The following is a 138,955-nucleotide window of genomic DNA, read 5'->3' as shown; positions in this document are numbered from 1 at the left end:
AAAAAAAAAAAAAGAACACACCTGCCAATGCAGGAGATACGGGTTCGATCCCTAGTCTGGGAAGATCCCACATGCTACGGAGCAACTAAGCCTGCACACCACAAGGAAGAGTAGCCCTGCTCGCCACAACTAGAGAAAGCCCTCGCGCAGCAACAAAGACCCAACACAGCCAAAAATTTTTAAAAATTAAAGTACATCTTAAAATAAATAAATTAATTAAATACAAAAAAAAAAGGATGGCAGAGTGGAAAGAACACAGGCTCTGAAATCACACAGAACTCCTCTGCCACTTACTAGGTATATAACCTTGAATAAGATATTCAAAACCTGTGTGGGCCTCAATTTCGTACAAAGCACTTAACAAAATACCACATACACAGCTAGCAATCAGTAACAAACCAGTGACCTATAATCAATTACTCCCTCTATGGCAGAAGAAAGAAGGCCTTACGAAGTCTAACTTTATTAAATTAGGTTAAGTACTCTCTTTTTAAGCAGATAGGTCAGTAAACCAGAAAATGTTAGAATTTTCATATGAGCAGTTTTGTCATACAAAGCAGGCCGCAAAGTAAAGGAATTAAGATTCTTTTTTTTTTTTTTTTTTTTTTTTTGGAATTAAGATTCTTTAACAGCAGAATGGAGGGTGTGAAACTTCTTCCATCAAATATAAGTGTTAGTCCTACTCAGACCGCTACCATCCACTTTTAAAAGAAGGCATGTAGTAGAGACCAAGCGAATGGTACGAAGCTGGCATTCTGGTAATTAGAGAATCCCAGCATAGCATGTACCAGTTACTGTCTGGCACCTAGATAAGATGATTTTTGACTGAAAATGTCAATAAAATTTAGAAATCAAGAGTTTACTGTCTATGGTTACTAAAATACATCTTAAGGTGTCTGAATATCAAAAGAATATCAAACTTCAAAGATAGCAGAGCATCTTTGCAAACTTTTGTCTAAAAACACCACTGAATAATTAATAACATGAATGCTGAAATATTAAATGTATTAATGACAGTGGATTTAACTATTAAGTTCGAAGAAAAATCCTTTCTATGCCACCACTCCTAAACCCAACCTATAGGATGCTAACTGATCCATCTCAGACTGACTGCTAGAAAAATCCTTTCTATTCAAGAAATGTCTCTGCTCCCCTGCCCTTAAGCAACTGTTTGCCTGAGGAAGGCCCCGGTGCAAAGGCAATGAGGCCAACCCCTCCCATCATTTAAAAAAAAAAAGTCAAACAATATGAATAGTATGCAAGCTACAAACCTCCAGTAATTAAAACAATTTGTTATGGCCTAAGAATAGACAGACACCAATGGAATAGAGTCCAGAAATAAACTCTCCATATATGGTCACTTGATTTTCAACAAGGATGTCAAAATCATTCAATGGGGAAAAGGCAATCTTTTCAATAAAAGGTGTTAGAAAACTGGATATTGACATGTAAAAAAATGAAGTTAGATACTTACCTTATACCGTGTACAAACATTAACTCAATATGAATCAAAGACCTAAACATGAGAACTAAAACCACAACACTCTTAAAAGAAAACTTTGGGGAAAAGTCTCCATTACAATGAATTTGTCTATGATTTATGATACCAAAAACACAAGGAAACAAAAGAAAAAAATAAACTGGACTTCATGAAAATTTTGTGCACCTACGGACACTATCAAGAGAGTGAAAAGGCAAATCACAGAATGGGAGGAAATATTTGGAAATCATATATCTCTTAAGGAATTAATATCCAGAATACTTAAAGAACCCCTACCTACAACTCAACAACAAAAAAATGGGCAAAGGACTTGAAGAGACATTTCCCTAAAGAAGTAAAAGTTTCTGGTAACAATTCCAATTCCGGTGGGGGTGGGGGGTAGAGGCTGTTCCCCACATAATTCTGACACCAGCAGGGTGTCCAAGGAGAATTCAACTCAATTTTGACACTAACTACCCGGAGATAGCGTCAGATTCCACGAGCTCAAGAGATCAGTCCCACAAGACCACCCTTCTTCAGATGCCAGTCGAAAACCCAGGTTGTTATCTGTGCTTCTGACTGACTGGTGTAACTCAGGGACAGTCACATGGAAGAGACGCACAGGCTGGGGACAGGTACCCAAGGCTGGGGACAGGTGTGGAGCTTCCACGCCCCCTCCAGGCACCACTCTCCCCAAATCTCCAGGTGTTCACCAGCCCAGAAGCCTCCAAACCCTGTCCTCTAGGGAAGGGGTCCCCAACCCCTGGGCCATGGACCAGTCCCGGTCTGTGGCCTGTTAGGAACCAGGGCGCACAGCAGGAGGTGAGCAGCAGGCAAGCGAGTGAAGTTTCGTCTGTATTTACAACCGTTCTCCATTGCTCACATTACCACCTGAGCTCCGCCTCCTGTCAGCATTATGCTGAGTTGTATAATTATTTCATTATTTTATTATTACAATGTAATAGTAATAGAAATAAAGTGCACAACAAATGTAACGTGCTTGAATCATCCCGAAACCATCCCCCTTTGCCCTCCCCGTGGAAAAACCGTCTTCCACGAAACGGGTCCCTGGTGCCAAAAAGGTTGAGGACAGCTGCTATAGGGGTTTTATGGAGACATCATTACACAGGCATGAATGACTACCTCATTGGCTACTGGTGACTACATCAATCCCCAGCGCCTCTCTCCTCCCTGGAGGTCAAGGCGGGTGGGACTGAAAATCTTACCACCCCGAAGTGTTCTTGGAAAGACCACTGCTCCTCGGGTGCTCATGTTCCCCACCCACCAACCCACCACTTACAAATGTCTCACCCAATGGCTCTGTCCACGCAGTTTATCATTTGATTCTCCTACTATTTCTTCCCAGACAGCAGCTGTTCGGTCAAAAGAACAGGAAGCCAAAACCTGTCCAAATTCAGGATGGGCCCATGTCACACGCCACACAGATCCACTATGTGTCTGAGGAATTAAAAAAGCAAAAAATGAAAAAAGCTGAGTTTAGTCACTTGAAGAAACAGAATACAGGTATTTTTACTTCAACAAAAGGAGAAAGCTATTCAATTTAACATTTAAAAAGTTAAATTCTAGGGAATTCCCTGGTGGTCTAGTGGTTAAGACTCCACTCTTCCACTTCAGGGGGCATGGGTTTGATCCCTGGCCGGGGAACTAAGAGCCCGCATGCTGTGCAGCGCAGCCAAAAAAAAGTTCAATTCTAGCACTTTTAACGTCTAGAAGATACTCTGTACTTAAGATTGCAGCCCCTCTAGAGTCAAATTCTTCTAACATTTTACTAATAAAGAAAAATCCAGCTGGATAAAGTTGACCTCTTTCCGTGCTAATGATAGTTGGAGACTTGGTTCAGAGTTTAGCCTAACAAAGCTTTTAAACAGAGAGATTCTATCAGTCCACTGTTTTGTTTTTTTTTTTTTACTTGCAAATTTCCTCTATAGGAAACATCCACCTGATAAATAAGAGTAATCAAAATTATATGCTTCAGGGCTTCCCTAGTGGTGCAGTGGTTGAAAGTCCGCCTGCCGATGCAGGGGACACGGGTTTGTGCCCCAGTCCAGGAAGATCCCACATGCTGCAGAGTGGCTAGGCCCGTAAGCCATAGCCGCTGAGCCTGTGCGTCCGGAGCCTGTGCTCCACAACGGGGGAGGCCACAACAGTGAGAGGCCCGCGTACCGCAAAAAAAATAAATAAAATTTAAAAATTATATGCTTCAAAAGCCTGACAGTATAAGAAACCATAGCAACAAAATGCTTAAATGATTCTGATGTCTGGCTAGACAATGGACTATTCTAGGAAAAGAGGCAATGAGAACAAATATAGAGAAGTCCAAATCCTTGTATTCTGAGGAAATAATTTAAAGTTCAATAGCATTATCTTTATAGATGAAAAATGTCAAATTAGTTCAAATTACTATTATCCAACTTTTTGTTGACAAAAAAAAAAGGCAGAAAAGTCTTAAAGCATTTCACATCAACAGAATTCATTTGTGCTTTCCAGTAAAAATGTATGACAACAAGCACCAGTCCACCAATGATGTTTACAAAATCTCTTTCAATCTAACACTTTTATACTCAATAATCTCAGAACACTTTCATAATCCAATAATTTCTACATGGTAACAGTGTCATCATCCAATGGTAAACTCTGCACCGCCCCCCCCTTTTTTTTTGGCCGTGCCTTGCGGCATGCAGGATCTTTGTTCCCCGACCAGGGATTAACCCATGCCCCCTGCAGTGGAAGCACGGAGTCTTAACCACTGGACCACCAGGAAAGTCCCTGCACCCTTATTTATTTATTTATTTATTTTTGCGGTACGCAGGCCTCTCACCATTGTGGCCTCTCCCGCTGCGGAGCACAGGCTCCAGATGCACAGGCCCAGCGGCCACGGCTCATGGGCCCAGCCGCTCTGCGGCACGTGGGACCCTCCCGGACCCGGTCACGAACCCGCATCCCCTGCATCGGCAGGCAGACTCCCAACCACCAGGGAAGCCCCTGCACCCTTATTTTTTATCCTTTGTTCTGTCCAGTCTTTTTCATTTCACCTTTCTTATTTTTACAGGCTATTAAGTAAAAGATGCACTACGGCACTGAGATTCTGCTAAATGTTAGATTCCCAGTAAAGCACAATCTAACTAAAGAATAAGGATTGCATAAAGGTGTTCATCACAATAAAAAGGAAACAACTTAAATATCCATCAGCTAAACAAAATAGGGTATATCTGTTGTTATATTTGTTTTGTTGCTATAGTTATGTTTAAAAACAAACTAAAGTACTTATGAAACATGCTGTTAAACTAAAAAGCAAGAAATACGAGTCTCCTTTTGGAGTGATAAAAATAAGTTTTGGAACTAGACAGAGGTAGTAATTGTACAACATTGTGAATGTAATAAATGCACTCACATTTATTTGTTTACTTGAAATGGCTAATTTTACGTTGTGTGACCCTCACCTCAATTTAAAAAAAGGGGAGAGGACAAAAGATTTGAATAGACACTTCACCAAAGAAGATAAATGAATGGCAAATACGCACATGAAAACACTATCAACATAATTAATCATTAAGGGCATACAAATTGAAACCCAGTGAGACACCACTTCACACCCACTAAGATATAATCAAAAAGACAGACTAGAACCCTCATACATTGCTGGTGGAATACAATGGTGCAGGCACTCTGGAAAAGAGTCTGGCAGTTTTCAAGAAAGTTAAAACATACACAGCCCAGCAATTCTATTCCTACATATCTAAGAGAATCGAAAATGTTTGTCCACACAAAGACTTGTATGGCATGTTCATAACAGCACTATTCATAAGTGCCAAAAACTAAAAACAGTCAAATTGTCCATCAAATAGTGAATGAATAAATAAAATGTGGCTTCATCTATACAAGGGAATACTACTCAGCATTACAAAGGATCGAACCACTGACACATGCCACAACATCAATGAACCTCAAAAACATGCTAAGTAGGCAGAAACAAAGAACTACATACTGTAGAATTCCACTTATATGAAATGTCTAGAAAAAGTAAAACTATACAAATAGTTCAGTGGTTACTTGGGGCTTAAGAGGGAACGAGGATTGACCCCAAAAGGCACAAGGGAAACTTCAGGGTTGATGGAAGTGTTCTAAAACTAGATTATGGTTATGGTTGCATAACCGTGTAAATTTACTAACACTCGTTGAACTGTACATTTAAAATTGATGATTCTCAAGATACATAAAAATGTACCTGGGTAAAGCTATTATTTCTAAAATACAAGAAATAAAACTGTACAAAACATCACAACTATTAAAAAATATATAAAGGAAAAAGGTAAGAAATACTGAGATGCAAAAAATAATGAGGTTAGAATGATACAGAATTTCAAATTTCTTATTCTTAAACATTCTGAAGTGTATTTGTTACTTTAATAGTGAAAAAAATGTAAGTAAAAGATATAAATTTTACAATTCTCTCAAAGCTGAACAGCAAGTCACTAATGCTACTAAATAGTAAATGTTTCAATTCTTTCAAATCACTGTAAAAATAAATACTAACCTTCCAGCTAGCAGTGCAATGCCAATCCCCACTTTCACTTTTATCCCAGACCTGCAAGAAAAAAGATATTTTATACCAAGAATTCCTACAAATTAATATGAAAAACATAAACATTAGTCACTATGAGGGCAAAGGAGGGGAACATAAATTCACAAAAGAATACAATCATTAAGTAAACATTCACTCATTCAACAAAATATTTATTGAGAAACTTGGATACGTCAGGCACTGTGCTGAGCACTGGGGTCAAGGAACCTTTGCTCTACTAGTTAATGGAGACAATATCAGTTACAGTCAAGTCTGGTTACTTATAGCCATTATGTCCTAGTTATGTCCTAGAATGTCACTGTAAGCAGTAAATTGGCGAATACCAAACGACTCCTCCTGAGGAAAATACTGATAGGTGAGATTCACAGGAGCATCTGGTCACAATATATTTGTCAAGCAATCGATACATAACCTTGTTTTATGTGTGTATGTTTAAAAACACCGTATTTGGTATACATTATTGATTCAATAACACTGAACTCCCCGCCAACAGTAGCATAACTCACGTCTGAATGAAGCTTCCCTAACACACACTTTCTCCATAGGGCACATCACAGCCTTCTTGCTTGTGGGAACTCTATGCAGCACTACACTTGGGGACCACTTCAGACAATGGAAATCACCAAAAAAAGAACAAAAATGTGACACTAAATAGACAATGAGAAGGATGCTTGTTTACATTATGAAAGCCTGAATCATAAGGCAGAGTGTCACCTGTCCAACCTCAGCTGGGAATGCACATCCGACAACTCTATAATTTTTTTGCCACCCAGCTCATGTCAACAAACAACCATAAGCATTGATTTGGGGGTTACAAATAAATTTTAAAGAATAAGCAAATTCACAAATACAAAATTTGCAAATAATGAGGATCAACTGTATATATAACAAACAAAAACAAAACATTCAACATTACTACCAACAAAAAATACAGATTACAATAAGACATTTTAACCTGTGTTAAAAAAGTGTAATGATAAACAGTATGGTGGCTCCTCAAAAAACTTCGAATAAAAATAGAATTGCCATGTGATCCAGCAATTCCACTTCTGGGTCTGCACCCCAAAGAGTTGAAAGCAGGGCCTCAAGGAGTTATTTGTTCACCCACATTTATACCAGCATTATTCACAACTAAAATGTAGAAGAAACCCAACTTCACTGACAGATGAGTGATAAGTAAAATGCGGTATATGCAATATATATTTTTAGCCTTTTAAAAAAGTTTTTAAGTTTAAACATACCCTTTTTCACAAAGGAAATTATGACACATGCTACATGTATGAACTTCAAAACATTATCCTAAGTGAAATCAGCCAGTCACAAAAAAGACAAATCCTGTAAGATCCCACTTAAATGAGGCTGCTAGAAGAACCACATTCAGAGACAGAAAGTACAAGGGTGGCTGCCAGGGGCGGGGGCCGGAGGGACCGGCTAGTTATGTTTAACGGGGACAGTGCGAAATGAGAAGGTTCTGGAGATGGAGGCAAAGATATGAACATACTTAATACCACTGAGCTGTACGCTTAAAAATGGCTAAGGTAGTAAATTCTGTTACGTGTACCTTACCACAATAAAAAATAATTAAAGAAAAAAAACTGCAATGATAATGCCCAACACGGACAACTATCACACTGATACTCTTCACCAGCAGTATTGTAACATAGTACAAACCTGCAAAAAGCTAATTTGCCAATTACTCTCAAAAACTTTTAAAATATTCACTAATTTCTCTACTGTAATAAGCCTAAGGAAATCATCCAGAAAACATAAAAAGCCGGGTTAACGAAGATTTTCACTGCAACACCACGACAGACAAAAGCTCCGTACTGGACGACCCACTAAGTCCTAGTGACTTGGAAGCTGAGTTCTACTCGGATAAGGAAACCCACTCGGTTAACGGACGCTAATTATTGCGACACTCCCACGGCGGGGCGGGCGGAGGGGCGGGTGAGAAAACCTGGGCCTCGCAACACTTGCAGCCCGGGAAGTGGATTCCGACCCGCCCGCGAGGACGTCGCGTACGGAGCAGACCGGCCGCGCGGCTCCCCCCGCCCCGGCACTTCTGTGACGAGCGGGCGGACGGCGGGGAGGGGTCCCGGGGCCCCGCTCCGGATGGAGGGGCCGAGGTGGGCGGGGGCCGGCTCACCCCACCCACTGTGCCGGCGTGGCCTCCCGCGCGGCAGGAGCGCGCACGCCGCCATGACGCACGCACGCCCCCGTGACGCACGGACGCCCCCGCAGCCGCGCGGAGGCGGCGCAGGCGGCGTTGACTCCACAATAGCTAGGAGGAGGGCGCCCGCCAGTCGGCCTGGGCTCCGGACCTCGTGGCCGCAGCGCGCCTCAAGTCGGGAAGAGTCCAGTCTCCACGCGCCCCTCCGCTCGGACAGCGGGCCGCGCACGCTCCCGCCTCCTTCCGGGCTCGGCCCCGCGCGCACCTTGACGCTCTGGTCACTGGAGCAGGTGGCCATCCGCCGTCCGTGGAAGTCGAAAGACACATCGTGGATGAGATCTTTGTGGTCCGCCGCGATGCTGCGCGCCACGAACATGGCTGCGCCAGCCCCTCCCTCCTCCAACAGGAGAGCGCGCGGACCGTAGCCCACCCGGACCTGGTTCCGGGGCGCGCACGGCTGTGCTTCCCGCGGACCGCTCGGGCGCCCCGGCTGCGCCACGCCCCGCCCCCCGGCCCATCATACCCTGCGGGACCCCGCCCCCGCCCCGTCATACCCCGCGCGGCCGTGGCTACTGGATTTCTTGGGGCGCCGGTTAGTCTTTTGGATGCGGCGCTGCCTGTACCCTGAGGAGAGTTAGAGGACTCTCTGACCAAGTGTGGAAATTGGGGAGAATGCGAAGGTTAAGACTGTCGTCTGTGGGCCTCGGACCTGAGTCAGTCTCGTCCGTGTTTGGGCGTGTGTCCCCGGGAGACGGGCCGGGCCGGGTGGGAGTGGGCGCGAAGAGTGGGCAGTGCGGACGGGGCGTGTGTCCGGGGCTGTGCCGGGCGGCCGGAGCGCAGGCTCCCAGACGTAGCGGGTGGGCCCGGCCGTTTCCCGCCCCCCACACCAAGCCCGGGAGGTGTGGAAATGGCTTAGCCTTGCTTGCTGTTAGTTCCTTCACTTGCCTTCCCCCCCGCGCCCCCCACTAAAAATAGTAAGATTTTATTGGTACTTTCAGAGGCAAACTCCCAAACCCGTGAGCTGCAGGTATGATAACTAAGAACTACTGTAACTGCTCTGAGGTCAAAGACACTCATTTCCAGAGAAAGTACTCACTGTCTGTGAAGGTTTGATAGATTTATAAAAGCTCCAAACCTTAAAAAACTTTGTATAAGTGAAGTTTAGAGACAGTAAACACAGCGGTTGTTGCCAGAGATTATCTGGGTGAGAGGTTGAATAGGAGGGATTTTTTTTTAAGAGACTTCATTTTTTTAGAGAAATTTTAAGTTCATTGCAAAAGCTGATCAGAAAATACATAGAGGCCTCGTATAGGCAACTACCCTCCCCACTCTCAGTATTAGCAGCGCAGTCGTACATTTGTTACATAGCATATTACTATCACCCAAAGTCCATAGTTTACCTTGGGGTTTGCTCTCAGTGTTGTACATTCCGTGCGTTTTGACAAATGCATAGGGACATGTATTCACCGTGGTAGGGTTGTACAGAATGGGTTCACTGCTCTAAAAATCCTCTGTGCTCCACCTAGTCATCCTCCCCTACCCCCATCCCTCAGTCTTGGGCAAACACTGATCTTTTCACTGTCTCCATAGTTTTGCCTTTTCCAGAATGTCCTATATAGTTGGAATCATACAGTAGGTAACCTTTTCAGATTGGTGACTTCACTGAGTAATATGCGTTTAAAGTTCTTCCATGTCTTTTCATGGCTTGATAGCTCATTTCTTTTTCACCCTGATTAATGTTCCATTGACTGGATGTATCAAAGTTTATCCATTCAATCTCTGAAGGACCCATTGGTTGCTTCCAAGTTTTGGCAATTAAGAATAAAGCTGATACAAACATCCATTTGCAGGTTTTTGTGTGGAGATAAATTTTCAACTCCTTTGGGTAGATACCAAGGACCATGATAGCCTCCTCATATGGCAAGTATATGTTTAGTTTTGTAAAAAACCTCCAGACTGTCTTCCGTAGTGGCTGAATCATTTTACATTCCCACCAGCAATGAATGAGAGTTCCTCACCAGCATTTGGTGTTATCAGTGTTGCAGATTTTGGCCATTCTAAGAGACATGTAGTGGTATCTCATAGTTGTTTGTTTTAATTCTCATCTCCCTCATGTCATGATATAGAACATCTTTTTATATGCTTATTTGCCATCTGTATATCTTCTTTGGTATCTGTTAAGGTCTTTGGCACATTTTTAAATCAGGTTGTTTTATTTTCTTACTGTTGCGTTTTAAGAGTTCTTTGTATATTTTGGATAACAGTCCTTTATCAGAAGTTTTTTGTTGTTGTTTTTCACAAATATTTTCTCCCAGTCTGTGATGTGTCTTCTCCTTTTGACCATTTCTCAAAATTATTACATAATTATTAGGCTGTTTACTGTAAGAAATGTCTTACAGTACAGGAACATACAAAGGAAAAAGTTAACGTCCCCATTCACCCCACAATCTAATCTCCCTGCCTAAAGAATATGATTGTTGCTGTGTATGCCTCCACACATTTTCTGTGGGATTATAGAATACAAAGCATACATATGTACCTAGTATCAGAAAGTTTGTTTGGATTTTTAAAAGTAAATTTACTATACTAGCTTTTGCTTTTTAAAAAGTGACTCATATGTCTTAGACACCTTTCCACATGGGTCTAGTTCATTCTTTCACTTTTTAAAAAAATTATTTATTCATTTATTTATTTTTGGCTGCATTGGGTCTTTGCTGCTGCACGCGGACATTCTCTAGTTGCAGTGAGCGAGGGCTACTCTTTGTTGCGGGGCTCAGGTTTCTCATTGTGGTGGCTTCTCGTTGCAGAGCACAGGCTCTAGGCGCGCGGGCTTCAGTAGTTGTGGCGCATGGGCTTCAGTAGTTGTGGCTCGCGGGCTCTAGAGCGCAGGCTCAGTAGTTGTGGCGCACAGGCTTAGTTGCTCCGTGACATGTGGGATCTTCCCGGACCAGGGCTCAAACCCATGTCCCCTGCATTGGCAGGCGGATTCTTAACCACTGTGCCACCAGGGAAGCCCTCTTTCACTCTTTTTAACGTATACATTCCCAAATACGGACAAATTGTGGTTTATTAACCATTCTCCTGCTAATGTACTAACCTGTAAAGATCACCATAGGCATGCTTTATTTCTTTATTCATATAGGTTTTATTATATGTGCTTTTTTATAGTTCTAAAGGTTTTCTTCATACAATTTTACATGTATTAGGTTTATTAAAACTTTTAATAGTTTTTAATACTATTGTGAAGGGCTGTTTTTCTGTATTGTTTGTAAGAAAGCTATGTTTGTATATTTATTTTGTGTCTGTTCCCTTAATGGACTCAATTTCACTTAGCTTCTACGTTGACTCTCTTGGGTTAAAAATCATACCAGCTGCTAATAATGAGTTACAGATATTTTCTATCAGTCAGCATTTGATCACAAAAACAGTATCCACTACAAGTATTTGAAACAGGGAATTTAACACAGGAAATTATAATTATTATTATAAATATGTTGGAAGCAAAAATTAAGAGCAAAAAGGGAACATGTGAGGTTACCCAGAGATTAATAACTGCAGGAAACAGTCCCCCTACCAGGGCAGGAAGAGTGAAAGGGAAAATAGGGCCTGCCGTTACTGACCCTCGGGCTGCTGGTGCTGGAATGTTCACCACCAACTGGCAGGAAGCTGGGAGCCAGCACCCTGGATGACCCTGCCAGTGTCCAGCAGTAGCCACAGCCAAAGGAGCAAGGGATACAAGCTCTGCACAACCGAGGTTCCTGGAGCCCCTGCTGCAACAGCGGCATCCCAGCTTATGGCATCCTACAAGTGGTTGCATTACAGCACAGATTGAAACCCAGCCTCACAGGCAACCTCTGCTATTAAAGGGCATGGATTGGGAAAAGAAACAGTTGGAATGGGGACATAGGGGCAGGTCCTGATGAAGTTGGGGACGCTGAGGCCTAAATTCTGTGAGTGCCAGTAGAAGCAGCAACCCTTCCACTCCATCTGAGGACAGTGATCCTGCTTTGCCTGAGGACCCTGTAATAACTTCTTCTGCGGCAGTTGCCTTGAAAGATACTGCTGATCATCCTCAAGACTGGCCACGGGCACCCCTCTTTACTTCCAGACCCATAGCAAAACATCCCAGTAAGCCCAAAGGGTGAGGCACAAAGTTTGACCCATGAGGAGGTGTACTATGCTCCAAAAGAAGTGTTACTTTTCTAACTTATGCAGACATAATTCTGGGGAATATCTGTGGGAATGGATATTAAGAGTGTGGGCTAGGGGACTTCCCTGGTGGTCCAGTAGTTAAGACTCCACGCTCTGAATGCAGGGGGCCAGGGTTCAATCCCTGGTCAGGGAAATAGATCCCACATGCTGCAACTAAGACCGCCACAGCCAAATAAGTAAAGAGTGTGGGATAATGGTGGAAAGTAAAGTAGGATCAGGCTGAATTTACTGATATGAACCCACTAAGCAGAGATTCTGGATATAGTGTTGTAAGTCACGGGGTTAGAAAGGGCTCGTTTGGGGAGGTGAGACTGACCAAAAGGTAACCCACACTAAATGAAGACATGCCAGACCTGCCTTGGTCTATCGTGAGGATAGACCCAAAAGGCCTAGGAAGGTTGGAGTGTGAGAGTGGATTTATCACGTAGGACCTGCTCACCCACTCCAGGAGGGCCCGGAGGACACACCTTGCACCATGACTGTGAGAAATACATTTGTGAGGGAGCCCGAGCATCCTTGAAGAACTCCTGTGGTCACTCCTTCCTGTAGGCACAAAATTACAGTGGGAACTGCCACCAAACTGGGATTCTTAAATGGGAATAATTGGATCCAAGGAGAGCATAATTGCCAAAAACAAGGTGGGGCCAGGTACCGTAATGGACAGCAGATTCAAAGCAGTAATTAGCATAGTCTTATTGGCAGAGACCTATGGCACTGACTAGTTGATCATGGTGTCCCTAGAAGAAAAGAGATGGGCAGTCTACTAAATTCTTACTTGTTCTGTGTCGCAGGAAGAGTTCTAGGTCAAGTGCACAAACTTGTGTCATACGGCCTTACAGTCAACGTCAGACTTGACCCAGTTTACAGACCCAAAAACACTTGAATAAAGGGGAGGCCAGATCCCCTTGAGGAAAGACCCTGCTGTGCTGGCAAAAACAGACACTGAATCTTCCTCCCAGCCTTCCCTCGGGGTCTGGGGCCTTTTACCACAGTGATTATGCTCTGAGGAAAAGGAAATAATTAGACTTTTCAAGAATTACTGAACACTAGCTCCGAGCTGACCCTAATTCAAGGTGACCCAGAGCATCATTGTGGTCCACCAGTCAGAGTAGGCCTTGTGGAGGTCAGCTGACCAGAGGAGTTTTAGCTCATGTGTCTCGGGTCCCCAAGCCAATGCTGTGGTTATTTCCCCAGTTCTGGGATGTGGTTGAGGTAGGCAGCTGGTAGAATCCTCACGTTGGTTCCCTGACCTGTGGAGGGAGGGCTATTTTTTGGGAAAGGCCAAGTGGAAGCCACTAGAACTGCCTCTACTGAGGAAAGTAAACCAAAAGCAATACTGCAGAGATTAGTGCCACCAACAAACGCTTGAAGGATGCAGGAATGGTGATTCCCATCACGTCCCAATTCAGCTCACCTACTTGGCCTGTGCAGAAAACAGGTGGATCCTGGAGAATTGACAGTGGGTTATCATATATTTATCCAGACAGTCACTGCAATTGCAGTTGCTGTTACAGATGCAGTTTCATTGCTCAAGCAAATGAACACATCCCGTGGGAGCTGGTTTGCAGCTGTTGGTCTGACAAATGCTTTTTCCTCAATACTTGCTAATTACCATTTCCACCAGAAACAGTTTGCTTTCAGCGGGCTTGGCCAGCCATGCACTTTCACAGTTGTCTCAGTCAGCTTGGGCTGCCACAATAAAATACCGCAGACTGAGTGGCTTAAACAACAGAAATGTATTCTCTCACAGTCCTGGAGGTTGGAAGTCCTGGATCGAGGTGTCAGCAGATTTCATTTCAGGTGGGAGCACTCTTCCTGGCTGGCAGACATCCACCTTCTCACTGTGTCCCCACACAGCCTCTCCTCTGTGTGCAGGAGAGAGATCTCTGACATATCTTCCTCTTTTTACAAGGACACCAGTCTTACGAGATTAGGTCCCACCCTTTGACCTTATTTAACCTCCCTCCCTCCCTACAGGCCCTATCTCAAAATGCAGTCATGCTGGGTCCCCAAATTCATCTGTTGAAGCCCTAACGCCCACTGTGGTGGTGTCTCCAATTGCGGCTGCTGTACCAGATGTGGCTTCATTGCTTGGGCAACTTACACATCCCCTGGCACCTAGTATACAGCTATTGACCTGACAAATGCCTTTCTCGCCGTACCTGTCAGTAAAGACCACTAGAAGCAGTTTGCTTTCATCTGGCAAGGCCAGCACTGCACCTTCACTGACCTACCTCAGGGGTGTATCAGCTCTCCAGCCCTGTGTCATAATTTAGTTCACAGGGGTCCTGATTGCCTTTCTCTTCCACAAGATACCACACTGGCCCATTATTCCTGACGTTATGCTCATTGGATCTAGTGAGGGAGAAGTAGCACCTATGCCAAACTTACTGGCAAGACATTTGTGTGTCAGAGGGTGGGAAATAAATCTGACAAAAATTCAGGGACCGTCTGCCTCAGTGAAATTTCTAGGGCTCCAGTGGTGTGGGGCATGTCAAGATAACCCTTCCAAGGCCCCTCCTGCAACCAAAAAAGAGGCACAATGCCTGGTGGCCTCTTTGGACTTTGAAGGCAACATATTCCTCACTTGAGTGCTACTCTAGCCCATTTACCAAGTGACCCAGAAAACTGCTAGTTTTGAGTGGAGTCCTTGCCCCCCGACCACACTATCTTCTCTGTTTCAGTCCCTGCCTGTGGCCTCATGGGGCCTTGCCCTCAATCAGTTGACTGAGGAAGAGAAAACTCAGGCCAGATAGACAGACGGTTCTGCCTGGCCTGCAGGCACCAGCTGCAGCACTGCCGCCCGTCTCTGGGACACCCTTAAAGGACAGCGGTGAGCAGAAGCCCTCCTGGTGGGCAGAACTTCCAGCAGTGCACCTGGTTGTTCCTTGAAAGAGAAATGGTCAGAGGCACAACTGTACACCGAGCCCTGGGCTGTGACTTGATGGTCAGGAACTTGGAAGGAACATGACTGGAAAGTTGGTGACAAGGAAATTTGGGGAGAGGTATGCGCATAGACCTCCCTGAATGGGCAAAAATCATGAAGATACGTGTGTCCCATGTGAATGCTCACCAAAGAGTGACCTCAGCAGAGGAGGATTTTAATATTCAAGTGGATAGGATGACCCGTTGTATGGACACCACCCAGCCACCCCTGTCACCACCCAGTGAGCTCATGAACGTGGCTACAGGGCCAGGGGTGGGGGTTACACATGGATTTCCACTCACCCAAGGCTAACCTGGCTATGGCCACCACTGAGTGCCCAGTCTGAAGCAGCAGACACCAGCACTGAGTCCCCAGTATGGCATCATTCCCCAGGGTGACCAGCCAGCTACCTGGTGACAGGTTGATTACGTTGGACCACTTCCATCATGGAAGGGGCAGTATTCTGTCCTTCCTGCAAGACACATTTACTCTGGGTATGGACTTACCTTCCCTCATGCAGTGCTTCTTCCAAAACTCCCATCCATGGACTTACAGATTGCCATCATGGAGTCCACACAGCATTGCTTCTGATCAAGGAACTCTCATCACAGCAAATGAAGTATGGCAGTGGGCCCCTGCCCATGGAATTCACTGGTCTTACTCTGTTCCCCACAGTCCTAAGCAGCAGTCGTGATAGAATGGTGAAATGGCCTTTTGAAAGACTCTGTTACAGTGACAGCTAGGTGGCAGTCCCTTGCAGGGCTGGGGCAGGGTTCTCCAATATATGGTGCTGTTTTTCTCCAAGTCAGGAATCAAGGGGTAGAAATGGGAGGGCCACCACTCACCATTGCCCCTAGTGACCCACAGCGACATTTTTGCTTCCTGTTCCTGCTCTGCCTCTGCTCTGCTGGCCTGAAGGTCTTAATTCCATCAGGAGACACAACAATGAGACCATTGAATTGGAAGTTAAGACTGCTTCTCATCCACTTCAGGTTCCTCATTCCTGTGAATCAGCAGGCAAGGAAGGAGTTACTGTGCTGTCTGGGGTGACTGGGCCTGATTCCCAAGGAAAGATTGGGCTGCTCCTCCTCAGTGGAGCTAAGGAAGAGTATGTCTGGAATACAGGAGAGCCCTTAAGCTGTCTCTTAGAATTGCCATGCCCTGTGATTAAAACCAGGGGAGGACCACAACCCAATCCAGGCAGTACTACTAATGGCAGGAATGAAGGTTTATGTCACACCACCAAGGAAAGAACCATGACCAGCTGAGGTGCTTACTAAGGGCAAAGGGGATACAGGATGGGTAGTGGGGGAAGGTGTGTTACAACCACCAGTGATCAGTTGCAGAAATGAGGATGTGGTGGTTACATGTAGTGGTTACATGAAAATTTCTTCCTTATTTGGTTACAAATAAAGATATATAGATAGATAGATAGATCTATCTGGTAAATAGCTTTGTCTTCTTCCCCTCTTATTCCCTTATTATATGACATAAGAGTACAGTATTAATTTATATCATAGAATTATGAGACATCAAGAGGAGTAAACATCACTCCAGGACTTTGCATCCTCTCCTGGGGAAAGAGGCAGTGCGTTTTTCGGTTGTTCCCAGGATGTTTGTTGTATCCCTGTTCCCAGGTTGTTCGTTGTATCATGCGAGGCAGATGCTAGAGAACGCAGATGGGCCTCATCCATACCGTTGTAAGCCTTAAGAGCAAAGATGGAGGTTTCCCAAGGAAGAAGGAAGTCTGCCTCAAGACTGTAGCACAGAAATCCTGCCTGAGTCTCCAGCCTGACAGCCAGTCCTATAGACCTCAGACTTGCCAGCTCCCACAGTCACGTGAGCTGATTCCTTTAAATAAATCCCTTTAAATATAAATTATATAAAATATATATATTGGTGTTCTCCATGCCTACGTATAGGGACTTATTTTATATAAATTATTATATATTATTATTTTATATAAAAGGGATTTAAATAATATATATTCTATTGGTTCTTTTTCTCTGTAAAACTCTAATACAATTAGTTCCACCTGGTTTTGTAGTTTTGTGAATTGTACAATATGTACTTTTTTCATCTAGCTTCTTTCTCTCTGCATTACATTGGTGAGCTTCACCGCTGCTCTGCATGGTCCCCCACTGCATCGGGTGGGCTGTGGGGTACACCACCTGTACGTCTGCAGCACCTCCTGAGACAGTGACCTGTAGGTGGCACTAAAACACCTTATGCAGAAATTTGAAATGCATGGCAACTGTGCAGATTCGTAACTGTTGGCAACGTCTGAAATGTTCCATGGTTTATAATAGAGCAGACAGCGTATAACCAAATTGGAAATGAAATCTTCCTGTTTCTAAATTCAGTGCTCGTTGACTCAATACACTTGAAGAGCTCAGGACTCAGAGGCCGGGGCACAGCTGCCCTGAGGCCAGCCCCAGGGAGGGGGCCACGACTGGGAAGGGTCCTGCAGGCTCTTGGGTTCAGTGGCCCTGGGTCTCCTGCCGGGAGGAACCTGTTATCACCCACAACAATAACAGCAGCGAGAGCACCCGCATCCTCCTGCACCACCTCCCGGAGCCCCGACACCACCCGGCCAGGGGTCACAGGAGCACCGGGAGTCCCGATTCAGAAGAATCTCTGAGCCCAGGGACCCTGGATATCTGATGACGAGCAGGGAGTCTGCTTATTCTCTACCTTCCAAGCGTGTGGGCACACTGCCTTTTCTCTGAAGAAAGGCTGCTCGCTGTACAAATGTTCTCAAAAAAATAAAGCAAAACAAAGGGAAGCCAGTGCCTTGCTTGCAAGACACACAGAAAAGTTAAGACCCATGGAAAATCAGCTCCGACAGGAGGGGCGTGGGGGCGAGAGATGGCGTCACCCGTGGGAGGCTGGGTGAAGGAGAAAGAGGGGCACCTCTGGACTCACAGGTGGCTTCCAAGCACGACATCCTCAGTCCTCGGGACCAAAGGCTGCCATCTGGGGAGAGAGGCTGGCTGGGTGTGGCCTTCTATGTGTCCCCTCCTGAGCATCTGAGAGGTGGCCTCCTCCCTCCATCTCTCTGCAGCACCTTAGGGAGAAAGCAGTCCTGCAGGCGGGTGTCCTCTGCTTCTCTAGCCCCTGACCCTGGGAAAGGGGCGCCCAGCTAATCCAGGGGCAGAGAGCCCAGGGCGAGCTTTCCTTTCGGTTGGGGCAGAAGGAGAGCAGAGCAACAGCCGTGCTGAGCAGGGCAGAGGGAGATAAGCCTAGAGGGCCCAGCTAAGGTACGGTGAGAACAGAGCCTGTTTCCAGAACACTGGCCAGGTTTCAGAGGGAAACCCTTGCCATCTGAGCCTCCCTCTTGGTGTAGAAGCAACAGCATTTGGGGCTGGGATGAAGGACTCAGCCTCCTTCCCGCACAGGGTTCAGAGGGCAGCTTTGGACTGAACTGCCAAGAAGGCTCTGTGCTTCAGGACCAGGGTGGCTGCGTTGCTGGGTGTAAGGAAAGCACACCCCCAGGAGCTGTTCTTCCCACTCTAATTTGTATTACATATTAAAAGGACACAGTAGGAGTAAAATTACAGGATAATGGACTTCTACTGGTGGAAAGGACCTCAGAGAGGGCCCAGACCAGTAGTTTCCTAACTGGTGTCCATGGCTGGGCTCCAGGGGCCCAGCCCTCTGCCAGCAGACACATCTGACACTTAGGATGTTTGTCATTTGACAGGGATCAAGCAGAACAGACGGGTCTGGGGAGTTTGGGCGAAAGGAGGTTGGTGTGGCTGGGCGTGGCCGGGTGGGAGGTGGAGGGGTGACCAGAGGATGGAGCCAGTGTGGACGGGACCCGGCGGCCTCGGAGTCCTCAACTGGGATGTGAAGGAAGGATACTCTGTGATGTTCCTTGTCAGGAATTTAGGCAACAAAATGAGAGAGGGAGAGGGTGAGAGTGAGGAGAAAAGAGAGTGGGAGGGGGCACCTCACAACGGGTCCCGGCACACCCTACTCTAAGCAGCTGGTCTCCACTCAGTCCTCAGGCCGAGGGAGAGGCGGGGCTGAGCTTCTTCTGTGTCCCCCGTCTCTCTCTAACGCTCTCCCTCTCTCGAGTAACGTTGTAACTTCTCTCCGCTTGGAACGCAGGGCAGGTCCTGTCTTCAAGTTCTCATGTCATCATGGGGCTTGTCCTGGGACCTGAGAAAGAAAATGGAGTTTTCTGTTCATGCTATCACTGCCCAGCTGGTTATTTGGGACCCTGATGTGCAGTGCTGAGGAGCCTAGGAAGATGGGGAAGTCTTTTGCAGGTCACTTTTCAGAATCGTTGGAGATGGCTGTGGAAAATTCCCAAGCCCTCTGCATTCCAAGATTCCAGGCAAGGGGTCAGGTCTCCCTCCGACATCTGAAAAACTGCATTTTGAGTAGCCGGTTAAAGGTCCCTCAGGTCTGTGTCCTAATCCCCAGGGCCTGTGAAGAGGTTGCCTTACATGGTAAAGGAACTGGGCAGATATGATTAAGTTAAGGGTCTTGAGATGGGGAGATTACCCTGGATTATCCAGGAGGGCCTGATGAAATCAATATAGTCCTCCTAAAGGGGATGCAGGAGGGTCAACATCAAAGGAAAAGGTTATGTGATGAGAGGCAGAGTCTAGTGTGAAGTGACTGAGAGCCAGGGAATGTGGGCGCCTCTGGAAGCAGATGCTCTCCTGGACCCTCCAGAAGGAACAAGCCCTTGGTTTTAGCCCCTTAAGACTCATTTTGAACTACTGGCCTCCAGAACTGTAAGAGGATAAGTTTGGGTTGTTTTAAGCTACAAAATTTATGGTAATTTGCTACAGCAGCCGTAGGAAACACACACAGCGCAAGCACTGGGTTCTATCGAAGGGAATTACACAAGCCTTTCCCTCCCCTCAAGGACAGACTCGGGCCTGGTGCAGATGCCCCCATCTTTGCTTTATGTTGGAATCACATGGGGAACTTTTGAAGCCCCAGATTAACTGAGCCACAATCTCTGGCAGTACCAGCACCCAGGCAGCAGCAGCATCACTTTTTTCTTTAAATAGAGAAATAGTCCGCATGACAACAAAATGTCCATATCTTAAGTGTTCAGCTCAAAGCATTTTCACAATTGTACACACCCATGTATCCACCACCCAAGACAAGATACAGAAAATTCCCATCACAACAGAAAGTGAGATCACCCCTCTGTAGTGAATTCTGACCACCCCCCACGCCGAGGCAGCCACTTTCTGACTTTTATCACCATAGTGAGTTTTGCCTGTTCTTGGACTTCATATAAGTGGAATCACACAGTGTGTATTTTTTGGTGGTGTGGCTTCTTTTTTTTAAAACAATGTTTTTGAGATTCATCTATGTGGTTGTACATTCCTTTTTATTGCTAAATAGTATTTGATTATATGAATATTTGCAATTTATCCATTTTGATGTTGATGGATTTTTGGATTGTTTACGGTTTGGGGTTATTATGAACAATTACATAGTGATTTTAAAGGATGGTCACAAAGTGGTCCTCACATCCCCTCCTGCTGGAGCTACTTCGACTAATAAAGACAGTGGAAGTGAGATTATTCTACACTGAGTTGTGTTCCCAAATTCATATGTTGAAGCCCTAACCTCCCCCACTCCATGTGACTGTATTTGGAGACAGGGCCTATAGGGAGTAATTAAGGTTAAATGAGGTTGTGAGGAGGGACCCTGATCTGATAGGTCTGGTGTTCTTATAAAGAGAGGAAGAGAGACCAGAGTTCTCTCTCTCTGTGTACAGAAGAAAGGCCTCATGAGGACACAGTGAGAAGGTGGTCATCTGCAAGCCAGGAAGAGAGCCCTCACTGAACACCAGTCTTTGATCTTGGACTTTCCAGCCTTCAGAACTGTGAGAAAATAAATGTCTGTTGTTTAAGCCATCCAGCCTGCAGTATTTTGTTCTGGCGGTCTGAGCAGACTATCACAGACATTACGTTACTTCTGAGGCTATAAATGAGAGGCCACACAGCTTTGCAAAGCTGGGACATTTCTCGGGGAACACTTGCCTCTGAGCCCAGGCTGCCATGGAAGCAGTCTGGCTATGCTGGGCCCACCCTGCCTGAAAGGCTACCGTGGACAATGGCTGAGCCCAGATTTCAGCCAGCCCTGCCCCAGGGCCAGGAGAGAGCGAGGAGCCATGTGGGTGGCTCTGCCAGGCCTGGCCGTGGGTGGGGGGTGGTCGGGGAGCTGTATCCCTCTCAACTCCTGACCATGGATCCATAAGCATGAGCAATGGTGGTTATACGCTGCTGGCTTTGGGGGTGGTTTTTCAGTCACACTGGATTACTGGAACAAGGCTTGGAAAAGTCTCTTTTGGGAACCTAGTCATTCATTTCTCTCCATTAAGTATGTCGGGGTGGAACTGCTACATTGAAGATTAGATGGGTTTGTGAATTTATATGAATCTGCTAACATTGTCCAATGTTACTGGGCTACTTACACACCCAACAGTGATGTACCAGGTTGCTCCACATCCTTGCTCAACGTTTGGTGCTGTCACTCTGCTGTTAGCCCCCACCCCCACCCCCACCCCGCCCCAGTGGGTGTGAAAGGACACTCATTGTCCTTTGGTTTTCAGTCCTTTTGTTGCTGTTGGTGTTGAGCCCCTTTTCATGTGCTTATTGGCTATTCAAGAGTCTACTTTTGTGAAGCATCTGTTCAAGTCTTTTGTCTATTTTTAAACACTGGATTATTTGTCTTTTTGTTCTTCATTTGTGAGAAGTCCTTATATATTCTGGATGCGAGGCTTTTTTCAGGCAAATGACCTGGGGACCCTCCCCCCCAGGTCTATGTGACATTATTACTTTTTAATCTCCCTGCAATGCCCAGGTGATGCCAAGGTTGAGACCGCTCACTTGGTGCTTGTTTCCTTTGTTTTCTGGAGGATGAGATCAGCGTCCATGGGGCAGGGCTTGGAGTCAGAAGGCCTGGTGTTGACGTGGCTTCGACCCCAGCCTGCCTCGTGAACTTCAGCGAATCCTGTTAAATGATAAAACGAGGCACATTAAACATTTCAAGAGTTTATTTGAGTGCATGAGTTGGAATGTGGTTAGGAGCCCTCCACAGCCGGAGCGAGGTCAGGTTTTTATAGAGAAGACGCAGAAACAAAGCGAGGGAATTATTTGCTTGGCTGCAGCTTATGCCGGGGCTCTATTTGGGAGAGTCGAACTGTCTGTGGTTGTTCTGATGCCTCGTCCTCTCGGATTCGATGCCCTGACTCTGGCTTTGGTGTGGGTTTGCTCATGCGGGCTGCCAAGGCATTGCAGCCATCCAGTCTGTCGGCCTCCGTGTTTAATTACTTTACCAGTCAATTAATAGCTCTGTACCTCTTCTTCTCACCCCTACAGTGGAGTTAATAATAGCACTAGGAAGAGTGTGGCAATAATTAAAGGCAATCGAATGCAGAACCCTTGGTGCTAACTGGCTCTCGGGACAGTGTCAGGGCTTCAGATCAGAATTTCTCATATTTACGCAGAATCTTAGGCAAAATTTCCAGGTCACCAATATTCACCCTGCGTGAAAGCCTGGTGTGGGAGGAGGGGATGGTTATAACGCTTTAGATACATAAGGAAATCCGTGAAAATAATGTCTCCACTGCGTATTTGGTTTCCAAACACCTGTGCATCAGATTCTCCAATTGACAGTGGACAGGAAAGGGGGCGGCAGCGGCTGACAGTCACACAGAGTCTGGCTTTGCAGGTTTTTTCTAAATGCAAAATTCCAAGACTGAAGGTGGCACTGTGCATGTCAACGATTCATAGAGCTGAACCAGGTCAATCTCACGACCAAGGCTCGTGTCTACCCCGCACTGCATGAGCCTTGACACACAGACGAAGCAGCTTTAGTCAGTGTGCACACTTTAGAGAAAGCTCTTTTGTTTTTATGTTAGGTTAACTGACTGCGATACTCTTGCGGAAGGGATGGAAAGGAATGGCATGCTGTCTGCAGCTGCACACAAGGAGCTGGACTTGGAGGTCATGCAGCTGGTAAAACTCAGACCTGGCACCAGAGCTCGGGTTTTCCAGTTCCAAGCCCAGGGCCTTGCCCCCTTCACCAGGGTTTCCCAAACTCTAAGGTGCGTCGCCTAGAGGTCTGAGAACTGCAGATTCTGGCTCAGGGGGCCTGGGTGGGACCAGGTTCTTTATTTCTGATAAACTCGCAGGTGATGGTGACACTGACCCCCGGACCATATTTGATTGGCAGGCATGACACCACCCTTCGTTCAAGGAGTCAGCATGTCCAGAAGCCATGGTCCCATGCTGCTGCCCTCTAAGCAGACTCATGGAGGTTGGCTTCCAGCCAGGACCACCATCCAAGGGGGAGCCTCACTAATCACCAAACCACTGTAGTTTTCCCTTAGCTGTGCTCCTTCTTTTCTGGGATGAACTAGGGGAATACAGCAAGAGGACATATCCAGGTGATAGAAAGCTCCTTGTGCCACAAACGTGTCACCCTAAACTTTGCCAAGAGCTCTGCCTGGAGAGGGGGCAGAGAGGGCCTCACTCCTCACAGGAGCTCTGTCTGGGAGGAAGTGGGAAATGGTAGAGAAGATGTGACGTGTGGCCAGAAGTGCATGCAGGTTACCATTCTCGTTCTAGAATCTTCCTGCGAATGTGTGAGGATGTATGTTGGTGTCAAAACAGGCAGGAATTAATAAAAAGATGCAAACAAAATAAAAAGGCATAGTTTTCTCTAAAAGCAAAGGACACAGAAACTTTTCCACACCAAGAAGGTGACACAGAGGAGGAAATAACGTGGCCTCCGCCCCCTGACCCCTGGCTGGACATGTGGGTCCCAGGACTCCTGAATCCTCCCGGGACATGCAGCTGCCACTAAAACTTGCTCATGGAAGAGGGCATGTCAGGCACAGGGAGACCATTTGGACGTCCTGAGGGGCCTATGCCCTCTGAATGCTCCTGATGGTCCCTGGAAGCCCAGCGCCCTTCCTGCCCGGCCACTGTTCCACTACCTGGCAGGACCCAGGCAGGATCCAAGGAGTCCCTGATGGCTGTCCCACCAGCAGGTGCCTGTGTGTGTCCCTGTCCCTTTTTTATTCCCCTTTCTTGGCATTTCACCTTTTTCCTGCTGTTTTCCGTGAGGCTCCTCCTGAAACCCAGTCTCCCTAAAACTGAGTTCCTCTGCTGAATTTATGATTCTAACACCTGTTCCCCTCAAGACTGAGGAGTTTCAAAAGGGGGGTTGAAACCGAGAGGACCCTGTGGGGCCTCCCCGGTACAAAAGCCTTTCCAAGTCCTCTGTTTCTCACTTGTGGGAAAAAAGCTTCAGCCTCCAAACCTTCCCTGAGTTCCAAGGGGCAGATTCAGTTACTAATTAGGGAAGTGAGGGGAGGCAGAAACAAAAGAGGAGCACTCACAGACATAGAGCAGGATGGGGCAGGGTCCTGGATCCCCCTCAAGGGATGCATGTAACCATCTGATATAGATCTCTGAGACTTTCTATAGCAACTAAGGCCCACACCCAGGTGGAGGATGGTCACTTCAAGCCAAGCACAAGCATGTGGACCCTAGACTGGTTGGAACCAGAAGGCTGATGATTGAGATTCCTGGAACATCACTCAATACCTCCCCATCAACCAATCAGAGGAAGGCCACACACCCTGCAGACCTCCCCCCGGATTTTGCCTATAAAAACTCTTCCCCGGGGGCTTCCCTCTTGGCACAGTGGTTAAGAATCGCCATGGGTTCAAGCCCTGGTCTGGGAAGATCCCACATGCCGCAGAGCAACTAAGCCTGTGCACCACAACTACTGAGCCTGTGCTCTAGAGCCTGCGAGCCACAACTACTGAAGCCCGTGAGCCACAACTCCTGAAGCCCACGTGCCACAACTACTGAGCCCACGTGCCTAGAACCTGTGCTCCGCAACAAGGGAAGCCACTACAATGAGAAGCCCACACACCGCAATGAAGGGTAGCCCCCTCTACAATGAAAAGTAGCCCCTGCTTGCTGCAACTAGAGAAAGCCCACGAGTAGCAGCGAAGACCCAAAGCAGCCAAAAATAAATAAATAAATAAATTTATTTTTTAAAAAACCCAAAACTACTCTTCCCCAGAAACCATCAGGGAGTTCAGGTCTTTTGCGCACAAGCTGCCCATTCTCCCTGCTTGGCCCTGCAATAAACCTTTCTCTGTTCCAAGCTCCAATGTTCAGTGCATCAGGCATATGGACTCAGGTTCGATAACATTCCTACCCTGGTTTGGTCCAGATCAGAACACAGCTCCCACATCTCCTTCCCAAGGCCACATCTCCTGGAATGTTCTGCCTACTCTTTTGTACCTAGAAACATCAAGGGGCCAGAGGAGGGCAGGGGTTCGAGCAGGGCAGACGGTTCACTGGGAAGCCCCCATTCAGCCTGCGGATGGGTGTCCATCCTGGCTCTTCCACATTTCTCATGCCTCCTCTGGGCCTGGGGAGGCAGAAGTACAAGCAGCTCTCAAGGGGGACCAGGGAGGGTCAAGCTCAGCACAGGCTTTGCAGGCAGAGCCATACCTGTACCTGGGCTCCTGCTGCCATCAGCCTCTCATTTCTGTGTCTGTGCCACACGTGTGCTCAGAGAGCCAGGACCTGAGCTCACTTAACCCCTCAGTTTGGAAAGAGTAAGGAGTCTGGGCCTCTTTCCCTTTGACCCATCTTTAGAGCAGCAAGGACGTTGCTTATTCTGTCCCCTGAGGCTCTCCTGCATCAAGAACCTCCTGAATGTGACAAGAATAGCACTGGGCCATCAGAGAATAACTTGCCAGGCAATTATTGTCTTCGGAAGTGATGTTGCTTTGCAAAATGTTTTAAAATAAACTGCATGTGCACTTCCACTTAGAGAGTAAAAGCTTATCATTTGGTTTCATTTAATAATGATTTACATGATGGTAAGAAAAGCAAGCAAATTCAAATGAAATTATTGATTTTTATGATTATAGATGAGAACTTCAACAAGAGTAAACGACAGTTTTCTATCTGAGTAAATGCTAATTCTTAGAAAGCTGCATGAAAAACACGTATTAGCCACTGTATGTGATGAATGGATATGCTGACATTGCTATTTATAAAGTCCTTGTTGAGCGCAGACCTTCTCAGTGAATTAACAGATGGACATTTCCTCTGCAGATGCTGGAGGACGACGTCGTGGTTCTTCTGCATCTATTCCCGTTGGTCAGGGCTGCACCACCTGGTGACGGATGCTTTCCAGGCAACTAATAGAACTTGCTAGTAATAACTCAGTATCCGTTGAATAATCTGCAGTAACAATGAAATCCAATTCAAAAAAACAAACCTCAGTCTACATAAATGTTTGTGATTCATCCATCATTATATTGATTCCGTTTCTCACATCACATCCACAGTGTTTTTTAATGGGGGAGCCTTATTTATACTACGGCTGGAAGACAGGAGTGAGATGGGAAATTTTATATCCATAGAAGTTTACTTCCAGGTGAGAGATTTGGAATAAGGGACTCTCACCTAGAAACAATTTTCCCATCTCTGGGAAACAAGGAGCACTGACTGCCAAGGTGTTTCATTACTCGCTATACCTAGATCATAGTTTGTCCACCTGGAATGAATGATTAATACATTGCCAGGAGCAAATGTATTTGTTCAAATTGTAAACAAATGAAAATCAGCTCCATATATTCTTTCATGCTAAAATTTTAAATCATACTCATATCCATGAACAATTTTCGCTGTTTCTGCCTATACGACTAACAGAAAGTCCTACGTCATACTAAAAACATTCCTGGGATTCTCATAAACTAAATAAGCCCCTAGGGTCTCGGACTGTCTGCAACTTGGGATGTAACTTAAGTCCCACCCTCACTTACCTCTGCTCACTCACTCACTGTAACAGAAGGCCTGGAACAAATTCCAAGTCCAGACCAACAGCCGCCAGACACCTCTGGTCTTCTCCAAGTGCTTGTCTCTGCTTCCCACTGACCTCAGGCAGGTGCCATCTCACGGCACTTGGCTTCTGTCTGTCCCTCTGGCCTCCTGCCCAGGCTCTCAGTTGACAAGAAGGCATGGGATGAGTGGACTCACCCTCAGTGCCCATGTGCTATGTGGGCGTTAACTCCCCGTGAGGTGATCTTCTGCCCAGGATGCTGGAGCTGGCGGCTGTTCTGAGGTCCAGTTATTCAGCTGCTTGCGGGACTGTCCCAGGGATGGTCGCCTGCACTCAGCAGTGCTGACTCCAAGCTGCTGTCTCCAAACCGCTGTCTCCAGCCAGCTCTTCTTCCTTCCGGTTTGGTTCCTCGGCCTTGACCTCTGCTCCCTGCAGCTGCACCCCTGAAAAATGGAGCACTTGACCCTTTGCCCCAGGCTCTGCCTTCTGGGCCTTCCAGGCAAAAATGGATTCCTTTGATTGAGGCTTGGTTTCCCCATTTTCAAAATGGGGTAATACCCCCCCTCAGAGGGTTCTTTGAAGATTCAATACAGGTTATTTAGACAACAGCATTTTGTAACGCATCATGTTCCTGCTGTACCTGTTCTCCCCTCAGTACAGTCGGGGCTGTCCCTCCTCCCCATGACGTCCTGAGCCCTGCAGTAGAGAGCTCCTGTCCATTCGCCTTGACCCCTGTGTTTCTGCAGTTTCTTTGTGTCCTGCTCGGCTGACCTACTTGCTGCGCCCAGACTTGTGCTCCTCAACTGTTGCCACCATTGTGCATCTTTGTTCATGTGGGAAATTCATGATCTTCCAGAAGCCGTCCAAATTCCTGTGCTGCGTTGCATGTCAAGTGATAGGATCTCATTTTATTAAACTACTTATGGGCTGAATTGGGATTTGGTATATCAGAAAATGAACAAACTGATTCAAAAGCTGTACTTTTATAATTATGCTGGAACTGAAATATTGTACTGTTTACTGTAAATGGCATTTGGTATAAAGTTAATTTGGTTTTTTACCGCATTTACTGTATATCCATTGGGTTTCTTGGTTGCCACCTTAAACATAAGCAGCATTTATGGAGAGATATTGGGGTTCACAGAACCGACAGGAGGCTAGACGATCCAACCTGGAAAATAGGCGGGACCTGGAGTTTTGGAGGCAGCAGAAACTGTAGCAAAGCTGAGGCCATAGGAACTGTTTGGTGCACACAAGGCAGCTGCATGTTACCAAGAAGATGGCATGTGTCAATTGATCAGGATACGTTTCTTGCTTCCTCAATGGTCCTCAGGCCAGTGCTCCCTGGGACAGCTCCTGTCCACGTAGGGTCTCGGGGAGTCAGTCCACTCACCTCCTGCAGCTCCCAGGCTGTCTCAGGGAGGCTCAGGGAGAGCTTGAGGGCTGGAAGGACACCTCATTGCCTCAATCTGCAACTGACACGCATCACTTTCTTTCATGACCCATTGGACGTGATAAAGTAAAATACATATTTTATGGCAAGACAAGAAAAATTTAAACATAAAAATTTTCTCTGCCTGTTTGTGCCTCCTTCCTCACCTTTAGTGTATGTTGTGCACCTGCATTAACCAGACCTCCTTAGGAGATAACATTCCTTCCTAATGCTTTAAGGGATCACAATGACTCACTACTCACTTTGTACGTGCAGAACTGGACTAGGTAAATTGTCAATACGTCATTTGATGTATAACCCTTTGCCTCAAAAACATGTATAACTGTGCTTTGACTTCTAACGGGCAGAACAGTCCTCGGAGCTTTCTGAAAGACTGTCTCCCAGGTTATAATCCTCAGGTTGGCTGAATAAATTTCTCCATTTCTTTCTTAGGTTGACTATTGATGACTTTTTCCTCGACAGACAGAACTGGTCACTGGCTAACTACAAGGCTGCCAGGAGGATAGTTTGTCCTATTCCTGAAGTGCTCCTCTGCCACCCCTCCTCCTAGCAAACTTTCCTATTCACTTCATAGTGCAGCACAAGCATCCTGTTCTTTGTGAAGTTTCCCAGCTACATGCACACAGATGACAGCCGCTCTCTCCTCTGTGCTCCCAGAAGCCGTGGTTCACAGCCTGTGGTCTTTAACTTGCAACCTAAGTCTCAGTGGGTCAGCCTTTCTTTCAAAGGTAAATGAAATATGGCTCAAACCAAGATCCCTATAGGACGGCTGACACAGCTACCCTGGGCCCCCCCTCAAAAGTCCTACGCTGTTCACTGGGGCTTGACGTTCCTCCCAGTCACCTTGTTTCCAAATTCGGATGCCATGAATCCTCAACCTCCGTCGCACCCGGGTTCCTTTGCTGTGTTGATTAAGTTCCCTAAAATAAATTCACATAAAATATCTAAGTCACTGGCAAAGTTCAGTGAAGGGTTGGGGTTATGGAGGACATATACATCACATAAATATCATTTAAAATTGAATACCAGACATGTTTGTCCTTTGATTTTGTTTAACCTTTGTATAAACAATTTACTCTAAATAGCAACACAGACAAAAAGCTATATAAACACAAAGGAAGTCATGTGGAAATGAGATTGTTTACTCTTTTTATTATATAAAAGTATTAAACGGTCATGATTTTAAAGTTCAAAAAACAAAGGGAAAGATAAATACCCCTTTAGCACCTTCTCCCTTCTTCCATTTCTGCTTTCCAGAAATAACCAGAATTATGTTTTTTAAAATGTATTCTTCCAGAAATTTATTACGCACATACATTTTTTTCAAAAATTGGATCCTATTATAAATAAGATTACTTTGTGATTTGCTTTTTTCACTCAACATTATATCTTGGCCTTCTTTTAGGTATAGGTGTATGTGCATATATATATATATTTATTTAAACCGCTCTAAATATTTCATTTTATGCATGTACATATGCATTCATTCATTCAATAAACATTTAGTGAGCGTTTATATGTGCCAGGCATTGTGACCAGTCTCCCATTGGTGGACACTTGGGTCCAGTTTGTTGCTTTACACACAGCGCATAATGAGCATCCTGGTGAAGCCGCTGGGTCACAGAGCAGGTGCATTGTGAGCTCTGACTGGATGGACACTTTGCAATGTCGCCTCAGTCATAGCCTCACCAGCAGCATCCCCACACCCTCTGGAAGTCCTGGGGTATCATTGTGCTTTTCCATTTTTCCTTGCGTGATAGATAACAGTGGCCTTACTGCTTAACTCTGCATTTCTCGCCTTCTAAGTGAGGAAGTACATCTCTCCACATTTGCTGGAGACCTCTTTGTTCTTGTAAGTCTGGAACTCTGTCACCAGAAACGTTCTCCCGGCCCCCTTACTCCCCAGTCCCATTGGATTGTTGGCCCCTCTGGCTCCTCTGAACCTTCTCTTTTTTCTCTAATTGCTCTACCCTGCCTCAAAATTCCTTTTAAGGGATTCAGGTCAACAACTGTGAAACTGCTACACAGATATTGAACAATTTAGTAAATGGAAGATATTTGGTGGGAACCAGGTTCCTCAATGTTGAAATAGGAGGTCACAGATAAGAAAAGGCATGGAGTGGTACTTTCCTGGTGGTCCAGTGGCTAAGACTCTGCACACGCAATGTAGGGGGCACGGGTTCAATCCCTGGTCAGGGAAATAGATCCCTCATGCTGCAACTGAGTTTGCATGCCACAACTAAAGATCCTGTATGCCACAACGAAGATCCCGCGTGCCACAACTAAGACCCAGCACAGCCAAATAAAGAAATTAAAAAAAAAAAAAGACAGGGGCTTCCTAAATTAAAAAAAAAAAAAAAAAGACAGAAAGAAAAGGGGGAAGGCTAGAATGATTTTTATGGTAATGAAGTAGAGTTGGAAACGTCAGTATGAACTCCACTATTGCTTAATACAGATACAGATTTTTACTTTTTGAAATATTTCTAGATATTAGTAAGCACACGTTTCCTTGCTCTGTCAGCTGAGCAGGACCTGAGGCAGATCTTGGTTTCTAGTATCATCCTCAAAGGACACAGGAGCCAATTGGAAGAGCTCCCAGAGCCAAAGCTGGAACAATTTGGTAGAATGCTAGCAATTCAGCGATCTTTCAATGACAATACTGCGCTCACATGTAAATAAGACAGTATTGACCCGTTGGTGCACAGCTGGAATTACCTGTGTTACTTCCCTGCCCTGAACAGTGGGTTTGCACAGAACAGCCCGACTTTCTTGAGTAGTTTTTCAATGCACACTTCTTTACTAAGCTTATTATTATTATTAATATTATTATCATTTGGCTCTGTCGGGTCTTAGTTGCGGCACACAGGATCTTTATTGTGGCACACAGGCTTCTCTAGTTGTGGTGCATGGGCTCAGTAGTTGCCGCACGCAGGCTCTCTAGTTGCTGCACAAGGGCTCTCTAATCGTGGCATGCAGGCTCTAGAGCATGGGGGCTCAGTAGTTGCAGCATACCGGCTTTGTTGCCCCGCAGCATGCGGGATCTAGTTCCCTGACCAGGGATCTAACTCACATCCCCCGCATTGGAAGGCAGATTCTTAACCACTGGACCACAGGAAAGTCCCCCTCTTTACTAAGCTTATTGACATCATGTTTTTCATGAGTAGAATTTATTTAAGTATAGATTTTAAAAACCTGATCCTGAACTGTTTAATGCTAAACTTCATTCCCCTGAATGATGAAAAACAGCCATTAAAACACAATATTTATGGTTCACAAAAGTGTCCCTTAGGTAAGAATCTTTTTCTTAAGCAGCTAAAATGTGACATTTCATATGCTTACAAGAGCTTTTTGGTAAATACCAGGCTATTTGCTGTTAAAATGTTTAGAAGACTTTTCTAAAAGAGGCAGCTTGATGGTTCAAATGGAGTCTTTTCCTCCTTTCCTAATCAGTGCTATCCAGTTGGAAAATAATAAACCTTTATGTATCAAGTGCCCCATAAACGTGATTTGGCGAAGTTGCTTGAGCAGTCAGTTATTTGGATGATCTTCGTTGACGATGCAGAGGCCACCGCAGCTGCAGGGAGACTCTGGGTGCCATGAGAGATGTCAGGGGGATGGCATCCCCTGAGATTGAGACCCAAGACCCCCCATCCCTTGACATTCCCCGTCTATGATGACTTTTCTATGACATGTGGTTTATTCTGGCCTCACAAAGCCCTACACTTGTTTGTTTTTGTTTAACTTTTTATTTCTTTGCTGTTTTGTGTTTTTTGAGCATAGTTTGTGGTTTGGCAGCAAGACTTTTCTTTATGGCTCTTGTTAAAATTTACTTTGGCACAAAGCTCACAAATGGGCATGAGGGACACATCACCTCTTTCATTATGGAGTCAGGGTGATCTCAGGAGCTTTTACTAAAAGCCATTAAATTTATAAAAGAATGGTTCTTTACGGTAACATTTTATATTATCATAGATCATTGCCCCTTTCTCTACATTAGTAGTGTGTGTGTATGAATTTCCAAAACCAAAGAGTTAAATTTCTTTATCTAAATTTAACAAACTTTACAAGCATATACTAAACTGAAGGCTATTAAGTTATTCTCAACAGAGGTGGATTGGAAATACCATTGGCTACATTCAGGCTTTCTATCTATACAGAATGACCTGCCTTAATTCAGTAAGATCAATCTTTCCTATGTATCTATATAAAGTAAAATAACTTAAATGAGTGGTAGATTCTAAATCTTTAAACATTTTTTAATTCTAATTTTTGTACTGTATTAAAATGCACATAACAAAGTTTACCACCTTAACCATTTCTAAGTGTGCAGTTCAGTGGTATTCATATGGTGCAGCCGTCACTACCACCCATTCCCATAACTGTTTTTACCTTATAAATCTGAAACTCTATACCTATTAAGCATTAATTCCCCATTCTCTCCTCCCCTCAGCCCCTGGCAACCACTGTAATACCTTCTGTCTTTGATTTTGACTCCTTGAGTATTTCATAAAAGTGGAATCATATAGTGTTTGTCTTTTTTGTGACTGGCTTATTTCACTTAAGTCCTCAAGATTTGTCCATGTTGTAACATATTGCAGAACTTCCTTCCTTTTTAAGATGGAATAATATTCAGTTGTATGAATATTCCACATGTTGTTTATCCGTTCATCAGTCAATGGACACTTGGGTTGCATCCATGTTTTAGTATTGTGAAAATGTTGCCATGAACATGGGTGTACAAATGTCTATTCAAGACCCAGCTTTTAATTCTTTTGGTTATGTACCCAGAAGTGGAATTCTATTTTTAAATTTTTGAGGAACCTCCATAGTGTTTTCCACAGTGGCTACACCATTTTACATTCCGCCAACAGTGAAAAAGGGTTCGAATTTCTCCACATCCTCACCAACCATTGTTATTTTCTGTTTTGGATAGTAACCTAATTTCTGCCTGGGTACTGACAGAGTTAATTCAAGTTGAGCACGGAAAATTTTTTTTTTTTTAATGAGAAAGGTAAGGTTTATGAGACAGCTTGAAATAAAGCCTTCGTACAGCTTAACATAGACTTTAAAAGGAGAGGGAGCGGCTTCTCTGGTGGTGCAGTGGTTGAGAGTCCGCCTGCCGATGCAGGGGATACGGGTTCGTGCCACGGTCCGGGAGGGTACCACGTGCCGCGGAGTGGCTGGGCCCGTGAGCCATGGCCGCTGGGCCTGCGCGTCTAGAGCCTGTGCTCCGCAACGGGAGAGGTCACAACGGTGAGAGGCTTGCGTACCGCAAAAAAAAAAAGGTAAAGGGAAATACTTTCGGGGCAGGGCAGTAGTCCATATAATGTTCTTTTGAGATATTCTTCTCACTACACTGAAAAATTAATTAACGTTTTTCGAGAATCAAATAAAACATTCATGAACTCATGGATTCAGAAGCCACCTTCAGACAACATCACACCTCCCTGTCTCAAACTGTAGTAAAATGACACATAATGATGAAGATGCTGACTCCAACATAAAAGTTTTAAGAGTGCAGCACCACAGAAATTCATGCCATATTTGACACTTCTCACTTCTTTTTATCTTAGACCATCACAGTCTAATTATAATTTTATATAATTAATAATTTAAAAAAAATGAGAACAGTAATTATATGTGTATAAGTTATATTTAAAACAACAGAATAGGGCTTCCCTGGTGGCACAGTGGTTGAGAGTCCGCCTGCCGATGCCAGGGACACGGGTTCGTGCCCCGGTCCGGGAAGATCCCACATGCCGTGAAGCAGCTGGGCCTGTGAGCCATGGCCACGGAGCCTGCGCGTCCGGAGCCTGTGCTCCGCAATGGGAGAGGCCACAACAGTGAGAGGCCTGCATACTGCAAAAAAAAAAGCACAAACAAAATTTTAAAATCAAACAATAAACCAGAAAAAATTTACGCCATGGTGACAGATAATGGGTTAACTTGAAAATCTCTTACAGATCAATAAGAAAATGTTGACCACAGCAACGGAAAATAAGCAAAGGTCATGAACTCAAGGTGCGTGCATACACACATACACATGCACACACACAAATATTAGTGCCCATCAATATCTGAGAAAAAGTTCAATCAATAAAATGAAAATTTTAAATGAAGGACTTATTTTCAACCTAACATATTGGCATGGACAAAAAAAATAAGAATGACAAAAAATAGTAAGTTTTGGGGGGATGGATTTAAACAGGGGCTGCCATACACTGCTCGTCCAAATACAAGTTAGTTGAAGGCAATACGCAATACACATTAAAATGTCCACACAGTCCAGCAATTACACTTGGAATTCAGCTCTAGAAAAAAAATGTAGATGTATTCAGAGATTCAACTACAAGGATGCTTCTAATGCAAAATATTGGAAACAATGGGGAATTTATAAATAAGTTATGCTTGGTTTAACTCATAAAATGAAACATGTTGCAGCCTTCACAAACTAGCTGAATGTTTATTGGTGTCTCAGGAAACTTTTGGTCTCTTTAAGTGGGTGTAACCAGACGGTGTAAGTGCCCTAAGTCCCTGATGACTAAGGACTGGAAAGAATGCATCTGGGCCACACTGGGGATTCAAAGCCATCCGAGAGGCTGCCTCTCTCTGTGTTTCTGGGGCCACGAGGTCTTCACTTTCCACGGCTCTGTATGGACCCTCCTCTCTCCAGACCAGATTCCTCTGTGATGCGCTGGGCTTCTGCCTTCAACTGGTTGCAGCTCCCCCAGGGTCTTAGAGCTGTAGGGTCTCCCTCTGTATGACTGGCTTGGTCTCTGTCTGCAAAGTCCCATTTCTTGAGAAGGAATGTCTGGCTGGCTTAGGTGAGCTGGTGGCCTGGCTACCCTGGTGGGCAGTGTGATCTGAGCTGGGACCAGGGCTGGGGCCAGGGCGGGGGCCAGCCCGACACACACAGGCTCGGGCAACTTAGCTTCCTGCTATTATGAGTCTTGGGCCCTCAGCATCCCTGGGGGACCTCTTTGGGATCCCAGCCACGGTGCGCTCTGCTTTGTGATTTGTGGGGATATGACTATGACGCTTGTTGGGGTTGGTTAACTGAGTTAACTGAGCCGGTGCCAGTCCTCTTCAACCCGGTGACCACAGAGCCCCTGCAGCCTCACCCATCTCTGAGGGGCGACAGCAGGACAGGAGCCGGACTGTAAGGGCGTGAGGTTTTCCCTGGCTGCTTACCTCCCTCCTTCGCAGAAGCAGGAATTCTCCGCATTGGTGCATCGATGGGTTCCTAGAATAACAGAGCTACAAAGGGCAGAGAGGTCAACATGCAAACGCCATTTTACATCCTGCAGGCGTCCAAACTTGGGACCAGGAACACAAGAGGATTAGACATCTTTTGTAGACGTCTTTCTGTGAGCAAGGACTATGCATTCCTGCACCATGCCAATGTTCCTGGTTTTTCTGTATTTTTATGCCACCTATTGCCTGGGACAAAGGTGTAGCAAACATACAGAAACCGCAACTTCACATCTTTTCATATCCCTGACTCTGTGATGCTGGTGTACTGTGAGGATCAGACTCAATCACTTGAAATTTTAAATTTTTGGTTAAAATTTGCATAGCTCTACAACAAATTAAGTATGCCTAAATCTGTATACTTAAAATATACAAAGTATTGATTAGGTAAAAGAATTATGGACTTCCCTGGTGGCACAGTGGTTAAGAATCCGCCTGCCAATGCAGGGGACACGGGTTCGAGCCCTGGTCTGGGAAGATCCCACATGCCGCGGAGCAACTAAGCCCATGCGCCCCAACTACTGAGCCTGTGCTCTGGAGCCTGGGAGCCACAGCTACTGAGCTCACGAGCCACAACTACTGAAGCCTGTGTGCCTAGAGCCCCTGCTCTGGAATAAGAGAAGCCACCGCAATGAGAAGCCCTCACAGTGCAACGAAGAGTAGCCCCCGGCTTGCCACAACTAGAGAAAGCCCATGCACAGCAACAAAGACCCAATGCAGCCAAAAATTAAAAAATAAATGAATAAATTTATTTTTTGAACAAATTGCTATTTGCAATTAATATTAGTGAATACCAGCTTTCCTGGGGTGGTGAGAAGGCGTTTTAAGTGTACACGACTTTGGCAGCCCTCCTGGCGGGAGGCTGGTGACATCAGAGCAGTGTTTAACTGGGGAATTGAGCAGCTCAGCAGTGCGGGAATTACTTCTGTGATATCATCTATGTTATGCTGCCAGTAAGTGTTCTGAAAATACTCTGCTCCGGAAAAGCTATATCTGAATGAGAGAAGTCAGTTTTCCAAAACGATTCAAATCAACCCCTGCCCCCAAACAACCTAGTCATGTAGACCAGAGATAAATACAACAGGCTGGCTTTGCAAGGGGGCACTACTGAGAATTCCAGGGGAAGGGACTGTCTGCTGGTAATGACCTTCAAACATAGACACAAATGGATGTCATTAGATGGATGGCCCATTAACTGTGAACCCAGAAGTTTCTATCTTCTCTCTCTCTCTTTCTCCCTCCCTCCCTTTCTTCCTCCCTCCCTTCCTTCCTTCCTTTTCTCTCTCTCTCTCTTCCTCTCTTTCCCCCCACTTCTTTCCTCTCCTTCCTGTCTCCCTCCCTCCCTTTCTTCTTTTCTTTCTTCCCTGGAAGAGAATCAAAAAGGCAGAACTACTTATGTAAATTTTTCATTTGAAAGCTAATGCGACATCCTAGAGAATGCTGGATGGTTAAAGACTAAAAGTTTCACCAAGTTTAAAATCTAAGCAATGAAGAAAAAATTATTCACTCTCACAATACAAGGAAATTTCTTACCAGCCCATAAAAGATTAAAAATTAGTTTAAAAAAATTCCCCAAACTCCCACAGTCTTTTAAGCCACATATTTTTGTTAATTAAACCCTTACTTTTGCTTTAAAATAACCCCCGGAATATTAAAAGGAGAGTTGATACAGCATTTTTCACAAATCCAGACTCTGAATCTTTGTTTTAAAAAGGTTATTACTTGTTTCCTGGAACTGTTTTTTTTTTTTTTAAAGTCATTCCTATCTATTTTGGCAGGCTCTGTGAAAACATTAGCCTTCCATGCAATGACACTTTAACAAAAGTTAGTCTGGAAGCCTAGCTAAAGAGAGTAAGGGATCCAATAGCCTATGAAGCAGACTTGTAGCTGGAAGAGGAATACTAAAAAATCAGCATGAGAAGTTATCTTTAGTTGATAAGAACTATGTGTCCCCATACTTGCCTCCCTTCCTTTATAAGCTATTCCTGTACATTTTCCAACAATCTGGCTAAACAGAGCACGGGGGTGCCCCTGACTGGAGGGCATGAGACTTTCCACATTTGCTTGGCTGGTATTAGACTCACCACTGACAGTGGCAATAAAAATAATCCTCCCTCTCAGTGAATATACTGCAAAAGCCATCATTCAGTTACTGCTGTGGGTGGTAGTCTGGTCTCTGCCTTTAGATGGGGGATCTGGAGCCAGAAGCTCCCTGAGTCCTGCATTTCTCAACATCTTCTGCCTCCCCCTGAGGCGGGGCCACCTGGTTGGGCACACTAGTCCCAGGCCAGGTCGCTCAGAATCTCACAGCCCAGCCCTGTACTTCAGGGCACACATGGACTCTCTGCTCTAGTCCCAACGAGCTGGCAGGGGTAGAGGGGAGGAGGGAGGGACCCAGGACTCTGTCAGTGGGGTAATTCGGGGAGGGCGGCGGCAAGGGGACCACAACCCCTTGCTGGTACAATGCTTCTTTCCCAGAGAGGCTCGAGAGATGGGGTCCACAGCGGTGCTAACACACAGGTTTGGGCGACTCTCCATCACTTTGGTCCATGTGTGCGGCTCCACGTGGCCTATCTGGGTTGGATGCTGCTTTGGCCACAGCCCCTGAGGGCAGAGGGCTGACACCCAAAGTGGCCACAACACACCTACCTCTGGGGGCCTGCGTGACCTCTGCTCTCCAATCCAGGCAGGACCTCCACTGATGGCCTCTTGCCTCCAATCACTGTGATGATGTCTTGCTTTACCTGGTCAGTCTCAAGTCCTTCAGGATGAACCTCTCCTTATTGACACCAAGCCCCCCCAGCTGGTGGTAGGTGGGGAAGCCAGGGTGGAGTTGATCCTGGAGGGGATCACATTCTAAGAGTGTGGTGATTATAGCTTAAAGAGGACAAGAAAAGACATGGTTGGGAGGTTGTTCTACTTTGTGCCGTAAGATTCCAAACGGTACCTTCACCCCCAGAAAACAAACTTTCGCCTGCAAGCTCCTGCTCACTCTGGGTAACCGTGGTGGGGGGCACAGCGGTGGAGCGCAGGGGCCCCATGGAAGCCAGGGCACAGACCCCCGCGTGCGGACCCCATGCTGCAGCCCCTGAGGCGATGGTGCGCAGCGGCAGGATGGTCCCCACTGGGCAGCACTGACAGGTGCCAGGGCCACGCGCTGCAAGCGGCCACCACGTGGCTGCTTTCTCTCAAATGGAAGCCAGGACACCACAGAGAACCTTCACAGGCCCTGATGGACAGCAAACAGGTGTGGACGTGTCTCTTCTCTGGCCGCTATTTTAAATCTTTATCAATAAATCCATTTACATCACACAGACCTATGAATTTTGTAATACATTCATTTTTTGGAAAAGATTTATTTATCATTTATTTATTTATTTATGGCTGTATTGGTCTTAGTTGCTGCAGGCGGGATCTTTCGTTATGCACCGGCTGGCTTCTCTCCAGCTGTGGCGCATGGTCTCTGTAGTTTGCAGCATGTGGGCTCTAGTTGAGGCGAAGAGCTCAGTAGTTGTGGCCCGCGGGCTAAGTTGCCCCGCAGCATGTGGGATCTTAGTTCGTTGACCAGGGATGGAACCTGCGTCCCCTGCATTGGAAGGCAGACTCTTTACCACAGGACCACCAGGGAAGACCCCTGTAATATATTCTTAAAACGAGCTGTGCATACATTTGTTTTAAGACAAGTTGTATCCATTTGTCTAGGGCACCTCACATCCTGGATTTTCACGGCCAATTCGTATTTCCAGGCTCCCGGGCTTTGGTCACACAGCGGAAGGGAATTAGGATGGCATCTCTAGAGGGAACTGTGGCAACACGCATTATTTTACTGTTATTTATAATAGTGAAAAGTTGGAAACAACCTAAATGCCCAAAAGTAGAGGATTGATTCAACAAATTGTAGTGAGACATTTCAATGGAACTATGAAAATTAAACTGAAGCCTGAAGGTCAGCTGTTGTATTTCTAAATTTAAATTAAGGGAATTTACTTTCTTTTCATGAGACTCAGCATAAGGCAACGTGATTTCCAGTAGGCAGTCGTGTGAAAGTTTCCTTCTGGCATCCACAGGCGTCCACCCTGCCATCTGCCCGCAGAGATGCCAGCTCAGGGCCGCATCCCTGCGATTGCATGGGAACAAGGGAAGGAGGAGCGTTCTCAGAGCTGGGCCGGTGCTGGTGGCAGCAGGAGGATGGAGTCCTGCAGCCGCGTCCCCGAGGAGCTGCCACCTGAGAGGCGAGACCAGCAGGAAATTGTAACAGGTGCCAGGCAGCATCGCTGGGGCCACTCACAGCACAGGAGGGACATACTGCTTACTCTGAAAGCACAGGATCGACTTCCCAGAGAAACGAGGAGACCTGAAAGGGAGAGAGCAGCAGGTGATGGGACGACGGAGCTCACGGGGCTCTGGTCTCAGTGTGACTCAGATGGTGAAGGCCTCTGGGTACCACACTGCGGCCTATGCGCCCCACCCCACTCCCAGCTGAGCCGATGGTTGACATCCTCCAAGAAAAACTCTGCTCGGTTTCTGTTCTTAAAAATTATTTAAGGGGGGGCTTCCCTGGTGGCACAGTGGTTGAGAGTCCGCCTGCCGATGCAGGGGACACGGGTTCGTGCCCTGGTCCGGGAAGATCCCACATGCCGCAGAGCGGCTGGGTCCGTGAGCCATGGCCGCTGAGCCTGCGCATCTGGAGCTTGCGCTCCGCAATGGGAGAGGCCACAACATTGAGAGGCCCACGTACCGAAAAAAAAATTATTTAAGGGGACTTCCCTGGTGGTCCAGTGGGTAAGACTCCCCGCTCCCAATGCAGGGGGCCAGTTTGATCCCTGGTCGGGGAGCTAGATCCCGCATGCTGCATGTCGAAACAAAGATCCCCTGTGCTGCAACTAAGACCCGGCAGCCTAAATAAATAAATAAATATTTAAAAAAATTATTTAACAACAAGGTCCTACTGTATAGCACAGGGAACTATATTCAATATCCTGTGATAAACCATAACAGAAAAGAAATGAAAAAGAATGTATAACTGAATCACTTTGCTGTACAGCAGTAATTGACACAGCATTGCAATCCAACTATGTCAATAAAAAAACATAAAAATAAATTAAAAATTATTTATTAACCTTTATAATTTGTTTATTTATAAAAATAATTTAAGGTATGGGGATTTCGTCCAGAGTGATGAAAAAGTCTAGAAATGGTGGTGGTGACAGACATGGTGAATGTACTTTACATCACTGAATTATACACATTAAAAAGGTAAATTTTGTGTTGTATTTTACCACATTAAAAAAGATACCAAAAACAAAACAAAACAACACAATAATAAGACAAATATCCATGTAGCTACCACCTGGAATGAACAAATATGAACATCATGTCATATTTTACTTAATATAAGTTTTAAAAATAAAATATTACCAATTTAAAAAGTGATACAGAAGTCTTAATTTCAAGTGGGGCCTCAAGAAAATACATATGTGTATTTTCCGAAGTCAGCCATCTATGCCAATGAGGAGGATCCACAAAGAGGATCAAAAGTAGATTCACCTGGGATGAGCAGCTCAAATAGTGAACCAGTGCAGATGCCGAGAAGATCGCGATACCAGAGGACCACACTATGACAGGAAGTCAAAGTTCTGGGAAAGATAGTGAGAGCTCGCTTCTGACCCCCTTTATTTTTTATTTATTTTTTTGCGGTACGTGGGCCTCTCACTGTTGTGGCCTCTCCCGTTGCGGAGCACAGGCTCCGGACGCGCAGGCTCAGCGGCCATGGCTCACGGGCCCAGCCGCTCCGCGGCATGTGGGATCTTCCCGGACCGGGGCACGAACCCGTGTCCCCTGCATCGGCAGGCGGACTCTCAACCACTGCGCCACCAGGGAAGCCCTGACCCCCTTTATTGTTGGATGTTGAGGAGAACAGCCATGTAATAAGTGCTGGAAACCACTGATTGCTCAGTTAGCACTGCGTTGGGCCAGGCACCTATGATTGGGTTACTACTTAGTTCAGTTTATACGCATCCACCCTTACCTTCCACGATCCTTCTGGCATTTGATGAAGACCACCATCCTCCATCCTGACGTCCCTTCTGGTTATTACTCTCAGCAATTCCTCCTAGGATTGCTCCTAACTTTTCTCTTGATGGGTTGGGGGCAGTTTCAGTGACTTCTCCCCATGGCTTTTATTCTACATGTCAGGAAATCCTTGTAAGGATTCTGCAAACTACTATGTATCATCCCAACTATACATGTGGAACTGGGAAATAACCCCAGGCAGGTCCCCAGTGGACCCAGTGGCCCCGCTGCAGGGTGTTCTTGGATCGGAACTCCAATCCTCACCTGCCTTCATAAGCCCAACTCTAACTGTAGGAACATAACAGTATTTCAGTTCAACCCAGATTCTCTACCCATTTGCTTGGGCACCATTATCCTGACATGTGGCTGTAGGTTCCTCTGGGGAAGGGGTGGGTCATGTTTATCATTTTTACCATTGTAGTGGTGTTGCAGCGTCCTTCATCAAGGGGAAGCCTTGGCAGCCTTCCCTTCAATCATTGTGCTTTCAGGTCTGTGATTTGATTTGGCTTTGGACAGTGAATGAGAGATTGTGATTTTCCATTGCTGTGGCTAATTTCAAACTTCAGCTTTCCAACACTTGGACCCTAGTTGGCCAGCTGCTGTCTCTCATCCCCAGAGCAGAGCCCCTGGATCTATTGGTCACCAGGGCACAACTTCACAGATCCAGGAACTTTTACTCTGGCCATTTCATCTGGTGCATCTCTCCCTCCACCGCTATTCCAGGACCCCGTCAGCCCCGTCGGCAGCACGTTCCACTGGTCAGCTCTGGCCCACAAAGGACATGTCCCGCCAGCCTCTCAGAGATGACCGTGCCTCCCTCACCAGTGCACTCCTTGTGCTTTAGGAAGGGAACTCCTCTCAAGTCTCCCAAGGAACACAGCCAGGCGGTGGGGTCTCTGCTCCCACAGAGTGGAGCCATTCTAACATCCAAGCTTCCTGAACTTTTCTAGTACTCTGCCAAGGAAGTTCAAACTTCACCTCATTCACTGTGGATCATCATCCTGTCTGCGCTTTGAGAAGCTATTCTAGCAGTGATTTAGGAGTGGATGCAGGTGTCATCACAAGGACTCCCAAATCACCAAAGTGTTCCTGTATCAATAAATTGTCTTCTACCCATCCTCATACTTCCCTCCTTCTCCATTCAACACCTTAAAATTTGCAATTGCCCATTTTCTTCTCCTTTCTATTGGTGCATATGAGACAGGCCTTTCAATTCTTTTGATTGTATAAGCTTTCTTCCTGAAGTATGAACTGTTTTTCCCAACTCAAGCTGCACTGAGTGGACCCTGATTATCAGTTAAGAGGCAACACATGGTTCAGGGTAAATCTGGAGAAGTAGAAGCACCATTTTGGGACACCTCTTCAGGCAAATCTAGCCAGAATGAGGGGTGTGCCTGGAGGGTCCAAAAGATCTGGAGTTGCAAGATTCTCAGGGTCATGCACCCAAATATTTCTTGTGTCTCTGATTTTGATGATGAGAACTTTTATGGCCATGCATTTATTCCCCTTTGAATCTCTGTTTTCATTACAACAGGTTTGGTGCCTGATTTTCATCCAGCACACTCTTGGGACTAAGGAGCTGTCTCTTTGAACATGGTCATAGGGGCTCCGCTGCCTCCACGACTTGACTCGAGTTGATAGATGGCAATCAAAACCTGTCTTTTACCTTGTTCAAGTCTTCCAAAGCATTTGACAAGTCCAGCCACCTCCAGTATCTTTATCCATTTAGGTGCTAGAGCCACCATGCAGCCCCATGTTTCATCCTCCCAGCTGCACCTCATCCCAAGCACCACAGGTGAGATGCTTAGCAATTGTGATGTTACCACCAGCCACTCACCTCCAGCAATGTGTTCCGGATTGCTGTGTGCCACGGCTCCAAAATCCCATCCGGAAAGTCTGTTTCTAGGACCACTTCTGAGACTAAATATCTTAGCTGGAATCCCTGAAAGCAGAGTCTGAGACAAAGGCTCATGTGCAGGAATCTGGGAAAGTGCTTCTAGGGGGCAATGGTATAGGATGGGGGTGTGGAACAGGTAAGGAGACAACGCTGACGGGAGGATGCCTTATCATGTTGGCCACCACTAGGGACAAATGGTGCTCATCGCCACTGGGGCCCCACAAGAAACAAGAAATGTATCTCAGGACCGTGTGCCTGGGGGTGAAAGAAGAAATCATCATTGGTCAAGGGTGACTCCACCTGTGCTAACTTCTCTGAGCTTCTGAGTTAGGCGTGTTTGGGGGAATAGTGGGTTATTTAGGGTGTGTCATGCGTCAGCATCAGAGAAACCCCAGGGCAAGAAGAGAGAGGTGCTCAAAGACAGAATTCATACTGCTATGATGCTGAGTGCACCTGATTAAGATCTGGGGATTTGAATGTGTTTTCCATAGCAAAAACATACTTCATAAACAATTTTTAATAAAAAATATTAATTAAAACTGTGTAGAGCCTCTGTTCCACCTGGCAGAAAAAGCTTTTTGCAACAACAATTCCTTTGTGTTTTGATATTAACTTAGTTGTAATTCAAGTGTAAATTGCAGCCCAATTTACACACAAGCATAAAATAATAGGAAGAGGGGAGCAGCTGTAGATAAACAAAAAGAAAAAGAAAAAAATGCAGTGCATTCAAATATGCTAAGTTTCTTAAGAATAATGATAATTGCTAATGTTACTAGGGATGTGGGTAAACTCATATAGTTTTAGATGTCTACCTGTAGTATACATTGGTTTTCTTCCTTCATAAAGCAATTTAGTATTGCATTTCAAAAGCTACAAAAATATCTTTAGTAGATTCTCTAAGTGCCCTGCCCATATCCCCTCAACAGTCACCTGTACTCTTAGAGGTTATTTTCTGCTTAAAGATGTTCTGGCCATGGGAACTGTCCATTTGGGCTGCTATAATCAAAATCCCATAGATGTGCTGGCTCAAGCATTTATTTCTCACAGTTCTGGAGGCTGGGAAGTCCAAGATCAAATGCCAGCAGATGTAGTGTCTAATGAGAGCCAGCTTCCTGGCTCATAGATAGCCGTCTTTTGTCTTCTCGCCTTTTCCCCCTGTGCAGCAGTAAAGGAGCAACAGAACTCGCTGAGGTTTCTTTAATGAGGCTCCACCGTTGTGACGAAATTGCTTCCCAAAGGTCCCACCTCCATTTCAACATGTGAATCAGGGGGAGAAGTAGACACGCATCCATAGCAGGAACACGCTCAGCTTACACCAGGGCAAGCTGGAGTGCCAGAGCACCAAGAGCCTCTAGAAGCTTTCTTCAAATCATGACAAATGAGGAGTTGGTGGTAACACCCCAGCTTCCTTGCCTTTCGGTTTGGATAGCTCAGCAGTAGTTCTGGACTTCCTCTTGGAGCTCTCCAAGGGAACCAGGTCCAGTTGCCTACAGCAGTAACGGGTTGTTAACAAACCCTTTACGGCTTCCTTCCTCCCTGTCCCTGCCTCCCTTCCACACTCTTTCACCAGGGTTTCCTGGCATCACCTCCCACATAACATACTTGCTCTCAAATCTCCTTCTCAGGGCTTGCTTCTGGGAAAATCTAAATGGAGATAACAGTGATAACTTTTTGCCCAAAAATTCCACTTCTGGGTATTTATCCAAAGGAAATAATCCTTAAAAAGGAGGGAGGAGTTATATCCAAAAAGGATATTGCAGCATTTTTTAAAATAATTAATTAATTTATTTATGGCTGTGTTGGGTCTTCGTTTCTGTACGAGGGCTTTCTCTAGTTGTGGCAAGCGGGGGCCACTCTTCATCGCCGCGTGCGGGCCTCTCACGACCGCCGCCTCTCTTGCTGCGGAGCACAGGCTCCAGACACACACGTAGGCTCAGTAATTGTGGCTCACAGGCCCAGTTGCTCCACGGCATGTGGGATCTTCCCAGACCAGGGCTCGAACCCATGTCCCCTGCATTGGCAGGCAGATTCTCAACCACTGCGCCACCAGGGCAGCCCTGCAGCATTTTTATATGGCAGGAAAATTGGAAACAATCTAAATGTGCAACAGAGATCCATTCAGTCACATTTGTTTTTCATCTACTATATTCCAGGCACTATGCTGGACTTGGGATTCCCAAATGGAACATCATACAGTTAGATGGGACAGGAGACAAGGCAGGAAGATGACGAAACCTCAACTAAGGGAGCAGCAGGGGGGACAGAGTGGAGCAGAGAGAGTCCTTAGAAGGAAGAATCAACAGAACCAAGTGACCTGTTAGACACAGAAGAGAAAGGATGGGGAGACGGTGAGGATATCGTCCAGGTTTGTGGCTTGGGTAAATGGGTGATGCGAGAGAGAGTGCAGAAAAAGAAGCAGGTCTCAACAATAAGGTCTTGAGTCCAGATTTGAATAAGTTGAGTTTGAGCTTTACTAGATTGCTTCAACATTATTTAACGTCTGTGGACCCTCATGCCACTTGACTCTACAAGCCAGGCTCCTGGACTCCTGTCTGCATGAACTTTCACTCAAAAGAAACAAAAATCCAACTACACAAGCTTTGAAGAATACTTTAGATCTTTCTTATCAGTTTTCTTCAAGTCTTGTTCCAGGAGTTTTCACAGGATATACCCCAGAAACATCCCAGAAATCCTCTGTAGACATTGCTCCTTCTTCTCAAATTTTCTGTGGTCATAAAAATACCTCCTCATTGTCTCTGAAGCAGTAATTCTCCCACCACCGTGCTTCTCTCTCCATTCATTTTCTCCTCTGCTCTCTGCCCCTCCCATGTGTCTCACAACTGAAAGATACCATCAGCAGTACCAACCGCTGGAGGCATGCTGAGCCTCTCTAGGGAGACTGGAGGGTCCAGGGCAACCCATCTCCCCCATGGAATGAGGTAGACGGTGCCACGTGGGGAATGCAGTTCATCTCTGTTCATTTCATGGCTCGCAGTCAATGCAGATGCTGCTGGGGTGAGAACCACTGCCTTAGAATCCTAGCTGCTCGCAGCAAACTAGGACAAACCGTTAGAGGGCCAGAGCTGCTCCCCCAACTGGGGGTTGACAAGTGAGTTCCTGAAGGATGGTGTGCATCTGGTGACAAGAACTGTTGCTTTGAGATCAAGATTTGATGAGGTGATTGATGCTAAGAATCATGGGGTATCCCAGGAGATACCATGCCTTTAATCTAAATAATCAGTTTCAAGGACAGAACTTCAGAAACCAGGACAATTAGATTGTGGGGCACTTCTGGAGGGAGATCTTATATATTCCTCAATTATACTCTGTAAGTAGAAAGGCTGATTGGCTGCTTAATTTTCTTTATTACAGTTTCTTCTTGCTCCCACAGCTTACTGGTTTTTTCTGATCAGTGTTTTCATTATTTTATGTAAGGACACTTTTTATTCCCCAAGTATTTTAAACCCCTCATGTAGCTCTGTTCCACAGAACTTCGATGATTTGTATGCTCTGCAATACTTTAGCCACTAGCTCATGTGGCTATTGAGCATTTGAAATGTGGCTAATTCAACTGTGGAACTGAATTCTCAATTTCTGTTAAAGAAAAAAATTATTCCTGACACTTATAGAAGATGATGAGGTAAGGAAGACTTTATTCAGGTGTGTGTGGGGCGACTACTGTGACAGGTATAGGGACAATGGCAATGGGTCTTGTAGTGGGGGAGAGATTGGGCTCAACTCCAAATTCAGAATGGGAAGTGGGAATTTATAGCCAAGCTGGGGGAAGGGGGGGGGTCAGTGGATGGAAAATTACTAACAGGTGTTAAAAAACGATATTCAACTGAGTAAAATTTAAAGATCTTATTGGCTTTATTAAACGATTCATGTATTGGGCGGATGGACAGGAGCTCCAAGAAGCAACACAAAACTAAAGACTTACAGGCAGTATGGAGTTGGAACAAGGGAGTTATCCCAGGCAGAGAAGTGAACTGGTTACTGCAGGGTCAAGGGCAGGGGTCTATCAGGCAGATCACCTAACCAGTGGTGATTAGTGATTCTTGATTTACTCCTTTAAGTTCCATTTCTGTGAGAGCTGAAACTACCATCAAGTTTAGGTTTGGTGACACGGGGCTTCCCAAGCGACTTCATTTTGGGCCTGTAGTCTTTTTTTTTTGTTTTTGTTTTATTTGCGGTACGCGGGCCTCTCACTGCTGTGGCCTCTTCCGCCGCGGAGCACAGGCTCCGGACGCGCAGGCCCAGTGGCCACGGCTCATGGGCCCAGCCGCTCTGCGTGGGATCCTCCCAGACCAGGGCACGAACCCGCGTCCCCTGCATCGGCAGGCGGACTCTCAACCACTGCGCCACCAGGGAAGCCCTATAGTCTTGTTTTTAACAGAGGAAGCACGGGGGGAGGTTCTGGGTAAGCCTAATAGGATTCTAGCTGAAGGCAGGCCACGGATATCAGATGTCACCCCGGGGGACGGCAGAAGATGCAGAACCTGGTTAAATATCAAGAGTGATCAGGGACTTCCCTGGTGGTCCAGGGGTTAAGACTCCATGCTTTCACTACAGGGCGTGCAGTTCGATTCCTGGTCCAGGAAAGTTCTGCATGCCGTGAGGTGTGGCCAAAAAAAGAAAAAAAAAAAAAAGAGTAACCAGATACTGAGAATGGGGGATTCTGGTTAACTGACTTACCAGGATTCTTGCTAAAATTCGACAATGCAGAGAGAAACAGGGCAGCCCAAAAGTTGAGACTTAGCTGAAAAAGAGCTCAGAGGATCCTGAGTAGAGTTTGGTCAAGGAGAGAATCTTTGTCATTTCATTTAATTTTAAGTAAAATTTAAATTTCAGTGTTGGACAGCACACTAACGTTTTTCTAACCCTTCACATTTCTTACTGCAGATTATAAGGTGTCCTAAGCACATGAGTTTCCCTATGTGAAGAGAGATGATTTCCATAATCAGCACGTTTGTTTGGTAACAGACGATTTGCTCTTTTTACAGGTAACACTAACTTTTAAGTTGTGTAACGTTTACTTAACAAGCTGTAGACTCCAACCTCCAGGAGAGGTTCTTCTCCTTTTGCTGCAGCGGTTTATTTGGCACAAAACCCGCGGGCGCCCAGGAGCGGGCATCAGTCCTGGTTTACATTTTCCGAGAGGAGAAAGTGGGGCACAGGCCGTCAGGTAACACTAACTTTTAAGTTGTGTAACGTTTACTTAACAAGCTGTAGACTCCAACCTCCAGGAGAGGTTCTTCTCCTTTTGCTGCAGCGGTTTATTTGGCACAAAACCCGCGGGCGCCCAGGAGCGGGCATCAGTCCTGGTTTACATTTTCCGAGAGGAGAAAGTGGGGCACAGGCCGTTAAGCTGACCTAGAGAAAGTTCAAAATAAAAATCAAACCCCCAAGCACTCAACCGGTTGCTCTCCCCGGAGCCCTGCCTCTGGCGCCGTCAGGCCCCGCCCCCTCCACCTGGGCACCGCCTGGACCACGACTCCCCCGCCGCCCCGCCCCGCGCGGCGCAGCCGGCGCGCTGACGTCACGAACCAGGTACTTTCCCTGCGGCCTCGGGGGGTTGGGGGTCCGGGGAGGGTCGTCGAGCCGCGGTGGGGCGGCCGGACAGTCGCGGCCCGAGCGTCCCCGGTACGCCGTCGCCTCCTCAGAGCTTTCTGGAAGGAGCTCGGTGAGTCAGGGTAGGCGCCGAGGGGTCGTCCGCGCCCCGGGGCCCGGCCTGAGGGGCTCGGGTCTCCGGGCGTCGTGAGGCAGCTCCCCGAACGCGGGCGCCCGGCGTGATTTCTGGTCGCCTCGTGGAGACGCGCCCTGGAACGGTCTCCTGGGTCAACCACGGAGCCTTTCGATCGAGCAGAACTTAATTTTATCTCTTTTAAAGTGACCTAGTTGTCTGCTTCCTACCGCTAATCATTGCATGTTATTTCCAGGATTGCAGTGAGTGGTTGTGAGCTAAATGCTGCTCCCGCTGTCAGGTCGCTCTGTGTACAGTAAAACGACAAAAAAAAGGGCTTTCCTGTAAATCTAGATGCACCCGGGCTTTTCCCCTTCCCGTTTAATTAGATGACAGTTCCTCTTGTCATTATGTTCGTAATGTAACGTTTTCTTCTTGAGCACATTAGCAGGACGTGTAATAAATACCCTGATTCACGTGGGTCAGAGTGTGTTAGAATAGGGTACTAACTTCAGAGAATGCTGGTAAGGACTTTCACAGTTATAGAAAGTTTTAAATGCAAATTCTCGTAGGAAGCTGTATGTGAGAGCCTGCCAGCTGTGTCTTCTCCAGTTGCATTTGTTTTAGGAGAGGCTGCTGTCCCCAGGTTGCGAGTGGTTTATCAAAATACAGGTTTGAGACGAGACGATGCATGCTACAGCTTAATTCAGCTTGATATTTTGATTAAGTAGTTTGGCTTTTTTTGTTATCATTAATATCCATGAATATTCAGTGAAAAGTGTAATCCATCTCACCAGAAAAATGCATTTATATCCACTGAAAATTGCATTCAGTTTCATAGAGTTCAGGAAATCCTTCCATGGGCTTCTGCCTAGGAATCCTTTAGTGGATTGGTCAAAGCTCTTATTATTTTTCCTAGTGGAAGAACAAGAGCATTTGTTTGGTCAGTACAAATCATGCAATATACACTGGTGTTTTGTTTAAAGTTGGTCACAAACCAGGAAAAATGGAAAGCAAGTCCAGAAAGAGTTTTGACTCTGAGTGTTTTCCTTTGACTCTAAACATCCACTCAGCCATTCTACAGATTGTGCTGTGCACCCTGCCCTGAGCCTTGGGGATTCAGCAGAGAGCCGCTGACCAGGTTCCTGCTCCTGAGGCACTCACTTTCTGGGACTTGGTCTCTTGAAGGCCTCATCACAATTCCATATTTTCATTTACTCACTTGTAACACCTTATCATGTGCCAATGTTAGACGGAGTCCCTGCTCTCCAGGATCCAGCCAAGTGGGGAGTGGTAACCAGGGAAGCAGATGAAAACATGAGAGTAAGAATGCAGAAGCTCGTGTTAAGCACAGTGTGCTGTGCATCCCCCACAGGATGCATCTGGGAGTCCTGGCACAGCTTCCTGGAGGAGGTAGGGCCTTGCCTGAGTCTTGAAGAACAAGTTGGCCAGGGGAGGAGAATGAGGGAGGGAGAGAATTAGTGTTCAGAGGAGGAAGAAATGTGTGCAGAGACACAGAGCATAGAAGACCAAGAGAATTGCCAACGGCTGAGCCTGGTGCAGAGTGCGGTGTGACGTTGAGGTGCCAGGGGGACAAGGCCAGACAGTAAGACGGAGCCCGTGGGCCCTTGTAGATCAGTCTGAGGACTGTGAGCTAGTTGATAGCACCTACTGTGGAATTTGATGCTTGGAAGTACCACAATCATATTCTCTTTACTTTTTAGCAAGACCATTCTAGCTGTGGGTTGGGTGTGGCTAACTGTGGGCAGCTGGTACAGGGAGGGGGGCTCTTTGGGAGTCAACCTGAGGAGAGATGTTGAGCTCTTGAACTCAGGCAGTGGCAGGAAGAATGAAGGGGAGATACAGATTTGAAATGCTAAGGGGATAGATTTGTTTGGTTTTGAAACTGTTCAATTTGCTACCTGTAAGACATTGAATTGGGAATAGTTTAATATGTAAATTTGGAGTTCAGGAGAGGTCTGAGCTGTAAATGATTTTGGACATCATGAGCATGCAGATGGTATTTGAGGTCCTAGATGCAGGTGAGATCACTTAGGGAAAACAGAGGGTTTGGAAATGCCGAAAGCCAAGGACAGAGTCTTGACAGATAACAATGTTTAAGGGCATAGGTAGAGAAAGAGGAGCTTGCAAAAAGAAAGGCTAGAGAGGAATAGCCATAGAAGTGGGGGGAAAATTGGTGGTGGGTGTGGAGGGAGCTGATGTTCAGCAGGCACGTGCTGCAGGGGCACCAAGGTCAAAACCGAAAGTGCCCGTTAAATTAATGGCTAGAAGATCAACAGATTCCTTGCAAAGAGCAAGTTGAGTGGAATACGGAAGTCAGATGTGGGATGGAGTGGGGAATGGTGGCTGAAATGAAGCATGAGTATGTGACTTCCCTACTTTAAATCTTCAGTGGTTTCCCATTGCTCACCATGTAGACTTCAAACCCCTGCCACGGCTCACAAGACCACAGGTCCTGCCTCCCCATGAGACTTTCTTCCCTCTTTGTCATTGGGTTCTTCTGTTCCTTGAAATGTGCTGTCTGTCCTTCGCTTAAGGCCTTTGTAGATATAGTTCTCTTTGCCTGAGCACAACTTTTCTTTCCCTTTTTCTTTCCCCCTTTGCTTAACTACCTCCTCATTCCTGGAGTCTCAGTTCCTCAGGGTGAGGTGGTGGGAGGAGCTTCCTGGCCCTCCCTTACAGGGTTGAATCCCCTGGTATGTACCCCTAGTGTCCCATGGCCTCCCCTTTCAAGGCAGAGCATTGGATGTGATACAGCAGCACAGGACTTTGAGACCACAGTTTCTGTTAAGCAAACCACTATCATTTGAGTAGGAAAAAGTGTTACAGTGGGCTTTCTTCTTTGTAGGTCACAGCAGTGGGTATATTGATGATAACATTTGAGAAGAGTTATGCTTTTTTTGGCGATACAGATTTGACTAGGAAAAGAAAGGTTTTGCTCCTGAGCAAAAAAGCTAAATATAACTAAGAGCTAGACTTGCTTAGTGGTGTGAGGACTTTTGCTTTATACCTTATTATTCAAAGTCTTGTAGGAAAAGGGAATGTATTATTTTGAGACTGATACTCTGGCCCCTTACCCTTTTAAAATTTTTTTCTTATTTATTTGTTTTTATTTTTGGCCACATTGGGTCTTTGTTGCTGTGCGCGGGCTTTCTGTAGTTGCGGTGAGTGGGGGCTACTCTTCATTGCGGTGTGCAGGCTTCTCATTGTCGTGGTTTCTCTTGTTGCGGAGCATGGGCTCTAGGCACGTGGGCTTCAGTAGTTGTGACACACGGACTCAGTAGTTGTAGCTTGAGGGCTCTAGAGCACAGACTCAGCAGTTGTGGCACATGGGCTTAGTTGCTCCGTGGCATGTGGGATCTTCCCAGACCAGGGCTCAAACCCCTGTCCCTTGCATTGCTAGGCAGATTCTTAACCACTGTGTCACCAGGGAAGCCCTGGCCCCTTACTCTTTTTACCCCCTTTGAACAGTTGCTCTTATAACATAACTTTTGAAATGGGAAGTTTCTGGGAATGAATGACTGGGTTGGAGCTGACTCTTTATTTATCTTTTCTTGGCCTCATTAGCCTTCCTGCAGGCTGTGCCAACGCCTTGTGCAGATTCAGGCACCTAGTGGGCACTTGATATGTGTTTGCTGAACATGACTTCCTACCACAAATGGGTGACTTGATGTGTTCACATAATTGGGGAGGGGGGAAGTCTAAAGAGATTGGAGATTGAAGAAAGAGAAGGGAAGATTATTGGAGCCAGAAACCTCAGGAAGCAGGAGCTGATGGGATCAGGAGCACACGGCAGAAGACTTGCCTTGAATGGGCATGGTTGGCAGGAGTGAGATTGCTGGAAAAGTCTAATTTGTCTGAGCGACAGACTAATAACATTAATGTAGTCTGAGGTTAATTCTGGCTTTTTGAGAAATGTTCATGATTGCTTTTTGCTTTTCCTTTGTCGCTGATGATTGCTGTCTGAATCAGGCTGGGGCATTAGAAGGGCAGAGGAAAGGAATGGAGTACTGTGAGCCGTTCGGGGAAGAGAGTAAAACTGTAGGGAAATGGCAAAAGCTAAATCATGGAATAATGTTTCTAGTAAGTGGTAGCTCAGAAGGAATTTCGTTGATTAATCAGACTTCGTGGAATTCTTAACTGACTGGTCATTTTTCTTTATTAGAAATTCTTAGTTCAAATATTGTCAGAGTAAGAGCAGTTTTTACCATTTGTGATTCAACTAATTTTTAGAAGTTAAATATCAAATGAACTCTATTCTAGTACTTACAGTGGGCAGTCAGTGTGGAGGATAAATCAAAGCTATCTTATTGTAAAACACTTCCCTTGCAGTGTCTGTTGCACGTTCTCCTGCCAGCCTTTAATTTAAGTTCTCAGTGCTTGCCATATTAAACTCCTTGAATTTCCTTGAGAATCACCTGCTTTCTCACACTTTGGAGTCTTTGCACATGTTGGACATACTCTGTGTCTACCTTATTTTCTGGGAAGTGTCTCCAAGACTAGACTTTAGTTATATGCTCCTTCTCTGATTCCTGAACCCTCTATATTCTTTTATTAGAGTATGAGTCACATTGTTTTATTTTTTAAATAAATTTGTTTATTTATTTATTTATTTTTGGCTATGTTGGGTCTTCGTTGCTGCATGTGGGTTTTCTCTAGTTGTGGTGAGCAGGGTCTACTCTTCATTGAGGTGTGTGGGCTTCTTATTGCGGTGGCTTCTCTTGTTGTGGAGCACAGTCTCTAGGCACGGGCTTCAGTAACTGTGGCAGGCGGGGTTAGTTGCTCCGAGGCATGTGGGATCTTTCCAGACCAGGGCTCAAACCCATGTTCCCTGTATTGGCAGGCAGATTCTTAACCACTGTGCCACCAGGGAAGTCCAGTCACATTGCTTCATAACTGTCTACTTGTCTGTCTGGCTCCTTGAGGGCTGCCTCATTTTCCTTTGTTTCCCCACCATCTGCCTGTAGGCCTGCAGTGTGTTAGATGCTCAGTTAGTATTCTCTAAACAAGAGTACTGCTCCCTTTGTAAGATGTCAGCACCTTGGTTTATTCCAACCCCTCTCTCACAGCTGAGGAGACACCGTCCAGCACGAGGTTGTGACTTCTGTAAGGTTACCATATCCATTAGTGATACAGCAGGGACCTAAATCCCGTCCTTGTGATTCTCACTGCAGCACTGTCCTGCTTGACCAGCATGACAGCCTATGTTGCTTTCTTCTTATGATCTACTTGAGATTAATGGTACTGAGAGAATCATTTACATTTTTGACGGCAAGAAGAGAGTAGAATATGTTATAATAGGTTGGGTCATTTTGGGACTGGAGGCCTTTAAAACAGCATCTGGGATCCATGGATCAGACTGGAAAGGGATTTTCAAGTCCCCTGAAACTGTGCTAACTTGTATGAATGCCCTAGGGGATGTAGTTTCTGGGGGATTCCATAGCTTTGGTCAGATTCTTTCTTTTTTAAAAAAATTATTTATTTATTTTTGGCTGCATTGGGTCTTCATTGCTGCACACAGGCTTTCTCTAGTTGTGGTGAGCGGGGGCTGCTCTTCATTGCGGTGCATGGGCTTCTCATTGCCGTGGCTTCTCTTGATGCAGAGCACGGGCTCTAGGTGCGTGGGCTTCAGTAGTTGTGGCATGCTGGCTTAGTAGTTGTGGCTCGCAGGCTCTAGAGTGGAGGTTCGGTAGTTGGGGCACACGGGCTTAAGTTGCTCCGCAGCATGTGGGATCTTCCTGGACCAGGGCTCAAACCCGTGTCCCCTGCATTGGCAGGCGGATTCTTAACCACTGCGCCACCAGGGAAGTACAGCTTTGGTCAGATTCTTAAATGGAGCTCTGTGATTCCTCAGAAGGTAAGAACCACTGCTTTCAGGAAAAGCAGCTGGGGGAATGATTCTCCAGTGAAGAATATAGAACTAGAAATAATACTGTTTTGCCTTTGACAGGTTCTGTAGGTTACTGATACCTATAATCATGGAAATCCAGATAGCTGTGTTGTCCCCTACTCTTTCTAGCTTGCCTCTTGTTCAGTTTTTTTATTTTAACCAGAATCTCCAATAGCCCTTTTTGGCTTCTCCCAGATCATTAGTATCCACAAGAATTCCCTGTTCCCAGTTGGAGAACTATCACAGCTCTTGCAGTCTCCTGCGGTTCGGACACCCTGTCTGGTTGCTTTGTTTTCTTACTCTGTTCACTCTTCCAAAGAGTAAACCAGAGATATGGACAGATAAGATCTAGGAGAGCAGAATTAAAATTAACATAAGTGTGCTCTTCACTTTCTCAGATAAGCATTCATATGATTTTTTTCCCCTGAAAATTCTTATCTAGATTCTCCGTGCTCTGTTCCCTGTTGGTGGTACCATTAAAATGATTTCTTATTGGTAAACTGTTAGGGGCAGAGAATATTTAAACCAACTAGTAATTTAGAACTTCGGATAATACCCTTTGTTACTTTGGATAATAGTGACTAACCGTATACTAAGTCAATTTAGCATATAAACTTAAAACATAGCAGCTGATAACTAAGGAACAGATACAGTTCAGCAGGCTAAGTGTTAAAGCATATAAGTTCTGATTCTGCTCTTCTGAGTGGAATAGTAAACTTTTCTGTTACATTCTTATTTGGAATGCTGTTGTACCTTGCTGGGCTGTTGTCTGAAGTGAGTGTAGTGCAATTTATATATATTTAATGTAGTGCTAATTTAATGTTCTATTTATGGTACAGTAGTAGTAATGTTTCAGGAAGCTGTTTTGACTTAACAGTGAAATCCTTGCTTTTAAAGATTGTGGACACCTTTAGACACCTTTAGGATGAAACCTGTGAACAAGAGACATGCCCACATACATACAATTCCCCCACATTTGGCATGTGATTTCAAGGGTATCATAGATCCCTAAGGACTGTTGAGGTTGATGACCTCCAGGAAACTTGTATCTGTGGATTTCTGGTATCTTTTTCAGTTTGGGAGGTTTGTTTGTTTTTATGTGCTCCTATTCCTTTCACAACCCAGGACTCTGATTTAATGTGCTCTTTGTTCTATCACCTAGTTCATTTGGGTCATGTCACTGATCACTGATAACTTTGTGTTAAACTGCCTTCCTTCCTCTAAAGAAAATCTCATACTAAATTATTTTGTTTCTTCTTTCACTGTATTCAAACAACCTTATACTCTGAAAGCTATCATTTCCTCTGACAGGTTACTTAGTAGTGCTTCCAGGAATTCTTGAGGCAGTCTGGGGTAAGGTTCCCAGGGGTGGCCCACTCCTAGTCAAGGCTGGGACCTTAGACCATCCAGGTGGTCCTCCACGACAGCGGGAACTGATTTATGCCTCAACCAGTGAAAACATAGGTTCACATTTCAAATCTTAAGTTTTTATTTTTTTAAATCTCTATTACTGTAACATTGTCAGGGTGAGATAGTTATAACACTTTAGTATGATATAATATTAAATAATACTTTAGTGTTTGGTACATAGCTTTGTTCTATATAGTACACAGAAAACGTTATATCCTTGTTGTACTTTAGAATATTCTACCTCGAGCTGTTGTGATGGAACAGCAAATAAGAATTTAGGAAATTGGAAAAGAGATATTAATTTTATAAGAAAAAAGTAGGACTTTAAGGTAATCCCAAATTGATAGTTTCTACTTATGGGAGAAATACTGAAATTTCTTTCTTTATACTTAAGGTCCCTAAGTGAATCCTCAATTATATGATGGTTAAGTGTTCACTTTGTTTTATTAGTCAAATCTTTGTGTATATACTCTGTATAAAGATCCTGTGGATGGACACAGTGAAGTAGGAAGCTAAATATGTTGCATGTGTCAGGGTGTTCAGTTGGTCATGGTTCTTCGTATTATACCTGTCGCTGGTTGGGGAGGTAAGATTCCTGGTGGAATAAGTTCTATGTATCACACTTCTTTCTGAGAGGCCCTCCTCTGTGAGGAGAAGACTTTGATAAGAATAAAATAGGGACTTCCCTGGTGGTGCAGTGGTTGGGAATCCGCCTGCCAATGCAGGGGACATGGGTTCAAGCCCTGGTCCGGGAAGATCCCACATGCCACGGAGCGACTAAGCCCGTGTGCCACAACTACTGAGCCTGCACTCTAGAGCCTGCGAGCCACAACCACTGAGCCCGCGTGCCACAACTACTGAAGCCCGCGCATTCTAGGGCCCGTGCTCCACAACAAAGAGAGGCCACCGCAATGAGAAGCCCACGCACCGCAACGAAGAGTAGCCCTGCTCGCTGCAACTAGAAAAAGCCTGCACACAGCAAGGAAGACCCAATGCAGAAATAAACAAACAAACACAAGCTCTAAAATTCAGTCCTGGATTCCTATCTGGATCTACTGCTTAACTGCAGTATAAATTTGGAAAAGTTGAATCTCTGTTTTCTCATTTGTAGCCACCTACAAATGAGTTACATAGCATTTGCCTGATACAAAGTAGGAGTTTAGTCAAGATATGCTATTTTATTCTTTTTTTTAAAAATAAATTTATTTATTTATTTTTGGCCGCGTTGGGTCTTTGTTGCTGCATGCGGGCCCCCTCTAGTTGTGGCGAGCGAGGGCCACTCTTCGTTCCGGTGGCTCAGTAGTTGTGGCTCACGGCCTCTAGAGCGCAGCCTTAATAGTTGTGGTGCACAGGCTTAGTTGCTCCACGGCATGTAGGATCTTCCCAGGGCTCGAACCCGTGTCCCCAGCATTGGCAGGCGGATTCTTAACCACTGCACCACCAGAGAACTCCCAGAGCTTGTGGTTTAATACACAAATAAGTAATTTGGTTAGGATTACATGAACATGGCAAAAATGAGAACAGTACAGAAGGGTGTGTAGTGGAAAAGTAAGTCACTGCCCCCATGCTCCCTCATTCCTTCCCTGTAGGTGATCACTCTCCTCTCTCCCTTCTCACTCCCTCTCTCTCTATCCAAACCCTGTGAAACAAACAGCATACTGTATTGCACCTTGCTTTTTTCACTTGTGTTTTGAAAATCCTTCCTCTTAGATCTCATGTGTTCATTTTAACAGTTGAATGGTATTCATTATTTAAGCACTCATCTATAATGGACATGTGGGTTATTTCTAGTCTTTAGCTATGGTAAGCAATGCTGCAGTGAATAACCTTCCAAAGAAGTTGTACATGTCCATCAATAAATAGTATAAGAAAGTGCCTGTTTCCCTACACCTTTACCTAGTTTTTTAATCTTTGTCTGATAGGTGGAAAATGGTCTTACTCTTGTTATATTTTGCAATTCTCTTATTGTGAACGAAGTTTAACAGTTTTTATTTTTAAAAGTCATTTGTATTTCCTTTCTCTTGCTGATATGTAAGAGCTCTTTACATATTAAGGAAGTTAAGCGTTTGTCATATATTTAAATACTTTTTCAATTTATGGATTATCTTTTGACCTCGTTTATGGTAGTTTTTCATGTAGAAATTTTAAATATTTATGAAGTCAGATTTACCAACCTTTTCTAACTTTTTGTGCCATGGCTTAGAGAGAGCTTCTCTATGATTACGAAAAATTTTCTTCAGTGTTTTTCAACAGTTTTATGGTTTTATTTCTGTTTAAATTGTTGCTCAACCAGGGCTTGATTTTGGTATAAGGAATGAGGTAGACACCCAATTAAATTGTTTTTGTGGTAAAAGATGAGTAACAATTTGCCATTTCAGCCATTTTAAATTATACAATGTAATGACATTTTTTAAAATTTTATTTATTTATACAGCAGGTTATTAGTTATTTATTTTATACATATTAGTGTATATGTGTCAATCCCAATCTCCCAGTTCATCCCACAACCACCACCACCACCACCACCACCATCCCTACCCCGCTTTCCCCCCATGGTGTCCATAGGTTTGTTCTCTACATCTGTGTCTCTGTTTCTCCCTTTCAAACTGGTTCATCTGTACCATTTTTCTAGATTCCAGCGTTAATATATGATACTTGTTTTTGTCTTTCTGACCTACTTCACTCTATATGACAGTCTCTGGGTCCATCCACGTCTCTACAAATGACCCAGTTTCATTCCTTTTTATGGCTGAGTAATATTCTGCTGTACCACATCTTCTTTATCCATTCATCTGTCAGTGGGCATTTAGGTTTCTTCCATGACCTGGCTATTGTAAATAGTGCCGCAATGAACATTGGGGTGCATGTCTCTTTTTGAATTATGGTTTTCTCAGGGTATATGCCCAGTAGTGGGATTGCTGGGTCATATGGTAATTCTATTTTTAGTTTTTTAAGGAATGTCCATACTGTTCTCCACAGTAGCTGTATCAATTTACATTCCCACCAATAGTGCAAGAGAGTTCCCTTTTCTCCACACTCTCTCCAGCATTTGTTGTTTGTAGATTTTCTGATGATGTCCATTCTAACTGGTGTGAGGTGATACCTCATTGTAGTTTTGATTTGCATTTCTCTAATAATTAGAGATGTTGAGCAGCTTTTCATGTGCCTCTTGGCCATCTATATGTCTTTGGAGAGATGTCTGTTTAGGTCTTCTGTCCATTTTTTGATTGGGTTGTTTGTTTTTTTCATATTGAACTGCATGAGCTGTTTATATATTTTGGAGATTAATCCTTTGTCCATTGATTCATTTGCACATATTTTCTCCCATTCTGAGGATTGTCTTTTTATCTTGTTGATAGTTTCCTTTGCTGTGCAAAAGCTTTTAAATTTCTTAAGGTTTCATTTGTTCATTTTTGTTTTTATTTTCATTACTTTAGGAGGTGGGTCAAAAAACATCTTGCTGTGATTTATGTCAAAGAGTGTTCTTCCTATGTTTTCCTCTGAGAGTTTTATAATGTCCAGTCTTATACTTAGGTCTTTAATCCCTTTTGCATTTGTTTTTCTGTATAGAGTTAGGTAGTGTTCTAATTTCATTCTTTTACATGTAGCTGTCCAGTTTTCCCAGCACCACTTATTGAAGCCACTATTTTTTCTCCATTGTATATCCTTGCATCCTTTTTCATAGATTGGTTGACCATAGGTGCGTGGGTTTCTCTCTGGGCTTTCTATCCTGTTCCATTGTTCTATATTTCTGTTTTTGTCCCAGTACCATATTGTCTTGATTACTGTAGCTTTGTAGTATTGTCTGAAGTCAGGGAGTCTGATTCCTCCAGCTCCTTTTTTTCCCCTGAAGACTGCTTGGGCTATTCGGGGTCTTTTGTGTCCCCATACAAATTTTAAGACTTTTTGTTCTCGTTCTGTAGAAGATGACATTGGTAATTTGATAGGGATTGTGTTGAATCTGTAGACTGCTCTGGATAGTATAGTCATTTTCACAATATTGATTCTTCCAATCCAAGAACATGGTATATCTCTCCCATCTGTTTGTGTCATCTTTGATTTCTTTCATCAGTGTCTTATAGCTTTCTGAGTACAGGCCTTTTACCTCCTTAGGTAGGTTTATTCCTAGGTATTTTATTCTTTTTGTTGCAATGGTGAATGGGATTGTTTCCTTAATTTCTCTTTCTGGTCTTTCGTTTTTAGTGTATAGGAATGCAAGAGATTTCTGTGAATTAATTTTGTATCTTGCAACTTTACCAAATTCATTGATTAGGTCTAGTAGTTTTCTATTGGCATCTTTAGGGTTATCTATGTATAGTATGTCATCTGCAACCAGTGACTGTTACTTTTTTTCCAATTTGTATCCCTTTTATTTCTTTTTCTGCTCTGATTGCAGTGACTAGGACTTCCAAAACTATGTTGAATAATAATGGTGAGAGTGGACATCCTTGTCTTGTTCCTGATCTTAGAGGAAATGCTTTCAGTTTTTCACCATTGAGAATGATGTTTGCTTTGGGTTTGTCGTATATGGCCTTTATTATGTTGAGGTTGGTTTCCTCTATGCCCATTTTCTGGAGAGTTTTTATTATTAATGTATTGTTTAGCTTCCATGTGTTTGTGTTTTTTACATTTTTTTCCCTGTAATTGATTTGTAATCTCATAGCGCTGTGTTCGGAAAAGATGCTCTATATGATTTCAATTTTCTTAAATTTACCGAGCCGAGGCTTGGTTTGTGACCCAAGTTGTGATCTATCCTGGAGAATAGATCTGGAGAATAGATTCCGTGTGCACTTGAGAAGAAAGTGTAATCTGCTGTTTTCGGATGGAACGTCCTATAAATATCAATTAAATCTCTCTGGTCTACGGTGTCATTTAAAGGTTTTGTTTCCTTATTGATTTTCTGTCTGGATGATCTGTCCATTGGTGTAAGTGAGGTGTTGAAGTCCCCCTCTATTATTATGTTACTGTCAATTTCTTCTTTTATAGCTGTTAGCATTTGCTTTATGTATTGAGGTGCTTCTGTGTTGGATGCATATATATTTATAATTGTTATCTCTTCTTCTTGGATTGATCCCTTGATCATTACGTAGTGTCCTTTCTTGTTACTTGTAACATTCTGTAAAGTCTGTTTTATCTGATATGAGTATTGGTACTCCAGCTTTCTTTTGATTTCCATTTGCATGGAATATCTTCTTCTATCCCCTCACTTTCAGTCTGTATGTGTCCCTAGGTCTGAAGTGGGTCTCTTGTAGACAGCATGTATATGGGTCTTGTTTTTGTTTCCATTCAGAGAGCCTGTGTCTTTTGGTTGGAGCATTTAATCCATTCGCATTGAAGGTAATTATCAATATGTATGTTTCTATTACCATTTTCTTAATTGTTTTGGGTTTGTTTTTGTGGGTCCTTTTCTTGTCTGTGTTTCCCACTTATAGAAGTTCCTTTAGCATTTGTTGTAGAGCTGGTTTGGTGGTGCTGAATTCTCTTAGCTTCTGCTTGTCTGTAAAGCTTTTGATTTCTCAATCGATTCTGAATGAGGTACTTGCCGGGTAGAGTAATCTTGGTTGTAGGTTCTTCCGTTTCATCACTTTCAGTATATCATGCAACTTCCTTCTGGCATGTAGAGTTTCTGCTGAGAAATCAGCTGTTAACCTTATGGGAGTTCCCTTGTATGTTATTTTTCATTAATCCCTTGTTGCTTTAAAATTTTTTTCTTTGTCTTTAATTGTTGTCAATTTGATTACTGTGTGTCTCGGTGTGTTTCTCACTAGGTTTATCCTGCCTGGGACTCTCTGTACTTCCTGGACTTGGGTGTCTATTTCCTTTCCCATGTTAAGGAAGTTTTTGACTATAATCTCTTCAACTATTTCCTTGGGTTCTTTCTGTCTCTCTTCTCCTTCTGGGACGCCCTATAATGCAAATGTTGGTGTGTTTAATGTTGTCCTAGGCTGTCTTCATTTCTTTTCATTCTTTTTTCTTTGTTCCACAGCAGTGAATTCCACCATTCTGTCTTTCAGATCACTTATCTGTTCTTCTGCCTCAATTATTCTGCTATTGATTCCTTCTAGTGTATTTTTCATTTCAGTTATTGTATTGTTCATCTCTTTTTGTTTGTTATTTAAGTCTTCTAGGTGTTTGTTCTTTAATTCTTCTAGGTCTTCGTTAAACATTTCTTGCATTTTCTTGATCTTTGTCTGTATTGTTTTCTGAGGTCCTGTATCATCTTCACTATCATTATTCTGAATTCTTTTTCTGGAAGGTTGCCCACCTCCACTTCATTTAGTTGTTTTTCTGGAGTTTTATCTTGTTCCTTCATCTGGTACATAGTTTTCTACCTTTTCCTTTTGTCTTTCTGTGAATGTGGTTTTCATTCCACAGGCTGCAGAATTGTAGTTCTTCCTGCGTCTGCTGTCTGCCCTCTCTGCAGTGTCATTTATTCCATTTACAGTGTAGTGCAACCATCACCACCATTTCCCAAACCCCTTCAGCACCCCAAATAGAAACTCTGTACCCATTAAGCAGTAACTCCCTATTCCCTCCTCCCCCAGCCCCTGGTAACCTGTGCTTTACTTTCTAGCTCTATGAATTTGCCTCTTCTAGGTACCTCATACAAGTGGAAACATACAGTATTTGTTCCTTTGTGTCTGGATAATTTCACCTAACATAATGTTTTTAACGTTGAACCATGTTGTCGTCTATAACAACCTTATTCCTTTTTTATGGCTGACTAATATTTTTTTTGTATGGGTATGCCACATTTTGTTTCTCTGGTAATGAACGTTTGGATTGTTTCCACCTTTTGGTTATTGTGAATAATACTGCTATGAACATTGCTGTGCAAGTGTTCATTGGAGTCCCTGGTTTTAATTCTTTTGGTTTGGACCTAGAAGTGGAATTGCTGGATAATATGGTAGTTCTGTGTTTAGCATTGGAGGAACTGCTAAACTGTTTTCCACAGTGACTGCAACATTTTACATTACCGCCAGCAGTGTTTGAGGTTTCTGCTTTTCTCACATTCTAACGCTTGTTATTTACCATTTTTAAAATTATGGTCGGGCTTCCCTGGTGGCGCAGTGGTTGAGAGTCTGCCTGCCGATGCAGGGAACACGGGTTCGTGCCCTGGTCCAGGAAGATCCCACATGCCGCGGAGTGGCTGGGCCCGTGAGCCATGGCTGCTCAGCTTGAGCGTTCGGAGCCTGTGCTCCGCAACGGGAGAGGCCACAACAGTGAGAGGCCCGCGTACCGCAAAAAAAGAAAAAAAAAAAAAATTATGGTCCTGCGTAGTAGGTATGTCACTGTGGTTTAGATTTGCATTTCCCTAATGACTAAGAATGTTGAGCATCTTTTTCATGTGCTATTGACCATTTCTGAATCTTTGGAGAAATGACTATTCAAGTCCTTTGCCTTTTTTTGGTTTGTGTTTAATTAAGACTTTACTTTTCTAGAGTGGTTTCACATTCACAGCAGAATTGAGAGGCAGATTTCTTATATACCCCCTGACCCCACACCAGAGTGACACATTTGTTTCAACCCATGAACCTACACTGACAGATAATAATCACCAAAATCCGTAGTTTACATTAAGTTTCACTCTTGGTGTTGTATATTCAGTGGGTTTGGACTGATGTATTATATGATATGTATCCATCACTATGGCATAATACAGAGTATTTTTACAAATCCTCTATGCTCCACCTTGTCATCCCTCCAACCCCTGACAACCACTGATCTTTTACTGTTTCAGTAGTTTTTTTTTTTCCAGGATGTTACATAGTTGAGTCATACAGTATGTAGCCTTTTCAGATTGGCTTCTTTAACTTAGTAATATGCATTTAAAGTTCTTCCATGTCTTTTCATGGCTTGATAGCTCATTTCTTTTTCACACTGATTAATATTCCATTGTCTGGATGTGTCACAATTTATGTATCCATTCAACCCTTGAAGGACACATTTGTTGCTTCCAAGTTTTGGCAATTATGAATAAAGCTGATATAAACATCCATCTGTAGATTTTTATGTGGACATAAGTTTTCAGCTCCTTTGGGTAAACACCAAGGAGCATGATTGCTGGATTGTATGTGCAGTTTTGTAAGAAAGCACCAAACTGTCTTCCAGAATGGCTGAACCATTTTGTATTCCCACCAGCAGAGAATGAGAGTTACTGTTGCTCTACATCCTTGTTATCATTTGATGTCGTCAGTGTTTTAGATTTTGGCCATTCTAATAAGTGTCTTTGCCTATCTTTTTTTAAAAAATATTTATTTCTTTGGCTGTGCCGGGTCTTAGTTGCAGCATGCGGGCTCTTAGTTGTGGCATGCGGATTCTGACCAGGGATTGAATCCAGGCCCCCCTGCACTGGGAGCATGGAATCTTAACCACTGGACCACCAGGGAAGTCCCAAGTGTCTTTGCCTATTTTTTAATTGTCCTTTTGTTGTTGGATTGTAGCAGTTCTTTAGATATCCTGGTTATTAATATCTTTTCAGATACACAGTATATAAATATTTTCTCCCAATCTGTGAGTTTTCTTTTCACTCTTTAGATAGTGTCATTTTATGCATGTAAGTCTTTAATTTGGTTGAAGTCCAATTTATTTTTCTTTTGTTGCCTGTGCTTTTGGTATCATAATTTAAGAAACCATTGCCAAATTCAAGATCATGAAGATTTTCAATCCGTATGTTTTCTTCTAAGAGTTTCTTACAGTTTTAGCTCTTACATTTAGGTCTTTGATCCATCTTTAGTTAATTTTTGTGTAAGGTGTATTGTAATAGTGCAACTTCATTATTTTGCATGTGGATGTCTCGTTTTCCCAACACCATTTGTTGAAAAGACTGTCCTTTCCACATTGGATGGTCTTGGCCCCCTTGTTGAAAATCAGTTGACCCTAGATCTGAGGGTTTCTTCCTTTATTTTTTTAAAAAATATTTATTTATTTATTTGGTTGCACCTGGTCTTAGTTGTGGCAGGCGGGTTCCTTAGTTGTAGCTCGTAGGCTCTTTAATTGTGGCTCACCGGTTCCTTTGTTGTGGCATGCGAACTCTTGGTTGCAGCATGCACGTGGGATCTGGTTTCCTGACCAGGGATCGAACCTGGGCCGCCTGTATTGGTAGCATGGAGTCTCAACCACTGCACCACCAGGGAAGTCCCTCTGAGGGTTTATTTCTGAACTCTGTTGTATTCCATCGATCTGTGTCTATCTTTATGCCATACCATATGCGTTTGATTACTCTAGCTCTGTAAGTTTTGTGATCGGGAAGTGTGATTCCTCCAACTTTGTTATTCTTTTTCAATATTGTTTGGCTTTTCAGGGTCTCTTGACTTTTCATATGAATTTTGGGATGAGTTTTTCCATTACTGTAAAATTGTCATTGGAATTTTGATAGGGATTACATTGAATTAGTATAACACTTTGGGTAGCTCTGTCATCTTAATATTAAGTCTTCCAATCCACGAACATGAGATACCTTTCTATTTATTTAGGTTGTCTTTAATTTCTTTCAGCCATGTTTTATAGTTTTTAGAGTACAAGTCTTTCACCTTTTTGGTTAAGTTTATTTTTAAGTATTCTTGATTCTATTGTAAATGGGATTGCTTTCTTAATCTCATTTTTTTTTTAATTGCTCATTGCTAGTGTATAGAAACACAACTGATTTTTGTGTGTTGATTTTGTGTTTTGCAACTTTGCTGAATTTATTAGCTGTAACAGTTGTTTTGTGGATTCTTTAGGGTTTTCTACACATGAGATCACTTCATTTGTAAATAGAAATAGTTTAACAACTTTTTTTCCAACTTGGATGCCTACTGGGTTTTTTTGGCCTGATTGCTCAGGTAGAACTTCCAGTACTATGTTGAATAGAAATGGTGAAAGTGGGAATCCTTGTCTTGTTCCTGATCAGTTAGTTTTTTTTTCCTAAATAACTGCTTGCTTTTATCATACTGTTTGTAGAATAATCCATCTTTCCTTCCCCCTGCCCCTCCATTTGCAACACCATCTTCATAATTTGCAGAATCCCTGTATGTGTGTTGGGTGAGTGAAGCATGAACAAATGCCTGCATAATCTGATCTCTCTCCACCTGTTCATCCTCATGTCTTGCATTTCCGTCTCTCATGTACCACAAGTCTTGTGTTGCTTATATACTTCTTGCAAGACATCAGTTAATCATTCTTTCATTCATTTGTTACATACATTCACATCTTTCTGACTTTGCACAGCTCTTTTTCTGCTTGGACCCATCTTTCCCAGCTTGTTGACCTGACATCTGCTTGCTCATCCTTCAGGTCTGTTCATGCACTGTTATGCCCTCAGGCAAAAATAAATTCTCTTCCTGTGTTTACTTTAAATGTGAGCATGCTTTTCTTATGCCACTTATTAGACTGGCTCCTTGATAGTTCCAAGGAAAAGTCTGAGGTCTGATTTTAAAGAGAAAATTGTCAGAGACAATTGTGCGAATAGTAGTAAAAATTGGCAGCAAGAAAAGTAATAGAAAATGATATAATTTTCTAGATCTTTAATTCCATGCAGTAGAAGCTTTTTTGTTGTTCTTATTGATCACTGAAATGCCCAAAACACAGTAATAAGAAAAAATCCACATTATTATTTGACACTAGAGAAGGGTCCCACCCACATATTTGAGACTCAGAGGATTTTGATAGTAAACAGTATGAGCGTCCACAAAACCTTGGGTAAGGGCTGATCCTTTCTGTAAAGATGAACAAACAAATGCTAGACATACGAAAAACTCAGCACTTGAAGAAAATGAGACTGTATCATTTAGAGTATGCCAAATAGTATAAAAAAAGAGAGAAAAGTGGAATTCAGATTCCCAATATGACAAGTGCAGATTGTAAAAATAAAATAAGCTGAGAACAGGAAAGAGTTTTTGAAGTTATAGAATGTGACTGTTAAAAAATTCAGGACTCACTAGCAGAATAGATAGTGCACAATACCAAGTTAGCTTGGGAAAAAGCCTTGCAGAATTTAGGAAAAAGGTATTTTAAATGAATAGTGAGAGAGCATTTAAAACACAGGAAAGGGGCTTCCCTGGTGGCACAGTGGTTGAGAGTCCACCTGCCGATGCAGGGGACATGGGTTCGTGCCCCGGTCTGGGAAGATCCCACATGCCGCAGAGCGGCTAGGCCCGTGAGCCATGGCCGCTGAGCCTGTGCATCCGGAGCCTGTGCTCCACAACGGGAGAGGCCACAACAGTGAGAGGCCCGCGTACCGCAAAAAAAAAAAAACACAGGAAGGTCTCAAATCTGTGATTGGAGTTCCTGGAAGAGAGAGCAGAGGAGGCAGATGAAGCAATAACTGAAGTAGTAGTGGAAGAACATCTCTGAGCTGAGGAACACCTTGAGTCTCAAGGTCAGAGTCTCCACCAGGAATATATTTGAAAAGCATAAAAACCAGGATGCGTTCTGATGAGTTTTCTAAGTATTCAGGGTAAAGAAAAAGCAAGAGAAGTTATCTTTAGGGAAGAACAAGTCAGATTTGCATGAGTTCCTTTCCAAATCCTTAGGAAAAGGAGGTGTTGGGCAATCATAATATAGTCAGCTCACACATGTATGTAAATTTCAAATACAGCTGAGGAGCTGAATGAATTATTCTCCCAAATAGCAGCTCAGTTCCATTTATTGGTTTGTTAATGCCTTTGTTTATGTCATATATTACCATTCCAGGAGACTGTATGAGTTTATGCGACCACTGGCATGAGTGCCTTTCTTTTAATGACTGTACAGTATTCATTTGGATGCACCATGATTTGTACAACCAGTCTTTTCTCTGACATTGAACATTTAGGTTATTTCTAGCCTTTCAGTGTCATAAATAACTCCATGAAAGACATTTGTGCATGAGTTAGCTACATTTTGGATCATTGCCACTAAGAAAGAAATAACTAGTGAGTCAATTATTCCTAGCTTTTTTGAGCAAAAATCATATAAAAATCAATAGGATTAAAATTTTTGTTTTGGTTAAATTATTTTTTAAAACAAAGATCTTCCCCATTTAAATTTAGCTTTAATTAAAGGTGGGAGTGGGCACTAGATTAGAACAGTGGTTCTCAGCTGGGTGTTGGTGGGGTGTATTGGTGGTAGATTTTGCTGTCCGAGGACATGTCAGAAGAGAATTTTGTTGGTCACATCTGGGAGAGGGGGTGCTACTGCCAATCTAACAAGTAGAGACCGGGCGCTGCTGTTAAACGTCCTGTCAGGCACAAGAGGGCCCGCAACAGGGTTAGTTATCTAGCCCAAATGTCAGCATTGCTGAGGTTGACAGGTTTTACTGCTAACAGAGACATCCTTTGTGTATTTAGGGCCAGTGTTTATGGGTTCTCTCTGCTATAGGAGGGGAACATTTCAGCATCAGAACATCAGTAGAGCCTTATTTTGCCGAATATGATAGATCTAGGGAATAGTTCAACGCTTGCCTTTCCCATCCCCATTTTGAGAAACACCTTGTATTTTATTGCTCACATAAAGTGCTTATAAAATTGTTTATTTTTGTGTCTTGGGTAGTCCTGAAAATGCCTCATCAGTGTCAGATCTAGTTATTGTTGAGATTTGGCTCTACTGTGTGTATTAGAGACCTGCATTTAGCTGCTTGGAAAGAAAATCAGGCAACAACAAACAGGGATTTCCATTTCTCGTGTGATGAGAATTCTGGAGATAGGAGTCCAGAGCTGTTACTGTGGCTCCATCAAGTCATAGACGACCCAGTCTACTCTATTTCTGCTTGGCCTTCCTCAGGATGTGCTTTTACCTTGGGGTCACCAGACAGCTCCTACCCTTTCCCACCCCTCGCCCCCCACATCAGAGCCTGTATTCAACTGAGCCAGCCCTTTTCATCAAAGCTCTCCTGCATCCCAACCTAGTGATTTCTGCTTATTCCCATTGATTGGCCAGAACTGTGTCCCATGACTATTCTTAGTTGTACAAGAGGCTGGGAAATACAGGCTCTTAGTTGGGCTCTTTGTAAGTCAGAAAATACATTCAGAAACCTTTAGTAAGAAAGAATCGATGTTGGAATAGGCAACTAGTACATAGCTCTGGAGCTACTTTCTAAAGTACTGGGGTTCTTCCTAAATGCACTGAAATTAAAGAAAGGTAAAGGAGAACAAATAATAATGATAACATTAGAAATTTGAGAAAATGAAATCTGTAAGAATTCTCTTTTAAAAAAAAGTAACTGAGAAAATGTATCTGTTTTATGGTGTTGTAAATTAAGATCTTTTCCCTACCCCCAGTACTTGGGGCCCTGCCCTATTCTTTTTTTGCAATACCAGTAATGATTAGTTATATTGTACATTAAAAAAAAATGTTTTTTAGGCTAAAAACTGGAAACAGCAACCAACAGATGGACTTAACTGTGGAAAATGGGTGTATAAGCATAACAGGAGTACTGAAGAAGGGCTTGTTTAATGCCCTTTTAAAAATTATTTTATATTTTAGTTGTAGGAGTTTAAAAAAAAAGTATATTCTGGATATTAATCCCTTATCAAATATATGATTTGCAACTGTTTTTTCACAATCTGTATGTTGCAACAACTTTTTGATGTGATTTTAAAACTACTTATTAGGGCTTCCCTGGTGGCACAGTGGTTGAGAGTCCGCCTGCCGATGCAGGGGATGCCGGTTCGTGCCCCGGCCCGGGAAGATCCCACATGCCGCGGAGCGGCTGGGCCGGTGAGCCATGACCGCTGAGCCTGCGCGTCTGGAGCCTGTACTCCGCTGCAGGAGAGGCCACAGCAGTGAGAGGCCCGTGTACTGCAAAAAAAAACCCCAAAAAAACAAACACCTACTTATTAGCATTAAGACTGATATTACACTAGTATTTATTACTATTTTAGCTAGTTTATTTTTAAGTAGTATATAAACTAAAGAATATGTGAATGTATGGTTTAAAATTTAAATGACACAAAAGGTTTCCAATAAAAAGCAGTTAGAATGACAGAAGGTTACTTTGGAAAGGAGAGAGGAGCAGGGTAGAGAAAAGCTGTGTCTGATGTACTTTATACCTTTTCTAAGAGAAGAAATTTGAAACAAATATGGCAAAAGTGGTAACATGTTTAATCTCACTGGTGGGAACATGGGGTGTCCTATTATCTATATTTTTTTGTTTGAAATATTTTATTATTAAAGCAAATTTTTAGTTATATAAATTTCTACCCTCCCCTAGATGTTCGGTCCCCCAGTCTTCTGCCCCACAAGTTACTAGTATTTTGACTCCTTCTAGAATTATTCATTGTGTTCTCAGGCATAGTTATGTTTGAGTGGATGGAGTTGGGAGCTACTCAACGTCTTTCATACCTTTTTTACAGTGTGTCCTTGAGACCAGCCCACACAAGTGTTTGCAGCACTTGTGTCCCTTTCCTGGTTCCCTCCTGTCCCCCCCAGTTCCCCTCACCTCTGCTTTACTCCTGCAGGGCACTGAGGTTGCTGCCAGTTTTCCACTGTTACATACAGTGAACATCCTGGTACACACAGGTATATGGCTGTATGCGATATAAATTCCTGGAGGCAAAATTGGTGGCTCAAACTTACAACCTTATCAAATTGTTCTCACAGAAACATTACAGCAGTATGCGCTCTGCAGCAAAGTGTTGGAGCACTTCTTCACTCTCCTCACCTGCCTGATGTTCTTAGAATTTCTTATTCTTGTCAATTATTTTCTCTGCATTTGATGCAGAAGATCTCTCAACATGCATGTTTCAGTATTGTTTTAAATTAATGTTTTCTTTTATATCAATTATTAACTTGGAGTATAAAATTACTTGAACTCTGTAGTGTTTCGACTCTGAAGTGTTTGAGATTATACAGATAAAAGCCAAGACCTGAATGTGTTTAACTTTACCTATAAAACTTATTATTTGACACTTAAAAACTTCTATAATTAACCAGTGGAAATGAAGCTTTATTTCTTTTTTCATCCAGTCACAGTAATTTGTTATGATATGCTTTCATGGAAAAGTATTTGAAGCTAAAAGGTAATATTTCTGTCCAACTTATTGTATGAGGCTAGTAGAGCTTTGATACTAAAACTGAATAAATTGTATGGGACAAGAAAATTAGAGGTCAGTTCAACTTAAAAATGTATATGCATACATCTTAAAATAATGGTGGTACACCCAAACAATAGAATATCATTCAGCACTAAAAAGAAATGAGCTATCAAGCCGTGAAAAGACATGGAGGAACCTTAAATGCATATCTAAATGAAAATCTATTATTGTAATTCAATACATTACCAGATTAAAGGAGAAAAGTTAAATATCCATGAATGCAGGGTAAACATTGAGTAAAATTCAACACCCATTCATGGTGAAAGAAACATTTAGTAAACTAGAAGTTAGTGAGGGGAACCTTCTTAACCTGAAAAGTGTATCCACCAGAAACCTAAAGCAAATATTACACTTAGTGGTTAAACCTTAGAAGCAGTTCTTTCAAAATCAGGGAAAAAATATTTCTATTTGACATTGAATAAGAGGTCCTAGCCAATGCAATTAGATAAGAAAAAGAAATAAGATGTATGAATGAGAAATACGAAGTATAAGGGAGACAGAATTATCACTGTTGGCTGGTATCGAGAGATTCAGAACCAGCTACCAAATGTTAGAGAGCTTAGCAAGATTGCTGGGTGTGAGAGTAGCATTAAAAAGTCAGTAGCAACAATTGTAACATGTGTATGTGTGTGTTTCTGTTCCTGTGTGTGTGGCAGATTGCATTTTCCAAAAGGACTGCACCAACATATGTTGAACCCCCATGCTCTTTGCACAAAGAGGCTGTGATTTCTTGTGCCGAGAGGTGGTCTCTGTTCCCTACTCTTGGGTATTAGAAGGCCCATTGGGTAAAAATATGAGCTAGAAAGTTACCTATCCTAGGGCTGTTGGGTGGTGGCAGGCAGGACGGTAGGAAAATTACCTGAATAACTTATTTATGCTTAATTTATAAAATTACCTGGTGCCTAACTTTTTTTTTAATGGGTTTATTTATTTTATTTTATTTTTGGCTGAGTTGGCTCTTTGTTGCTGTGCGCGGGCTTTCTCTAGTTGCAGCGAGCAGGGGCTACTCTTCACTGCGGTGCGCAGGCTTCTCATTGCGGTGGCTTCTCTTGTTGCGGAGCACGGGCTCTAGGCACGCAGGCTTCAGTAGTTGTAGCACGTGGGCTCAGTAGTTGTGGCTCGCGGGCTCTAGAGCGCAGGCTCAGTAGTTGTGGCACACAGGTTTCATTGCTCTGTGGCATGTGGGATCTTCCTGGACCTGTGTCCCCTGCATTGGCAGATGGATTCTTAACCAGTGCACCACCAGGGAAATCTTGGTGCCTAACTTTTAAAATACTGTTTCTCCAGACATGGTAGTGTGAGCAAAAGCCCAAATTAATTTTTGCTGTTAATGCATACTCTTTGGGGGTTTTTTTGGTATGTTTCTGTTTTTATCTGAATTCTTAGAATAATGTTCCATTTGGGAGAAAAAGCTGGTCATGATGGATACAGCAAGTAGCTGAGTGCCTAGTGCAGGCATACTGGCACAGAAGTTCTTCTGTAATGGAATACCAAGAACCATAAGGGTCCTAAAATGAGCATTTGTAGCTCTAGAAATAAAATTTGAGAATACCTGGGCTCAGAATAAAGTAACAGTTATATGGCATGAAGATAAAGAAATAGATTAAAATTTTAAGATAGAAGCTCTGAAATATAGGTAGATAATATTCAGAGAGTTTAGTTGGAAATTTGAGTATGATGTGGTAACCTTAGCTTCCTCCTTTGCCTCAGTTGTCACATGAACTGTTAACGTTGCTGTAGGTGTTGAACATGGCAGGGCAGTGAACGTGTATGAGAGCAGAGCCTTCTGCTTGAAGGACCTTGGTTCAGTCCTGGGGTCTCACACTCACTAGATGTGGGACCTTTGGTAGATCATTTAACTCCTGAAAGCCTGTCACCCCTGACATACAAAATGGGGAAGATAATCTTTCCCACTGGTGTTATGAGAATTGAATGAGGTCACGTCGATGATGTGCTTTGCATAGTACTTGACCTATACTAAGTGCTCAGTGAAAGTTATTTATTTATTTATTTATTTATTTTTGCGGTACCGAGCCTCTCACTGCTGTGGCCTCTCCGCTGCGGAGCACAGGCTCCGGATGCGCAGGCTCGGGGGGCCTGGCTCACAGGCCCAACCACTCCGCGGCCTGCGGGATCCTCCTGGACCAGGGCACGAACCTGTGTCCCCTGCATCGGCAGGTGGACTCTGAACCACTGCACCACCAGGGAAGCCTGAAAGTTATTTTATACTGGCTAGGAAAGTATCTGTTTTGCTATATAAAATTTAAGAGAAATATTAAAATATATTTTTGTTATTTTAAGGAAATTCGCAGTGAGTCCCATGACTATCCTCATAGAGTGGCCAAGTTTCCAGAAAACAGAAATCGAAACAGATACAGAGATGTAAGCCCATGTAAGTACTTGTGGGGGGTGTGGGTGTGTGTGTCGTAGGAGGCGGGACATGGTGGAAAAGGTTGGGGTCGGGGTTGGTAAGTATGGTGATTTTTTTTTCATACTAATGTAAATATGTTCTTTAAAGAAAAATTTCAAGGCATAAAATAGTAGAAGGAAGGAAAATTGCCCATAATTATTTCCTCCTCCAACACATTAATTGATGTATTTCTTACCAGCCTTTTTTCTTACATATGATTTCTCTCTTTTCTAAATAATTGTAATCATATATGTGTAGTCATATATATCTACTTCTTTTCATATTATTCCATAGCTTTTATAAGTATTACTTAAAATATTTATTGGTGTAATTTTTTTCCCCCGAATTACAAAAGTAGTGTGTATTCACTACTACTTGAAAAGTTTTAAAACATAGAAATGTGTAAAGGAAAAACTCTCATCATTTAAAAACAAGCAAATACTATTGGGTTTATATTCTTTTGGTATTTGTCTGTGTAAATGTGTATGTACATTCTTTTAAATTCAGCTGGAATCCTGCACGCACTGACCTGCAGCTTTTCTCCCGTGTGGTCGCATGTTGTAGACGTTTCCTGTCCTGAACACAGTCTTTTAGTGGCTTCCACAGTGGCTTTGGGCAGGTCAATCTTTATGTAACAGTTCCCTGTGGTTGGACTTAGATTCTGCCGTGCGTGTGCATGTATGTGCAGGCGCACACGCACACACACACACACACACACACACAGGGTTTTGTGAACAGTTGTAACACCAGGGCTTTAAAAATGTGTTCATCAAGTGATTTTATTTTTGTTCTGATCGATCCCACCTTCAGATATTGAATTAGGCTGCCTTACTGCTCAGAGGATTTGCATGTTTGGTTTCAGTGGGTGAGTGTAGGCATCCTCTTTAGGGCTGCTGGTGTGCTGCATTTGTGTTCGATGCCAGGTGCCTCCTCATGGGCCTCACGCTCCACCATCACCTCTCTTCTTCATAGCTTCAACCTCTTTCTAATAACTCTCTTCCCTTATTATTCAGATGTGCTCCAATCTCTTCCGACCTCAACCCCCATATCGTACTCCAGCTATCGCTTTGTCACCTACACAGACACAAGCATGTGCATGCACACACGCACACACACACACACACACACACACAGAATCTCAGAAGCATGCACTACCCTGTCTCTCTCCACTCTCATCACCCACGCGTTCTTCAGCCGTGGTTCTACCCCAGCCTCCCCACTGAAACTTTTATTCTAAAGTACTGTGCGCTTTCTAGTTTTCTAATGCAATGAGGGACTTTCCATCGGTGTTTTTTCTTAGCCCTCTGTGACTTCCGACATTGTCAACCGTGCCTTCCTTCCCTAAGTCCATATTTTTCTTGATTTTGCTGTTACTTCTCTGGCTGATCACGCCTTTTCAGAACTTCTCTTCCTCAGTTATCTTTGTCTTCAGGGCTCTGTCTCTGGCTCTGTCTCCCCCTCTTCTACTTGTGTGAATGGCCTCATTTTCTGTGAGTTCAGTTGCCATCTCTCTGCTTCTGACCCCAGATCTCATCTGCAGCCTACGTCTCTATTCTCGGCTACAGACCCACTTACGCACTTCTCTGTCTTGATGTGCTGTAGCCACCTCAGGCTCAAATTCCTTCCCCACAGTCCCTCAGTCCCAGCCCTAATCTGTTCTTTCTGCTTTATCCCCATGTTCATAAGGGCTACCACTAGCCGCACACTTGCTGCAGCCAGAAACTCAGACCTCTCTTCCCTCATTCAGCTCCCACATCTGGTTGGTGACTTAAGTAATTATAATTCCATTTCCACAGTATATTTCAAATCTGTTCTCTGTTCATACTGGCTTGGTTCAGGCCTGGGTTATTACAGCAGCCTCTTAACTGGTCTCTATTCTGTTCCCACCTCCGTCTGACCCCCACACAGTATCCAGAGCAATCTTTGTGTGATGCAAGTCTGTCCTCAGTCGTGCTCCTCAGTTTTATGAAAAGTTAAAGTGCTTTAGCGTTACCACACAAGGCCTTTTGTAGCCATTTTCCTACAAATTGTTTGTTTTGGTGACTCATTGGCACCAACGTGCCCTGTTTTTAACAGTTTTCGAATGTCATTCCCGTTTGGAATAGGCTTCCTCTCTCTTTGACCGACTTCACTCAAAGTCCTCCTCCCCCAAATACCATCTAAACAACCACTTCCCAGGGGTGTTATCCTCACACAGGAGAGGAGGTCATGGAGCTGGTGACTCCCACTAAATCCAGGTGGACCTGGGAATAGGTATTTTTTCAAAGTTCCTGAGGTGATGCTGATATACCTTTCTTGATTGAGAGTCGTTAGATCATTTCTATACAGAGTCCTGTACAGTTGTTGACTTGGTTCAGAAAACGTGTATTGAAAACCAGCTGCATGTCCGCCATTGTGCTGTGCCTGAGAGGACCGTGAGTCCACACGCCCTGCCTGCCAACAACATACGTGCAGTGTGGGGTGGGGTGTATGTGTGTGTACGTGCCTGCTGTGCTTTGTGTGTCAGGAGATAGCACAGTGCTGGTAGAGCCGAGAAGAGGCACTCAGCTCTGCTTAAGGAGTTAGGGGCGGCTTTTAAGATAATTTTTTTTTTTTACTTTATTAAAATAGTCTATTTTAAACCAGCAGTTATTTTTCATATAAAGAATTTCTAAACATCCATACAGGAAATAAACATAGATAATACTGAGTGCAAAGCAGACAATGACATGTTTGCAAGCAATCAAAAGGAATTGTTTTTCATTTGTTTGTTTTTAATTCAGAGTCACAGATATTTCTAGATTTTGATTCATCAAGTCTGGAAATGTATTTTTAAACAAACTCCTTACGTGATTCTTATATGCCCAGCTTGAAACTACATTTGAAGGTATGAATATGATGTACATATTCAAAGAGGGGTATTTTGTGGGGTGTTTTTTTTCCTCTGATATTTATTTATTTATTTATTTTGGCTGTGCCGGGTCTTAGTTGCTGCTCACGGGATCTTCGTTATGGTGTGTGGGCTTCTTAGCTGTGGCATGCATGCAGGATCTAGTTCCCTGACCAGGGATTGAACCCGGGCCCCCTGCATTGGGAGCTCAAGAGTCTTACCCTCTGGATAGCCAGGCAGGTCCCACAGAGGGGTATTTTGAAATAGAAAGAATTTTAAGAAGTCTACAGTCTTTGTATAATTGCCAGGCAGGTCCCAAAGAAGGGTATTTTGAAATAGAAAGAATTTTAAGAAGTCTACAGTCTTTGTATAATTGCCATGACTGAAAAGATGCCTTATTTGTCTCACTTAACCATGAGGTAATTGTAGAAGAGATTGGCCAGAAGGTGGTTGGTTGAGAAAAGAAAGGTTGTAGTCATCACTTTGAGAATTGTATTTGTACTGTTAGAGACAGCTGCCAGAGTTTGAAATATTCCTTACTATATTTGCTTTGCACGTAGAAATCCCAGTTTACTATTTGATCTAAAAGGAGGTGAAAGAGTAGTTTTTTGTTTTGTTTTGTTTTTGTGGTAAAAACACATACCATAAATTACCCTTTAAACAGTTTTTAGGTGTCCATCACGGTGTTGTTGGCTGTATGCACAATTGTTGTATGACAGCTCTTGTCATCTTGTGTGACTGAAACCCTACCCCCTCCCCTAGCCCCTGGCAGTCACCATTCTACTTCCTCTTTCTCAGAGTCTGATCACTTCGGGTGCCTCATAGAAATGGAATCATACAGTGTTTCTTTTGTGATTGGCTTATTTCACATAGCATAATGCCCTCAAGGTTCATCCATCAGTGTTTAAAGTAACACATGGACTTCTGATTCCAGTAATGTGGCAGGTTAGATAGTCCATAGTTTCTTACTGCCACAAAACAAGAAGATTCTCAATAAACACACTTTTTAAATAAATTGCTAGGTGGGGAGGAAGTAAGGAAGACATGCAGGCTTTCTGTGCTCCCCACCTCCTAAAAAAAGATCTCAGCAAATGGCAGAGCTACTCTGAATACACATGGCAGTATCAGCTGTGACATTTGTATTCACCTAATAAAATAGTCTCAAGGTATATAAGGCAAAAATAAATAGAATTACAGAAATAAATTGACAATTCTATATTCACAGACTTTTTTTCATTTATTTAGTTAATTTATTTTTATTTTTGGCTGTGTTGTGTCTTCGTTGCTGTGCGTGGGCTTTCTCTAGATGCGGCGAGCGGGGGCTGCTCTTCGTTGCAGTGTGCAGGCTTCTTAATGCGGTGGCTTCTCTTGTTGCGGAGCAGAGGCTCTAGGCGCGCGGGCTTCAGTAGTTGTGGTGCGTGGGCTCAGTAGTTGTGACTCGCAGACTCTAGAGCGCAGGTTCAGTAGTTGGGGCACACAGGCTTAGTTTCTCTGCGGCATGTGGGATCTTCCTGGACCAGGGCTCGAACCTGAGTCCCCTACATTGGCAGGCGGTTTCTTAACCACTGGGCCACCAGGGAAGCCCATTCACAGACTTCTTAAGGCAAAATATTAGTAAAGAAGTAGAAGATTTGGACCACACAGTTAAGCTTTATTTAATAAGAAAAATATATAAGATGTTATATATAGAACCTATTCTCCAACAATTAGAGAATTCACATTCTTCTAGGACTTACATGGAATATTTGTAATTGACTAGGCTGTGGAAGTAACTCTTAAAACAGTTTAAGAATTACTGTCTTACAGGCCATGTTCTTTGACCGTAATGCAATTAAATTATAGATTATTAATAAAAAGATAAAAATTCCTATAAATTTGGAGATTTAAAGATTTCTAAATGATTCATGGGTTAAGAAGAAATCATAATGGAAACTTAAAAGTGAACAATAGGTAAAATTCTACTTATCAGAACTTGAATAAAGCAGCAAAAAGAGTACTGCAAAAAAATACGCTGTCTTAAATGTTTATATTAAAACAAAAGGCTGAAAATTAAAGTGCTAAGTGTCTAACCCAATTTAGAGTAAAAGTAACAGAATAAAACTGCCCCCCCTCAAAAAAGCAGAAAGGAAATAATACAAAAATAAAAGAAGAATAGAAATCAAAGGACCAGACAAAACCAAATTATTAGTTCCTTGATAAGACTAATAAACTGGCATGATTGAGCAAGAAAAATAAAACAAACATAGAAACCAGAGAGACAGGGACTTCCCTGGTGGTCCAGTGGCTAAGACTCCATGCTCCCAATGCAGGGGGCCCGGGTTCAATCCCTGGTCAGAGAACTAGATCCTGCATGCCTCAACTAAAAAGATTCCACATGCCTCAACTAAAAAATCCCACATTCCACAACAAAGATCCTGCATGCCACAACTAAGACCCAGCGCAGCTAAATAAATAAATAAACAAACACATACATACATACAGTAAATATTTAAAAACAAAACAGAAACCCCAGAAATACAGAGACAGGTGCATATAAACAGCATTGGGAGAAAAAAGGGAAACATCAATACAGATGTAAAAGGAATTAAAAAGCTAGAGTACTGCAAACAATTATGGCAATAAATGTGATCAGTTAGAAGAAATGGAACAGACTCTTGGAAAAATAGAATTTACCAACAGATTAAAGGAGAAGTAGAGTCTAAGTAGACCTGTGACAGCTAAATAAATTAAATTAATTTTAAAAATGTTTCCACTAAGAAAACACTGGGACTAGATGCTTTAACAGGTGTGTCTTTTTAAAATAAATTTATTTATTTATTTTATTTATTTTTGACTGCGTTGGGTCTTTGTTGCTGCGCGGCGCTTTCTGTAAGTTGCGTTGCGGCAAGTGGGGGCTGCTGTCCATTGCGGTGCACGGGCTTCTCATTGCAGTGGCTTCTCTTGTTGCAGAGCACAGGCTCTTAGGCGCTCAGGCTTCAGTAGTTGTGGTCCACGGGCTTAGTTGCTCCGCAGCGTGTGGGATCTTCCTGGACCAGGGCTCGAACCCGTGTCCCCTGCACTGGCAGGCGGATTCTTAACCACTGCACCATCAGGGAAGTCCCAACAGGCGTGTCTTAATAATAATAAAAACTCTCCCCGAGAACAGAAAAAGAGAATACTCCTCAATTCCTTTTGTGAGCCTATTAGATAATTTGGATGTCCAAACCAGAAAAGTTTAGTGAGAGGAATAAAAGTTACAGGCGTATCTAGGTCATGAATGTAGATGTAAAAATCCTAAAGAAAGGTTAGAAAACTGAATACAGTAGTGTCTGTATTAAGTTTATTTTAGCAATGTAAGGGTGGCTTAGAATTAGACAGTCTTATAAATGTAATTAACCTTAGTAACAAGGCAAAGGAGAAAAAGCCATATGAATATCTCGATAGAGGCAAAAAGATTATTTAAAGTCAGTTCTTGCTTCTGATTAAAAACAAATAATGTATTAAACTAGAAACAGAAGGAAACTTCTGTAACTAACATGAGAGGACACCTACAGTCACATCACTCTTAATGATAATGTGTTACAAACATTCTTAAAACTCGAGGAGAAGGCAGGGGTGCCCACAAGTACCACTTCCACTTGACATTGTACTTTGGGTCCCAGACACTACAGTAAGAGAAGAATAAGAAACGAAGGCATAGGATTGGAAACTGCTGCTGTCTAACTAACCCCCTCAGACCCTAACAGTCACTCGCCATGTCTGGAATCGAGAGGCTGACTGGACGCAGGCGGGTCTTGCTCACCATCTCCCAGGCAGCATGGCTCAGGTGGTGGCCGGGCTGGGTCGCCTGGACCCTCACCCAGTGGTAAACTGTCAGCTGCAACACCTGCACATGGCATCTCCACATGACCTGGAATTCCTAACTGGGAGCCCCTGAGTTGCAGGAGTGAGCATCCTTGGAGTCTAGCCGGGAGCTGCACTGCCTGTGTCACCTCTCCTTTGAAGTCACACATCACCTGCACCACATTCTGTTCATTAGGGCGAGGTACCATGTCATCCGGGTTCAAGAGGGGAGAGTTGTCACAAAGAACTGTGGGCATGTTTCAAAACCACTACAGTTATGAATTATGTGGTTTTTTTCTTCATAGATAATCCAGAAAATTCACAGACAAGTAATTAATAAACATTTTGATAGTCTCAGAATTACAAGACAATAGACTTTCAATTTATGAAAACATTTTTATACGTGACAAGAATGTGTTTGTCATCTTTCTTGCTAAGCACACTTAGATAAAAACTATTGTATAATAGTAATCAGAATAAGTATAGATATAACTTAAATGTTATGGTAACTGTTCTGTAAATATTTGCTAACATTCTTCCTCATCACATCTAAAGTTTAAAAATAAAGAGTGGGACTTCCCTAGTGCCTGCCAGTGCAGGGGACATGGGTTCGAGCCCTGGTTCAGGAAGATCCCACATGCCACAGAGCAGCTAAGTTCATGCACCACAACTACTGAGCCTGTGTGCCACAACTACTGGAGCCTGAGTGCCACAACTCCTGGACCCCGTGTGCCTAGAGCCCGTGCTCTGCAACAAGAGAAGCCACTGCAATGAGAAGCCCATGCACTGCAAGGAAGAATAGCCTCCGCTCACCGCAACTAGAGAAGGTCCTCGCATAGCAATGAAGACCCAACGCAGCCGTAAATAAATAAATAAACTGATTAATTAATTAAATTTTTTAAGCCATTAAAAAAATAAAAATAAAGACTAAATGCACTTATTCTCAAAATCCATTGTGTAGACAGCTCTTTTACTTAAAAGTTTTCTCATTAACTGTTAGGATTTTGACCTTTGGTTCTATCTCCGTTTTTAGTTTTTGGTGAAGAGTTCTTAACATGATATCAAAAGCACAATCCATAAAAGAAAAAATATCAACAAATTGGACTAAACCAAAATTTAAAACTTTTGCTTTGTGAAAGACCCCGTTAGTAGGGTGGAGAGACGAGGACAGAGTGGGAGAAAATATTTATAAACCACAAAGAACTCTTATCTAGAATATATACAGAACTTTGAAAATACAGCAGTAAAAATCCCAAACAGTCCAGTTCAGAAATGGGCAGAAGATGATGAACGTAGATGGCACATAAGCACACGAAAAACATCACTAACCATTAGGGAAAAGCAAATTAAAACCATGGTGGTGAGTGATTGTGACACACATACTAGAGGAGTTGAAATGACAGGGCTGCAGACTCCAAGGACATGGAGAAGCTGGATCTCCTGTGCAGCGGGGAGGACGGAGGACGGTGGATGGTGCAGCCGCTCTGGAACGTGGTGTGGCAGCTTCTTGATTACCTTATATGACGCAGCCGCTGCACTACTGGACATTTATCTCCGAGAATTGCGATCTTATGTCCACACAGAAATGTGAACATGGGTGTTCAGAGCAGCTTTGTTTGTAAGAGCTCCAAATTGGAAACGACCCAAGTGTCCATCAGTGGCTAAGTGGTCAACACATCATGATTCTTTTGTTCCTGCCGTGGGAAGCTCCCCGTGCCCTGCAGCAGCTTGGGTGGGCCCCAGAGGACTCCCACTGAGCAGAGTCCAGTCTCAAGGTTACCTCCTGCGTGATTCCATTTATACAGCGTTCTGGGAATGGTGCCGCCGTTACGGGAGAGGGCAGATCACTGGGTCAGGACGGGGTCGGGGAAGAGAGACTCTGAGGGGGGCACAGAGGAGCTTGTGGTGGCAGGTGCATGAGTTTGCACACGCGATAAAGCCGCTCCACACGAGTGATGCCTGCAAAAGAGGAGACGGGGATCAGGTCTGAGGGTTATTCCAGTGTCTTTCCAGGTTTCTGGATTTCACGGCCTTCCTGAACTGGGTCCTGGGTAGGGCACTGTGCAAGGCGGGGATGGGATGCGGTGAACTTGTCAGGGTCCCTGGCCATGCCGATGGCTGAGGCCTGGGCGCTGAGCGGGCTGGAGCCTCGTCACGGCAGACCCCACCTGTAGCCACCACGTCACGTGGACAGCTCTGGTGTTGGAGCTGTGCCGGGGCTGCAGGGAGAGCCCTTAAGTCGGTGAGGAAGCCGGGCACATCCTCCAGGACCATCCATTGTACTCAGAACGGGCATTGGGGGAAGGAGTGGTTGATATATTAAAATATAGATACATAGCAAAGTAGAATTTTTAAGTTTCTGTAAATTTTTAAGATAAAATAGGACTTTTTGAGGAGTTCTGTACTTGACACGTTTAGAGTATAAATGAGGGTCAGTCAGTAGAAATAATGGAGAAGGACGAGTGTAGTCTGGCTGTTTCCTCTTAACGGACGAGAAAGAGGCCCAGGAGACCAGTGCTGGGTTTCGGGTCCTGGGCCCGCACCTCCGGGGGCCGCCCTGCTCCGTGCAGGTCACAGCGGCTTCTTCGGCCATGGGGGCCAATGGAGCCAGAGAAGACCCCGGGGCCACACCCACGCCCCTTCGCCTCCCTCACTGTTCTCTCTCATCTGGCCACATGATTCCAGTTGCCTCTACTAAAAAGTCCTGAAGCTTTCTGAGCTCTTGTTTTTTGCTGAATTACTTTACTCCTCAAGTCAGTTGTAGTTTCATCTCCTGTTGACGTTTAGAGTGTTTTAATACTGACATGTCATTCTAAAAAATTCTACTACAGCTTAGCAGTTTGAATATGAACATTTTCTGGAATTCATTGTATAAACAATGCTTGACCACTTGCTAGCCTAAATTGTTATGACACCGTGCTGGTAGGTGCTACGAGAAAACGGAAGTAGAAGCCTCTATTCTCTGATAGTTGGATTTAGGAGTTGAGACTAATGAATCAGTACAGGATCTCTCAACTCTGAACCTAAGTTTCAGGCGCTTCTCTTCCCTTTGTTCACGGGGCTTGTGCCGCAGTCGCCATCCCCAGACGTGAGGCACGTACCCATCACAAAGCCTTCACTCTTCTCTGTGCGTGGCACACTCTTGACCCAAATATTCATGTGGCTGACCTCCTCTAAGTCTTTGCTTCAGTGTCACTGTCACAGTGAGGCCCAACCTGACCACCTGTTTAGAATTGCAACCTGCCCCCCTTCCCAGCACAGCTGCCCTTTACTCTGCTTTTTTTTCCCATAGGGTTTATTACTGTATAACATGTAATAAAAATATTTAATTATTTTGCTTATTGCTGTCTCCCTTTGCGAGAAGGTAAGCTCCCCAGGAGTGTTGATGGGTTCCAGGGGCCTGGGTTTGTGGATGAAAGGGAAATACCATTCGTCCCCCAACCCCCTCTCCCTTCCTTTCTCCTAGAAGGAGAGATCTGAGCTTCAAGGAAAGTGGTGAGCTGCTCACTGATTGTGTGAGACCAAAGCGTGGTGTGTCTTGTTTTTTAATTAATTTATTTATTTTTGGCTGCATTGAGTCTTCATTGCTGCAAGTGGGCTTTCTCTAGTTGGCGGCGAGCAGGGGCTACTCTTTGTTGTGGTGCATGGGCTTCTCATTGTGGTGGCTTCTCTTATTGCAGGGTACAGGCTCTAGGTGCACGGCCTTCAGTAGTTGTGGCTCGTGGGCTCTAGAGCACGGGCTCAGTAGTTGTGGCTCGTGGGCTCAGTAGTTGTGGCTCACGGGCTCTAGTGCACAGGCTCAGTAGTTGTGGTGCACCGGCTTAGTTGCTCCATGGCATGTGGGATCTTTCCGGACCAGGGCTCAAACCTGTGTCCCTTGCATTGGCTGGCAGATTCTTAACCACTGCGCCACCAGGGAAGTCCCATGTCTTGTTTTATAGATGTTGTCGAAGAGGAAAGGTGTCCGTGTTCAAGCGACAGTGGTGACTTTTACCCGTTTTGTAAGGACACCTCCCAGTCTTTCCATCTCAGAGACTCTGGGGTGGGTTCAAGGTGCCCTTTTCAGTTTGGGGATGTGTGGAGGCAGAATTTAACCAGTTAACACTGTCCTGTCAAGTTTAGGAACTTGGAATCATGATGGATTCAGAGAGGTGGATATGTGCAGGCAGCTGGCCCCTCGTTTGGAGGAGGCTGAGCCCACTTGTGCGCTCCACACAGCATTGTTGGTGGCCGGTGCATGCGGCTGCGCCACGGGCCCCGATGGATGGGACCGCCCGAGTGTCAGGCCGTCCTCGTTCCAGCCTGTCCTCTGTCCGCTGCTTGTTCTTTCCTCGAAGCTCAGGTGCTCGTGCGGAGTTGCCAGGGCCTCTCCTCCTCCTGGTCCTTCTCGGCAGCCCCTGTGCTCCTCTTCCTGCTGCTCTTCCTGCTGGAAGCCCCCTCCCCTCCTCTTACCCTGGCCTGCTCCCACCATACTCAGCGCAGCATGGTACGGCACTAGGACTTATTTCCTGATAGGATTTTTTTTCTTTTAAAAAGCTTGAAACAAATAATGTCTTATCTCTCTGTCCTGGTTGCCTGGCTCCTGGCATGTATGTGTTGACCAAGTGTGGAAGGTGGTCAGTTTAAAGAGCACATCGTCTGGTGGGCGGGATGTGCAGGAGGGGGGCTTCCATCAGAGAAGGGAAGTCCTGGGCCAGGCCTTCAAGAGGTGAGGTGTGTGTGCAGAGATGGAGGCGGAAGTCATCCCTGAGGCAAAGAGCAGGGTGGGCAGCGATGCCGGGGAGGATCTGGGGCGTCTCTGGGCCTCTGCTGCTGCTTCTCTAGGGTGCAGTCGAGGCTGATGACTTGACTGGCCCGAGTGTCAGCAAAACGTGCACAACACGACTCAGGGTGTGAGGGGTGAGGGTGGAGAGCAGCGAGCACCTGACACGTCCCAGGAGTGAAAAGTCCTGCACAGCTGTCGTGGTTGGTTATGGCGTCAGAAAAGGAACCGTTCAGCTCCTGTGGTTTTACTTTGCTGAGGAGACAGCTGAGATGCTGACCCTCTGCACGATGGCTTGTTTCTTCTCCACTAACATGGCCATGTCAGTGCTGACGGGGTTTTAGCCCTAGCTTTGCTTTTGGCTCATTGCTTGATTTATGAGAGAAAATTCGTGTTATTTGTGCCTCCAGTATCTACTTGTAGAATTAAAGAGAGTTGACACATCTGTCAGATGCTTACATTCTTGGCTGGGAAGCGCCACGTGGTGTGGAAATCAGTGCCGAACGCTTACTGTCCCCCATTGAGAATGGAGCCTGAAGCAGGAAGTCTGTTAAAGCTGTGCTGATAGTCAGTCTTCTGCCCAGTTTCTGTTCATTGTTCTTGATCTCTGCCTCGGCATAAATGTGAGCCCTTCCTGTTTGACCTGGAAGACTTTCCATAAGGAGATGTCTTTACAATAATGAAAAAACATGAAACTGGGGGGGTGGGGGGGGGAAAAAGCTCATTGTGACAGTATTGAAAGAGGAAGCTAATCTGTGTTGTCAGCTCAGGCCACAGCTAGAGTCAGTCATTTCTTGACAGATGAAGCCATTTCTCAGAAAACAGGCTGTTTGCGGGTGGGAGGTGCGGGGACTCATGGTTGGAAGTTTGCCTAATCCAGCTCATTGCCACAGTCCATGGGGTGTGCATTTCTTCCCTCACCCCGATGATGCCACTGTGGAGAAAAGTATGCATTCTTGATCGTCCTGCTAGTGGTGTTATTAGATGTTGAGAAATCAGATTTCCTGTGAGGTGTGGTTTGGTTGCTTTTGTGGCCTCTCCTGCAATATAGTTTGAATCATCTTCATTTTCTCCCTTTGCTGCATCCTTTAAAAGATGAGGAAGAGGGGGATAACCATACACTTAGAATGATGATAAAGTGCTGATGGCCCCGATGTTGTGGGACTCTGATCTGGTAGTCTCATTTCAGAGATTCTTAGGCAGGATCAACTGCTTTGGGGAGGGGAGAAAGCTTGTAACTTCCTCGGTTTTTTTCTAACTCAGAAGTCAGAAGTTTGGTTTGGAGTGAACCGTTCACAGGTTTGGGGCTGACCAGTCGTGACGGGCAGGGAGAGGAGACACTTGACCTCAAGTGTTAAGGGGACCCATGTCACCCTCACAGATATTTCAGACCAGACAGTAAGTGGTTCTTTGTCGGAAAAGAGGCTTTGTCTCTCTTTGTTATCATTGCCAGAGAATATAAATCATTAAGTCACAATTACTCATAAAAAGGCTTTGATAGTTTCACTTCCTGAAATGTTTATACTTAACTTGGTAGATAGTGTTAAAGTGATACGTTTTATTTAACACAAGAAACTCTTACGTTTTTTACTCTACACAGATTCTCTTCTGAATCAAAAAGTTACATGCTTTGCATTTTTTTTTTTTTTTTTTTTTTTTTTTGCGGTACGCGGGCCTCTCACTGTTGTGGCCTCTCCCGTTGCGGAGCACAGGCTCCGACGCGCAGGCTCAGAGGCCATGGCTCACGGGCCCAGCCGCTGCGCGGCATGTGGGATCCTCCCGGACCGGGGCACGAACCGGTGTCCCCTGCATCGGCAGGCGGACTCTCAACCACTGCGCCACCAGGGAAGCCCCCGCTTTGCATTTTTTATTAATCTTCTTAATGGAACAGAAGAATTAAAATGATGTTAGATGTAGCTGAAAGTTGAAAAATATCAGTCCTGAGGAGAAAACATAGGTTCAGCCAACACTTGTAGCCAGTTCTAAATAGCTAGACTTTTCCCAAGGATTACCTTCCTTTTGGGGGGTGCCTTTCAGGTAACACCCTGCTCCCCTACTGGTCAGCACTCGGGCTCCAGGGAACGGATCTGGGGGTGTGTGATTCATGTTTTTAATGAGCTGGAGTGACACCAGGTATAGATGTTAACACTGGAGAGAAAATAACAGTGAACCCAGTTCAAAGTCCTGAAGGCAGGGTGTCAGATACCCTTAAAACACCCCTGAGGTCTTTCTCCAGGCTTATGGAAGGGTCTGGATGACTTGCCGGATAACTGAATTCCCAGCGCCCTGTAGGGGAACCTACAGTGCCTATGGATTCTTGCTTTTTTTGCCAAATTGCTTTTTTCACTTGTGCGATAGATATGATTAGTCTCCAGGGTTTCTGTTCTTTCTGTGATTACAGCATGAGGAAATACGTTCCTTTGGTATTATATTTTGGCGGAACTTGAATTTTAGGGATTGTGTAGCATTCTAAAAGCATGCATTATTCTTCTGATAAGTGTTATCTAGGAGGTGTATGGTCTTTATTTTGTTAATTATGTAGCTGACTTTTTTACTCTCTCACATAACAGTTAAAGAGTGATCAAACTGTTAAAAAAAAATGACTTAAAAAAAAAAGTGACTGTTGACATCATCTTTCCGAGAACACTAGTATAAGTGATTTACTATAACAAGACCTTCGCTTTTCCTGTTTGCACATGACGTGTAATATTTACAGAGGTCTTGGGTTCAATCCAGCAGAAACATCTCACATAAATTGATGTGTGGAACTAAAGCCATTTAACATTTTCTTTCACATGGAGGTAATGTGAACAGTTTTTTAATTTTAAAAGTGGGAGAGAGAATGGTTGTTTGGTATTGCCTTGAGGGGAGCAGTTTACAATAGAACATTTTCTCTAGTTAGACATCAAACATGCATGTAGGTTATAATTCAGTCATATGCCTCTGCCTGTCATATATTTAGAATTCTGAGTTAACACTAGTTCTGTTATTATACGTGTGCTTCCTCTCGCAGTGTCTTGTTTCTCTTCTCTTCCCTCCAAAATGATATAGGTAAAGTTTTGTGCTCCACGTATTTAAATTAGCATCAATTCTAAATCTGTGAGATTTTCACTTTAAAAAACTAGTATATCTAAAATGTTATAACACAATCTAAGTAATGAAGTATCTTTAGTTGTCTTTTAAAGAATTGGAATATTCCAAGTGTGTTAAATATAGTTTAGCACTTGATCTAATTATATAATTAAGTGCTAAAAATTATTTATATATAGTTGAATGCACATCTGTTGAATGAAGAAAATGAAATGTAGTTACTGTGGGGATCTGGTCTTATTTATTTGAGGCCATTGTTGTTTTTTGTTGTGTTTTTTTTTTGCGGTACGCTGGCCTCTCACTGTTGTGGCCTCTCCCATTGCAGAGCACAGGCTCTGGACGCGCAGGCTCAGCGGCCATGGCTCATGGGCCTAGCCGCTCTGTGGCATGTGGGATCTTCCTGGACTGGGGCACGAACCCACGTCCTGTGCATTGTCAGGCGGACTCTCAACCACTGTGCCGCCAGGGAAGCCCAAGGCCATTGTATTTTGTAGGTAGACTTATTAGTTCTTAGGCATCAAGAAGCTTAACCATCCTTTTACTTTTAGAAAGATAGGTGCTTTATTTCTTTTACTATGTTTTACTCTTTGGTCAATTTTTCTAGTTAAACAACAGCTAAACTACCACTAACAGAAGCACTTCCTTCTAACACACAGTAACAAACAAAAGGATTTCATCTTTGTACTTTCTTTTAAAAAAGTGAGTAGTTTGGGGGACTTCCCTGGGGGTCCAGTGGTAAAGATCCGCTTTACAATGCAGGGCACGCAGGTTCGATCCCTGGTCAAGCAACTAAGATCCTACATGCTGCGAGGCAACTAAGCCCATGCACCACAACTACTGAGCTCGCGTGCGTCAACTAGAGAGCCTGTGTGCCGCAAACTACAGAGCCCATGTACCCTGGAGCCTGCGTGCCACAACTAGAGAGAAGCCCGTGCACTGCAATGAAAGATCCTGCATGCCTCAACAAAGATCCTACGTGCCGCAACTAAGACCTGATGCAGCCAAAAATAATAATCTTTTTAAAAAATAGTAAAAAGGGGAGTAATTTGGGATTTGACTCTACTGGGGTGCCAATTTATTTTTCTTTGTCTCTTCTATCATTTTATAAATATCCAGAAAATTAATATTAAAATAAAAAAGAAATGCAAGTTTGAAATGACGGTATGATTTGTCATGCTCTGTTTCAGATGATCACAGTCGTGTTAAACTGCAAAATGCCGAAAATGATTATATTAATGCCAGCTTAGTTGACATAGAAGAGGCGCAGAGGAGTTACATCTTAACACAGGCAAGTGGTGTGATGTGCAGCCGATGCCTGACCGCCATTCTTGTGATTGGTCTTCTTTAAAACACCAGCAAGAAGTGTGTCCTGACTTCTTTTGGAGATGAAATGCTATTTCAGTTTTTTCTGTTGTTATGTAATGAATGGTGTTATAATGTTTTGCAGCTGTGTATATTTCAGATAAAAGTAATCTTCAGTGTTACACGTTCTCTGAAAGAAAGTTGTTCATGAAATTTGGCTAGGCCGGTTCTCTTCTGGCCAGTTGTCCTCCTTGCTTTATATTGAATATTTGGTTACAAAGCCTTGGTTTGTTGATGCTTTGTTACCTTCTGCTTCTCTTTACATCACTTGAATCAGAACGAGAGGCCCTTTGAAAGCTCTTCTCTGCCCCACCCTGGCGTGTATTTTCAGAGTGTGGACAGGCCTTGGATGTCAGGGCAGGTGAGGGTATGAGCCAGGTGCCCAGACAACCAACAGGGCGGCCCAAGAGCCTGCTGCCCCTTTGGCCTCCTGCCCGATTGCGTCTCAGCACACCGGCCACACCCATGTTCCAACAGCACTTTTCTTCCACTCTGAGATAGCAGAAATGATTTTGGTTTATCCACACCAGCTACCCTTTGTTTATCAAATAATAGATTTAATTAACAGTGCTCTCATTTCCCTTAGTTAATGAATTTTAAATATTCAGAAGATAAGCTGTATTATTCAGTATCTTGCAGTCACCTATAATGGAGCATAATCTGAAAAAATATATGTATGTAACTGAATCACTTTGCTGTACACCTGTAACTAACACAGTATTGTAAATCAGCTATACTTAAATTTTTAAAAAGATAAGCTGTATATTTATAATGTTTGAGATTTTTAAAGAACCCATTTCAGATCAGAATAACCTGTTACTGAAAGTGAAAACCGTTGAAAATGGTAAGAAGATATTCAAATTAATGTAACTATGAACTGTTAGACTATCTCTAATTCACAGGAAACAAGAATTAATTACTCTTTTTTTTTTTTTTTTTTTTTTTTTCGAACCTGTGTCCCCTGCATCGGCAGGCGGACTCTCAACCACTGCGCCACCAGGGAAGCCCTAATCACTGTTTTTTACTTGAAGTAAAGCAGCTCCTGTAAAAAGTTTTTCAAAAAGAAAAAGAGAAACAGTCCATGAAAAAAACTGGCAAAGAACATAAATTCACAGTTCAAAGAAAAGAAATAAAGATAGACAATATACATATGAAGAGATGCTCAACTTTTCTAGTAATTAGGGAATATAAATTTAAACCAGCAATCGGTTACCACTTTTCTCCTGTCAGATCAGCAGAGATTTAAAAGTTTATAATACTCAGGGGTCTAATACGTAAAGACATAAAGATACATGTGAGGATGTTTGTTAGAACTTCATTTTAATAGCATAGGGCCAGAAATAGTGGAATTGAAGCAGTCTGCAAGGGGCTGGCTAAATAAATTATACACTTGCTCTTCTTACTGATTATTTCTGGAAATTAGGAAAAAAGAGAGACTTTAATTTCCCATTTTCTGTAATATTTGAAGTATTATGTGCATTCATGTTTTTAATAAACTCATTTTTAGAGTTAAAAACATTTACTTTCTATTTGAAAAAACCATAATGATAAAAAACAGAAAAGAATAATTACCCTAGATTCCTTATCACACCCTTTCTTTCTCTCTTTTTTTCAAGTCTTTTTTTATCCATTCCTCTTTCTCATCTTTAGTCTCTAAAAATGCAGTTGTTTCTCAAGATTCTGACTTAGGTTTTTTCCTCCGTCCAGTCTACACTCATCACTTCAACTCCCTGGGACCACATTTTGAACCTTTGTATCTTAAGAAAGAGGGTAAACTCTGGATTCATAGTATCTGTATTTGAATCCCAGTCTGGCTGCTTCGTTGGATGTTCATTCATCCAACAAAGCCTTGAGTACCTACTTTGTGGCAGCATCGTTTGAATAAAACAGCCATTCATAAACCTGCCATTATGGGGGCTTCCCTGGTGGCGCAGTAGTTGAGAGTCCGCCTGCCGATGCAGGGGATGTGGGTTCGTGTCCCAGTCCAGGAAGATCCCACATGCTGCGGGGCAGCTGGGCCCGTGAGCCATGGCCGCTGAGCCTGCGCGTCTGGAGCCTGTGCTCCGCAACGGGAGAAGCCACAAGAGTGAGAGGCCCGCGTACTGCAAAAAAAAAAAAAAAAAAAAAAAAAGTGCCATTATGAACTTCACATCCTAGTGGGAAGTAAAATTAACAGCTAGCAGCTAGCAATCTTTTTAAATTAATTAATATATATATATTTATTTTTGGCTGTGTTGGGTCTTTGTTGCTGCACGTGGGCTTTCTCTAGTTGCAGGGAGAGGGGGCTACTCTTTGTTGCAGTGCGCAGGCTTCTCATTGTGGTGGCTTCTCTTGTTGCTGAGCGTGGTCTCTAGGCACGCGGGCTTCAGTAGTTTTGGCACATGGGCTCAGCAGTTGTGGCTCACGGGCTCTAGAGCGCAGGCTCAGTAGTTGTGGCGCACGAGCTTAGTTGCTTCATGGCATGTGGGATCTTCCCGGACCAGGGCTCGAACCCGTGTTCCCTGCATTGGCAGGCGGATTCTTAATTACTGTGCCACCAGGGAAGTCCCTGAGCTAGCAATCTTTTATTTATTATTTTATTGAACTATAGTTGATTTACCATACTGTGTTAGTTTCAGGTGTACAAAAAGTGATTCAGTTATATACACACACATACATCTATATCTCTTCTTTTTCACATTCTTTGCTGTTGTAGGTTATTACAAGTTACTGAATATAGTTCCCTGAGCTACACAGTAAATCCTGTTATTTTATAGATGGTAGTGTGTATTTGTGAATCCCAAACTCCTAATTTATCCCTTCTCCCCTTTCCCCTTTGGTAACCGTAAGTATGTTTTCTGTCTGTGAGTCTGTTTCTGTTTTAATAATTTCTTTTGTATCATATTTTAGATTCCACATGTAAGTGATATCATATAGTATTTGTCTTTGTCTGAATTACTTAGAATGATAATCTCTAGGTCCATCCATGTTGCTGCAAATGGAATTATTTCATTATTTTTTATGGCTTAGCAATATTCCATTGCATATGTGTACCACATCTTCTTTATCCGTTCATCTGTAGATGGACACTTAGATGTCTTCCATGTCTTGGCTGTTGTAAATAGTAACAGCTAGCAGTTTTTAACACTGTTCTATATTTTATGTTTTGTGTAATTTAAGCCTCAGGATAACCCTCTGTGGTAAATACTATTGTTATCCTTATGTTAACAAGAGGAATCACCTAAAAAGACAAAGGAACTTCAAATAACTTTACCAAGGCCATGCAACAAGTGGAATGAGGCCAAGATGTGAAGCTACACGGTCTCCATAGACTGCATGGTTCTGCTCTTAATTATTCAGATCTGCTGTCTTGAAACTACTGTGTGACCTTGGACACATTACTTATTCCCCAAGCCTGTACTGTCGTCCCTTGGTATCTGTGGGGGGTTTGCCTCTAGGATCCTCTGCAGATGCCAGAACCCATGGGTGCTCAAGTGCATAGTTGTCCTTCTCTGTCCTTGGGATTCCACATATACAGATTCCACCAATCATGGATCATGTATTAAGTTTGCCATCTGAGGTTGGTTTATTCTGCAGATGCGGAACCCATGGATAAGAGGGCCAACTGTATATTTATTGAAAAAAATCTGCCTATATGTGGACCCCTGCAGTTCAAACCCGTGTTGTTCAAGAGTCAAGTGTGTACCTATATTATTGATATATATCTCTATTATCTATAGAACAATGCTGATAAAAACTCATATAGTGCCTGGTACTGTGGTGAGTAGTCCCTGGAGTATTTATTGTGGCATTTGTTACTGCTTTTTATTGGTAGTAGTAATGATAGTAATAACCCTTTTATAAAACATTATAAATCTCATCATGTAAAAGAAAATGCCTGACTCATACCCTAGTGATCTCATTTAAACCTCTTGTCCATGTTGGAGAGCTTTTTTGTGTCCTGACAGAGTTCCACCCCTGCCTCCACCCCCTGCCTTATATTTTTCAACATCCATATGGGTGTTTTTACCCATGTGACCAATTGATGTCACAAATTCTGCATTTTCTATGTCGAACTCTTTCTTTTTTTTCTTTTTTTTTAAACCATGCCAGCCCCCTTCCTGTTTTTCTCATATGGGTTAAAGCTGTCCTCCTCATGTGTCCTTTGTTCTGCTTTCCTTTGTTCTGCTGCCCTGCCCTTCTTCAGAGCTCTCTTGAATTTTATCTGCACCAAAGTGGTAGCTTCTTAACTTATTTCCTTGTCACCAGTCCATCCTCCCTAATCCATCTTTAACAATTCCACTAGAATTATTTTTTGTGACATACGAATCTGGTCGTATCCCTTTACTCCTTAAAGAAGAGTTCGGTGACTATTTCTTGGATTCGAGACCCTCCCGTTCTGCAGGTGCAGTTTCCTACCACGTACCTCCATGTTGCCCTCAGCAATCTAACTGTCTTTTCCCAGATGTCTCCTAAACTTGCACATGCCTTGCCTTATGCTGGGAATGGATCCTGATTCCCTACCCTTCCTTCCTCCATGTCAGTGCCCTCCTCATTTTTAAGGCTCTGCGCCAGTATCCTTCCTACTCCTGCAGACCTGATGGTTTACCCCTTACTGTTGTGGTGCTTGATGTGTTTCCGTTCCTTGCCTCTGTCGTAAGCTCTTTGACATCTGAGACTGCTTTTGCCTTTGTATCTAGTACGTTAGAACAGAGAACACGCACAGAAAATATTTCAAAAGATAGAGAAAACCAAAGATGCTAAGTGTTTATTAAAACTGCAGTTGTTCTCATTGTCCTTTGTTGCTTATTTTTGTCATCTTTTCCCTCTGAGTTTTATGAAAACTAAAAACGTATATATCAGTCCCTTGGTATAGATCTCCATTTTGCACAAGAAAAATAGGTAGTATTGCTGGTAAGTGGAAGGGCTGAGAAACCCTCTCCCATTTCAGAACCACTAACAGAATGTGTGTGTGTGTCTGTGTCTGTGTGTGTGTGTGTGTGTGTGTCTGTGTGCGTGCATGCGCACATGTGCGTGAACACACTAAGGAGCAACTTCATTGGTGAACTGATCTGTCCATTTTTTTTAGACAAAAGAAACAGCATTCATTTTACTGGGGTTCTTCTCATTGCTGTTTTTACCTTCACACTGTTTGGTTTTGGAAGTAACTCAAGCATTGGATAACATGCACCGAAGGAGGGGAACAGTCCCTCAAACCCGAGGGTGCAGCTCCTCAGGATTCCCAATCCCTTTCTAGCATTGGTATAACTTAGAGCTTAGAGTTTATTAGTTCAAATAATATTTACCCAACACCCACTACACACCAGGGATACAACTACCCTAAAGCTGCTTTCAGTGTAGCACCACTTGAATTGCCTTATTTTCAATGTGGAGCTGAAGTTCTAGTCAGACCTGGCCTCTCAGTGTCCTGTGAGGTGAATGCTTGTTGAGTTCCTGGAGGTACAGTCAAACCTCGTTCATGTTAATCTTTGCTCACTTAAAATAGTTAAAGTTTGGGCATGGCCTTCTCATCTCTTGTTTGCCCTTTATTCTGCCCTGTGCTACCGATTAATCAAAATATGAAGGTAATTGGAAATTCATAATATGATTTGATTTTTTTTTCCCCATGGCAGTATTGTGATATGCACCGTTACCCCTTTTAACTCTGCTCTTGAGGTTACACATTCTCTGGTTTTGTAGATTAACAGTTTCATAGTGGTTCAGGTGCTTTGAAATTTCCGCTTTTTCTGGAATTCTCTTTGTAGCTAACTTGGGTTGGTTGCAGGCCAGTGCTGGCGCAGACTTCCTCCTTTGCAGGGCTGCCCTCATCATGGAAGGCAGAGCCTCTCTTTCTGCGGCAGAGACTGGAGGGGACAGAAATCGCCTTTGCCTGCCTCCTTTACAGCTAGAATACAACCCGTAGAACTTGGCGCCTGTGATTTTGACCCTGGTTTGCTTACAGGTTGTACATGAGTACTACAGCCACCTTAGGATGGCAGTACCAGCAAAGCAGGTGATGTTAGTGACAGGTTGGGAGTACTGTCCCAAGCACACTCCTCTTTGGACAAAATCTTGTCTTAACGTTTGTTCCTACCCAAGCCTGGTTCTCCAGCCCTCAACTCTGAAAGTCACCTGAGAGCCTGAAAAATTTTCTTTTCTGCCTAAGTAAATAAAAGTCAGTTTTGATCATTGATAATCAGTAATCCTAACTAGCACAGACCTGTTTTTAGTTCAAGTGGATTTAAAGTCTCGATTTACTCTTTATGATCCGATACACTGTTCTCAAACGAGAAGCTTCCCTGAAGGAGTTTCCTCGGAGCCTTACTCTGTCCCCTTTCTCTTACCCACTTTTCCTTCTCTGTTCTTACAGGGTCCACTTCCTAATACAGGTTGTCATTTCTGGCTCATGGTTTGGCAGCAAAAGACCAAAGCAGTTGTCATGCTAAACCGAATTGTGGAGAAAGAATCGGTGAGTAATACTTGATATTTACAACTTAGTGTACTGCCTGTGATTGTTAACTTATAAATATTTTCTTATTTCTTTTGGGATATTCATTCATTAGTTTTGGCCTTTAATTGCTAAAGGCTAGTGGTCAGGGTGATTCTGACCAGAAGAGCTAATGTATCCTTTTCCTTTTTTACCTTAAATATTTAAATAACAATTGCGGACCACTACCCTCCAAGATATAAGTATAATGGAGCCAGTATTGGCTAGTACTGGTATTTAGATCTTTGGAATCTGTGGGCTTTATCACAATCTTTACAATTTATTATTATCAAAATCTTGGAAATTTTATAAAAGATTAAAGTGACAGGTTTCTAAAACCTTTATAAATTACCATTGGCTCTTAGGTCACAAGGCAGTAAGTATGGAAATGTATAAATTTATTGACATTTGAAGTGCAGTGTAAACCCAGTGCTAATTAGTGGTGTGACGTTGGTAAGTCTTTCAGCTTCTGTGGCTTTAGGGTCCTCTTCTGTCAAACATGCAAATTGGAAAGTATTGTCTGTCAGGTCTCTTTCAGCCCTGAGGTCTTAGACTACTCTGCTTTTCAGGTTCCTGATTCTTCCTTTTTTTTTAAAAAAAAAAAGATTTAATTTTATTTATTTTTGGCTGCATTGAGTCTTCGTTGCTGTGCACGAGCTTTCTCTAGTCGAGTGGGGGCTTCTCTTGTTATGGAGCATGGGCTCTAGCCATGCGAGCTCAGTAGTTGTGGCACATGGGCTCAGTAGTTGTGGCACATGGGCTCTAGAACGCAGGCTCAGTAGTTGTGGCACATGGGCCTAGTTACTCCGCAGCATGCGGGATCTTCCCGGACCAGGGATCGAACCCGTGTCCCCTGCATTGGCAGGCGGATTCCTATCCACTGCACCACCAGGGAAATCCCTCTTCCTTTTTTCTAAATTAATAGTTGCCAGTTTTCAATGGTGGTGAAGGTTTTTCTAGTCTGTTTCAGATCTGAAGTGGCGTTAACATACCGGAGTATCCAGCAATGTCAGCGTAGTCGTTTACAGTGGTTTTCATGCTTCAAGTGATGGGGGCTCTATCAGTTGGGACATTTTGAGCAGCGTTGCCAACTAGAGGATTATAAGTTTCATCCCTCATTCTGCAGTATAATTAGTATAATAAAAAGATAAGACAGGGCTTCCCTGGTGGCGCAGTGGTTGAGAGTCCGCCTGCCAATGCAGGGGGCACGGGTTCGTGCCACGGTCCGGGAAGATCCCACATGCCGTGGAGCGGCTAGGCCCATGAGCCATGGCCGCTGAGCCTGCGCGTCCGGAGCCTGTGCTCCGCAGCGGGAGAGGCCGCAACAGTGAGAGGCCCGCATACTGCAAAAAAAAAAGACTGCCACCAGAAATCAGAAATCATATTTACAGTGGTTGGATCTAGAGTCAGGTTTAATTGTCTGGTGGAAGGTCACCTTGTGGGTGGGGGCATAATGTTTGTCAGCGTAATGATGGTGGCAGCTGTTGCTGGTCGGTGTTTAGCTCCTTAATTAGGGGATATAAAATAGTGATATTCCAGGAGCTCTTGTTGGAATACTTCTATTAAAAAAAAAACCACACAACCTCCCACTCTTGTTACGTGGCCACTTTTATTTATTATTTTTTAAATTAATTAATTAATTTATTTATTTATTTATGGATGCGTTGGGTCTTCATTGCTGTTCACAGGCTTTAGTTGCAGTGAGTGGGGGCTATGCTTCTTTGCGGTGTGCAGGCTTCTCACTGCAGTGGCTTCTCCCGTTGCAGAGCACGGGCTCCAGGCACGCAGGCTTCAGCAGTTGTGGCACGCAGGCTCAGTAGTTGTAGCTCGCAGTCTCCAGAGCGCAGGCTCAGCAGCTGTGGCGCACAGGCCTAGTTGCTCCACGGCATGTGGGATCCTCCCAAACCAGGGCTCGAACCCGCATCCCCTGTGTTGGCAGGCAGACTCCCAGCCACTGTGCCACCAGGGAAGCCCCTTGGCCACTTTTAAATAGGAAAAGCAGTTTTCAAAAGAAGTTGATTCCCTAGTGTCCTCAACATGTGACCACTTAGGTTTTCTTGGTGTGGGGGCAGGGCGGGAGGGCATCAGGTACTGTGAAGTCACGGATTCAAACATCCTTGATTCATTTCACTCCATGGCAGTTATTATCCTTATTTGTAGTCAGATTGCCCCTTCACTGGCCAGCAGGAAACTCTTCAAGTTGGGCCCTGAGTTCTTTTACACAGACCCAAGAGTCTTCATAGCTACTTGTTGTCTGGAATGACTCCATATTGCAGGCTCATCTTAAACTCTTGTGTAAGAATCAGCCATTTCTTTAAGGGGCCTTAATTTCTTTCAGTGGGCAGTGGTATTTCAGGGTCACAACAAAAATAGGGATGTTTGTTGCCACTGGGTTGGTCTTTTCAGTGAACAGAGCTAAGGAAAAATATGTTTTTGTGTTAAGATAACACAGCGCTAGTGTTCATACTGATATTTCTGATTCAAATTTAGGCCTGTAGGGGTTGGCCCAACCCTTTCTATCCTTTATATCTGTTACAGTGTTTTCCATACCATGAATTCTGGTTCTCAAAGGCACTAGTGATATCAAATATCTTATATTGACTCTTTTACTTTGTCTGATATTGCACACAGAAAATAGTCATAATAACAAAATCAACTCCATCACCAAAATAACTACTGAAAAAAAGTTTAAAGTGTTTTGTTTTTCCCATTCTCTGTTTTTTTTAAAGTTGTACTTTATGTACATTGTCAGAGTTTATAGCACATTATACTCTGTCCCTTATGCCTCTTTTGTGTAAGTCTATATGTTGAGGTGTCTCTCCAGTCATTTTGTCTGTAGCTTATACTCCAGAGGATCCTGAGGAAGGGCTCATGGGCACCATAGTCCCTGATGTCTTACGTGCCAATGACAGTTCATCTGCTGGCTCAGTGCTTAACAGTCAGTTTGGCAGAATATAAAATCTTTGGCTCATATTTGCTTTTCTTTGAACAACTTAAATGTATTACTCCATTTTCTTCTGGCATTACAAATTACTGTCAAAGTCAAATGGACATCTTTATTTCCTTTATTAGTCACTTATTCTTTTTACCTAGGTTACCGAAAGGATTTTTTTCCTTCAAATCCCAATAATTTTACCAAAATATTTCTGTGTTGGTCATTCTGGGTCAGTTTGTCCAGGGGCATAGAGTACTTTTTCAGTATGTGATTTCAGACATTTTTTCTTTCTTTAAGAAAAATTTATTGAATTATACTTGTTGACATTTATTCTGTTCCCTTGCTTGCTTTGGTGTTCTTTTCTTGGGTCCTCCTATTATACATGTGTTAGATTTTCTTGCTTATTTTTTATGGTTGTCACATTTTCTCTAATCCTATTTGTCTCTCTCTTCATTTCTTTTTTTATTTTAAAAATGTCCTCCTTTTTCTCTTAAGGCATCATCTGTTGTGTTTAGTCACATCTCTTTTCCCTAGTTTAATTAATTAGTCTTCGTTGATGAAATGTGTTCTGTTATTTCTGAATCTTTTTTCTTTTCTGTCACCTCATTTCTAAGTTGTTCAAATTCTAATTTATGCTCTTTCACTTCTTGTGCCATTTTTTAAATGTCTTTAAGCTGACCTTTTGAAGTGTCAGCTCATAGTATTCATTTGTTTTGGAAACATTTTTATTGTTTGTTATTTGTAGCTATTTGTGATTTCGAAAAGGAGAAATGGCCATATTTTACAAGGATGTTTTTCTGGTGTTTTTTCCTAATGAAATGACTCTAGCTCACCTGACCTCAGCCTGCTGGCCTCATAATTTGGCTTTTGGGAAGATGTTTTTATTGTCACAAACACAAATTCCATGTCAATAGTTCTGCCAAAAGGTAACAACTCTAGGTAAAGGGAGCTTATCTTCTAATTCTTTCCCCGACTTAATTTTAGTAAATAGGTATACAATGTTATTTCTAGATATGTAGTAGTATTTAGTAGCAGATTAATGGGTATTTATGGAAAATACTTGTAAAATAAAGCCTTTTCAATACTGTTTGAAGATAAGATTCTTGTAAGAGTTTGATATTTATAGAAAAATAGTGTGAATGCCAGTATGATGTTAAAATATACGTTACCCTGCTTTAGAAATGACAAATTTATTTTCATTTTATGAACATGATATCTGTTTATGGGGTTTTTTTTTAGTGTATAAGTTAGAGGAACATTTTACAAACCTGCTTTTGTAAGATGTCAATCTTATTAAAATACATTAAACATCAAACGTAGTGCGACTGTTCTTAGATTTGGGTACTTGAAAAATATATAGCGTGTGTGTGGTTTGTTTTCCTTTCCAGCTTTTTATGGTTTCATTATGTCTATAAACTAAAAAAAGTCATATGCATTAACTTAAATTCTTAAATTTAGGTTAAATGTGCACAGTACTGGCCAACAAAGGATGACCGAGAGATGCTGTTTAAGGAAACAGGCTTCAGTGTGAAGTTCCTGTCGGAAGACGTGAAGTCCTATTATACAGTCCATCTGCTGCAGTTAGGAAACACCAATGTAAGACTTTTCATGCCCAAACTATGGGGCTTTATATGATGATTTTAAGGATTATTCTTTGTTCTTAGATATGAAGTTTGGGGCAGCCCATTCATTTCAATAATAACCTATAATAGTGTACAGCCATAACCTTTTCCTTATAGATTTTGTTCCTATATGTGGTAGCTCTCTGAGGACTCTCAAGAAACCCTAGAAACTAAGAATTTTAAAATTCAGGTAAATATTTGAGGATTCAGAATAACTTACTAAAATTAGTTAGGGATTAAGAGAGAGGACTTTAGAATCAGGCCAACCTGGATTCACATCCAGCTCTGCTACTTAGTGTACCTACTCCCAGACCTCCTGAAGTCTGTCCTCATCTGTGGGATGGAGATGGTGGTGCCTCCCTCTCAGGGCCGTTGTGGGGTCGGGTGAGGGTGTGTGTGCAGAGGCACTAACACAGACCAGGTACCCTGTAAACACCAGCTCTGATACTTACTACTGTTGAGAGTGTTGTTAATTCAAGGGATTAGTCACATGGAAATTTGTCTTTATTGAACTGGTGAAAATGATGAAGTAAATTTACCATATGGTCTCAAGAACATTTACTTGGATTTTTTTCCAGAAATATAAGACTCGTTCCTGGTACTTGGTTGAGATACAGGTACAGGGTGGGTTGTGAGCCTGCTGTTGTCAGGCTGAAGATTGAGATACTTCTCCCCTCTTCCCACTTACCTCTTTGCCTTCTTTGGTTCGTAATTAGAATAACTAGAAAATATGAAGTAAGAGTGATTCTGAGATGCTCTTAGAAACTAGAAAAACTACAAAATAGGAAAATGTTTGCCCAAAAATGGCTTCGGGAATGTATCTAGTCTAAAGTGAGATACTGTTTTAGTTAACTATTAAGTGAATTGAGTGATTAACGTGTGATCATTAACCAAAAAAAAAAAAAGCTTTGTAGCGAAGGGAGATATATACACTTTTTAGATATGCAGAAGTACCTTTTATGGTTGATCTCCTGAAACACCTCTCTGTTTTTTATTACGTACTATAAGTACAGATGTGTGCCGAGTGCTTCGGGCCAGGTCCAGCTTCCATGACTTTCATAGCTAAGCTTATTATGGGATCTCTTAGGTCATCCAGGGAGGAGGCTTTTTTATGAATCTCCTCACTGTATTTATTTTGCACCAGTGATTCCAAACATACATACAAACATACATACATTTGCATGTATCTTAAGCTGTATTGAAATACATCAGCTACTACTTGGTCCTGGGTTGTCCAGTGCTCATTCCCAGAAACAGAGCTGCGTTTCCATAAAGTTCTCATGGGTCTTGGAATCATCTTCTCATGGTGTTTACTGATCCCAGGTACCTCCTCTGCTTGTGGCATTAAAATTGATTTAGAAGGAGGTGGGCATAGGTGTTTTTCTCTGTCCTGAGCATTGATTACACCTCAAATAATAATAAGATTGAATAACTTTTGTATTTTCTTTATCACTTTGCAAAGTATTTTCACATATGTATCATTTGTCCTACAGTCTTCCTAAAATGTGGACAGAGTAAATATTCTTAATATCCCTGGTTTTCATACTTAAAAAAAATAACCTGAAAATCCATGAGGTTAATGGATTTTTTTCCATAAATAGATTACTCAGTTAATAAGTAATAAACCAGAACTCAAATCCAGATCTCCTAACTTCTAATGAGATGGGACCAAGTCTTTTGAAAAAGATGCTGATTGTTGTAAAGGAAGATCCTTGGTTCTAAAGTTTCTGAAGTTGAGGCCGCCCTGGGAGCAGGCCAACCCCTACGTTTTAATTGCTGGCAATTGTGTGATTTCTTACTGCCCTGGGTTCAGAGTACACCATAATTAAATAGCAACAGTTTATGTTCTATTTTACAATCTTTAGTAAGAGCTAGGAGTGTTAGAAGAATAAAGTAGCGTTTCAGTAGGAAAGACAGAATTGCATTTGGTTGTGTTAGAAGAATAAAGTAGCGTTTCAGTAGGAGAGACAGAATTGCATTTGGTTAAGTATTTAGACTCAGGAACCATGTGGCCTGAGTTTAAATCCGAGCTCTACCACTCCTGACTGTGTGACTGGTCCCATTATTTAACCTCTGTGCCTCTGTTTTCTCATCTGCAAAACGAGGATGATGACGCACCTGCCTTGTAGGGTTGTTACGATGATCGAGTGAATTAATGCTCTGACAGTGCCTCAGACTCAGTGTGGGGTCTCCTGTTGTCAGCGGCTCCCTTGGAGTTGGGAAGGACTGCAGGAGCCAGGGCAGCGGAGGACGCGCTGCAGGAGAGAAGGTGATGATGAAGTAGGGGAGGGACAGCCGGCCTCACCTGCAGGTCTGGGTGGAGGTTCCTGAGTTTCAGAGGACCAGGTTGCTTCTAAAGGAGTCTGGCTGTGCCTTTTAACAGATCTGGGGCCAGAGCTGCCTCCTGTCAGGCCCTGCTCCATAGAGACTTCATGTCTGGTGGGCAGTAAAGCACCAGCAGCCCTTTCCAGCGTCGTGATGAGAGCTCAGAGTTTGAACTTCTGACCCCACGTGAAGAGATTCCATGTCTGCTTTTAAAAGAGGCCTTGTGGCTTAAGCTATGAAGATAGTTTTGAGGGGCTTTTAAAATCCCAGGTCATCTGGAGAACTTGTCTTTTGGGCTTTTCTGTTTAGTTGGCCTTCACCATTTTCAGTAGTGTCCTCGACCAGCTTTATGTGTATCAAGTTCCAGGAAGGCTGTTTTCATGCTGAGTTCTGTTTCTCTGCCTCTGTAGATTTGCCCAGAGCAGGGTTAGATGCCACCCGGGTGTCCTCCTCTCCTGTCTGTTTATGTCCTGTGCACTCTTCTGTCCAGCTTGTGCCCATTTCTCACTTCGGTCACTTAATGTACCTGTGATGCGTTCACTTCTAACAGCTAGGATCTTCTTACGCTTCTCTTCATAATTTAAATCTTACCATTTCCCAGCTTGTGCAGCACTTGCGCATGTGTACATTTTGACACCATAACAAGGTTTTCAGCTCCCCATGGGCAGGGTCCTTACCTGTTGCCCTTGTACCCCTTCTGCGTTTGCACCGAGTACCCTGTTCACCACCCCACACCTGAGTGCTTGTCCTGAAACACGGCTTGGTCCTTCCACCGAGGTCTGGGAAGCCCTTCCGTGGCCAGTACAGGAGTCCCCGGCCGGCCCCCGCCTTGCCTCTGCCGACCATGTCTTGGGCGTTGCCCTGCCCCCTGCTTAGAACCCAGCCCCTTGCCCCCTGCCCTGGTGCTCTCCTCCCCTCCCCACCTGGGAGTTCCAGTCATCTTCCAGAGTGAGTTATGGTGACCACGTATTTAACACGGCCAGTGCGGGATCCTGCAGGAGCTGGTGAGGGACTGAACTAGGGCAGTGACCTCAAGGGAGGGGCGGGGTCGACAAGCTTGCTTCTCTCCAGGTGGAGCGGAAACACAGGTGAGGAGGTTGGAAATGTGGAGAGGTTACAGTTGATGAGAGCGGATCAGGGGCCGCAGTAAAGGCAGCAGTGAGTGTGTCATTGTGTCAGAGATCACCGCATCTCTTCACATGCCACCACGTGCAGGTGTTGCCTTGTTTACCCTTCACAGCAGCCTTGTGAGATCAGTACTTTCTTAAACCCCGTTTACAGGTGACGGAACTGGGGCTTGTGAAATTCTTGGAAACAATCTTGCTACCTTCTTTCTGTGCCTAAAGTGTGAAAATTGGGCCTGGGGCTGTAGAGTGTATAGATTTTTAAGTAATATTAGAACATTTATAGTCTTACTCATATTGATAACAATTATAGTTAACTTGCATTTGAATGGCTCTAGACAGTGCACACTTAAATTACCCCCAGGCTCTCAGCTCTTATACCTACTCAGCTCATAGTTTAGCTGCCTGGCCTCCACGGACCATGAACTTGTCATCTGATTCAAAGACGTTACATTTAAAATTCTTCAAATAAATGTAAATGAGATTTTGCCCTAAGAAGAACGGTGAACTGCTGACATCTTTGTGGAGAGGGTGGCGTCCATGATGTAGTGCCTTATGGAGAAAACTGGGCAGGTGTGTGCAGACCGGCTGGAGTGGGGTGTGAGGGGTGGCGGTGAGAAGGGACGGAGCTGACTGGGTGTCACAGCAGGACTGAGGGGCTTGGTGACCGAGCAGGAGGGAAGGGTGAGTCTGCTGTTTGAAACTAGGAGTTTGTCAGAAACTGTAGAGTCTAAATGTAGAGACTGTTTGGAATAAAGATGAATTTTGTTTTAGCTCTGTATGCTTTGGAACCCTTTCCCCCCATTCTCGCTTTTTTTCCAGCATGAAAAAGAGGGAAAAGGTATCCAATCGTTCATATAAACTTTTTTTTTTCTTGCGGTACACGGGCCTCTCCCGCTGCGGAGCACAGGCTCCGGACGCGCAAGCTCAGCGGCCATGGCTCCTGGGCCTAGCCGCTCTGCGGCATGTGGGATCTTCCCGGACCGGGGCACGAACCCGTGTCCCCTGCATCGGCAGGCGGACTCTCAACCACTGCGCCACCAGGGAAGCCCCATATAAACTTTTTTTTGTACCAGAGTAGTAAACATACGGATCTTATTACTTCTGTGGCCCTTTGGGAATTATGTGATTTTTTTTTTGTGTGAGCTAAGTTTTTTGAATCTTGTTTCAGTAGGAGTGAATTAATACAAAATTAACCTCTAAGAAGTTCTTTAGTCTGGTCCTACACGGAAGAAAAAGATGGATTTTCAAAAATCTATTCGTGAGAAAGACTGTATTATACAGTGGTGAGCATTTCTGGAAACTGGCTTTGAGCATCCCAGACAGTGTGACCTGAATTTGAAAGAAATAAAGAGGCCACTAGTCTTGAGCCAAAATCATATAAGCAAAGAAAAAGCAAGTAGTTGCCCAGGATTGTGGGGTAACTGTAGGTTTTGGGCCAGGAGGTGATGCATAGTTGAACCTACACTGTATAGGCCACACTCCAGGGAACACTTCCCTGGGAGCAGGGCCCTGGCACCACCCCTCCTAGGCCTGGGACCTCCAGCAGGTCCACCTGGACCTGGCTGAGGCCCATATGGACCAGGGCTGGGCCTCTGTGCATGGTCAGCACAGCGTGGTGGCTGAGGACTGCAGCAGGGCTGCTGTCGGGGGAGAGGGTTAAAGACACCCACTGGAATCTGAGGCCCCATTTAAAGGAAGATGCGTTTGAGTTAATCGTGTGCCTGGGCTGATGGAGGAAAGGACTTAGGACCCCAGTCCTGTGTGGGTATCAGATGGCTGCCATTTACGGTTTTCTAGAAGGAAGCTACAGTTTAGCCTCCTTAATTTGGAATGTTTTAAACACTGTTTTTACATACAGTAAGATACAATCTTTTTGATGTATAGGTCTGAGTTTTGACAGTGCATTCGTGTCACCACCTGCCCAATCAAGATAAAGAACGGTTCTGTCACCATCCCCTAGATACACACACGCGTGCACGCGCATGCACACGTTCCTCACGCTGCCTGTGTACAGTCAGCCCGGCCCCACTCTCAGCTCCTGGCTACCACTGGGCTGGTTTCAATTCCTATAATTTTGTCTTTTCCATGCTGTCATGTAAATGGAATCGTACAGTATACAGCCTTTAGAGTCTGTTGCTTTCACTTAGCATAATTAATTTGGAATTTAAAAGGAAATGTTTTGAATTTTAATAATCACAATGAGCATTTTAATTAGTAATAGGAAATCTTCTAGTGCCTTCAGTGTACTGAGAACCTATGGATCACAGTGTACTTGGAATTATGAAAGCTGGATGTCAAGAAAAATTAGTCACTAAATGCGTATAATTAAAAAATTTTTTTAACTTCTGCACTGTATTTTATCAGTGCTGTACCTCATATAACTGAGTCTGGGACTTAGGAGTCTTAATCTGTACTGAAAAAAAGGGAAATATTGTTTTTTAAAAAAAGAAAGCTAAGTTTAATTTTGTAAATTTGTATTGAAAGGTAGATGCTGTAAAAGTAACCGTTAAAAAAAATCAGGGTTTTTTATGCTGCTTCTGTGGCTCCTTCTTCCAAAATAGTCCTGTAATTAAAGCTGAAACATTGTGCAAAGATGTGTTAGCGGTTGCCGCTCCCTCTGTGAATGAAGAGCAGAAGGCAGAGAAGTGCTCCTGGGGGCAGAGGGCCTTTGGCAGAAGCCAAGGAACGTTTTCATAATGAGTTAGTCAGAAATAAAGGTCGTTGAGAATGTCCAGGAAGTGGTGGTGAGTGCCAGGCAGGCTTTACGAGACAGGAAACACTTAGCATGTTGGTAAATCATGTTAGCACATCAGCAAAGCCATGTCAGCAGTTCTAGGATTGGAAATTGTTACCATGGGGAAAAGCAGCAATTAGGAGAGCAATTTCAGTTAAAAATGTAAAGATTGTTTCTTTAAATTAATTCTTGAGTTGTTCCTCTGTGCCTGTATAGCAGAATCTAAAAGATAACTCATATAACGGGGAACATTATATTTTTTAAAACTTTGAAATTCTTAAAAAAGAAACCATTAAAGAATGTAAAATTAAACTGGTAGAGATTTTAAAAAATAGAACAGAATCCACTCATCATGATGTATGAATTAAAGAAAATCCTGGCAGCATGTATGGTGCAGGTCAGTGGTTGGGAACCCAAGTGCTGCTCTAATCCTGCCTCTGCCATTTTCTGATGTGTGACCTTGGGTGCATTACTTAACCCTTCGCCTCAGTTTTCTCATCTGGAAAATAGGTTTTAATAGGATTGTTGTATGGGTTGAGTTAATACATAAAAAGCCTAGAACATGCTTACAAAATAATAAGTGTTACAGAAGTGTTAGTTATTATTAATATATTCCAAATTCTCCTAAAGAAAATCTTCCCATACTTGTGTATGTGATTATCAAAAACCAAATGAAAAATCATGGTACATTACACAAAACACATCTTTCTGCAGTAGACTGTTAAAAGAAAAAACTCAGAACTAACATTTCCCCCCTTGATTTTCACTTTTTAGAGTGGTGAAACCAGAACAATATCTCACTTTCATTATACTACCTGGCCAGATTTCGGAGTCCCTGAATCACCAGCTTCATTTCTCAATTTCTTATTTAAAGTGCGAGAGTCTGGCTCTTTGAATCCTGAACACGGGCCTGCGGTGATCCACTGTAGTGCCGGCATCGGGCGGTCAGGCACCTTTTCTCTGGTGGACACTTGTCTTGTTCTGGTAAGTGACCTCGTTTCAGTCTTCTGTACCTTTTTATTGTTTCCACTGGCAGAAGTAAGCTCGACTGTCAGGATCCCAGAACTGTGTTTTTCAAACTTGAACTTCTGCCTTCTTTTAGAAAAACCAAAAACTCTCATTCACATCTTTTCAGCTGCCTCTTGCTGTGACTGGTGGGGCTGCATCCAAGATAATTCTAGAGCTCTCGAAGGAGACTTTTCCTGGTAGCTTTTGTTACCTAAATGATGGGTCCTCTCCCCCGCCCTTCTTATTTTTCAAACATCAGTTGGTAGATAATATTGAATTATTTCTTGCCTTAGTTTCCTTATTTACAAACTGCAGAGAGTGAGAGTATTCTCCTCCCAGGACTGTCATAAGAATTAAGTGGATGAGTGCATTTAGAACACTTTCTAAGCGCTCGGTGAGTGTGGGTTTTAATATCATTCCCTGAAGTTCCTGTTGTGCCCGAGGGCTATGTTCTTTCTCCACCAGCCTTCCCAGCCCCAGCCTGGGTACCGGCCTGTGCCTTTCCTCCCTTTAGGTTGATGGGAGGGTATCTTAGCACGTCTACTGTGTTACCACTCTGCCTAATATCCTATACTTCAGTCAAAAGCGGCTTGTTATGTTCACTGTGACGTGTTTAAGAACTCTAAGCATCTGTTCTGTTAATGGTAAATACTAAAACTGGATCGTGTGTTTGCCTGTTCCCTGCCAAATTTAACTTCAACAGCTGTTCTCTTTTCTGGTTGGGGTGGGGGTGTGTGGATCCAGCCCCAGCTGGTGCAGCGGCCCCACGGTGTCCTTGTGGGTCTGGCTGTTTCCACCTTTCTGCTCCAGCACCCTCAGGTGGCTGCCGCACACAGACATGAAGGCGCCGAACGAAAAGATTTACTCCTGCCAAGACGTTCTTAAAAAAGAAAGGCACTAATCTCGATGTATTTATCCTTACATTAAGCCAGAATGGGCTATAAATCCTCCCTTCGACCAACCACTAGCCAGAGTGAATGAGATTCCTGTTGGTTGGAGCCAGCTGTGAGTTAGCTGAAGGGCCAGGAGTCCTCCCTCTGCTGCCTGGATGGGGCAGACGGGCAACCTGTGCTGACTTGCTCTTAGCGGTTTTCCTGTACTGCTTCTCTTTCCTGGACTCCTAACAACAAAAGGCTTGAATAATGTTTACCTTTCTTGCAGATGGAAAAAGGAGACAATATTAATATTAAACAGCTGTTACTGAATATGAGAAAATACCGAATGGGGCTGATTCAGACACCAGATCAACTCAGATTTTCATACATGACTATAATAGAAGGAGCAAAGTTTATAAAGGGAGATTCAAGTATACAGGTAAACTGTGTATCAAATACGATTTGCGTCACATAGCTGCACTCTGTTTATGCATGTGTCTTCTCCCTTCCTTCCAAAAAAGCATGTTTACATTAATGTGGTGAATCCAGCTGGCCCCTAAGATTGTAAAGTGTATGCCACCCTCCTCCTGTGTACCTCAGCCTAATGTTAAATCCTGCCTGTTACTCAGAAGCCCAAATGGGGACACAATTTCATTAAAGAAAGTAAGGTTCCTTGTAAAGGAGGGGTTAAGCATTTCATCATTAAAATAACCAGAAAATTTAGCTACTTTTGCCCCATTAAAAACCTGATCTGGAGTTATACAAGAACACTTAGTTTATATCATAGGTATTTCATCTTTTATAACAATGAGCAAGCAACTTGAGTACTTGCAGCAAACGTAATGAAATTTCAGGAGAATGTTATTTTTCTCTGGTTGGTGGCTGTATTCTCATGAAGGTATTTTTATTCCACATTTGTAAAAGCTAAGTTCAAAGACTGATTATCAGAAATCTGTGTTTATGTACTAACGTAACATGTGAAATAGAAAAAGAAGTAACAACAGACACCCGTTTCTTGTCTGAACTGATCATATGGAATTGGACATAAGCAGGTGGAATTCTTTATTTTTCTCTTACATGAACCATTTGCTTCCTCTTCAGCTTCTGTGATTACTAGCCAAAGCAGGAATATTCTGAATAAGCCCTCCTTTATAACTGAGATCACACCATCTGTCAAGATGGAATGAGATATAAGTAGTTAAGTGTTGTATGGATTACACAGACATTTAAATATTCTTAAGAAATTTTATTTATCAGCTGACTTTTTTGTTCTGATCATTGGTGTTATTTTAACTATTCAAGACAATCTGTTGTATTTATCAATAAAAATTTTAAGTTTTATTTAAAAGATTCCCCCCCCAAATCTTTAGCATTATAGAATAATTTTTTTTAATTAATTAGATTATTTATTTATTTATTTTTGGCTGCATTGGGTCTTCGTTGCTGCGCCTGGGCTTTCTCTCATTGCGGCAAGCCAGGGCTACTCTTCTTTGGGCTTTTCATTGCGGTGGCTTCTCTGTTGCAGAGCACGGGCTCTAGGCGCATGGGCTTCAGTAGTTGTGGCACACAGGTTCAGTAGTTGTGGCTCATGGGCTTAGTTGCTCCGTGGCATGTGGGATCTTCCCGGACCAGGGCTTGAACCCGTGTCCCCTGCATTGGCAGGTGGATTTTTAACCAGTGCGCCACCAAGGAAGCCCTCTAAAGAATAATTTTTAATGAAGAGAAATGTCAGTCTGTGAAGTGCCTGGTATGTGAAGATTAAGCCCATGAAGCACAAGACCCTCTTCCGACGTTACCTCAGATGTTCAGGATTAGGAACAGGTCTCTCTTTAATCTCGGCTTGTGTCTGCCAGTTTACATGCAGAGGTTTTCCCCACACACTTCTGTTGCTTCCTTGCTAATTTTCTGGCTGTTCTTACAGACTAACTCTATGGAACGTGTGCTGTCCTTTGGATACTATCCCTTGCTCCACCTTAATGTTTTTTCAAGTTTCGTTCCTTTAGTTTTAGAATATATATGTGCTTCCTGTGCAGATCGTTTTCCCCACAGAGATGAGTTTTATGGACGGGCTTTTGTGTGGTATGTGACAGTGCAGTTTGTGGCTCGGAAGAACTTCTTCTCCCCCAGTTTATCTGGTGCGGTGTGGCCATCAGATCTCTGACTCAGCACCTTTATCCCTCATTCAGACAGACCCAGGCGTCCTCTGCCTCCGTCCAGATGGGATGTTGGAAATGTCTGTATTTTTCAAGTGCTCAGGATCAGAAAGCCTGTTACCCTTTGGGAGGGCTCAGTTTCCACAGAAATGATCTTAGCAAGGCTCTAATAATTTATATGGTGCTGTGAAATTTTTAAAATTTTAGATAATTGATTAGTACATATTGAGTATAAAAGAATTCAGAGAACGTGAAAGTATATCATTTACAAAGTAGAAGTCCTCGATAACTCACCCCCCAAATATGTAACCATTGAGGCCTGTGTGTATTCTTCCAGGACTGCATATTTATGCATATGGGCTTGTTTATTTTATGTAGATATTTTCTCCTTCTGGAACCCCGCTGTCTAATGCTGGAGCCACGTGTTCTGTTGAGTGTTGAGATGTAGCCAGTCTGAATCAAGTTCTGCTTAAAGTATAAGATGTACAAATATAGGGAGAAAAAGTGTAAAATATCTCAGTAATTTAAAAAATGTTGATTATATGTTCAAATAACAATATTTTTAAATGTTGAATTAAATAAAACATCTTGTCAAAATTCATCTTTTTTTAAAACGTGGCTGTTAGACATTTTTAAAGTTATATATGTGGCTCGCATTACATTTCATTGGACAGTGCTATACTAGAACCTTAGCTTAGACCAGAAGTCTCAGAGAAATAAATTTCCCTGAAATCTTAAATCATAAAACTTTATTGTTACAAAGATCTAGAGTTACTTTGTTAATGTGGATACCCCAAGCTGCATGACTCTGTCTCATGTCCCAAAAAGTGTCTCATAGGACATACAAGGATGTGATAGGCAGTTTATGGACTTGTCTTTCTCTCCATACATCTGCCTCCTCCCCTTTGCCTCTGATTTTTGGGGAAAATTAATATTTGTAAGAAGAAAGAAGGAAGCTTTTCGAGTGTGAGTTGATGGCAGTGGGGTGAGGGATGCCATCTTTCCAGAAGCACCCATGCTGTGTAAGCTTCATCTCTGGTTCTTTTTCCTAAAGGGGGCCTCTGTCTTAACCTTCAGTCTTAATCTAGATTTACGGGATACAAGTGGTGTTTTCATTATTGGCTACAGTTTCATGTTAGTTTTCCTGTGAAGATTTCTGGCATATGTGGATATAAAATGATTTAGAACCTGCCAGGACAAAGAAGAGCTGTTAATATTCACATCTAAAGTGACTGTTGGGCTTCCCTGGTGGCGCAGTGGTTGAGAGTCCGCCTGCCAATGATGCAGGGGACACGGGTTCGTGCCCTGGTCCGGGAAGATCCCACATGCTGTGGAGCGGCTGGGCCCATGAGCCATGGCCGCTGAGCCTGCACGTCCGGAGCCTGTGCTTCACAACGGGAGAGGCCACAACAGTGAGAGGCCCGCGTACCACAAAAAAAAAATAAAAAATAAAGTGACTGTTATCTGAAACCAGTAACTGTGTTTGTGATGATAATCACATATAATACACAACTAATAAAGTTATAAGTAAATATATACTTTTAACAAATTACAGTGGGTTTCGAGTTTTTAAATACATCACTTTACAGCTCCTTCGAGGGGCTTTCTTCAGTGAGAAATGGGGGTGGGGTTGCGGATGGTGTGGGGGCATTGCTCCGTGAGTGCGGTTCAGCTGAGTGTGCAGTCGGGGGAGGTGAGCAGCCCCGTCTGCTCCAAATGGGAGCCGAGGGCAGTGCTGGGTCCCTGGCCTCACAGTCGGCAGCACCGGCAGCACTGCCGAGGCAGGTGAGCCTGGAGCCTGCTTGTCGGGTGTGTCACAGGGGGGGCAAAGTTGAGTGAGTTTGCTGCCCAGAGACCTGGCAAAATGACATTGCCCTTTGTTTTTTCTTTTTAAAATTCACTAGCATTAAATCTCCCTTTCTCCCCCACCCTCCTGCTGACTCTTCTTGTTGACAGATTCTGGATTTGTTGCATATTCTGGGAAGTGGTCCAGTAAGACTTGGTTTTTGGCATCATCTTGTTTATTGACATTGTTGAGTTTTGTCCAAGTATAAGGCCAAGTTGCTGTAACTAGATCTGTGAAGAATTGACCAGCATGCATTCTGGAGACAGTTAACATTTTTGTTGGATACTTAAACTATCTGGTGTCTGACACTGATGATTATTTCCGAGATGCAGAGCCTTGTGAGGGGTTCAAATTCCGACTCTGCTACTCGTTAGCTGTCATCTCATTAGTCACAACAAGTCCCAAGGCAGGTCACAGTCCTGTTTCATTGGAGGAAGATAGGCTGTCTCTTCATCTTGGTCTGAATCCTGCCTGATCTGAAGTCCAGGAGTGCTGAGGAGTCTTCCCAACCCAGTGTCCAGCCAGCTGCCTGGGCTGCTGGTGTACCTGGTGGGGACAGTCAACTTGAAGGCCTCTGGCACTGCAGGAACCTGCTGGGAGGTCTCATCATTGGCTCTCCACTAAACTGGACAGTGGCAATGAGCAGGGCACAGTGGGTCACGTTCAAGGGCCATCTTGGTCACTTTTCCAGAGCACATGCCTCTGGATTAGGAGACAGCACAATCTGACTTTGGCGAAGATCTTCTTACTAAGACCAATATTTTGGTGAGGTTAAAGTCACTACATTTTATTAAGATTATTGTATTCAACTACATACTGATGTGCATCAATATTAAATGCTTTATTATTGGGACTTCCCTGGTGGCACAGTGGTTCAGAATCCTCCTGCTAATGCAGGGGACACGGGTTCAAGCCCTGGTCCGGGAAGATCCCACATGCCACGGAGCAACTAAGCCCATGAGCCACAACTACTGAAACCCGTGTGCCTGGAGCCTGTGCTCCACAACAAGAGAAACCACCGCGTTGAGAAGCCCATGCACCACAACGAAGAGTAGCCCCCACTCACCGCAACTAGAGAAAGCCCATGCGCAGCAATGAAGACCCAATGCAACTAAGATAGATAGATAGATAAATTTATTAAAAATGCTTTATTATTATTAAATATTCAACTTAAAATAGACGTAGCTAGAAGTGGTATGACAAAACACGTTTTTCTTTTTCATTCATATGTTAGCATCACAGGGTTTTCTTAAGTTAAATATAGAATTTCAGTTTCATAAATTTTATTTAAGGAAAGTCAAAACTTTAGTGTTTGCATTTGTTTCTCATTTCCCTACTTAGAAACGGTGGAAAGAACTTTCTAAGGAAGATGTATGTCCTGTTTTCGATCATTCACTAACCAAAATAATGACTGAAAAATACAACGGAAACAGGATAGACCTAGAAGAAGAAAAACTGACAAGTGAAAGGTATACAGGACTGTCCTCTAAAATGCAAGATACTCTGGAGGAAAACAGCGAGAGGTAAGGTTACTGCAATAACAGTGCTTGAAAAGATGAGACTTTTATTTTAATAAGTTCTGTGGATGGGAACTAATATAGACCCTTAGTGTATTGAATTAATGTAACCATTTATTTATTACTTAAGGGCATTTAAGTAGTATGTAATGACATCATTGATCTCAAAGAAGCTAATACTTAAAGACGGAAACCTGTTGGAAAATGGCTTAACACAATACTTATTGAGTGTAAGAGTTAATATAATTAGATGCTAAAATGTGTAGTATGATGCAGAAAACAGTATGAATACCTGCCGTTTGTACAGTTATATAGTGTTCACGCTACTGTTACAATGTAATTGATAATATGCCTTTAATACCATTATGAAATAATTAAATGAATATTTCAACTTCTGTTATTGGAAGAAAAAAATATTTTTCAAAAAAAATCACATAAAATGCCCTATACTTTTTGAGTTTTGAATCCATATGAATGTGTAAACTCTTCAAGTTTTTAAATTTGAAAAATTACGTTTCTCAGGCTCCAAATATCTCACACATTATGAAGCTGGTGTCCTGAGGTGTGAGTCTCTCAGAAAAGTGAATGAGCTCTTTTACTCCCTCTCTTCAATATCTCTGAAAGACTTTTTTTCTTTTCTTTTTGTCAGGTATGCTTTTTCTTGTGGAAAATTTTATGCTGTAGTCATATTTGTTACAGTGGGATCTTGGGATGTGCTGTGAAAATCGTTAAGGTCTCCTATACATTATAGCTTCAGTTCTGTATTTCCCCAATATAAAAATTGCCTGAAATTTTATAAAAGGTAGCGTATTACAGTACATAGTAAGTTGCTATATATCATATTGAAGAGTTTATTATGACCTAGCAGTGCTACTCCTTGTGTGTGGCTTCAGTGGTTTAGACTACAAGTTAAAGCATAAAGTTGTTTCTTCTTCTACATTAGATTTGTTAGTTTTAAGTCAGGAAATAATACTGGGAGCTCTGTATCCTTTTATATATTTTATATATATTTTGCCTGATCTTGACTACAGTGTAATTTGTTTTATTGGCAGGTACACACATACTTGTTATAGTGAATTTTCAGTCTAGAGAGTGAATTCTGAGTAATAATTTTTGCAAGTCATTGTAGGAAATATTCAGGTAGAGTTCACACAGCTGGAGATACCTGTGTGTGTGATAAGTTAAAGTGAAAAAGACATTAGGAAGACTGCAAAGCATATGGAGATGAGCAAAATATAGTCCCCAGGCTGCTAATACACTTAAGGGACAAAATAAGAACCCAGACTAGCAACGTAAATTATTTACTATAAATGAAATGCCCTAGGATGAGAATAGAAGGACTCTAGAGGGTGAGAGAACCAGAGAGAAGAGGTTTTCTTAGTTTAGAAGGAAACAAACTTGGAGAACAGCAAAAAGAAAAACATTTGGGCAAGAACGAGGTTGTACATGGCAGGAGAACACGTGCTCTTGTCTCTTGGGTGTGTAACTAGGAGTGGGATTGCTGGGCCACATGTGGCCACTCCGTGTTGAGCATTTTTTGGCCAGTTTTCCAAGCGGCTGCATCACTTCACCTTCCCACTAGCAATGTCTGAAGGTGCCAATATTCCCACGTAATTTAACGAAGATAAAATAATCTGATATGTAGTCCATATTCAGAGTTCTCTAATTATAAAAAAAAATCCACCTTAAAGCTTTACAGAAAATAACTGTACTGAGATATAATTTACATACCATAGAGTTCACAAAATTTAGAGCGTACAGTTTACTGGATTGAGTATATGTACAGAGTTTTGTGGCCATCGCCATAATGTAATTTTGGAACATTTTTATGATCCCAGTCTCTATAGCTATTTAAAAAAATAATTCAAGATCTGATCCAGGATCATGCATTGTATTTGGTTGATGTGGTTCTTTAGTCTCCTTTAACCTGGGACTGTCCACCACCTTTAGTTTTCCCCCATTGCTGGACATTGCAGCTTATAGATGAGTTGCCTTTTAGGATGCCTCACAATCTGGATTCCTCTGATTGTTTTTCACTATTAGATATAGGTTAAACATTTGGGCCAGGAAAAAAGCTGCCTCTTAATGTAGTAGATGCTGAAAAGGCATTCAAGATTTTTAATCAAGCCATACCATCAGAGCTGTGCTTCAGAATAATTACTGGGGTGTAGTATTTACTCTGAAGGCATGGAAACTGGTTAGGCTTTTGCTGTAATATAAGCAGTAAGTGAAAAGAGGAGATGGATTTTGTGAGATTTTTTTTTTATTAACTGATTTTAATAACATGACATAAAACCCCTACACTTTATATAATTGTTATGCAAAATACATAGATGAATACTGTCTTCTTTTAAAAACATAAATAAGATGTGAAAATAGGCAAGTTTCCATTAAATAAGTGAAAAAAATTTTAAAGTTTTGCTTTCCATATCATTTGGTGTTATAAAATGTTTAGCTTTCATCAGCTTCAGGGTTTGTGTTGCTCCCCAATTTTTCATATAACTGAACTCTCAAATCTGCTAGCACCCACTGAATTGATTCCACTCTGGATGGTAAGGCATCAGTTTCTTCTTGCAAGTTTTTCTTTGCTTCTTCTAGCATTTCTCATGTTTCTTCTTGAGGATGGCTAATGAAAACATCACCAGTCTGATGAGGTGTCATTAAGCAGTCCTCGTCTGCAAGCATGATGTCCTAACAAGCATCTTCTGAGTTTGGGAGTTGTTTCTTTTTTACTTCTGTTTATTCCTTCAGCTCTGTGATTCTGCTTGTATTCCATGCAAATCTGTATGTCTTTTGTTGATTTTCAAAAGTAACATTGACATCTTCTGCTGCTGTCTTCTTCATGGTGGCCGCCATCTTAGGCTTGTGAGATTTTTTTCAAGGGAAAAAAATAGTAGTTTTCATGTTGCCTTCAGCCATTCTTTGTGTTGTTCCGGGACCATGATCCCAGAGTCAAAGAGCTTCCTTTGGAACAAAAATTCTGTATTGAATAGGAAAATGGGAGCTAGAAAAGGGATGGGCAGACAGCAGTAGGCACTCACACAGCAGAATATTCAAGGAAATGTTAACTATAGGGGCCTTTGTGAAAAATCAAATATGAACTCCAAAGGGGATCAGATGCCTGGGAACCCTCTGTCTTCCCTCTGCTGCTGGCTGGCTAGCAAAGAAAGAAAAAATACTGATACCATGCTTCCTTTCAGGTCCTACTAAAAATATTCATTTACATAAAACTGTACCAGCAATTGTCATTGAATTACCTGAGTGCATCTCTGGACCATTTAGAGTATTGAAGCTTTTCCCCTTTTTGTTCCAGTGTCTGAATGAGTTGAGGAGTGGGGGGGGGCGGGGGCGGGGGGGCTGTGCTCTGCCTGCGTGGTTGAGCCCAGCCGTGCTGATGTGCTCTTGTTTGTCGACAGTGCTCTGCGCAAGCGCCTTCGGGAGGACAGGAAAGCCAACACAGCTCAGAAGGTGCAGCAGATGAAGCAGAGGCTGAACGAGACCGAACGAAAAAGGAAAAGGTGGTTATATTGGCAACCTATTCTCACTAAGATGGGGTTTGTGTCCGTCATTTTGGTTGGCGCTTTTGTTGGCTGGACACTGTTTTTTCAACAAAATGCCCTATAAATAATTAATTTTGCCCCGCAAGCTTCAGCACTGGTAGCTGACAGTGTTGTGTGAATCACAGGGGTTCATCTGTTAGCAGACTCCTCAGACACCAGGCGGTGCAGTTGACTAGACACCCACAGAGAATTGGGGTGTGCAGTCCCCTCAGCACCCCAAGGCGCTGCCCACACTGTACCCGCTCCCTAAAATAAAGACTTGAATGCTTCTTAAGAACTGGTACATTTTCAACTGTATTCATACATGTTAAGTGTAATATTTCACCTGACCAGACTGAGAAGTCCTTTATCACGAGGATTCGTTTTTGGAGGCTGTCTGGATTTTAACCTGCACTTGATATAAGCAATAAATATTGTGGTTTTATGGACATTATTACTGGAAAGAAAATGACCTTTAAGTAATGCGTGTAATGTATAAATGTACTTGTTCACATGGGCATCAACATTTTATATTCTTAACCATTGCAGGGTAAATATATTTTATAAGTACCTATTTAATCTTACTTTTGTAGTTAAATGTACTTTTTAAAAGCTCAATTTGAAAAAAAATCTGTTACCACAAAAAAAATAATAAAGTGTATGTTGATTCAATTGTACTGGATACATTTTCCTGAAGAAAAGTTTGATATGAGCAGGTAGAACTCTGAATAAGCAATTTTTACTATATATTTGCATTTCTTTTATGTTTTACAGTTTTCCCAATTTTAAAAAGAAAAAGAAACAAAAATTTTCTCTAAAAATATCTTTGAAGGAAAATTCTCCTTACTGGCGTAGTCAGGTAACAGTTGGTCAAGACTTTGTAAAGAAACTGGTTTCTGTAAAGCCCATTATTAATACTGTTTATTTTTCAGGAAAATTTCAATGTAATTACCCTAATTTATAATTGGGTAAACCATAATTTAGGAAATAAAAATAACGAGCAGCATTTTATCATCCATGATTTCAGTTTATTAGACTGAAGTTTTGCAGTAAAAACTTTTTTAAGTTCTTTCTACTTCAATAAATAGTATAATGATGTTCAAACCTACACTGTCCCTTTAACTTCTTAATGGGTATTTTTAGAGCATATTGTTTAATGGATCTAACTGCTCATTTGAGTGCTAGCTTTCTTCAGATTGTAACATTCCTTTCAGTGTTTAACTTGTTTTACTTAAACTTTAAATAGTTGTTATAAATTTATCTGCTGAAATAATGAAAACACATTATTTCAGCGGTTTTCAAACTTTGCTTGTTGGATTTCTAAGGAGTCACCAGGAGGTGGTAGGAAGGACCCTAAGCTGCCAACCTTTACTTCCAGCAGATAAAGTAGGCTGTCTCTGCTTTATCCACTTTACATACTAGGTACTATTGCTGCACGAGGTTTAATTATTTTCAGCGGGCAGTGATCATTTAAACAACAGTTTGAAAACCTTCGGTATAGATAGACTTTTGAATTGGTTTGAATAGCCTTCTTGAGTGGGTTGAGTTATGCTGAGAGTATGAGAGCAGGACGCAGGTGGTGCTGTGTGTAGAGGACAGTTTGTGTCACATGTGCCCACGCCCTGCTCAGCACCACTGTGTCCTGTAACCTTTACATGGAAGGAGGTAAGAAGGATGTTGCTGTGTCTGCCTGCATCACCCCTGTGTTCAGGCACCATGACCCTTACATTTTAGGTCGTTATTGGTTTAAAATCTTTCTTTCCAATTTGCTGTGGTTTATCTTTGCTAAAATACAGTATATTACTCTGCAAGTCAAATACAGGTAGACCTATTCAGTTCCAACCGTGGGTCGCCTTGCTTTCAATAAAAGGCAAAGACTTTATGGGAAACACAAGCTGATAATGATACCCTTGTCCCCGGGCAGGGTGGACGTGCTTCGTGGGGCTCAGTGCTTCAGCTTTGCTCTTTCTTCCCGTCCTTCTGGAGATGTTTGCCATAATGTATTTTATTATTATTATTATTTTTTTTTTTGCCATAATGTATTTTTAAAATCACATCCAGTGATTTTTAAGTGTCCGGTGTAGCGGACACTTGTTGATAAACTTCTGCTGCTGCAAACGTTAGTCATCTTTCCTCTTCCAAGCACATCCCTGAGGAGAGCATGTTAATTTTTACCAGGGATTGTGTTTTTGGTGGGTGCCCTATACTAATTACTGAAAATGCATGGCCACGTGCCTGACCTTTATTAAAGAAGGCGTCTAGTCAGAGGGGCAGGCCAGGCGGGGTCCTGCCCTCAGGGAACAGCAGAGGAGTCGGCAACCACGGTGGGTGTGCATCTTCCCAGAACTTGTGTCTGTAGGTCTTCGTGATGTTTTCTAATTAGAACAGATGCTGAAAATCAGTTGTACGGTTTGACTTCGATGAGGTGCTGGTATTTTCTTAATAAAAAAGCCAGAAGCTTTATTATTTTTAAGAAAGACTATCTGAATTAATACCTAGTTCATTTGTGTTTGTATCTGCTCCTGCCGATAAACGGACAGCACCCCTGATTCAGGACCGTCTTTTCTGGCTGTACCAATGGGCTCCGTACTCATTTCCACGTGCAGCCAAGCATTTTATGCCATCCTACTACTGATTTTTATCTATGCTTGCATGTGTAGAATATCTACAAATACAGTTCTCCATATTAAGTTTATCCATATGTAGCATAAAAATGATGTAAAAGTGCATAGAGAACTTTGGTAATGTACAGACCACTTCCATGTTTAGATGTTTTATATATTTGCTCAGTCCTTATCCTCTTCTATATTTTTGGTCCATTTCATGATGTATTAGTATTTCTACCAAGGAATGAACAAAAAAAGAGAAAGGAAGTTAAAAAGTTGATTTTTTTTTTTTTAAATAACAGGTGCATCAGAGGAAGGAATTGTGACCTTCAGTTAATTTTATGTACACTTGTGCGTGTCCCCTTTGTTGCAAATAAACTAGAATTGATGGTTTGAATTAAAAAAATACATATTGGTTTAAAAAGTAGTTTCTGGCATGGAGCAGTCCTCCAGCTTCTGTATCAGTTCCATCTTTGCTTTCAGTGTCCTTGACAGTGATGGTTGTTCCCACTTAGAGGTCATTTCCGTGGTGCCGGGCATGGTGCTGGGGCTTCCCACGTGTTCTCCTGGTAACCTCACAACAAGCCCATGCAGCAGGTGGTGGTGTTGCTGAGCCAGAGTCAGCCTGAGACTTGACCTTTCTACCTTCTCTCCTGTTGCCGTCATTGAAGACTCTCATGTAGAGTGTATTTTAGAATTAAATTCTCAAAGAAAGATTTAACTTCTGAAAGTCGTTCCCCTCTTAGAAAAATATCTCTGACTAGATTCTGTGTGAACAGACACAGGCTAGAACCTGATTATGTTAGAAATGTTTTATTGACCGTTGTATACTCTCTTTTAGTGAGTACATTTCCAGAGTGACTGCCTGGTTATTGTACAGATTTTAAAATCTAGTCTGCCTTGATTTTTACTTTCAGACACGAGTCTTACAGAGACCTTTAAAATGCAGTATATTGTAAGCCTAATGCCATTATGTCTATCATCCGTTTCTCCATATGTCCAGGCAAGAGTCTAAGAATCACACCTTCCGTCAGCACTGACTTATTTCTGGTTCCAGCAGGTCCCTGTGGGTTTGTTAGTGGGGTAGAAAGCGTGGACAAGGGCGGGATGGCTGAGGTTAGGACTCCCATGTCCATCCCCTGCTGGAGCTGAGTGCCTGGCAGGGATGGCGTGTTCTGGGCTCCCATTTCTACATCACAGCTATTCAAGTCTCTCTTACTTCAGGAAACCCTTATTTGGTGTTGACTTATCTAGATGGTAGTCATCTTATAAATAAAGTTTTGGAAAACAGAAATTCAGTATTTTTTCACATAATAAAATTAAGTTCTTTTGACTTAAAATACAGGTCTTGGTCGTCCCCTGGATGATTTATTCTGGAGTTGACCTGTGTCTTTCATCTTTTCCCTAGTTCATTGGTTTGGATTTGATTCCATCTTTCCTTGTATCTGTCTTCAAAGCACTGTTTCTGGGACAGCAGCACCCACAGCCCCTACAACAGCAGATAAGTTAGAAATGCCAGGTGTCCTCTTGTTCTGCTGAATGTGGATGAGTGATGTCATGTTGCAGAGTACTGCCCCGGCTAAGCAGTGACTCAGCCCGAGGGGCTTTTAGTTGGGTCGAGCGCTTGTCTTTATCAGTAACAACCTGACAACGAGAATTCTCAAATGCTATGACCGTCTCTGTGCAGTCCAGTGGCAGAATGAAAAATCCAATCATTGGTACTCTTTCTGTTTGGGTTTTATAATTTAGAGTGGAATATGGGAATTTTAGGATTTAGGGAGGATATTACTTGCAGAGTCTACTTTAATACTATTGTCTGGTTTTCCATCACATGATATATTGGGGGAGCTATAAGGAGAATGGAATGGGAATTTTTTTCTTTATGGAGACCATTTTTTAAAGAAAAGCATCAATTCTTTATTGTTGCTCTAATTTGGCATAGATTTTTTAGACATATGATGATGTTGATATTTCAAATTACTACTATAAAAAACCTGAAGTTATTTTGAGTTTGGTGAATTCGGGATTTTCCCACTGGGTAAGTTGATGTTGTCTGTAAGGCAGTGAGTGCCTTGCTCACCTTAGAGAAGTGTGTGGGACTCTTTTCAGTAAAGCAAGGATGAGTATCTGGTGGCAGGAACTACTTCGGTGTGGAGCCAGCCCCTGTCAAGACCTTTTAGTTGTTCTAAGGGGTAGTTCATCCTTGCTGAGTGTGTCTTTAACACACTGCTGGGGAGGCAACACCTGCCGGTTCTGCCAGTCAGTAGATACACCTCTCCAAGGTGCATCCTGTTACCCGATTTTCAGACGAGAAAACTGAGTCAAAGAATAAGTAACTTGCCCAAGGTTGTACATCTAGATCATGACAGAGCTGAGATTTGAACTCCAGTCTGTAGAATCCCAGTAACTCCAGGCCTCACGCTTTCCCATTATGTCACACGCAACCTGTTTTTATGGAATATTTAAATGGAAAAGCATTAGACAGCTACTGTTACCCATTAAAATCCAAAATAACCCTCTTTATTTTTTAAGTGAAACAAATCAAAGTTTTCCTCTCCAAAAAATTTTGTGGAACAGTTTGAACTACCACTGAGCCAGAGTAATACTGGAACATCAGAGCACTCTCTAAACCAAACCATTATTTCATTCACTCTGACTGGATCAGTTCCTTGGTTTTAACAAGGGGACTTCTGAAGGTGTGGGAAACACATGCATATTTTGCAGCACTCAGGGTCAGTCAGAAGCTCCTTTCCTCACATCAGCCACTTTGGTTCAGGCTTCTCAGGTCCCTTCAAGAAGCACCTGTGGTAGTTTCTGTGACCACAGGCACCTAACAAGAATGCTTCCTTGGTGTCTGGACATTTCTCTGTCAGTGCTGGAAATGAGACACCAAGGAGCCAGCAGTCAGGAAGAAGCCAACTCGTAGTATTGGGGATTTTGACTAAATGTTTTGGATAAATGTGTGGGTGTGGTTTATATCTCCCATTTATACATGTGGAGGCACAATAATGACCAGTATTTAGATCTGGGTTTTTTTTTTTTGTCAGAGCAAGGGAAGTTGAGGGCAAATACCAGTTACCACCTCAGAAGTTCAGCTATTTGCAAATATTGTGAAATAACATTAAAAACTCGCCTGCCCTTAAATTAGTTGTTATTTCATCTCTCTATCACTTGTTTAAACTCTCATTTATCTTTACTTTTTGGCATTAAAGTACAATAAATCTATCAATTATTTTATGTCTGTGTTTTCTTTTAATACTTAAATCATGTCACTTCAGTTCTGTATTTCTGTGATCATTAGTATTACCCTTCAGGACAAAAAGCATGCTGCTAACAGTCCATGAGTTAAAGATATAAGCCAACTTTATGTTCATACATTACATTCATAATATTTTTAGCAGTATGATACAGTGGAGGTCCAAATTGGATTAGACTTTTGCATTGAATTCCAAAGTATTGGTAAGTCTAGCACGTACCATAAAATCTTGCTAAACTGTTGTGGGTACATTTTTTTTTTTTAACTGTCTGTCAGTATAGCTCACATGGAGGTCATTTCTTGAGTAATACAGGATGACCTAAAAAAGTTCATAGTTATTAATTTTTGTAAAAGAGTGAGAGTTATGGTGCTTTAACATGAGTCTACCTCACACCACCAATTCTGTTTGAAAATCAAGCACATAAGCAGTTTTACCAAGGTAACAGCAAAGCACTCAGTGTGATTGAGTGTGATGTGTTGGAATGTTTTTTGGTTGCCTTTTTAGTTCATTGTTAGTCCTTTTATGTTTGTGTGTATCTGTGTATGTCTGTGTGTTTGGTAAATATGAATTGAATAGATGACTTCTTATTTTATATTTTAGGCCAAGATTGACAGACACCTAAATATTCATGACTTGAGAATATTCTGCAGCTATAAATTTTGAACCATTGATGTGCAAAGCAAGACCTGGAGCCCACTCCGGACACTAAGTGAGGCTTGATAAGCCTGTAGATTGCCTCACATTTGTCTGTTTACAAAGTAAACCTTACATCCAGGGAACGAAGAGCACCACCAGCAGAAGACTTTGCAGAGCCCTTTCATTTGATGCATTGTTAAGTTTTTTAATGCGTGTGTGAAATGTAGAGAGATGTAAAAGAAATAAATTAGGAAAGACTACTTTGTATTGTACTGCCATTCCTACTGTATTTTTATACTTTTTGGCAGCATTAAATATTTTTCTTAAATAGACTGTGTTGGTTTGTGTGCATTATCTTAGGACAGCTCTGCTTCAAATAATGAATGTTTTCCTAAGGGTTTGCTCTCAAGTTTTTATAACGAGCAACTGACATTTAAATTGATTCACAACATTGGCCCCTTGGTTTTTTAAGATGTTTATTACCCTATCAATATAGGTTAGGTGAATGCAACAAAAGAAAAGTTATAATATCCCTTTTGTTACCTGGAAAAATATTAATATGGATAATGGTATTAAATCAATTTTAGATAAGGACAGCAATTCAGTGCAGTTTTTAAATCACAGTGTTACTCTGTCCTTGGAGGTTGTGCTTTCCCCAAACACCTCCTGTTGTAAAGAGACCAAAGGTTCCTTCCTGAGGGGGCATTTGGCCTCTTGACTGTCTAATTTCCCGACCATGTGCTGGGTTTGGGCTCTGAGTCCACTCAGTCCTCAGTCCTGGTGATACTCATCCAGAGACACTCACGTCTACGTCATGTGAGCATCACCGTAATGTGTGACAACTACTGTTGGTTTTGTTTTGACAACTGAAAGTTCTGCAACACCATTCATTGAATAATCTATATCATCTTTAACAAATTTAATGACTCCCCTTTTCCTTTTTGCCTTGTTGTCCATGGGGTTTTAGTCTATTTTAGGAGTAAGCAAACATTATTAATCCCTATTAAATCTTTCCTAAAGAATGCATGGAAAGTTTGTTGTACCACAAAATACAGCAAGATAATCTTCCAGTGTGTCGACAAAGCTTCTTGAAAGCGTTCTCTGTACTCAGCTACCTCTATTTCCTGACTTCCCGATACTGTCCCCGAAGATTGTGACTTTCTCTTGCGTCACTCCAAAAATGGCCCGTAAAGGTTGTCTTAGCTCATGCTGTACCAAATGCAGTTGACACTCTTCAATTCTTCCCTCAAATGACTTCTCGACAGCAGAATGAACTCCTTTGAAGCTTCTCCGTAGACTCAAGTAAGACTTCTCTCTGGGTTTTCTCAGTCCTTCTGCCTGAGTCCTCCTCTTCCTCTTTTCTTTTTTTTTAATTTTAATTTTATTTTTTATTGTGGCAAGAATACCACACGAGACCTACCCTCTTAACTTTTAAAGTATACGACACGTTTATGGTACTGTTGACTGTAGCTACAGTCTGTCCAGCAGACATTAGACTGTTCTCATCTTGCTTAACCGAAACTTTATGCCTGTTGATTAGTATCTACCCACTCCCCCTCCCACCAGCCCCTGGCAACCACCATTCCAGTCTTTGACTCTATGAATTAGACTCTTTTAGATACTTTTATGTAAGAGGAATATCCAGTGTTTGGCTTTCTGTGACTGACTAGCTTGTTTCACTTAGCGTAATGTTCTCAAGACTCATGCGTGTTTTTTAAGGCTGAGCAGTATTCCATTGTCTGTATATACTACACTTTTTAATCCATTCCTCTGTCAATGGACCTTTAGGTTGTTTCCACATGTTGACTGTTGTGAATAGTGCTGTAGTGAACTTGGGAGTGCTAATATGTCTTTAAGATCCTGACTTCAGTTCTTTTGGATAGATGCCCAGAAGTTGGATTGCTGGATCATGTGGTGGTTGTATTTTTAATTTCTTGAGGAACTTCCATACTGTTTTCCACAGCAGCTGTACCATTTTGCACTGCCACCAACAGTACATGAGGGCTCCAATTTCACCTTATCCTCCCCATCACTTGTTGTCTTTTGTTTTTTTTGATAATAGCATCCTTACAGTTATAAGGTGATATCTCATTGTGGTATTCATTTGCATTTCCCTGATGATTAGTGATGTTGAACATTTTTTCATATACCTGTTGGCCATCTGTATGTACTCTTTGGAGAAGTATCTATTTAAGTAAGTCCTTTACTCTTTAACTGGGTTAGTTTGTTTGCTGTTGAGTTGTAGGAGTTCCTTATATATTTGGAGACTAACCCTTTATCAGATACATGGCTTACACATATTTTCTCCCATTCAGTAGGTTCCCTTTTCACTCTGTTTCTCTCCTGCCTGACTCATATATTGGAATTCCCAAGGTCTCGTCTTTGGGCCTTTGGTATCAGCATTGGAGGATCTCATCTTTACCCAAGTCTTTATCTAAAACCTCTGTGCTGACTACATGCAACTTCTTCGACTCCTGGCCAGACATCACCGCTGAGTTGTACCCATACGTCTAGATCCATGAATGGTCATTGCATTAATTCCTTAAGCTCCAAACCTGAGTGTGGTCTCTCTCATCCCCATCTCATCTTCCTCCCATGTTTACCTGGTTATTCGGTAGCATATGCCAGAAACCTGAAGTTCATCTTCAGTTCCTCCACTTAGGCTCCACATTCAGTCAGCTCACCAAATCTCTCCCACTGCCTCGCTTTAGCTTATACCTTCATTGCATGTGGGGGTGATGGCAGCAGGCTTTCCTGCCATTCCACTCTGCCTCACAAGTGATTTGAAGTAAAGATCTGGTTTTACCCTCCTTAAAATTCTCTGATGCCACCTTAGAAAAATTTGCCTCCATTTTAAACCCCAAAGCCCCCAGCATGCTGTTTGCACCATTTCATCTTTTTGGCTGCTGTGTGTCCATTTATATATTTCTTTTTCCCCAGTTTTATTGAGAAATAATTGACATACATCACTGTATAAGTTGTACAACACGATGGTTTGATTTGCTTATACGGTTGACCCTTGAACCGTGCAGGTGCACTTAGGCACAGAATTTTTTCAGTAGTAAATACTACAGTCCTACATGACACGGTTGGTTGAATCCATGGATGTGGAACCATGGATACAGAGGGCCAACTAAGTTATACAAGGATTTTCTGCTACTTGGAGGGTGGGCACCAATAAGCCCTGTGTTGTTCAAGGGTCAACCGTATTGTGAAATGATTAGCACAGTAAGTATGGTTAACAATCCATCCTTACACAGATACAATAAAAAAAGGAAATTTGTCCTTGTGATGAGAACTCTTGTGATCTGCTGTCTTAACTTCCCTGCGTATCATACGGCAGTGTTTGCTGCAGTCACCATGCTGTACATCACATCACATCCCTAGGACTTACTGGAACTGGATGTCTGCACCCTTTGACAACCTTCCTCCAGTCCCTCCCCTGCCCCACTGCACCCACCCACCCACCCTCCCCGGTATCTACAAATCTAATCTCTTTTTCTCTGAGTTTGGAGTTTTGATATTTTAGATTCCACATATTTGTGAAATCACACAGTATATGTTCTTTTTCTTTGATTTATTTCACTCAGCATCATGCTCTCACTATCCATCCATATTGTTGCAAATGGCAAGATTTTGTTCATTTTGGGGGGTGAATAGTATTCCATTGTATGCATACCACATTTTCATTATCCATTTATCAATTGATAACACTTAGGTTATTTTTGTATCTTGGCTATTGTAAACATGGGGATGCAGATATCTTTTTGAATTAAGAGTTTTCATTTTCTTCAAATAAATACCCAGAAGTGGAATTGCTAGGTCATATGGTAGTTCTACTTTTAATTTTTTGAGGAACATCTGTGCTGTTTTCCATAGTAGCTACACCAACTTACATTCCCACCAACAGTGCACAAGTGTCCCCTTTTCTCCACCTCCTTGTCAACATGTTATTTCTTGTCCTTTGGGTAATAGCCATTCTGACAGGTGTGAGGTGATATCTCGTCGTTTTGATTTGCATTTCCCTAATGACTAGCAATATTGAGCATCTTTTCATGTACCTCTTGGCCATCTGTATGTCTTCCTTGGAAAAATGTCTGTACAGGTTCTTTGCCCATCTTTTTAACTGGGTTATTTGGTATTTTGCTGTTGTATGAATTCTCTATATATTTTTGGATATTAACCCCTTATCAGACATATGGTTTGCAAATATTTCCTCCCATTCAGTAGGTTGTCTTTTTACTTTGTTGATGGCTTTTTTTGCTGTGCAGAAGTTTTTTAGTTTGATGTCCCACTTGTTTATTTTTTATTTTGTTGCTTGTGCTTTAGGTGTGACGCCCTGTCTTCCTTAATGGGCACACAAGTTGCAACTGTGCCAAAACATTTGGAATTAGTGGAATATTCCTTGTTCATTCATTTGTTGGATGAATGTTTATTGAACACGTGCTAGGCGCTGTACTAGGCATTGCATATTCAGTGACGACGGGAACGTGGTTGTGGTCTGCTGCAGTCTTGTGGGAAAGTCAAACAGCACACATGTAAATAAGCAAATACACATGCCGTTAAAACTAGTGGTAAGCACTATGGTGGAGTGAAAAGGTACCGGGTTAGATGTGAAGAAACGGGCTTTGGGAAAGCAGAAGCAGAGACATCGTTCAGGAGCTCTGGGTCCTCACTCTGCTGCTCTACTTGGATAAGGATGTGGCCTTACAAGAAGTCTGGCTCAAGATATGAAGAGTCCAGTGTTTGAAGGTGTTGGGTTAAAGCGCAGTGTGTAGATTGCTAGCCTGTGTTCTTTCTGAATGCTGATGTGAGCCCGTTTGGAAAGGGCAGCATCAAAGCAAGGATCAAAGTTTCCAGATCTGGTGAGACCCTACCCGGTGGTCTCTGACAGTCAGGGGCACGTCACTCCGAGGTTTCTGGAGGCCAAGGGAAGCTCCTCTGAAATAAGCTGTATCTGCCACTGTCCTTTGTGATCGCCTACTTTTGATAAAAGTTTATCTTAGTTGAATCAGGAATTTAATGTAACCTGTGAGTCTTTGGATGGGTCTCTTCCTGACAATTCTTAGCCCACCTGAAATGCTGCAGCTACTCTAAAATAGGATGGATGTGAAAACCCCTCCACTGGGATCAGACTTGGGACAGAGAATTGGAAAACCAAGGAGTGAGCTGACTCCTCCCGGATGGAGCCAGGACAGTGTGTGGCCTGAGACACGGGGTAGTTGAGGGGCCTCTCTCTCCCATCCCAGTGCTTCTGAGTGTCTGGTGCACAGGAAGGAAGCTGAGACAACAAAGTTTGGTGCGTGTTTCTCTCCTTTGCAGCCTCTAAACCGGAACTACCCAGGGATGAAGGTCCTGGGAAATGTGTTCTCGGCTTCAGAGGGGAGCGGTGGTGGTGCCACATCACAGCAGGCAGCCGAGCACAGCACGCGTGGCTGACGTCCATGATGCCACCAAGTCCAGCATGCTCGCGTTTCAGAGCAAAAGAAGTAAAGATCTCAACATAGACACGCGTCAGATAATCATGGCATACACTTTAAATATCTTACTTCTTTTTAAAAAAAAAGTAAAGATGAAGTCAAGTTGGAAGCACCAACATGAGCTACTCTCCACCCACAGGAATGTTCAAGGTGGGCCTGATAAACTGCAGACATTTGAACCTTTGAAAGACCGAAAGACTGGTGATGCTCAACAAGGGTAAGAAATGTATAATATCGGGAAGTTGGAAAGTTCTGGAGATGGCGGTGGCAGTGGCTGCATAACAATGTGAATGCGCTTAATGTCACAATTGTGCAGATGAAAATGGTAAATTTTATGTATTTTTAGCACAATTACGTGTGTGTGTGTTGTGGGAATGTTCTCCCTAATTATTCATCTGTGAAGTGGGAATAATAGTATCTGTACTTCAGGGTTGTTGAGAGGCGTAAAGGAGTCTAAAATGCTTAGCGCAGTTGCCAGCTCTTAAATATTCACTAATATCAACGTTACTGTTACCTAAAGGATGTGTTGCTTATACTGCAATAAAAAATGCATTAGGCCTTCAGCCAGATGATCAAGGTCAAAGTCAGCAGAGATAAGTCGTGTTGATAGTATATACTCTTAGCACCATATGATGAGAAGGGCACTTTTCCTCTGTGGTCTTCCTCCCCAAAACACATAACCCCAGTCTAATCAAGAGAAAAACATCAGACAGATCCCAGTTGAGGGGATACCAAACCAGTCCTCCTCAAAACTGTCAAGGTCATCAAAAACAAGGAAAGTCTGAGAAACTGTCACAGCCCTGAGGAGCCCAAAGAGAGAGGACGACTAAATGTAATATGTCCTGGACAGGATCCTGGAGCAGAAAAAGGACATTAGGTGAAAACTAAGGAAATATGAATAAAATATGAACTTTAGCTAATAATAATGTATTAATATTGGTTCATTAATTGTGACAAATGTATCTACCATTCTAATGTAAGATGTTATTAGGAAGAGAAACGGGGGGGTATATGGGAACTCTCTGTACTCTTTGTAATTTTTTTGTAAATCTAAAACTATTCTGAAAAGATTGTTAAGAAATAAAGGAAGACTTAAAAATGATTCAGGAGAAAGTGATGATATTGAAGATGCCAAAGAAGGTCCCTGAGAAACGCAGAGTGAACAGAACACTAACATGTAACCAAGAAAAGTTTCCAGAAATAAAAATACTTGAAACTTCATATTGAGAGAGTACTCCTGAGAATATCAATCCAAAGCTGCCGCAATTGTCATGTTCTAGTGAAATGCCTGACTTTGATGGTAACCTGACTTTCTTTGCTTTGTAAGTCATGTGCTCTTCTTGCCCAAGGGACATGTTTTCTTTTTTGCAGTCCAGCAGCACTCCATGCCAGAAGACATGTTTAGATCCTCATGTCAAGAAAATGTGAGTCAAGTATATAAAATCCAGTAAAAGTGATGTTGAAAGTTATCAACATAAGGACTTCCCTGGTGGTCCAGTGGTTGAGAATCCGCCTTCCAATGCAGGGGACGCAGTTTCTATCCCTGGTCGGGGAACTAAGATCCCACATGCCGTGGAGCAACTAAGCCTGTGCGCCACAGCTACTGAGCCCACGATCCCTGGAGCCTGCACGCCACAACTAGAGAGAGAAAAAAGAAACCTGTACGCCACAACTAGAGAGAAGCTCGTGCGCCACAATGAAGAGCCCACACGCCTCAACAAAGACCCCAAGTGCCACAACTAAGACCCGACGCAACCAAAAAAAAAAGTTATCAACAAAAGATTTCAGGGTACTATTCTCATGAGTTCCTCCTTAGGAACCTTCTGGAGAGCAAGCTTCAGACAACAAAATGGCTAGAAAGATGCTGACACAAGGTCTGGTGGTGAGGAACAGGTAGTCACTTAGTGAGCTAAAGCTACGGGCTGAAGTGGGGAGACTTTAGCGTGTAGTGCTATGTAGTCTGATGCTGTACATGCAGAACAAGTATTAAAGCTGGGGAGGAAAGGGGAGCCCCCAGAGCACAGGTGTCTCCATTTGACCCCTGAACCCCAGCCCCCAGCATATCGCCCGTATTTGGAAACGCCCTCCTCCCCGTATACCTGTGCACAGTCCCCGTGTGTGCTTCTTGCACAGTATTCAGTAGCTGGATTTTATTCTATTACTTTTTTATTGAAGCCACGAGTTCTCTTCCCATTGGTGACTTGGTTTCCCTTGTTCAGGATTTGCGAAGTTCTGCCCACTGCCTGTTTTACCAAGTTTCCTTGGAGCACAGCCATGCCATATGTTTATGTGTTACATTTGTTTACTTTTTTGCCATGGTGGCGGAGTGGAGGACTTGTGACAGAGACCGTATGGCCAAAAATACTTACTGTCTGGCCCTTTACAGGAAGAGTTTGCTTAAACACAGCGCTAGATGAAAGGACTGTTAAATATACACAGAAGTAAAGAGGACTATATGGTGGCCTTCTGTGTATTTGTCGTCCGGCTTTGGCAGTTCTCAGCTTCCTGCCATTCTTGTTTCACTGCCACCCACCCCCAGATACCAAGCCATCTCACCTGGAGCATGTAATTTTGTGTAGCTAACAGATATGACACTATTGTTATCCCATTCAACAAAATTTCTGTTCATTACTTACTGTCTTCTAATACTTGGTCTATCTTCGACTTTCCAGTTATCTCAGAAACGATCTTTGCTGTCAATTTGTTTGAATCAGGATCCAAAGTCCTCACGTTACACCTTGTTAAAATGCTCCGAGGCCTCTGATGAGCTCTAACAGCCTCACTCCCTCCCCTTATCCACACACCACCCCATTTATTTGTAGAAAACGCTGGCTCCTTCGTCCTATAGAATTTCCCACATCTGGGATTTAGCTGATTATATCCTTGTGGTGTCATTTAATAGGCTCCCCTCTGTCCTGACTGTTGAGCTGGATTGGGTGCAGCTGCAACATTCTCAGCACGGACGCTGCACGGGTGGTGAGTGCACTTGTGTGTCACACCCGACGGCACTTACAGCTGATGGCTTGGGAGGTGCAGGTGGAGTCAGGCTGACCCATCCTTACGAAGCACCCTGGACCTGTCACCTGGTGGGTGTTAGCTGCCATTACTGATCATCCCCTATATCTGTCACTTCATCAGAGGAAGCAGTGTGGTAATTTTCTCATTCTGTCTCTTTCTGCAGTTACCAGCTGTGATTCTTCTATTACATAGCTCTGAAATAGTTTGCACAGTTAAGTCAGTATCGATGTTGCCCAATTCTTTCCTGCGATTTGCCCGTTTTCAGAATAAGGAGCTAGTACCCTAATAAACTCTGGAAGTAACCAATGAAATTTTCATTAAAAAAAATTTTGCCATTCATTTAATTTTATTTAAATGCATGGAACCATTATTCTTTTTGGTGCTATCAAATTGCCCGTTTTTGGTACATTCTCAAATCATTTTGTGATGGGAAAGAACAAATACTAGAAAGATGGCGTGAAGTTGGCCAAGTACACCACAGTTAACAGAAAATCGTTCATGGGAGCAGAACTCGCAGGGAATAGGGAATGCGGCTGAGCTCTGAAAACTGGACATAAAATCACAAGACGGGTGAGACCAGAGCGTTGGGTGTCACAGACAGAAAGTGGCCCCCGAGGAGAACAAACACTAGTGTGAAACCCAGTTGTCATTACAGCTAGAAAAGGAATGTGTCTGTCACAGAGTTCAAGGAAAACGGAACACTGAAGAGAGCACTGAGGGAAGTGTCCATTTCACAGGAAGAAATATTCCTGTTCCAGACATGGATCCATCAGGCTAAAGGACTTGATGCTGTTTAGCTTTTGAATCAAACAACCAAAATTCTTGTTTTGATTTCTTGCTTACCAACCAATTTTCAGATAAGCTGTCTTCCTCTAGGCAAAACATGCACAATCCAGGTTAAGAAAAATGCACAGATTTTTTTTTTTTTAAACAAGTAAATTGGCCTGTTTGACTTCATAGCTCAGTGTTCTGTGAGTTTCCTTATCATGAGTTATTAACCCTAAACCTCATCTAGGCCTCTGACTAGTGACGTGTCTGGGACAGTGAGGCTGTGGGCAGACCTGGAGCCAAGGTGATTCCGTTGGTGATGTTCTTCTGAGGCTGCTGGGCCTCCACCTGGAGAAGCTGGGCCTCATCGTGGCATCCTGCGAGCCTCCAGTCTTGTGGAACAAACCCTGGAACCCAGGAGGCTGATGCTATGAAGTTTATAGTTGGGGTTTGCTTAACCAATGTCTTTATTATTTGAATCAGAGCCAGGCTTGACTGTTGATTTTTTTTTTTAATGGAAAAACAAAAATGTAATGACTGAAATCGAATTTCCTTGTTTCTATTATGCCTAAATTCTCACCATTCTTTGGGTTAAGGTGATTAGTGTGTGGGTGTCCCCCTGTAAAATACAAATCCATGGAAGTGGGAAACACAGTCAGGAACATCTCTCTGTTGCTCAGATTAGTGAGGGGAGTGGTGATGGGGGTTGGAGACACAGATTGATTTGGGTCCCGGGGCTCAGCCAGAGAGGAAGTGTGGTCACCTCTGAGTGCTTCTTGAGGGAGAAGGCTTATAACCCTGTGGAAAACCTTAACAGGAGGGCCTGTGTCAAAGGAGTCCAGTTTATGAAACAGGACTGAAACTTAATTACTGTTATGATAGGTGACCAGCAGCTAAAGTGAGTTTAATATTCATGCAAATTCAAGGCACTCAGACCTCAGTCCTCAGCCACTTAACTGGCTCCTCCGTGGCTGGCTGAGATCTGCACTCATGGAGTCGGTCAGGGATGCAGGTTGCTGAGTCGTCGTGGCCCAGTGGTCAGACACACCTGGTTCACGATGGACACTCAGGCCACGTGATAACTTGGTGGTTCACGACCAAGCACTCAGGAGGGCCCAGCAACTGGCCAAAGCAATTCCTCAAAGGAGAACAGTTATTGACTGAAGATAGCATGGGTTTTGTTCTAAAATCCTAAGGCTGGGTTTTGGAGAGGCCTCTCCTCCTGGCCTGCAGACGGCTGCCTTCTCCCGTGTTCTCACGTGGCCTTTCCCTGGCGCCTGTGTATGGAGAGAGGGGACTGCCCAGAGCATCTGCCTCTTGTGAGGATGCCAGCCCTATCAGACCAGGGCCACCCTAGTGGCCTCATTTAACCTAAGTGCCTCCCGAAAAGCCCTGTCTCCTCAAACAGTCACGTTGGAGGTTAGGGCTTCAACATATGAATCTGGGGACACAATTCAGTCCATAACACCTACCAACCCCATTCTTGGCCTCGGTGGGAAGCAGGATGTCTTCTGAGAGACAATTTTTTTTCTCCTAGGTAATAACATTTTATCTCTTTTTGAAGACATCTTAATGTATAAACTCTGTGCTTTAATTCCTTTGGGTTCTTAGCCTTTTGGAATTCAAAAACACCATTTTTTTCTCAAAAGCCTGACTCCTTTCTGGATGTCTGGGGATGGGTTCCATGGGTTTTCACATATTTAAAAATCAAGCTGTAGGGGCTTCCCTGGTGGCACAGTGGTTGAGAATCCGCCTGCCAATGCAGGGGACACGGGTTAGAGCCCTAGTCTGGGAAGATCCCACATGCCGTGGAGCAAGTAAGCCCATGAGCCACAACTACTGAGCCTGAGTGCCACGACTGCTGAGGCCCGCGCACTTAGAGCCTCTGCTCCACAACAAGAGAAGCCACCGCAATGAGAAGCCCGCGCACCGCAACGAAGAGTAGCCCCCACTCACCACAACTAGAGAAAAGCCCATGCACAGCAACAAAGACCCAACACAGCCAAAAATAAATAAATATAATAAATAAATTTAAATAAATAAATAAGTAAAAATCAAGCTGTAAATTTAAGATTTGTGCACTTTACTATCTATATGTTATTACTCAATTTTTTTTTTTTTTTTATAAAAACAACCCAACCATTACTAGCAAAAAATGTTTGCTTTCACGATGATGCTGTGGGTCTCAGAAACCTGGCTTTTAAGTCTCACAGTAAGCTTGGGTCTTCCTTGTTCCCTTCCTCTCAGAGCACTGGATGTGTCTGACCCAAGGGGTCGTCAGGGTCACCGTGTAACTTGCAGGAGGATCTGAGGGAACTTCAGTTAATATCTGATAGCGGATAGTGTCTTTGGTGGATTCACCAAAAAGGAAAACTCAAAAAGCATGGCCACTTCTGGGCAGGGGAACTGGGGGTGTGGGGTGAAGTTGGAAGCCTTCAACGGACTCAAGTTTCAGACTAGTTACATCAGGCAGGTTCTGCCAGTGCAGCACTGTCTGGGTGGGGAGACAGATTCCTGGTGCTCCCTGTTCTACTATCTTCCCAGAGTCCTCTTCTTCACTTTTGAAGAATAGTTTAACAGGAAACAGAATTCTAAATTGGTATGTTTTCTCTCAACACTTTAAATATTTTATTCAACGCTTTTCTTGCATGCTTTTTGAGAATTTGGATGTAATTTTAAAAATATAAATTTATTTATTTTTGGCTGTGTTGGGTCTTTGTTGCTGCGTGCAGGCTTTTCTCTAGTTGCGCTGAGCAGGGGCTACTCTTCATTGTGGTGTGCGGGCTCCTCATTGTGGTGGCTTCTCTTGTTGCAGAGCACAGAGTGTAGGAGCATGGGCTTCAGTAGTTGTGGCACACGGGCTCAGTAGTTGTGGCTTGCAGGCTCTAGAGTGCAGGCTCAGTATTTGTGGCGCACGGGCTTAGTAGTTCCTCTGTTGCACGTGGGATCTTCCCGGACCAGGGCTCGAACCCGTGTCTCCTGCATTGGCAGGCAGATTCTTAACCACTGCCACCAGGGAAGCCCTGGACGTAATTTTTATCTTTCTTCTTTTATAAGTAAAATACTTTTCCTCCTGACTTCTTTTAAAACTTTTTATTTATCGTTGATTTTGTGTAGTTTGAAAATGATATGCCCAGGTGTAGTTTTTTGGCATTTCCCATACTTTGTATTCTCTGAGCTTCCTGGACCTGTAGTTTGGAACGCTCTGGTGAACTTCAGAATGGTTGTTTTCCCCTCCCCCTGTCAGATATCCCCCTGTCTGATATTAATTTGCGGGAAATTCGTAATCATTATTGCTTCAAATATTTCTTCTTTTCCTTTTTTCTCTTTCACTTTCTGGTATTCCCACTATGCATATATTACACCTTTTGTAGTTGTCTCACATTTCTTGGATTTTCTTGAAAAAATTTTTTTTTCACTGAAGTGTAGTTGACATACAATATTATATTAGTTTCATAGTGATTTGACATTTATATACATTACAAATTTATCGAAATGGTAAGTCTAAAAACCATCAGTCACCATACAGCATTATTGTAATATTATTGACTGTATTCCCTGTGCTATACATTACATCCCTGTGACTTATTTATTTTATAACTGGAAGTTTGTACCTCTTTTCCCTCCACACGATTTTTTTTTGGCTGCACCGCGTGGTTGGGGGAACCTCAGTTCCCCGACCAGGGATTGAACCCAGGCCCTCAGCAGTGAGAGCCCAGAAACCTAACCACTAGACCCCCAGGCAACTTCCTGGAAATTTGTACCTCTTAACCCCCTTCACTTATTTCTCCCAATCCTTGGACTTTCTATTCTTTTTTTTTTTTTTTTCCATTCTTTTTTCTCTTTACTTTTCAGTTTTGGAAGTTTCTATGGACATAGCCTCAATCTCAGAGATTCTTCCCTCAGCTGTTTCTGGTCTACTAACAAGCCCATCCAAGACATCCTTTGTTTCTGTCAGTGTTTCTGAGCTCTAGCATTCCTTTTTGATTCTTTCTAAGGATTTCCATCTCCGTTACATTGCCCCTCTGTTCTTGGATGCTGTATACTTTATCCCTTAGGGCCTTTATATTAATCATAGTTGTCTTAAGTTCTTGGTCTGAAAATTTCAACACTCCTGCCATGTCTGATTCTAAAGCTGGCCCCATCTCTTCAAATTGTGTGTTTTGCTTTCAGTATGCCTTCTAATTTTTTCTGTGTAGCAGGATATGATGTACTGGGTAAAAGGAACTGGTATAAATAGGCCTTTAGTGATGTGGCAGTAAGATGAGAGGGTAGGGAAGCGTCCTGCAGTCCTGTGATTAAGTCTTGGTCTTAGACCGAACTGTGTCCTTCACACGTGATTCTCATTCTCATTCCCTGCCCCCCTCGTGCCCCACCTCCATGGCCTCAGGAAAGACAGGAGCCTAGAATGTAGGCTCTGATAAAACCCCAGCACATTAGGCTCTGGGGAAATAGTTCCTCCTGAGGACAGACCTTGTTAAGAAGAACAGAACGCTCTGGTGAACTTCAGAATGCTTGTTTTCCCCTCCCCCTGTCAGAAACATGAGGATTTTTTTTCTCTGATATTTTTTTCTCTGATATTCACTGGTAGAGCTCCTGGAGATAAACCTCACAAATATATGGCCCCCCTACCCCGACTGGGGACCCTGGGCTTTTTCACTCTCAGGCCTGTCCACACCGAGCCTCCAGCAATTTGTCGGTCACACTTCAGGTTTTCCTGCTCTGGGAACTTTTGCTCATGGTTTGTT

At 43.1% G+C, this 138,955-nt stretch overlaps 2 protein-coding genes and 1 pseudogene across 3 annotated transcripts in view; 1 reads left to right on the top strand and 2 right to left on the bottom strand.

Annotated features, from left to right (window-relative positions):
- SEH1L (SEH1 like nucleoporin) overlaps positions 1-8,754 on the bottom strand; it is a 22,382-nt gene extending 13,628 nt beyond the window's left edge. For both annotated transcript variants that reach the window (XM_024763698.1, XM_024763699.1), the window contains exons 1-3: positions 8,519-8,754; positions 6,036-6,086; positions 2,792-2,938 (exon numbers count right to left, since the gene is read on the bottom strand). In XM_024763698.1, coding sequence (XP_024619466.1) covers positions 2,792-2,938; positions 6,036-6,086; positions 8,519-8,629 — 309 coding nt within the window. In that variant the 5' untranslated portion in view covers positions 8,630-8,754. The remainder of the gene's footprint in view (positions 1-2,791; positions 2,939-6,035; positions 6,087-8,518) is intronic.
- A 40,759-nt stretch (positions 8,755-49,513) lies between these two features.
- On the top strand, positions 49,514-125,273 carry PTPN2 (protein tyrosine phosphatase non-receptor type 2; the record flags this gene model as incomplete). Its single annotated transcript, XM_024763703.1, has 10 exons — positions 49,514-49,606; positions 74,282-74,372; positions 90,121-90,221; positions 96,645-96,743; positions 101,155-101,292; positions 108,279-108,488; positions 109,674-109,826; positions 114,728-114,909; positions 118,320-118,421; positions 124,906-125,273. Coding segments are annotated over 10 exons (1,191 nt in total), but the record flags the coding sequence as incomplete, so codon positions are not given.
- LOC112412185 (prefoldin subunit 4 pseudogene) lies at positions 114,929-118,220 on the bottom strand (annotated as a pseudogene).
- Positions 125,274-138,955: the final 13,682 nt, after the last annotated feature.

The sequence above is a fragment of the Neophocaena asiaeorientalis genome, unplaced genomic scaffold (assembly GCF_003031525.2).
Source record: "Neophocaena asiaeorientalis asiaeorientalis breed wild unplaced genomic scaffold, Neophocaena_asiaeorientalis_V1.1 scaffold110, whole genome shotgun sequence".
In the NCBI taxonomy this organism is placed as follows: domain Eukaryota; kingdom Metazoa; phylum Chordata; class Mammalia; order Artiodactyla; family Phocoenidae; genus Neophocaena; species Neophocaena asiaeorientalis.
This window is presented reverse-complemented; position numbering and strand designations above follow the sequence as displayed.